This window comes from Chenopodium quinoa, unplaced genomic scaffold (assembly GCF_001683475.1).
Source record: "Chenopodium quinoa cultivar QQ74 unplaced genomic scaffold, ASM168347v1, whole genome shotgun sequence".
Lineage (NCBI taxonomy): Eukaryota > Viridiplantae > Streptophyta > Magnoliopsida > Caryophyllales > Amaranthaceae > Chenopodium > Chenopodium quinoa.
Window position 1 is genome coordinate 3,176,730 of NW_018744092.1, and position 101,000 is coordinate 3,277,729.

General features: G+C 37.0%; 7 protein-coding genes and 1 pseudogene across 10 annotated transcripts; 5 read left to right on the plus strand and 3 right to left on the minus strand.

Moving 5' to 3' along the window:
• The first annotated feature begins 22,198 nt into the window (after positions 1-22,198).
• LOC110691867 (54S ribosomal protein L22, mitochondrial-like) lies at positions 22,199-27,362 on the plus strand. 2 transcript variants are annotated; one of them, XM_021868837.1, is made up of 6 exons: positions 22,199-22,317; positions 22,573-22,692; positions 23,718-23,900; positions 24,204-24,314; positions 26,553-26,619; positions 26,709-27,362. In XM_021868837.1, the coding sequence occupies exons 2-6, from the start codon at positions 22,582-22,584 to the stop codon at positions 26,984-26,986; spliced, it is 750 nt and encodes a 249-aa protein (XP_021724529.1). In that variant the 5' UTR covers positions 22,199-22,317; positions 22,573-22,581; the 3' UTR covers positions 26,987-27,362. The 2 variants fall into 2 exon arrangements, with proteins under 2 accessions (XP_021724529.1, XP_021724528.1); XM_021868836.1 differs by having other exon boundaries at positions 22,201-22,317; positions 22,542-22,692.
• Positions 27,363-29,379: 2,017 nt separating this feature from the next.
• Positions 29,380-33,445, plus strand: LOC110691868 (rho GDP-dissociation inhibitor 1-like). The gene is made up of 5 exons (XM_021868838.1): positions 29,380-30,085; positions 30,208-30,274; positions 31,647-31,865; positions 31,956-32,080; positions 33,033-33,445. The coding sequence occupies exons 1-5, from the start codon at positions 29,879-29,881 to the stop codon at positions 33,108-33,110; spliced, it is 696 nt and encodes a 231-aa protein (XP_021724530.1). The 5' UTR covers positions 29,380-29,878; the 3' UTR covers positions 33,111-33,445.
• A 5,015-nt stretch (positions 33,446-38,460) lies between these two features.
• Positions 38,461-40,354, plus strand: LOC110691869 (fasciclin-like arabinogalactan protein 7). Its single transcript, XM_021868839.1, has 2 exons — positions 38,461-38,657; positions 39,234-40,354. Exon 2 carries the CDS (start codon positions 39,292-39,294, stop codon positions 40,066-40,068), a length of 777 nt encoding a protein of 258 aa, XP_021724531.1. The 5' UTR covers positions 38,461-38,657; positions 39,234-39,291; the 3' UTR covers positions 40,069-40,354.
• A 1,190-nt stretch (positions 40,355-41,544) lies between these two features.
• LOC110692030 (disease resistance protein RGA2-like) lies at positions 41,545-45,001 on the minus strand. The gene has a single exon (XM_021869023.1). It carries the CDS (start codon positions 44,999-45,001, stop codon positions 41,591-41,593), a length of 3,411 nt encoding a protein of 1,136 aa, XP_021724715.1. The 3' UTR covers positions 41,545-41,590.
• Positions 45,002-48,746: 3,745 nt separating this feature from the next.
• On the plus strand, positions 48,747-57,883 carry LOC110691871 (annotated as a pseudogene).
• Positions 57,884-58,737: 854 nt separating this feature from the next.
• Positions 58,738-64,884, minus strand: LOC110691872 (BTB/POZ domain-containing protein At2g04740). Of its 2 annotated transcripts, XM_021868840.1 has the most exons (5): positions 63,906-64,874; positions 61,692-62,451; positions 61,295-61,331; positions 61,081-61,214; positions 58,738-59,341 (listed from the first exon to the last, which is right to left on the minus strand). In XM_021868840.1, exons 1-5 carry the CDS (start codon positions 64,366-64,368, stop codon positions 59,008-59,010), a joined length of 1,728 nt encoding a protein of 575 aa, XP_021724532.1. In that variant the 5' UTR covers positions 64,369-64,874; the 3' UTR covers positions 58,738-59,007. The 2 variants fall into 2 exon arrangements, with proteins under 2 accessions (XP_021724532.1, XP_021724533.1); XM_021868841.1 differs by lacking the exons at positions 58,738-59,341; positions 61,081-61,214; positions 61,295-61,331 and adding an exon at positions 61,338-61,593 and having other exon boundaries at positions 63,906-64,884.
• Positions 64,885-67,797: 2,913 nt separating this feature from the next.
• Positions 67,798-85,008, plus strand: LOC110691873 (protein ENHANCED DOWNY MILDEW 2-like). 2 transcript variants are annotated; one of them, XM_021868844.1, is made up of 20 exons: positions 67,798-68,078; positions 69,048-69,529; positions 69,642-69,738; positions 71,982-72,035; positions 72,116-72,252; positions 75,429-75,522; positions 75,612-75,710; positions 76,203-76,450; positions 76,527-76,616; positions 76,709-77,227; positions 77,298-77,442; positions 77,553-77,654; positions 78,961-79,053; positions 82,359-82,400; positions 82,658-82,768; positions 83,846-83,917; positions 84,002-84,120; positions 84,200-84,275; positions 84,371-84,587; positions 84,687-85,008. In XM_021868844.1, the coding sequence occupies exons 2-20, from the start codon at positions 69,120-69,122 to the stop codon at positions 84,779-84,781; spliced, it is 2,820 nt and encodes a 939-aa protein (XP_021724536.1). In that variant the 5' UTR covers positions 67,798-68,078; positions 69,048-69,119; the 3' UTR covers positions 84,782-85,008. The 2 variants fall into 2 exon arrangements, with proteins under 2 accessions (XP_021724536.1, XP_021724534.1); XM_021868842.1 differs by having other exon boundaries at positions 67,799-68,078; positions 84,371-85,008.
• Positions 85,009-85,132: 124 nt separating this feature from the next.
• LOC110691874 (TBC1 domain family member 2A-like) lies at positions 85,133-89,635 on the minus strand. The gene is made up of 7 exons (XM_021868845.1): positions 88,253-89,635; positions 86,933-87,049; positions 86,414-86,592; positions 86,229-86,322; positions 86,056-86,133; positions 85,805-85,906; positions 85,133-85,486 (listed from the first exon to the last, which is right to left on the minus strand). Exons 1-7 carry the CDS (start codon positions 88,727-88,729, stop codon positions 85,358-85,360), a joined length of 1,176 nt encoding a protein of 391 aa, XP_021724537.1. The 5' UTR covers positions 88,730-89,635; the 3' UTR covers positions 85,133-85,357.
• Between the last annotated feature and the right edge of the window lie 11,365 nt (positions 89,636-101,000).

A 101,000-nucleotide genomic window follows, 5' to 3' on the forward strand; every position in this document is an offset into this window, starting at 1 on the left:
TTTTCTCCTTATAAAGCTTTGAACTCTCATAGGCTTCGAGGCGGAGCTCATCTAGCTCATTCAACTGCAATAGCCTCTTCTCTCCCGCGGGCCTTAGCGTCAAAGTTCAGGCTTTTGATGGCCCAAAATGCTCGATGTTCTAGCTCGACGGGTAAGTGACAAGCTTTTCCGTATACAAGTCTGTACGGGGTTGTACCTATTGGAGTTTTGTAAGCTGTTCGGTAAGCCCAAAGTGCATCATCAATTTTGTCAGCCCAATCCTTTCTCGTTCTTGCAACTGTTTTCTCTAGGATGGACTTTATCTCTCGATTTGATACCTCTACTTGGCCACTGGTTTGGGGGTGATAGCCAATTCCAAGTTTGTGCTGCACTCCATATTTCTTCAACATTGCTTCGAATCGGCTCTCCATGAAGTGTGTTCCCTGTCACTAATCAACACACGTGGGATACCAAATCTATTGAAAATGTTTTTCTTGAAGAATTTACTTACCACACGGGCATCATTGCTTGGTGTAGCAATGGCCTCAACCCATTTTGACACGTAGTCAACGGCTACCAAAATGTATCGATTCCCCTTAGAGGAAGAGAAAGGGCCCATGAAATCTATCCCCCACACATCAAACAACTCGACCTCGAGTATGTTGTTGAGTGGCATTTCGTTCCTCTTGGAAATATTTCCCGTTCGTTGACAACGGTCACAGGCCTTGACATAGGAGTACACATCCTTAAACATAGTGGGCCAGTAAAATCCGCATTGTAGGATCTTTGCAGTTGTTTTCGAGGGGCCTGCATGTCCACCACAAGGTAAGTCATGGCAATGAGAAATTATATTGCTTACCTCACTTTCGGGAATGCACCGTCTGATCACTGCATCGGCACATAGTTTGTACAAGAAAGGGTCTTCCCAAAAGTGTCGGTGTGCCTCATAAAGGAATTTCTTCCTTTGTTGATAGGAGTAACCGTGAGGCATTGTACCTGTAGAAAGATAGTTAGCTAAATCAGCATACCAAGGAGATTCAACCTTGTAAAAGAGCTAACAAACGCTCAACGGGAAAAGAGTCATCAAATGGGAGGTTATCCTCATCCTCCTCATCAAGGAGGAGGCGAGAGAGATGGTCTGCGACGACATTCTCTGTCCCCTTCGTATCTCTGATCTCTATATCATAATCCTGCAATTGGAGGATCCATCTAATCAACCGCGGCTTGGCATTGCTCTTGCTCATCAGATATTTCAATGCCGCATGATCTGTATGGATAATCACTTTCGACCCAACTAAATAAGAATGAAACTTATCTATTGCATATATGACAGCTAGCATCTCTTTTTCAGTAGTTGCATAATTCATTTGAGCAGGGCTAAGAGTTTTACTAGAGTAATATATAGCATGCAATTTCTTATCCTTTCGTTGCCCCAGGACGGCCCCTATCGCATAATCACTAGCATCGCACATGATTTCAAAGGGTAGGGCCCAATCCGGGGGTTGTATAACAGGAGCAGAGGTTAAGGCTTCCTTCAACCTGTTAAAAGCTTCAAGACAAGCATCATTAAAATCAAATTGGGCGTCCTTAGCTAACAGTTCAGTTAAGGGTCTAGCAATTTTTGAAAAATCCTTGATAAACCTGCGATAAAAACCTGCATGGCCAAGGAAACTTCGTACTCCTTTCACAGAATTTGGAGGGGAAGTTTCTGTATTACCTCTACTTTGGCTTTGTCCACCTCAATCCCTTTGTTTGAAAACTACATGGCCTAAAACGATTCCCTGTTGTACCATAAAATGGCACTTCTCCCAGTTCAATATCAGATTGACATCCTGGCATCTATGGAGCACCTTTGTTAGATTTTCAAGACAAATATCGAAAGATGAACCATAAACAGAAAAATCATCCATAAAAAACTTCCATAGAATTTTCTATGAGACCTGAGAAAATAGCCATCATACACCGTTGGAACGTGGCTGGGCATTACACAGTCCAAATGGCATTCTGCGATATGCGAAGGTGCCATATGGACATGTGAATGTAGTCTTTTCCTGATCACAAGGCGGATGGGATTTGAAAAAAACCGGAATATCCATCCAAGTAACAGAAAAAGGAATGGTTAGCCAATCGTTCGAGCATTTGATCAATGAAAGGCAAGGGAAATGATCTTTACGGGTGGCTTTATTTAATTTTCTGTAATCAATGCACATCCGCCACCCTGTAACAGTTCTTGTGGCAACAGGCTCGCCTTTGTCATTCTTGACAACTGTCATACCTCCTTTCTTTGGTACTACTTGTACAGGACTAACCCACTTACTATCTGAGATAGGGTAGATTATTCCTGCAGCAAGCAATTTGAGAACCTCTTTCTTGACTACCTCCATCATAGTTGGGTTTAGTCTTCTTTGAGGTTCTCTAGAGGAGGCATGATCGTCCTCAAGAATGATCTTATGCATACAAAAAGAGGGATTAATACCCTTGATATCATCAATGGTATACCCAATAACATTTCTATATTTTCTTAAAACAGCGAGAAGTTTCTCTAATTCAATGTTATTAAGCTCAGCATTAACAATAACAGGGTATGTATTTTTGGGACCAAGATATGCATATTTAAGATTAGATGGAAGGGGTTTCAACTCTACCTCGGGAGGCGTTGAACTCTCCCCAACACTCGATGTACTAAGGACTTCCTTGACTGGAGCGATGATTGGATTAGCTTTTGCGTCTTCTAGTAGCCTCGTGTACTCCCTTACTTCCCAATCTTCATCATGGATACTTCCTATCAACACCGTTTCAAGAGCATCTTCCTTTTTGATCAGGGGAAGTTGTTCTTGTTGTAGATCATCGAGGACATCCACTTGACAAATAGTCTCACCCATAGACGGATTTCCCATAGCATTCAGTAATGAATACTCCATTTTCTCATCCCCTACTTCAAATGTTATTTTCCCATTCTTCATGTCAATAATTGCACCTGCAGTAGCTAAGAATGGTCTACCAAGAATAATAGGGACATGGGCATCTTCTTCCATTTCCATAACAACAAAATCACATGGAATAAAGAATTTACCAACTCGCAATGGAACATCTTCAAGTATACCGAGGGGAAATTTAACTGACCTGTCTGCAAGTTGCAGAGATATCCTTGTAGGCTTTAGCTCACCCATTTGAAGCTTTTCGCAGATGGAGAGCGGCATAAGGCTTACACTTGCACCAAGATCGCATAGCGCTCTATTGATCTCTATATCTCCCAGCTTCACTGGGATTGAATAGCTGCCTGGATCACCTAGTTTCTTAGGAAGAGTGTTTTGCAGAATGGCACTACATTCTGCAGTTAGAGAAACAGTAGCATTCTCTGCAAGCTTTTTCTTGTTAGATAGCATGTCTTTCAAAAACTTTGCATAAGAAGGCATTTCAGAAATTGCATCCAAGAACGGTATATTAATGTGAAGTTTCTTAAGGATGTCTAGAAATTTACCGTACTTTTTCTCTAACTTAGCCTGGGCTAACCTCTGTGGAAAAGGGACGCTTGGAATGTATTCCCGTGGCTTTTCTTGAACATCATTCCTTGGAATTGGGCTGTCTGGATCTCGCGCCCGGTCGGGCAGTGATTGCCCGGTCTGACCGGGCGAAGAAGAGCTGCTTATGTTCTTTTGTTTGTCTGGAATTTCTTCGTGCGCCCGATCGGGCGGACTTTGCCCGGTCTGACCGGGCGAAGAAGAAATTCGCACATTCCCCTGTTTTTCGTCGACTGCTTCTCGCGCCCGATCGGGCGGACCTTGCCCGGTCTGACCGGGCGAAGAAGAATTTTGCAAAATCCCCTGTTTTTCGTCGACTGCTTCTCGCGCCCGATCGGGCGGACCTTGCCCGGTCTGACCGGGCGAAGAAGAACTTTGCCGATTTCCCTGTTTTTCACTCATTCCCTCAATATCTATCGTTGATGGTTCCCTTACGGGAAGGCCTTCCAACTGTTTTCCACTCCTTAAAATTACAGCATTCATGTGCCCCTTTTGTGGTTGCTCTGTTTGGCCAGGAAACGTACCCGGTGTTTTTGAAGATTGGCCGACTTGATGAGCAAGTTGGCTTATTTGATTTTCCATGAGCTTATTCTGGGCTTGTAACTGTTGGATGGAATTATTTGTGGTGTTGATGAAGTTCTCCATCATTAGTTCGAGATTGGATTTTTGAGGGGGTGGTTGCATGGGTTGCATGGGTTGTTGTACTAGGGGTGGTCTTGGTTGGAAACCAGGTGGATTATAATTGTTGTTTCGAGGTGGGGGCGGAGGTGGATTTTGCTGAGCTTGGGTGTTTTTGTATGAGAAGTTTGGGTGATTCTTCCAACCTTCATTATAAGTATTAGAATGGGGATCGTATGGTCTTTTAGGGTTGGAATTGTAGAAGGCATTGGCTTCCTCAATTGATACCTCATTCGAATTTCGTGGGCAATTAGGTGCGATGTGACCTTGAGTATTACACATTTGACAAGTTTCTAGCACATTATTGGAAGATCCAGTTTGTAGTCTATCGAACTTGCTTGAAAGTGCCTGCACAGAACTAGTTAAAAGAGTTAGAGCATCAACATCTAATTTACCTCCTTTCTTGACATTATTTCGGCCGCCTGGGTGATAGTTGTCATTGGCTGACATCTTCTCAACCAGCTCCTTTGCTTCGGTTGGATTTTTAGTTAGAAGGGAGCCTCCAGATGCGGCGTCGATATAGATCCGGAACTCATGGGTTAGACCATTATAGAATGTTTGGATTAACATCCATTCAGGTATGCCATGATGGGGGCACTGTCTCTGTAACCTCTTGAATCTCCTCCATGCGTCATATAAGGATTCTTCATCTGATTGCCTGAAAGTGGATAGCTCGTTCCTTAATCTTGCAGTCTTTTCTTGTCCCAAGAACTTGACCAGAAAAGCTTTTACTAGTTTATCCCATGTATCAAAGGAACCAGAACCCTCATCTCTTAACCATTCCTTCGCCCTATCCCGTAATGAGAATGGAAAAAGGCGAAGTCTAAGAGCATCATCTGTAACACCATTCAGCTTCATAGTGTCACACTTTTCCAAGAAACCATCTATATGATTCACTGGGCAATCAAGAGGTGTGCCAGCAAATGAATCATTGGATATGAATTGAATAAATTGCGGTTTCAATTCAAAATTCTGAGCGGTGATAGGTGGTCTAATAATGCTAGAAAGGAGTCCGGTTGTTGTGTCAGGGATACCGTACTCCAAAAGAGACTTTGTTGCTTGGTCTTCCATATTTCTGTTACCTGCTCTTCTTCTACCTCTTCGTCTTCTTGCAGTCGCTTCAATTTCTGAATCGAGAGGCACTAAGTCGTCTGACCCTGAGTGACGTGTTTGCATACAACAAAGAACTAGGCAAAGAACATCAAAAACACAGGAGGCAATAGCCGAAGCAACAAACAACGCTTAGTAAAAACGAATCACGGAAAATCAATATGAAACCGTTAGTCCCCGGCAACGGCGCCAAAATTTGATAGGCTTATCGCGTACCTAACAAAAATAACCTAACTATTCCTTCTAACTATGTAGTAGGGCAAGTAAGGATCGAATCCCAAGAGACTATGGTTCATTCAATTAATCAGACTCAATTAATCACTAAGCACGTCACCAATCAATAATGGATGATAATAATCAACTAATATATTAAATAACACAATTAACTAGAGGAAATATTAATCAATAAACTAAAGCATCCAAGATCAAGCATTACCACGATTATGATTGATAAACTAATAAATCTACCCCCAATATATAAATCAATTGACAAGAAGAAAAGCAATCCCTAATAATAATACCAAAGGTCTCTTCCAAGTTATCAATGGCTTCCCAAATTAACTATCAAGCCTACTTCCGTGGAATCAAGCGAATAAGGGACATTAAACACCATGCCTAGATTCCTAATTATTCAATCATCTACTTCCGTGATGATCTTCAAACCCTTAATTGAAATAACCTAATCCCGTTAATACCCAACTTCCGTTGCAATAAGAACAAAGGGATGATAACAATACTAATTATCCCTAATCTAGTATTGGCATAAACACAATCAATTAAGCATGTCAATTGGGATTATTATTGGGGAATTTAAAGATCTACTTTATACATCAATCATAATCGGGCTTAGCAAGATCCCGGATTAAGGAAACTACTCACAAATCATAATTAAATCAAAAACAAGATCTAATAGAGAACACATAATTAAAGAACTATAAAATAAATAAAAGAGATGGAAAGTAAGAAATACCAAATACTTCAATTGATGATCTTGAATTCTTGAGGAACAATTAATAAAACTAGGATTAAAGATTGAAATTGCTTAAGAAAATAAAACTAGGGTTCTTGAGAGTTTTCTAGGGCTTAAGGAGAAAACTAATGAAAAACTCACTGTCTAAAAGTTAATTACAAAAGGGTATTTATACCCCAAAAGATAATATTTCGGAAAAATAAGAAAATACGCGTTCTTGAGCTTTGCCCGGTCTGACCGGGCGGACCTCGCCCGATCGGGCGGAGGAAGGCTGCGTAAAATACGACAGTTTTCCTTCTTTGCCCGGTCTGACCGGGCGAACCTCGCCCGGTCGGGCGCGCGTAACACGTTTCCAAAATTGCATCTCATAACTTGATTTCTTCATCGCCCGGTCTGACCGGGCGAAGCCTGCCCGATCGGGCGCGCGTTGCACCGTTCAGAATTGGGCTTCTTCCTGTGAACTCCTCATTGCCCGGTCTGCCCGGGCAAGCCATGCCCGGTCGGGCATTCCACATAAATTGCAGTTCTTGGCTATCAACTCTTCCGAATCTACTAAAAACACGTCCAATTGCCTAGAAACGCTTCATATTCCTGAAAAGCTTACTAAAACAATCGAATACACTAAAGAAGAGATTGTTAGCAAGAAATAGCTCCGTAGAGCTCAAAACCATGTAAAATCATGCAATCAAACCGGGGAAAACCATTGTATAAAACACGTATATCAAGGTCATACGGACCATGACAGTGGTGACAACTATGAAGTCGACACTTACATGGCCCCAGACGGGTCATTTCGTTCCAGGCGCACCCGTTCCAAAGAAAAGAAGGAGTGGGGCCAAGACAAAACTGGACAAAGCAACGCAGGTGGCAAGCACCCTGGGCAACCCCAGGCGGCGGAGGGCACAGCCCCCGTCACCAGAGACGAACTCATGAATCTCATGATTAGTTTCAAAGGGTGAATTAAAGATATTATCAAGAAGTCAACTGGCTCAAACAAGGGTTAGTCGGCGAAGAAGCCTTCTCCCTCCGGGAAGAAGCAAATCAAAGACTGGGTGCCTACTCCTCACCCCAAACCCAAGGGAACGGATGGGCCCCTGATCGACCTCTCAAAACTTCGTTTCCCTGAATCAGGGCAAAGGAAGGTCATCCGGCATACACAACCGGATGGGTCTAAGAAGACTTTCTCTGACACCCGGATGTTCATCCAGGAGAAGAGAAGTCAGCAAACGTCTGGGTCGGCCTTAACGTCGACTTACCCAGACAGTTTCCGAAATACCTCTATGAAGCATTTGGAGACGCACCAAGGAAGTCAGTCACGCGGCATGTCCGCACGTACTGGCCCTCATGTTATCCAGCAGGCTCCGTATGTGCCCCAACAACCATACGCGCCGTATGGATCTCCATTCTTGCAGTCGGCTCCTTTTGGGGGTCAGGCGGCATATCAAGTCCAGCCTATGGACTGACAGCTCCGGCTGCTAAACCTTGGGGAACAGCCTTTGGCTTTCTCCCGGGAAATAACCGAGGCGGCACAGCCGGCCAAGGTTAAAAATGTGTTGGTCGGTACCTACGACGGTACCACCAACCCGGAAGACCACCTAATGGCATACACCAACCTCATGTACTTACAAGGGTTGGATGATGCCGCCTGGTGCAGATGCTTCCCGGCTACATTGAAGGGCATAGCCCAACGATGGTTTGGCAACCTGCCAGCTGGGTGCATCAATAACTTCAAGATGCTTGCATACCTTTTTGCGTCCAACTTCTCCATGAACAACCCTGCCAAAAAGACAAGTCTCGACCTAGGAGCTATTCAGTAGGGTGACAAGGAGGGACTTTGGTCCTATGTCAGGCGGTTCAATCTAATGAGAATTCATATTTAAGGGTTGTCTGACGAAGTTCTGTACACAGACTTCTTCAAGGGTCTGAAGGACGGGTCAACTTTCAAGTTTGACCAAGTCTGCAAGAGGGTTGCTACCCTCCAAGAGGCGCTGATGGAGGCCGAAGCCTATATACAGGCGACGGAACTCTGTGCCGTCAAGCACTTGTCGGAACCCAAGAGGTCCGATAAGAGAGACAGCTGGCCAACCCAGCCGGCCAAAAAGGAAGAAAAGAAAAGAAAAGAAGTCTGGCAGCAGATCGCACTGGTCATCCGTCCCAAAAGAAACAGAGAAAGTTGGAACCGTACGTCCCCAAGTATGAGTTTAACAAGGACTGCTCCTCCATCCTCATGGAGATCAAAGACCGGTTAACCCTAGAAAAACCGGCTGCAATGAAAAGCTCTGTCAAGAACAGGGACAAGAGCAAGTACTATCAGTTGCATGAGGATGTTGGCCATGACACCAATGGTTGCTATAGCCTCAGGCAGCTATTGGACCGTCTAGCTGATGAGAGGGCTCTGAAGTCTTAACTGGTGAAGTCCAAGAGTAACCCCAAAATCTACAATGGACAACCGTCAAAGAAGCCAGCTGATAGCTCTGAAACTGATGAAGAACACATCTTCACCATAGCAGGCGGCTTCGCAGGTGGGGGTCCTACCATCCGGGGCACCAAGGATAACATCCGGAAGTTGTCTAACCTAGAGGATGAGGGTCAAGCATCGAAAGAAATCTTCCCTGAGGTCTTCATATCTGAGAAGGATCGGGGTACGATCAGGCGACCCCACGATGACCCCATTGTCATCAAATGCAAGGTTGCCAACCAACGAGTTGGCCGGATCTTAATTGATACCGGGAGCTCGTCTGACCTGATCAGCTACCAGTGCTTGACAAAGCTCAAGTACAAGCCTAGTAGTATGCGCAAGGCTCCCCACCCCCCTAGTCGGCTTTGGAGGAGGAGTGGTGCATCTGGTGGGAAGGATTGACCTACCCATCCGGCTAGGAGCGAAAGGGGAAAGGCGGCACATGGTCGTCAAATTTTTGGTGGTCGAAGAATTGACCGCCTACAATCTCATATTGGGCCATCCTACCCTCAACAAGTCCAAGTCAGTCATCATCCCATCCCCCATGATGATAAAGTTTGAGAGGGATGACGGGTCAGTCGGTGCCCTGCGCGGGGACCAGAAGACGGCTAGGGAGTGCTACCTCTCAGACTTCAAGCCGACTGCTATTACAGCCGACCATAATGAGGAGCCCGTCGACCTTGACGACGAGGAAATCGCGCCTGCTCCCAAAGCAGCCGACAAAAAGAGAAAGGCGGACCAATTGGCCCCCGCCAGAAAAGAAAAATAGCAATCACTGACCGGGGGAAGGCCGGATGACTCCCGACCCCAGCCGGCTGGTGAGAGCATTAATGTCGTCCTGGACGACAGCCGCCCTGACAGAACCGTCAAAGTTGGGACGGTTGCTTTTGAAAAGTTAGGGGCAGACTTGCTCCAACTTCTGAGAGAGTTCAAAGGTATTTTCGCCTTTGAAGTGGAGGAAATGTCAGGCATCAACCCGGATCTAACCGTCCACAAGCTCGTCGTTGACCCTAAAAAGAAGCTGGTTAGGCAAAAGAAGAGGGATCATGGCGAGCAGAGGTCTCAGGCGGCAGCCGCCGAGGTCAAAAAGCTCCTGGATGCCGGGTTCATTCGGCAATGCTACTACCCGGACTGGGTAGCAAATGTTGTCCTTGTCAAGAAACCAAATGGTACCTGGCGGATGTATGTAAATTACACAAATCTGAACAAGGCATGTCCGAAGGATAGCTATCCACTTCCTAAGATCGACAACCTAGTCGACTCTACAACATGTCATGCTTTGATGAGCTTCATGGACGCCTACTCAGGCTTCCATCAGATCCCCCTATGGAAGAAGGATCGGGAGAAGACGGCCTTCTTCACTGATCAGGGGTTGTACTGCTACACGGTGATGCCGTTTGGGTTGAAGAATGCGCCTGCTACCTTCCAACGAATGATTAACACGGATTTCATCAATCAAATCGGAAGGAACGGAGAGGCGTATATTAATGACATGATAGTCAAATCCAAGCTACAGGTGGATTACCTAGCCGACCTCCGAGAAACCTTCACCACCCTCAAGCGGCACAAGGTCATGTTTAATCTCAAGAAGTGTGTCTTTGGTGTTGAGTCTGGGAAGTTTCTCGGATTTTTGATTGATCAAAGAGGCATAGAGGCCAATCCGGAAAAAGTACAGGCGATGATTGACATGAAGTCACCCCGCACTGTTAAGGAAGCCCAGAAGCTAACCGGTTGCCTGGCGGCCTTAGGAAGATTCCTCAGCCGGTCAGGTGTCAAATGCCTTTACTTCTTCCAAGCAATCAGGAAGAGGTATATATTTGAATGGGAGAAGAAGCTGAGACAGCATTTCAGAGGTTAAAGCAACACTTGCACTCTTTGCCAAGGCTAGTGAGTCCCCTGCCTAAGGAGGTTCTCTACATGTACCTAGCCGTCTCAGATCACTCCCTTAGTGTTGTTCTCCTTGCTGAGAGAGACGGCAAGCAGCTCCCGATGTATTTCATCAGTCATATACTCAGAAATGATGAGCTCCGGTACCCAATGATCGAAAAATTTGGGCTGGCTCTTTACAAAGCAGTCAAGCGGTTGAAGCCCTACTTCTTAGCTCATCCAGTGGTTGTCTATACTGATCAGCCACTCAAGCGCCTAATGACTACTATAGAGTCATCCGGCAGAATGATTAAATGGGTTGTTGAAATGCAAAGCCTGGAGATAACTTTCGAACCTAGGCGGGCAGTGAAAGGTCAGGCGTTTGCCGACTTCATTGTTGAAATGACTAGGCCGGCACAACCGGAGAATACCGATTAGGTTTGAAAGTTGTTCGTAGACGGAAGTTCTACCTTGAACGGTTGTGGTGCAGGCGTAATTTGCAAGTCTCCGGAAGGAGACACATATGAGTATGCACTACGGTTCAAGTTTCAAGCTTCAAATAATGAAGTTGAGTATGAGGCCCTGTTAGCCGGTATACGCATGTGTAAGGCGGCAGGGGCAAGAAAGGTTGACGCCTGTTCTGATTCTCAACTGATCGTTAGCCAATTCAATGGTGACTACGAGGCCACCCATCCGGCAATGATCAAATATCTTCAGGCGGTCAAAGATGAGGCGGGGACACTTGACGAATTCCATCTAAGTCAGGTGCCCCGGTCAGAAAACAACCAAGCGGATGCCTTGTCCAAACTGGCCTCATCCGCCACTTGTGATACGCCTAGGTCAGTCTTCTGGGAGTTCATGGAAAAAAGAAGTATTGAACATGATCCCATTGGAGTTCTTGACCGAAGCTCTACCTGGATGGACCCCATCCGGGAATATTTGTTGGACGACACTCTGCCGGATGCTCCTTCTGAAGCAGCGGCACTGAAAAAGCGAGCTCTGAGCTTCGAAATGTATAAGGGGGAACTCTTCAAAAAGGGTTACCTCCAGTCGTTGCTGAAGTGTGTTACCCCAGAAAAGGGAAAAGAAGTGCTAGAGGACCTACATGCGGGCTTTCGTGCATCACATATAGGCGGCAGGACTCTAGCAAAGAGAGCCAGGCGGCAAGGCTACTTTTGGTCCACCCTTGAGGCAAACGCCATGGAATTGGTGAAGAAATGTGATAAGTGCTAGAGGTTCGGACGGCTCATTCACCTTCCGGCAATAGATCTAACGGCTATCTAAAGCCCGGTTCCATTTGTCAAATGGGGCATGGACATCTTAGGTCCCTATACGCCTGCCACAGGCGACAGAAGATATATTCTGGTGGCTGTAGACTACTTCACCAAATCAGTTGAGGCAGAGGCGGTAAAAGGCATCAAGACAAAGGATGTAATTTCCCTCATTTGGAGGAACATTATCACCCGATTTGGGGTTCCTATGTCTATGGTGTTTGACAACGGCCCTCAGTTTGAAACGTCTACCCTCAAGAGTTGGTTGGGAGATCAGGGGATCTCACATTGTTTCGCATCCGTTGGCCGGCCCCAAGCAAACGGCCAAGTTGAAGCCTTCAACAAGCACCTCTCAGACGGCATAAAAAAGAAGATTGAGATTGGGCGGATGAGTTACCTCACGTCCTTTGGGCCATCAGAACAAATGAAAAGGGGGCAACCGGTGAAACCCCGTTTCTCATGACATACGACACTAAAGTCGTCCTGCCAATTGAACTTTATGAGCCAACACTCCGAGTCATGCTCTATGGCGAAGAGGCTAATTGGGAGGCCATGCGTCTTGCATTGGATTCACTCTCGGAGCGCAGGGGCAATGCCGCCTTGCGTCATGAGATATACCGTTTGAGAATGACAAGGACTTACAACAAAAAAGAAAACAAGCGGCCCCTCAAAGTGGGGGACTTTGTGCTACGAAAAATGAAAGCAACCGGTAGGGCGAATGAACAAGGAAAGCTAACCCCAAATTGGGAAGGCCTCTATCGGATTTTTGAAGAAGTAAGAGGCGGCACCTACCGCCTGGAAACACCAGACGACAGGCAGCTAGCCAAAACCTGGAATGTAGATAACTTGAAAAAGTACTACTTCTAAGGAGTTTATAAACATCTTTGTAAATAGTATATGAATGAAAAGAATACTTTATTTCAGTTCTGTTTTTGTATAAAGTCCCATGTGCAATGCACAACCGGACACCTTCTATGTCCCCTGTGCAATGCACAACCGGGCACCTTCTAAGTCCGCTGTGCAATGCACAACCGGGCACCTTCTAAGTCCCCTGTGCAATGCACAATAGGGCACCTTCCAAGTCCTAGCAGTGCAATGCACGACCGGACACTCGTTTGCTCAAAATGAGTAAAAGGCTAAGTACCTAACTTAGCTATTTAAAAGGCTCCAGGCCAGTATATTTTAAACCGCCTGCTCTAACCATGAGCAGGCATCCGGCGACGCCCATCCAGGTGAATTCGTCGAAGAGAATATCTCCCTTCCGGGTGGTACATTGTTCTATGCGTCAAAGACTCAAACGGCTTTAACCGGTAAGAATAAATTCGTGATCATTTGAATGACCAATAGAAAACAAGATACGCCCGGTTATTGCTCCAAGGCGATACAGACAGTGAAATAAATCTTGTTAAGCAGCCGGCTTTTGCCCAAAAGCACCACAGTCGGCCCCCGCTTCCATGTTGAAGTTCAAACCTGATTGACTTCAAATTTATATCTTAAACATTGTAGCCGGCTATTGCCCCAAGGTAATACAGACGGAGAAAACAATCGCCAACTGCAGCCGACCGTTGCAAAAAAGCAATACAGCCGGCAATGATTTCCATAAATATGGATTAAACCGTCAAGATAAAGGGATACATGGTTATTTCCCAAAGGCAGTACATGTGGTAATCTATATTTTTTACGCATCCGGCTTTTGCGAAGAAACAGTCAGCCAGATATGATTTGAAACACGTACGTCCGGCATGAGGCCGCCTGCATGCCACCATAGGCATTGACAGGTACCAAGTGGTAACCTGTAGCCGAGTCAAGGACCGCCTAATCGTTCATCCGGATGCTTATGGACGGCTGCCTGCTTAGAGTTGGTAACTATAAGCAAACAACCATCCAGGGGCAAGTAGAGCCAGTGCATCCGGCATATCACAAGATTTTTTGCAAAGCAAAGAGTGCAAAAATTGAAAAGAATTGAAAATATGCAAAGGAAAATTTAAAATTTCAATATATATATATATATTGAAATTTTAAATTTTCAAAATGTTAGCTGGACCCTCGTCCGGAAAAATGATACAGAAAGCTACGACTCGCAGGCCGGTAAAAAGAAAGAATTTTAAAGATCCTACTGATGCGGTTGCTGTTGTTGTTGTTGTTGCTGCTCCGGCTGCTGGCCCTGACCGGCATTAGGGGCATCCCAGGTCTGCTGGGGTTGAGTTTCCCCACCCAGCACTTCTTCCTCTGCCTGCTCATCCCCAATGCCGACCCACTCCTCGAAAGGCGCCGGCTGCTTAAGCCCGAGGACTTGAGCATCAAATACTTCTGTTGCGTATTTGTAACTCAAGTCGAAGAAGGCATAGTCAGTGTCCGGGTGAATCATGGACCATGCCATCTTCATGCGTGCTTCGCAGTCACGCTCATTCTCGGTGACCAGCCGGGTCTGCTCAGCCGACAGCTGGTCCAGAGCTTCCTTCTTGGACTTAACCAGCTCGTTCTTGGTTTTGTCCAGCTCCTCCCTCAGCCGGGTGACCTCATCTTTCAACCCGACTCTCTCCTTCTCCGCATCCTTCAGAGCCTGGATGTCGGCTTTGAGCAAGTCAATCTGGAGCTTCCAGTCGGCAGCAGTCTGATTGGCGGTATCGGTAGTAGCCGTCAGCTCCCGGATGAGCTCCTCCTATTTCATCTCCCGGGCTTTAGTTTGGATTTCAAGCATTAGGGAGTTGTATTGACAGACATCAATTAATTCGGCTGCCCATTTCTGGGCATCCCTTACCTCCTCTTGCTTCTTCCGCAAGGGGGTTTTTAACCCATCCACCCTCAGCAACGCCTGCAAAGTCAGCCGGAAAAAAAGTCAGTTTCAGTCATAAGTGAACCGGCAACTAGCAATCTTGCACAAAAATACCCCATCCGGTAAATAAGCAAATTGCACAAAAGTACCCCATCCGATAACTTACCTCAGCCAACAGTGAGGTAATCCGGTCAAGGTTGACCTGGCTGATACCCGGCACAACCTCCCTCTCGGACCGGGTCAGGGTCCTTAGCATTCTCTTGGCGTAGTTTTGCATATCCGGCCAACGAGATGCGGTATCTGCATCATGAGAGATATCAGTTAAGTATCGGGCATAAACGGATCCTATATTCAGTCGGTTGCCAACAGAGTCCCATGACTGAGAAGCATGAGACTTGACTCGAACTGGCCCAAGCGGCTAGAGGGGGTCAAAAGTGAAGTCCATACCTTGGTTATCAGGCTGAGGGGTGCCACCACCCCCAGCCGCATTTGAGCCGGATGCAATAGCAGGCACCCGGCTAGAAGGAGCCGCAGGCTCCTTAGATCCGGCCTCAGCCAGCTCTGAGCTTAAGCATAGGCTTTGCAGACTTTTGCCTGCGTTCGTGGGCCTTTCAGGAGCCGGTGCCCCGCCGGCTGATGTTGGTGCAGGGCCGCTTGCGACCCTCCGCCTCTACGAAGCCGGCTGAGGGAGTTCCTCTCCCGGCCTCCTTACCATTTGACTTAAGGAGTGAGGAATGTTCTGGCTCCCCGTCTGTAAAAATATCAAAGCTTGAGTTAGAATCAAATTAGTTACAAGGCATACAGATGGCGTAAGATCAGCCAGTTCTTACCCCACTGGCTTAGGCAGCAAGTTGTGCCCGCTTCTATTCGAGTTGCTCTTTCCTAATCTCGGCGGCTGACCTAGCCGGAGTTTTTTCAGGAGGAGTCATCTCGAGCCCTTTCTCTGCAAAATAACAAAAGGAAAATGTTAACAGCTTTCAAACACCATACAGGCGGCATAAATCACCGGATAAGTAGTAAACCTTTGTCCTAGAAAGTGCTGAGACCGCAGGCGGAGAGGAACGCCTCGTCTTTGAACCAGTCAGGATGAGGGACCCAGAATTTGGGGACAATGATTTGTGTCCCATCATCCAATGGCTGAGTGGTTTTCTTAAATAGTCTCGGCTCCATAATGGCATCCCAAGCCTCAGCCGGCACCCTTGGTAGGGCCCACTTCTTTCCTAGTAGAGCCGGGTTCTTATTGTAACGGCGCATCCGGTGATTAGTAGCCGTTGATGGGGAAGAGACGAAATAAAACTTGCTCTTCCAGCTCGTCCACTTGGAGGGTTTCTCCAAGGTCATCATATATTCCGGATGCGTGGTGAGTGTGTACCACGCATTCCAGCCGCCTGGGGACGGCACAAGTATGCATATGCGCGAACGCCTCCCAGCTAGGCGTCACGTCCTGCATCTCGCAGGCGGCAATATATCCAATGATATTCACCCAAGAGTTGGGTGTGAGCTGCCAGACACCAAGGTCATAACCTCGTAGAATGGCTTTAATTGTTCTATGGAGGGGGAACCCAAGGCCGGCTTTGAATGCCGCCTCATAGCAGCAGAAATAGTTGTCGGCATGCTCCAGGTCATCTTCCCAGATGACGGTTGCCGTAGCAGGCGGGACGCCAACCTCCAAGCCGGCTCTAACCGGGCGCTTTTCCAAAAATGTCGGGAGTGTGGCATTTAGCGTCACAACATCTCGGGCGCTCATGTGCGCCTCCAATGGATTATTTACTGAAGGCCAGTTGTATGCCTCCTCATTGTCTTCAGGGGCATCCGGTGTCATGGTAGACTCCGTAGATCCGGTTTCCTGATCGGTTTCCTCACCGCTTGAGCTCCCGAATTCTTCAAGAATCTCACCACCAGGCGTACTCGGGACGCCCGGTTGGTCAAGGGAACATCTTCAGCAGGAGTTCCGGCTGAATCCTCTGATTGGTACTCAGGGTCAACAACCGTCTTTCTTGTCCGAGCCATTCTGTCCTGCACGTGAACAGAGACGGTTGGATTCGTAGAAGAGTAAGGGTGTTCCACACACCCCCAGACGGCATCCCCAATCCTAGATTCAACCGTATCCGGTGACCGGTTGACAACTGCCCTAGGCCGTGCCGTGTGTGTATTGAGAGAGTCCATTATTCTCTAACCTATACAACCGGTAAACTCGAAAGGTTACAAGAGGGCAAAGGTGATACATTGAATTTGTTAAGATGTTTGTAGAAGACTTGGCTGAGTTTCCAAAGTGTGGCTTGAGAATGCCACAGGCGGAGCAGTCCGTTTGCGTTTGAAAATCTGAAGCACGAAGATAAACAGTCAGGCATTTTGGAGGAAAATTACCCAAAGATACCCCAAACGGTATCAGAGGAACTTGCCCAAAGGTACCCCAGACGGTATCAGAGGAATTTGCTCAAAGATACCCCAGGCGGTATCAAGAAAGGTTGCCCAAAGATCCCCGAGACGGCATAAAGGCCGAATGAGGGTCTAATGAATTGGGTTGCAAAGCATTAATCAAAGACCCCCCCAGGCGGTATCGATGAAGATTGCTCAAAAGCCCCCCAGACGGCGATAAGACCGACTGAGGGTCAATTGAATGGTTTAAAAGAGCAACTCAAGGATACCACAAGCGGTTTCCATGAAGATGCTCAGACCCCCCTGACAGCATAAGAATCGGTTGAGGGTCTCACAAGAGCTGATCATGAGCTACTTATGAAGAAAATTGCTCGAGCATACCCCAGCCGGCATACGTCCGGCTGAGGGTATGATAGATCCCAGTTTTGGAAAAACAATTGTTGAAGATACCCCAGAAGATCCATAACCGTCTGTAGGTCTAGTTTTGAAGAGCAATTGTCTGAAGATGCCCCAGACGGTCCAAAACCGTCTGTGGGTCTAGATTTGGAGATCCTTTGTTTGAAGGTATCCCAGACGGTTACTAGCCGTCTGAGGGTCTATGAAATGCAAGTTTTGATGAGCAATTGTTTGAAGATGACTCAGGCGGAATATTTCCGATTGAGGGTCTATTGAATGCAAAATGTTAAGACTATTGTCTGAAGATGCCCCCAGACGGTATATAACCGTCTGTGGGTCCATTGAATCTAGCCCCTTGAAGACAGTTGTTTAGAGATGCCGCAGGCGGTATCTCACCGTCTGTGGGCCTATGGAATGCATTGTTAGAAAGTCCATGGTCTGAAGAAATTCCAGACGGTCCAAACCGTCTGTGGGTCTATCAAATGCAAGACATGAAAGAAAAGGCTTGAGGTGCCCCAAACGGTTTAAGACCGTCTGTAGTTCTCAAATCAAAAAAGAAATCAAGAGCCAGACGGTACCTAGGGGAGTTGATTGAAGAAGCACTCAACCGGTATCCGGATGCGTTCGAACAAGGAAGCTAGTTGCACAATTAAGCAGCCGGTATCAAAGCTCTCAAAGGAATTTTTTGCAAAATTTATAAAGTGAGGAGAGAGAGGGGACGCGTCTCTATTTATAGACAAACCCGGAAGGCGAATCGTCACCTTCTGCCTCAAACATTCGAATTCAAGCTTAAAGAAAAAAAAAAGGCGGGAAGCAGACCCAACCGTCGTCTCCCCGCCGTTTGACACGTGTCACAGGTGACACGTGGCTAAGCCACGTCACACCTGTGAGGGGAAAATGTTTAGGGTTAAAATACCCTGTGCTACGTGGCCCAGTAGAATGATGACACGTGGCAGCCCACCAGAGACCCAACGGGATCCAATCGGATGCTGACACGTGGCGTTGTACCTCCAATGTGGGAGTAGATCCTCATCTGCTATAAATAGAGGAAATTCCTCATTTATTACTCGTTCATAAATATATACACAAAACCCGAGCAATATTAATTGCGGAATCTCTCTGAATCAGTGAGAAAAAACCCATTTACTTTCCATCCGTTTACCCATCCGGAATCATACTAACTTGATCGTCGAAGGCGGAACTCCACCCAATCGGAGTTTCGTAGTTTTGCAGGTACAGACGTTAGACGCGCATACTCAATATTGTAACTCTCCCGAGGGACTCAAGAAACACCCGAAACACACACGATATAGATTAATGAATCATAGTTAATGGTCATGACCAATAAAAATCATACTATTATTTTTCATATAGTTCGTATAATTTTGTCTAATTTGATATGGTTTGAGTAATTCTGATTTAGTTTGGTTTTCCGGTTGTTAGACGTCTTTCTCTATGGGATCGAAAGATAGAGAAGAGTGACTAGGTTTCCCAAGTGTGGAGGAGGAATAAGAGGATTCAGGTTGAGAAGGTGCGCACGATCCCGACACCATCTCGGTTTCGGTGACATGGGAGGAAAAGGGGGTTGTGGATTGGTGGAGATTTTGTTGAGTTGCAGGAGCGAAATCTGCATCAAGCAATCTTCTCCGGAGTTGGAGGGCTGTCGATCGACGCCCATAGGAGAAGGGTGGGAGGTCTGTATCGATTCTGGTTTGGGGATGATCAGATAATTTCCTGAATTTCCTCAATCGTCTTTGGTGGGGTGAAAATGGTTGACGGAGAGGGTCGATTTACTAATGGTTGTCGGTTTTGGGGTAGTATCATTTGTGGGAAATGGGGGAGAGTGAAGGGAGGTGGAGGACGGGCAATCGAAATTCCCTGTAGCGGTGGCGCTAGGGATAATTCAGTCGAGGGGGAGCTACGGCTTGGCAGAGGGGTATGAGGAGATGGCGGAGGTGATGGTTGGCAGTTTTCCAAGGATGGAGGGTTATTCCGACGAGCTCACTGTGGTGGACGAGCTAGAATTCTCTTTGATCGGCAGGGAATTAGGGGGTTTGATTGATTGTTTTCCATGTTTTTGGTTCAAGGTTTGATTATCAGTGTTTGAAAGAATTAAGGAGGGGTTTATATCAGTGGTGGGATTAATTTCATCAAATGGGTTTAAATTGGGGAGATGAAGGGTTTGTGGGTGGATTTCCGTGGCGTTGGTTGGTTGTTCCACCTCCATTGCCAAGTGTCCAAAAGGTCCTGAAGAAGTAGCTGCAGTAAATGAAGATAACACGCAAGGCTTTTCAGCTACTTGTAGAATAGAATTCTCTTTATAGAGAATTTCGGCTGAAATGTATTTTGCTAGGGATAAGATTTATTCAGAAGCTCCATTATTGGCTAGAATAAGAAAGGGGTTTTCTTGGGAAGGAGGAGAAGTGGGAGTCATTTCGGTTAAGGTGTTTTTAGGAATTAATTTATTCCTATTGCTATTTGATTTTGGAAGTCGGTGGGTTGGAATCTTATTAATTGTTTTTAAATGAGAAGTTTTTTATTGGTAACTATCATCCAAAGGCCATATAAGTCTAAAGGTTGAAAAATTGGATCATCAGAAGAGGTTGACGCATGGGCCACATGTGACACATGGGATGGGCTAGAATGTTGGACTTGGTTTACAACTGGTAATCCACTACCCAAGTGGGGTTGGATATTTTTTTACGAATGGGAGAGTTGTTGGGCTCGTTGGGCACGTAGGATATAGGCTGCTTCCCTTTATCAAAAAGTTTACAATTTTCTTTTTGATGGCCTATGATACCACATTTGAAACAAAGAGCGTGAATATTTTCATATTCGATTTGTTGCCAACCAATGCTAACCCAAACTGAAGTGACCAATGGATTTGTGAGATCGATATCGATGCAAACTCTTGCATATCTAGCTCGGGTAAGGTGGTCAGTGGCATAATCAACCCTTATTGGTTTGCCCGCAAGTTTAGCAATTTGAAAAAGGGCAAGTTTATCATAATATTCCATTGGTAATTCCGAAAAGCGGATCCAAACAGTCATTCTATTAAAGGGGTTAATAGAAGGGCGGAAGTTGGGGTTCTGTTTTGTTAACAAAAGATAATGATCTAATATGAACCAAGGACCTCCAAGAAGAGCACGTTCATAGTCACCGGAGACAGAAAATCTAAATAGGTAAACATCTTTGCCCAAATCAATGACTTCGAGGGTGCCTTTAGGTTTCCACATCGCCCTAACTCTTTGGGTAATGAATGAGGGTCGGACAGATATCCCTAGACATTTCCCTATTATGGTTAGTTTCCAAGGGTGACGAAGCTTTTCTAAAGTTTCTTTGGCAAAAAAGACAGTGTTTGCTGAGTCAGGGACAGTGATAGCTTCTTCTTCCCATTGTAAGGAAGAAATAACTATTTCCCGAGCTTCATTGAACCATTGAGACGAACTTTTCACAGCTTCACGAAAAGACATGGAGGGTTTTTGGATTAAGGGTTGAATGGAAGAGTTATCTCCATTAGGGATTACTTTAGACTCTATAAGTGGGTGGTTCAAGTTGGGATCTTCATTATGATCCAAGGAGACATCATCTTCCATGTTAATATCCCCAAGGGGAGTTTAGCCATGGTAGAAGGGGTGTGGAGAAGAGGGAGAGGACGGAACGGTGTAGCAAACTTGAGCTAGCTTCAATACCTGCAAAAGAAAAGAAAATAAAAACAAAAACAATTTGAGGAGACAGAGTTTGATCTCAGAACCAGGAGACTCTCAGAGCCCCTAGAGTTGTATGTGGATAATGAGAGTATGAGACCACACGTGAATTGGCAAGTGACAAACACATCGAGCCATCCATATATAAATAAATGAACCAACTAAGTGTTAGCGACTTAGGGCTTGTTAAGTTCGCCTTACTTTTGCTTATCTGATCAGAAATTATCTGGTTCGATTTGATCTAATCTGATTGTCTAATTTGACCAAACTTTAACTTTATATGTACGATAATCAATAAAGAAAAAAATGTATATTTGTTAGATTCGTAATAATATGTTTTTATTAATATGTAACTTTTATAAAAATTTTAATTAAAAAATTAAAGATATTTAGTGATAAAAAAACAACACATAAAACGATAAGTATGTCATAACTTATTTTTTCGTATCTGAACTTATTTTTTCTGGTCTAAACTTATTTTTTCTGATCTGATCTGAAATAAGTAAAAATAAGGTGTACTAAATATGACCTAATATGGAGCTTACCTCGAATCCTGAAGGTGTGAAGTCCGAATCCTACCCAGTGAGGATGATGAAGGGTACTCCCTCCGTATGTTAATAAGTGTTACTGTTTGACTTTTTTCACTATTCATATAATGGTTTTAACTTGATTAATTTACTAATATTTAAAAAACAAATGTTATTGTATAATACATTGTTGGATTTGTTATAATGTATACTTTCACAGTATTAACTTTTCTATAATTTTACTAACATGTAATTAAGTAAATTAAGGTCAAAGTCGTGTCTCGACATGCGTGTTTGATCAAAGTATAACACTTATTAAAATACAGAGGGAGTAAGGATTTTTTTACCCTCCCCTGGCCTCTACTCCTAAGTGTCTGCTCTATAAATAGTGGACCAAAAAACTGTGAGCTTAGAGGTTTGATCAAGGTGCGCAAAGATTGAAATCTTAGGGGTCAATTAGGCGCTAGATGAATAGGCAGGCCAATGGAATTGGGCTTGGTTTTTTTTAAAAATGGGCCGATTCCAAAAGTATTGGGCCGATCTAATCAATCACAGAAAATATCGAAGTTTGAGCAGAAGAACAGAAGAGTGTGCAAGTTTTCTCTTCTCCATTGAAACAGCCGCTAAGTAATACAGCTTGAATCTAGCTTTCTCTCCTCCATTGAAGCAGCTTCCTGAGGTAACATTTTTCTTTTCATTTTTTCATTTTAATCATCAAATATCAATTTCACAATCAGGTGTTAATCGCCATTTTAATTTGATTTAGGGTTCTTCTAAGGTGGATTGATTATTGAACTATACATTGCTTATAATCTAATAATTACTGAAATGCTGAAAAATTTTCTGTTCGTACTTTAATCGAGAAGAGTTTAATTTGATAAATGACCCAAATTTGGTTGCTAGTTTGTTGAAGAACCCTAAAATTAATTTTTAGGACGGTACTATGAAAAGGGTGTTCTTGCCCTGGCTCAGAGATGGGCCTACTACTCCCATTGCTTATCGAACTGAAGCTGTGAAGAAAGTTTGGGATTACATCAAGCTTCACAATCTTCAGGTATCTTGATTAATTCTTTGATTAAGCTTAATTTTAGGGTTTAGGGTTTTAGGGTCCTATGCATTTGCTACATTTTGTTTTCTTGGATGTTTGAAAGTTGATCCATTGATTAGGTCGATTTTTAAATTGCATTTGGATTTAGAATGTGAAAATGTGGAGGTGTTTTCAAGTTGGTTGTGGGTTTTGATTTATATACCATTCTAAATTGACTGTGAAGGTTATGGTATTTATGCATACAAAATAAGGAATTACTCTGCATTAGTTATTGCATTGGTAATTTGGTATTGAAAGCTAACAAGTAATATTACATATGTACCTTATATTAGAGTGTTATAGAATGAGTGCCATATAAAAAAAAAAAAAAAAAAAAAAAAAAAAAAAAAAAAAAAAGAAGATGTGTTCTATTCATCTAAATTTTTACATATTTGAACTTACATCAAATTACCTATACTTATTAGACCTTGTTAAAAACTTATTTTAGTTGAAATTTGAACTTGGTAACCCGTATCAAAATTTATTTTTCCTGAACTTATCTTATTCGAACTTAACTGAATATATTAGACCTGAAATAATGAAATTAGATGAACATAACATACCCTTAAGAGTAGTTGAATGGACGGATAATGCAAGTTGCAACTTGCAGGAGCATTTTTGTTTGTGTTTGCTTCTAGTCTGAACTTGCTATGAAGCAGAACCCTCCTGTGTTAAAGATGCATGTAATTGCTATTTTTGTTGAATTATGTGTATGGATTTTTACGAGAATTGATTTTGTAGGTTGATGGGGAGGGAGTTGTATCTCATAACTGTAGACTTTCAGCCTGACCATGAAAGCAATGTTGTAGGCATTAAATGGAAATTCAAAATACTTAATGAGTGGTTTGACAATTTGCATTTGAGTAGCACTCAATAATTTCAAAGGTGGTCTTGCCAATTGTTTTAGGCTTTTATCCATCATTGATGCTCTGTTGGATGTCAAGGGATTCTTACAGAATTCATAATTCATTCTAGTTTTTTTCTTTTAAAAGTTTCAGGGAATTTCTACTTCAAGGACGTTGCTTGCAAATTCACCCTCTGATGCAACACCGATCTCTTCCCCTCTGATCCCAATATCAGCGGCTGGATCTGGGAAGACTGATGACCAGACTGAAAACCAGGCTGTAAAACCAAAGCCTGAAAAGGTTCAGGCAATCTTGAAAGGAATAAAGCAGGTATTGTTTTAATGTAAATCCTTTATAATACTCAAAGTTCTTTTCCCTGGATGTTTATAACCCTCAATGCTTATCTGCTTCACATATCAGCTTATACATTATGCAACTGCCTTAGTTGAAATCAAATTCTGGATGTATTAACATTCCGTGCTTCCCTGTTGTGTGTTGTTTTGCTGTTTTGGTGAATTTTTACCATATTAGTCCATTTGCTAGGTTGACTGAGGTTGCATTTTTTAATGACAAGAAGACATTATAACTAGTATTCCAGCCTGTCTAACAACTCTGTTCAATTGTTGCTTCTAGAGTCCTAAAAAGGTAAATTTGGTTGCTGCTTTGATCCGTGGAATGCGTGTTGAAGATGCTTTGTTACAACTGCAAGTGACTGTGAAGCGGGCTTCAAAAACTGTCTATCAGGTTTGAGTTCTTTTCCTGGACTTAAATTGGTATTTCGTTTTGGAAAAGTTAATGTGCGATAACTTAATTTCAGAATAGAGATTAAAATTTACTTTGTGAAATCAAAATGAAGCTGAGCTTGAAATTTGCAACAGTGTTTGAAAGAGCTTGAGAGTTGAGGCTTCACTTAGCTTTTGGAGTACTCATGAAGTCATGATGGCATTAGGAATTCAGTTTTCTTCTCAGCATTGATGTTTCTATTTACTCCCTCTGCCCCTTAATAATAGACCACATTTGTATGAGATTGAGTAAACCACAAATATTTTTCACTATTTGAAATCTTACCTTTTCACCACACCATATAGTCTTTCTTATCTGAGAAAATAAAACTAAAAAATAGTCTTTTTTTTTTTTTTATTCATAGTAAGGACATCGTGAAGGATTAATATGGTGATTTTAAAATTTAATTTAACATTAAAAAGGTGAAATTTTTAACTGATTTGCCCATCTGATTTTAGATGGACTTCTCCCCACATTCTACAAGAGGATTTTTATTTTATTTTTTATAGCAAAGTAGTAAACAAAAAAGCTTAATTCATCCCCCTTCTTGTGGCTGTTGCCAGAAGGTGGGTTTACAGACACTCGACGTAGTAATTTTTATTCTAGTACATTAGTCAAAACGATCAGCTTCCTGTCGAACTTGATGTGCAATATTCCTGATTTGAGCGGAGTCCTCTTCCGGGTTGTGGATGGCCTCAGTTGTGCCCTGGCAATCAGTCTTTAGAATAACATCTTTTTATATCTGGGGGAACTGTCCTGAGTGCAAGTTGGATTGCATAGCATTCTGCCTGAAGCGGAGAAATGGCATGTACTCTTGTTGATCCATTGACTCTGTCTTCATAGAGGGGGTCTGCTACCCATGCCACTGCTGCCTTCTATTCTCCTCTCCTTTTGACCGTCTTTTTCCATGTGGCATCAACCAAGATGGAGATCATCTGCCAGTGGTGTATTTGACCCCTTTGCCATACCATTAGTCTTGATTTATTCTGTTTTGTTCTCCCAAGTTGGCAGCGAGTGGTGGTATTTCTGGCTGCTCTTACCCCTCTGCACTTTAATTCTCAACTGAGCTCCATGATTGTATCAGGCACATGGTCCCTTTTTTTAAACGGATCTCATTTCTATGTATCCATATTGCCCATGTCGTGGCCATGAATTCCAATGCTCTGTTTTTCAAGCTTGTTTCTGCTGAATACGTGTAGAAGGGTCTTCGAATCCAGCCTCAAGTAGGGATCTGTAGTAGACTAACCTAAGAAAGGGTAGTATAGGTATTCTAGTAATATTAGTTACTAGGTTAATAGTCCTTACTCCTTAGTATAATTAGAGAGGGAAGGGAGAGTAATAGGTAGGCAGAAATTTGTATTGAAGGGAAACCTTGGAGAGTCATGGCCTATAGCCATTTTTGGAGAGTTGTGAGCTAAACTCACTTGGAGCTTGATAGGCTAAACCTATCTTTTGTGTAATTCGTGTTCTGACCTATCTTTTGTGCAATTCGTGTTCTGTTAATTAAAGTATCAATCTTTCTTCTCTATCTCATAGTTCTATAGTGTCCCTCCATTGTTACTGTATAAATTCTTGGCAGTCATCAAAATCTTCAACCTTTCTCTTTGTTGTGGGTTGCTGCTAGCAGTTACAGGATCTTCTGAAATTTGAGAGGTGTTTATGCCTAATGCTGAAGCTACCCAGAAGCGAGCTGATTGGGCAATCTCAGAATACCATGAAGGGTTTTTATCAGCATCCTTCCATAGGCTTTTCCACAAAATGTCTTGAGGACAATCTTGCGGGGTGCAATGGATGCCAGTATACAGATTTCACTGAGGGCTTACCGTTTTTGTGCCTATCAATTCAAACTCATCCTGTATTCCTGTGTATCAGCTTTAGAAATGTCCATTGCTAGGATTTCTTCTGTTACTTCCTGACTTAAGGAGTTCTAAATGATGTTTGCTTTCCAGGTTCTATCTTGTTTATAAGGTCTGAAACCCTTGAGGTCTAGGGCCAGTGTCATGGGGGGGCTGATTCATTCTCACCTCCTTGTTTCCTACCCATTTATTACCTTTTATGAGTATCAACTTGCCATTTTCTACTATTAGGTGCATTCCTCCTCTTATTGCCTGTGAACTGTCATTTGCTGATGATCTGACATGATGATGTCTGTCTTATTTCTTGATTATACTTAAACATAGTGTTAATGGGCATATGCAGGTGGTTCACTCGGCTCGTGCAAATGCTGTCCATAATCATGGATTAGATCCAGACAGACTTTTAGTTGGTATGTTACACAACAGCATATCTTATGAGTTTAGGTACTGCTACGGCTTAATTTGTGACAACTATCTTTATTCTCTGTGGTTTTTGCAGCTGAAGCTTTTGTTGGTAAAGGAATTTTTAAAAAAAGACTAAGCTATCATGCCAAAATGAGACATGGGATAATAATGAAACCAGAGTGTAGACTGACAGTGGCGGTAAGAGAATTGACTCCAGACGAAGAGGCTGAAATAGCAAAACTCAGAGTCAGCAATTTCAAGAAGCTTACAAAACGGGAACATCGGCTGGTCCCTCATAAGCTCATTGAGAGTACTCCAGTTTGGGGGAGAAAGAACAAAACCAATTGTCAGGAGTCAACTGTGAAGGCTTGAAAGAGTTTCATTTTGTATTTCCATTTGTCGTCACACTGGATCATTGCCAATTTTTTTCTTATCTGAGTTTCGGGGCGCATACGATATGATGCCGTTTGCCATTTCTATGTTATCTGTATATACATTTTGCCCAATAGATTGGTGTAAACACTAGATGTCCTCTAAAACACCAATGTTGCATGTACCAAAACTACTTTAGTTAGAATATGAGATATTTCAGGTCATCATCTATGTGAACAAAGTTAGCTTATTGCATAGAGTATCTTACATTTCAGAAATAAGATCCTATCGAAGACGAAGCAATATCAACGTTGTGAAACATTGAGAGCCTCGAAAAGATTAGGCAATATTTACTGTATTAGCATAGTTGATTGTAGTCATTGTATCAATTCGAACCGTCAAGTAATCGGTTTAAAGTCAAAATCTTCTTGTTTTGCTAGTTGCAGATGTTTCGATTTGATAGGTTCACGTTTTTTTGCTAAAGTTTAGTTAGAATTAACACAATTTATGATTCAGAAAAAATCAACCACACAAGAATCTAAACAATAGAATTAAATTAAGGGCAATCTTTTTCTTTATTTTTTTTAAATAAAAAAAATTAATGAATGTGCTTTAAGAGAATGTTAGCCTTGAATTTAATTAAAAAAGAATATTTCATCTATCTCTAATTAAGCCTTGTTCACTTCACCTTATTTTTGATGAACTGAAATTAATTTTACTGAATTGAAATTATTTTTGCTGAACTGAAATTAATTTTACTGAAGTGAAATTATTTTTACAAAACTGAAATTATTTTTACTGATTCTCTATTATATTTCTTCTTTATGGTTACTGAATTTTACTGAACTGAAATTATTTTTACTGAACTTAAATTATTTTTGTTAAACTGAACTTATTTTTACTAAACTGAAATTATTTTTACTGAATATTATTTTTTTTAAGGTGAAGTGAACAAGGTCTAAAATTTAAGGCACAATCTCGATTAATTGCAACATGTCCTAGTTTAGAAATTTTCAATTCCATTAACAAATAAATGTATTAGTCATGCAAAACAATGATATTAGCTACTACTTTAGGATTTAGGGTGAACAAATTGGTTATCCAATGTAATTATGATTTTTTAACAAACATAATTTTATTTTTTTTTATTTTATTTTTTTTTTTGTTAAAGAGAAAGGCCCTACCAAGCCAGAACGTCTCACATGTCTAATACGGCCCTTTGGGAGTAGGAGGAAGGGTAAGAGAATCCCCATCCACAAATAACCTTTGATCTCAGATATAAACTTTTTTACTATTCCAAGCTTTATTTGGTAACTATTCTGAATTGATAATTGGACATTTAAATCTAAATTGTTTTAATTTTATCTGACAACTATGAATATATTAACTTTTTATTAAATGAACTTCTTTAATATGAGCATAGTGACGCCAAAAGCAATGTCAAGGATATATCACAATTCACAACTAGACAAGTACTCACTACGAATTTCCTTGGATTTCATATGAAGATCAACCAATATAAACAATGGTTGAATAGACAATGGGATTTACCTTTTGTTTTTCCTACCTTTGTTTGGTTTTTAATGAAACGTGATATAGTAATAATAATCGTTGTTCAAAAAAAATTAAATTTGGATTGGATTCATAAACATGAAATTAGAAAAAGTGTAATCCGGATACGATCCAAATTTGGTTATATGAATTGCCCAAATTCGGTTATATGAATTGCCCAAATTCGATTTAATGTATTTAATCCGATCATATCGAGTTTATATCTAAATTTTTCAGGTATTTAAGTTGAAAGTTTTAGCACAATTCTTTATTTCGGTTATGTTATTAAAAATTACTTCTTTTGTCGATCTACAATTGTCTCATCTCTATCAATTGAGTTTTTAAAGGCTAGTTCATTGAAAGCCATGTGAGTTCTTATCGTTATTATTTTTGTGTCTTCACGTGGTTGCACACGATTGAGTTGCTAATTTAGGGTGTCAATTAGGTCGTTTGAATCGGGTAATTTTCGAGTACCGCTCGTTCAGGTTGATTTCGAGTTTAGATCGATCCAGGTTGGGTCATTTTCGATTCTATTGTCAATATGCTTATTAGAAGCATTGATTATTTTGTCAATTTAGATCAGTTTTACCAAGTTTAGTTGTTATGCAAGTACTCCGTAAAACATACCATAACAAAAATGAGGCAAAATAAGATGACATCTACCAATATAATTATACTCTATGTGACAACATTAAAGAGAAAAAAAGAACCTACACGACATAACTAACTTAAACGCGTTACAAAATTTCCGGATCCGACACTGCTTGACAAAACTCCAACAAACCCATCCAGCAGACTTGGGGGATAACAATTAACAAAAGAGACAAAAAGACGAATTCTTTAAGCCTCAATCTTAGGCACAGAGAATGCGTTGTTAGAGAAAGTACAAAACTACTCCAGTTAGTAATGATCCTCACGTTCATCTCATTTCTTAGTGCACCTCACGATCTCTCTCTCTCTCTCTCCTCGCTCCTTCCGGTCCTTCCGGATCACCACAAGAAACCTTTTCTTCTCCACTCTTCTTCCCCCCTTTCATCTCTCTCTCTCTCTCTCTCTCTCTCTCTCTCTCTCTCTCTCTCTTCTTTCTCTCTCCTCTTTCTCTCTCTAATCAGCTAACCAACAACCCACAACAACAAACATCATCAACATTCAATCAATCAATCAATCTCTCTCTTTTGACTTTCCATTTCTCCTCTCTTTCATCATTTTTTTTGGTTCCTCTGTTAAAGGGAATTCTGTTCTTGTTATTTTATTTTCTGGGTTTTTCTTTTCTTCATCAAATTTGTCCTGCATTGTTTCGAATTTGTGTTGTAATTGGGTTATAATTTAAAAATAATAATAATGGGGTTTGATGAGAATAAGGAAATTGGAGAGAAAAGTGGAGCAGAGAAAGAGATTTTAAACCCAGAAAATGATGAAAGAGACAAACTTGGGAGGCAAATGAGTGAGAATTCTCTCTATACAACTGATCTTGAGGAAGAAGATTATGAGAATAAACTTGAATTGGGCCCACAATTCACCATTAAAGAGCAATTAGAAAAAGATAAGGTCTGTTCATTTTTTTTTATTTTATTTTATAATTTTTTTGAATATTTGTTAATTTTTGTTTTTGAATTTTTTTAAAAGATTGAAACTTTGTTAATGGGTATGTTGTAAAATTGGGAATGCAGGATGATGAGAGTTTGAGGAAGTGGAAGGAACAACTCCTTGGAAGTGTTGATTTGAATGAAATTGGAGGTATATTCTATTTTCATGATTTTATTTTTAATTATTTTTATTTGATTGGATATACATTATAGTTTTTTTTTAAAGAGATTTATTCATGATAGTTCAATTATATTGCATTGATGTCATTTGTAAATTATATGATGTTTGTCCTATAATTTTGTGAAAACTTGTCCCATTTTATATAAGCTAGGTAAATGCAATCAGTTTGCCTCCTGATCTTTGTATAGTAAGGGCACCAAATTATAGCGAAAATTTGTCAATGATTTTTGGTGTTTGAAGCTCAACAATGATTGAATCATTCAGAGGAGGTGGGGGTGGTAAATTTGGTAATTTTAATTCTTGAGATCCTGAGTGTGATTAGGCTAATTTAAGAGTTCATTTGAAGCTTTGGGTGGCTTTTTGTGAACCAAGTTAAGGAAGGGCATCTATAGGCGCTTGGTTGGGGATCATACATGCCTCGAAAATTTGACTTTCTCAAATTAGAGCCAGCTTGAGGAAAGGATTAATATGAGTTTTGAGGGCATCATTGATGATTTACTACATTTGCCTGGTGCACAGTTAAAATTAGAGTTTCGAGAGGATCTGGTGCTTCAGTGATGGCATCTTGTTACTCAAGTTCTATGAATGTTTCGGTTATCTTTTAATCATAAATCGACATGTTATATAATTGTTTCTATAATTTTCCATTAATTTTTGCATAATAGTGCTTAAGTTTATGTATTTGTTTAAAGAGTTTAGTATGTGTTAACACGAGCACACTGGTATTGGAAGCTAAATCGAAAAGTTACAGTAACAAATGGAAAAAGGCTCGCCTGATTCTAGCGTAGTCTTTACTGCTTATAGTTAATTTGGGTGAAAATTTGGCACCTCTTGAAATTTCCTTTATTGAGGACATTGAGCCGCCGTGTTTGGAAAAGAAAAAAGTGGTGTATAGATGGACAATTCTACTGCGCTTGCTTTGATTTGCTAATTCATTCCTTGTTAATGACTCTTTGTGTTGAAGGGTCCTTGGCTTGAATAATGAGGTCACTTAAGTTACTGCTCCAATGGATTAGTTGACATGTGGCATGTAACTTATCCCCGCGTAATGATTAATTTTGTGTATATGGGGAAGGTAGTCCAACATGATGATTAATGCTTTAACTAATAATTTCAAAGCAACTGCATCTCCAGGCCACACTATAGCATCTTCATCATTACTTGTTAAGTAAATGAGGAAACTTTAAGCATTATATTATTTGGCTAGTAAAAAGGGAATTATTCATTATTACTTCGTATGTTTTTTACTGTAACACAATCTGTAATCATTTAGTATGTTACTGCATGAAACTTTTTCGATTTCCTGCCACTCATGTAAAAATTCGGTTTTTGTGTATTGCAGAAGCCCTAGAACCAGAAGTGAAGATCCTAAGCCTTTCTATTCTTTCACCAGACAGACCTGACATCTTTTTGCCAATTCCAGAGGACGGAAAACCAAAATCACCTTGGTTTACTTTGAAGGAAGGTAGCCGTTACAAATTGAGATTTACATTCCAGGTTAACAATAACATTGTACTTGGGCTAAAGTACACTAACACTGTATGGAAAACTGGCATAAAAGGTAAGCTTTGTTACAGTATTTCTTCAGCTCATTTGAATATTGAAGATCAAAGATAGTGGAAACCTTTGGCTTAACTGATCCTATTTACAGTGGACAAAACTAAGGAAATGCTTGGAACCTTTAGTCCGCAACTGGAGTCATACACACATGAGATGCCAGAGGAAACTACCCCTTCTGGTTACTTTGCGCGAGGATCATACACTGCTAGAACAAAGGTCAGTCACATTCAACTATACTCGTATATTCCTTGCTTATGTGCTCAACTTTTAGAATTTATCTAGTATCAGTGTATCACTATCAGTAATATTTCCCCAAAATTTTACAATGGAATTTATTGTTGACACATTGCTGATTATTCAAAAACCCAGAGTACCTTTTTTTTTATTTTTTTTTTTATTTTTTTTTTTTTTTAACTCTTATTATCGACAGGAAAGATTAAATCATTTAACGAGCTGTTGCATACTTCAAATTTAATTGCTTTCTTTCTTTTTTTTTTCTCAAAATATATTTCTTTACTGCTGAAATTACCCTTCTGCCTTCACCACTCCATTCTGTAATCTTGTAACTCTCTTGTAGAAAAATTTCTCAGGTCAAGTTTCAACTAGATGATTTTTTGTATCCTTCTTCCGTCCATTATGATGCCTTCCGGTCACAGTTCTAAGAATTTTGAATTGTAGAAATTGTTAGGGTCTTTACCTTGGTTATCTTGCATATTCACATTGATGGTCACCAACATTCATGTGAAAGATGTGAAGTGATCTATCTTCACTACTCCTTTATAATTTTGCTGTCTCAGTCCAGGGTACCATGCTCCCCATTTTGCCTGTTCTTAATAAATTGTTTTTCTAGATCATAGAAGGTTCATAAGAATCATAGCTTCTATTTTTAATCATCAAATAATTTACTACTGCCTCATTATAAACATACAAAAAATTTACACGGTTTCTAAATCTTGGAGTCCCATATGATCTGTGTTGGGGAAAACATCTAGCCTATTTAAGCAACTAGAATTCTTCTTGTAGTGATAACTGTGATCTCTTTAATGTTGCTTGCTTGGCTATACCATGTAAAAAATTATGTTTCCACAGCTTGCAAAAGTCGCGGAGCAACTTGAAAGGCATGAAAATGTGTCATGAACTAAATCATATCTTCCTGTTTATTTTGCAGTTTCTTGATGATGATAACAAATGCTACTTGGAGATCAATTACACATTTGACATTCGTAAAGATTGGTTAACTACATAAGAGTTGTGCATGATCGAGTATTTTTTCACCAAATTATATCCAACTCCTCACTCCGGATTTATCCTCTCAAGATGAATATAGGCTCTCAAATTTGAAATGGCTGCGACATTTCTTTTCTTTTCTTTTTATTTTTTCAAACTTATCAATGGAAAAGAACAAAAAAGAAAAAAAAAAAAAAAAAAAAAAAAAAAAAAAAAAAAAAAAAAACTCAGATGTTCTTGTGTAATAGGAGTAGCTGACTTTGTTCAGTTTGCTGTTTTTCGCACTACCTTTGATTTTTCGAGACTCAAATCATTTTCAGGCTAATAGAAAATGTAGAAGTTTCATTCTTTTTCTTTCTATCTGTACTTCTGTAGCAGTTCAGCGGAGCTCGAGTTTATTACAAGCCACCAACATGAATATCTAGTATTCTACAAAGTGCCGAAGCCCAACTGTCTTTTCACCCTTCATTTGCTTTTGCATGGAGAATGAGGCACCAAGGGTCAAAGTCGTGTTGTGCCATTGCTAAAACTCTTTGGCTATCACGCGGTTAGGCGGGCACTTGAATCGGTCGCCGGGTGCAATCAACTTGGTTGTGCTTGGTTGCATGACCATTGAACAGTTCAAGTGTAATTTTGTGGCTTACAAGAACACCCTACAATTACAAACATCAATGATTGTGATTTTTGGAATTTTTGACATTGGTTTTGTTTAGTGTTTAAAATTTGAACAAAGTTTTGTGTTGAATCCAGAAGAAATCTTCCCTTCAAAAAAAAAAAATCCAAAAGAAATCTTACTTCTTATCTAATGACAAGTGGGCTTACTTTTTGGGATCCAAACCTTGTAAAGCCCAGCCAGATTACATTAATACAATCCAAAAATTAGAACTAACCCACCCAGCTCTAGAGAAAATTAGAAGTGACTATTGAATTATTACGTGCATATTAAAAAAATTTATTCGATCAGTTCTGAATATTCGCAACAGTTTTATTGGTATAGTATCAATAAAAGTATGACTATAAATATATGAAATCATGTATCAAAAAATTATGAAATATAATATTTAAAAATATACATTGAGAATTTGAGACTAATTCAACAACATATTACATGATATCATTTGATTTTAATTTTATTACTACTTTTTTTTGGAGGGGTGGGGGAGGGGGAGGGGGAGAGATCTTTTAATTTAAAACATTAAATAATAGTCCTAATTATATTTACTTTAGTATTCATATTCGACAAATTCATCTCAATTGACATAAAAAGTCAAGTTACAAGATGTACATGATCCTAGATGAAATAACACAGTTCTAATATGATGTGCTCAAATGGACGTTTTCCCAAAGTAAGCTTAAGTAGCAAAATATATACGTAAATGGTTGCGTGGCAAAAGTATTTACCAAACTAAGCTTTCAGGGTAAAACGCTGTCTCGGACAGCGTTTTATGCCCTAGTTTTTTTTATAAAAAATTCAACTTAAAAACGCTGTCTCAGACAGCGTTTTACATGTTGACTTTTGTTTTTTACATTTCGTAATTTTTGATATTAAAAAAAAAAAAAAATTACACTAAAACGCTGCCTGAGGCAGCGGTTTTAGTGTATAATTTTTTTATTTTTTTTTTAATTTCTAGTTTAAAAATAAAAAAAGAAAAAAAAATATTAAAGCTGTTGTGTTCTTGAGCTGCCCCATTTTCCTAGCTTAATTAACCTTTTTTTTTCTTTGTTCTACACGTAATGTTCATGCACTATAGATTAGTGTCTCCTTCTAGGATTTTTTATATTTGGTTTTTACCAATTATTTGACCTTCTTCCTGTTTTCACTCCTTTAATCAAAGTTTCTACTGTTCTTTCTCCTTCACTTTCACTATACTCCTACCTTTAACCTTTTCTCTCCTCTGTTGTGGCTTTACTTGAGCAACACACCTTCGTTTTGGATGGTATGTAGAATTTGCTCATGAATTGATTTTGTTAAACACAAAACAATGACAGCAATCAAAGCATATGTATTTTCAGTATATTGCAATCATGTGAATATGGACTTAAATACAAAGAGGAGAAGAAGATAGGAAGCAACAATCGTATCCCAACCCCAACCGCAATACTCGAATACGACATGATAATTATCACATATTGATAATTATCCACCCAAATAATACAATCATTATCACATATTGATAATTATCCACCCCAAAGAATACAATCATTATCATAATAACGCAATGGTGTATAATATTTTTTTTTTTCTTTTTTTGTTTTTAAACTAGAAATTAAAAATTAAAAAAAATTAAAAAAAATAAAAAATTATATACTAAAACCGCTGCCTCAGGCAGCGTTTTAGTGTAATTTTTTTTTTTTTAAATATCAAAAATTACGAAATTTAAAAAACAAAAGTCAACATGTAAAACGCTGTCTGAGACAGCGTTTTTAAGTTGAATTTTTTATAAAAAAAAACCAGGGCATAAAACGCTGTATGAGACAGTGTTTTACCCTGGAAGCTTAGTTTGGTAAATAATTTTGCCACGCAACCATTTACGTATATATTTTGCTACTTAAGCTTACTTTGGGAAAACGTCCCAAAGATGATGAACATATATCAAGATATAATATGTAGTTCTTTTAATTTATTTACTTCGTATCAATTTTAGTTCAATAGTATTAAAATATATTTACATAATATCAAATATTTTTATAATTTTTACTGATGTATATTTTTATATAAATTATTAATGGTCAAACTTGTGTGTTGACATGTGTGTCCGGTAAAACTCTGTCAATTATTTTGACACAAAGAGAGTATATGACTAAAAAATTGATGGCCTATAACATTATTGCGTGCAAACTAATGATTTCATCAACAATATTAACGTGAAAACTTACTTTGATGATTCATTTCACTACACTTATTTTGAAAACTAACAAAAATTAGAAAGTTAGGGTGCTTTTCCGTCAATTTTTAACTAAACATGATAAATATAGGTACACTTATTTTTCATTAAATTATATACAACCTATATTAATTAGATGACTAATCTTAAACCCTATGATCAATAATCTTACCTACCAAGAAGGCAAGAACTATAAAAAAAAAAATTTAAAAAAAAAAAAAAACACCAAAATTTAAAAAATTGATAATGACATCGCACGGGCCCTTAATAACCATATTAAGGGTGTAACTATATATATAATTACCATAAACAACTTAAATAATCAAATTTTTTATCATTCAAAACACATTGATATATTGAGTATTGACATCAGCAAATAGCAATATGTTTAGCTTCTACTGCTAGAAATCAAACAAGCAATACAGCCGACACCCTCTTATACCGAAACCGAATCATTTGGTTGGTCCTACATTCACATTCCTAATTCTAACCAGTATTATTTTCTCATTTTAATGTTGTTTAATAATAATTAAATGTGACAATTTGATGTTGACTAATCTCCTACATCATATATTTAATATCAAATACTCAGCTATCCAATATAAACTAATTCTATTAACACAAGTGTTAAGGTTTTTGTATTTTTGATTATCTCGTGTTCTGGTTGATTCACATTCTCGCCGACGGTTTCTTATTTGCCTGACTTCAAATTATTTTGTAACTAAGAAATTATTATTTAGCAATTAATATTAGCGACTTTAAATTATTTTAGAACTAAGGCTTTGTTATTACGAGAAAGCTCCTGTACGTTCTGGATTGAATGTGAACTTTGGTACGAGTAGAATGACTTGTTAATAATCATGAAAATTACTGACAATGATGATATTCACAATCATAGCTCCGCACAACTAAGGGATTTTGGGTTTGGCCCACTTTAATCACCAACGAGTTGCATCATTCATCATGCCACATGCCCAAACATTTTATTTACTTTACAGCAATTCTTTTTCTTTAATTTCCTGTATAATACAAAGAATAATGGTAGCAACTTTGGCAAGTTTAGGTTTCTTGTAATAATCTGATGTTTGGTTTGTTATAAACATGAACTTAGTTTTGTTGTAAAATTGTTTTGTTTATGGACGATGTTCAAGATCGATGTCATCGTATTATGTATTTTATGGGCTGATAAAGTTTGTATCTTTATAAAAGAATGATTAGATCTCTTGAAATAGAATTACTCCTACTCCCTCCATCCCATAATACATAAGATGTTGGATTTTTTTTCAATATTCATACATTAGGTTTGACCATAATTTTTTACTAACATAATAAAAATATATTTTATCATTAAATATGTTGTTAGATAGGTTTTAATATAAAGTTTCATAATATAATTTTTAAAATAATTTTCATTAATATTTAATTATATAAAGATAAAGTCAAACTAGTGCATTTGCAAATGTGCAATGTTTGACTGTGTCATGTATTATGGGACAGAGGGAGTAATTCATAAGAGTACTAATAATACCATATTACCCTTAAAAACTTATCATCTTCAAATTACTTCCTAATGTACAAAGATAACCAAAAAGTTACATAAATCACCTCATGAATGGTAAAAGTTACCCTAATACTTCCTCCATTTTTTATTAAATGCATCACTTTTGATATTATGGACTCTTAGGTAATTTTTGGGGTAGAGAAAGATAGAGATAAAATAAAGAAGGTCCATGTGATATGAGAGATAGAGAGAATTTATTGACTCAAAGGGAAAGTGATGCATCTAAATTGAAACTTTCATATGTAGAAAGTGATGCTTCTAATAAAAAAGGGAGGAAGTATAAAGTGTTACAAAAAACGGAGGAAGTATAAAGTGTTACACAATAATATTAATATTAAAGAAAATGCTTTAAAACCCTAATATAAAATACGTTAAAAGAAAGTGCTTTAAAAGTTAAATACAGTAGTAATTTTGCAAGGCATGGTGTAGGTGGTATATATTTGTACCGAAAATTGTATTCCATGGTATAACATTTTGTCATTTTCTCCATCCCATATAATATCACTTTATACCGTACACAACATTAATCTTATATTGATCAACTTTAATAAGAAATCGTATTTAATCACCTAAATTAAAATAAGTTGGTTCCCGCATGGTTTTTACTCGAACACAATACACATTTTTAAAAGGGAACGAAAATTTCTACATTGTAATATTAATCAAATATGCCTCCGGAAATAACCAAGCAATTGTGCAAGAAAATGGCAATGATGGGGTAGAGTGCAAGGTTGGAGACCCCCCAGTAGTACACAACAATTATAAGTTTTGAGAGGGCTGATTTGGAAATCCCACCTTACTTATTTTTCTAGATCTCTTCTTCCATCAAAACACTCATCATATACAAAGTATACATACCATTATACTACTACTTGTATATTGAAAATTAATTAGATAAATAAATAATAATAATAATAATAATAAAAAAAAACAAAAAAAAAAACCATACATTAATTTTAGCACCAACCAAATCTTATTTTAACATAAAAATCCCAGCTCATGAGCAACTTTTGTAAGCTTTTACCTGCCAATTACACTTCCCTTTTAAATACTCTCACATTTTAGATCTTCTTTACCAATTGTCACTCTCTCACCTCTTCTCTGTACTCTCCTTTTTCAGGTCAGTCTTCTACATTTTTTTAATTTTCATTTTATTCATGATTTCTGTGTTAATCTTGCTTCTGATCTATTCACATTTCATGAGAATAATTTATTAGTTTGTGGGTGTTTCTGATTTACTGTTATATTAGCTGATCTAGATCTATTTGCATTATAGTGCTGATGTACATGCAATATTGTACTGATAACTGTGTTGTTTTACTTGAAAAATTGATGAATTTGACCAATGTAGGAGGTTTTAATTTATGTTAAGCAAAGAATTTGAGCTTAATTAAAGTGGGTTTTGCTGATTTATGTTCAGTTTACTAAGATTTTGACTGATTTGATACATTTTTAGTTGCTTAGCTCTGTTTTAATCATTGCATGTAGCTTCAATGTGACTAGTTTTTCGGTTCTTTCTGAATCTGACAATTTTGTGAGTAGTTGCTGATTTACTTTTCTAAGTTGACCAACCAAGATCTGTAATTATTGTTAATTTAGTTGCACATTTTGTTTCTGGGGTTTGTTGAAATGTCAATTTCTGTAAGATTTACTCAAATAAAGTGTAAATCTTTGATGGGTTTTGGTCAATTTGCAGGAATTTGGTGAATTTTTGGCAAATCTGTGACTTTTGAGTATTTCTTAAAATAGCAAAAATGGAGAAAACCATGGTACTCTTATTTGCTACTACTTTGTTGATGTTGAGTTCTCCTTTGGCCAATGCTGAAAAGAAGGGCAAACCTGTTGCAAGTCCGACTCCAACCCCATCTCCGGCCCCGGCACCAGCTCCAGACTATGCAAACCTGACTGAATTACTGAGTGTTGCTGGCCCTTTCCATACATTCTTAAACTACCTAGAATCCACCAAAGTGCTTGAAACCTTGCAAAACCAAGCCAACAACACTGATGAAGGCCTTACCCTCTTTGTACCCAAGGACAGTGCCTTCTCAGCCCTTAAGAAACCTTCTCTGTCCAACCTCACTCATGACCAGCTTAAGCAGTTGTGCCTCTTCCATGCCCTGCCACACTACTACTCTCTCGCCGAGTTCAAGAACCTCAGTACCATAGGGCCTGTCAACACCTTCGCTGGTGGTGATTACACCTTGAACTTCACCGATGTCTCGGGCACAATCCATCTGACTTCAGGATGGAGTGTCACCAAGGTTAGCAGCAGTGTATATTCTACTGAACCTGTTGCCATTTACCAGGTTGACAAGGTGCTCCTTCCTGAGGCCATCTTCGGAACCGACATTCCTCCTATGCCAGCCCCAGCACCGGCTCCAGAAATTGCTCCTGCTGCTGCTGATTCTCCTGCAGATGTGACCAAAGACGGAGACTCACCAGCTGCCTCAAAACCCTTAGATTCTTCAGCCTCCTGTCGAGTCATGGCTAGCTTGGTTCTTGCATTAGCAGGACTTGCCCTGTTCTTGTAAGAAGGGATTTTGTTGGTCATTTAACTTATATGAAGTGGGTATTTTCCCAATAGTAGTACCTTTGATTGTTTCATCATTCTTTTATTCCACCCTTTTTCGACGAGATTATATTGAAAAACATTGTATGTGAATGTGAGATTGGTTTCCAAAACCTTTTGTCAATGTCCAATTTTAGTTCTTCTTCAGATTTGTTGGTTCTGTTTTTTTTTCCTTCTTGACATAAAAAAATGTCTATCATGTTATACACTTTGATTCCTGATTAAATGTACAAATGTGCAATAGTATATATGTTGCCCATGTGTTCTTTTATAGAACTTGGCATTTTTTATGTTTTCTTAATCTTGACTGCATTTAATTATATTTTGGATCTTGATGATGAAGGAAAGACCAAAGCTGTAATATGAATTATTGGTGGGCCACATTAGGTGTTCTTTTGTTTTCATCAAGTTGCTCACTTTGATGGGAAAAGAATTTTATGCTAATACAGACGGACAAATATACTTGGGAGTCCTATAGAAGTGATCTGAAAAACTATAAATGAGCAAAGGTATAAAGGTCTGCTTGTCATGGTAATTGTGTGACTATGTTCACCTCATAATTGATAAGCTTCTTTTTATTATTATATCTTCAAGGACACAAATCAGGGTTCGGGTTTCCATAGCGAGCACAGCTGCACAAGCAAGACTGCATAGAGTGGCGACTGAGACTGGTGATGTTAGTTTATAAATAGGACATTATGGGCTTAATTCATAAGCTTTGAGGAATATTGTTACATTTTGTTCAAAGTTTTTAGAAGTTAAATGTGGGAATATAAACCAACCCTGCCCCTTAAAGTAGGTAAAATTATGAAAAAAAAAATGCTGGTTACTAAAACTTCACTTCTCAAAAGTCTGCAATTTAGAAACTCTCACTGTAATTACTTTTTGAGTTTGATCACTTACAACGGCCTACAATCAATTAAGATCTTGCTGGTTAACTAAACTATATAGTGGATGATGCCACCACCAAAGCTCAAATTAAGGTGTGTTGCAACTAGATTTTCATTCACCGTAAGCTGTAAATCATCTTCGGAACAACATGGTCAGTACGAAGTATGATTCTAGATAGAAAACGATTGAGTGAAATGCTCCTGCTATTCGATTTCAACTAGGGTTAGAAGAGGATGATTTATTGACAATACACCAAAGTCGATATAAACTGACCAAACAAAAAATATTTGAGCACAAATTATTGCGAGAAAACAATAAGAACTGCGAAATGCTGATTAAAATGCAGTGATCAGTACTAAAAATGCAAAAATTTCCCATATTAAGCACAAAAGGTAGATTACATAGGCTTCTATCAGCAAATGTCCTAACAGAAAAAACAGCAATTTCATGTTCAGCTACATCATAATAGGAATATCCTTGCTAAGGTGTTATCAAGACAGAAAGAGCTTCTTCTGCAACACATTCAAACTTTAAAAGTTTGACTGACAACTAGACCTGCTAATAGCAGCAGAAGTACTGAAGTGATTCGATCACTATCTAATTGAAACATGTGGGATGTGTTGAATGTTGGACCAATCCTCCCCATTCGGATTTTGACATCTTTCATACAGGTGAGGACAGCCTCGAACATCTAGCTGCCTCAGAGAAGTAAGTTTCTGTAACCAAGCAGGTAGGGAGTGCAACTCTTCACACTCCCAAATTCTAAGGATACGGAGGTTAGTTAAGTACTGCATTCCTGTTGGTAGATTCACCAGCTTTGGGAGTTCCCTCAATTCCAAGGAACGGAGGCATTGATGAAGGGATCTCCATGGTATTCCATCTTCCTCTTCTGATTCAGGGCTGGTGAAGAGATTGGGTATATATTCTAAAACCAGTGTTTCCAAGGCGGTGAGATGCTTCAACCCTCCAGAAAGACTTCTTAGTTCAGGACAAAGGCATATTATCAGGATTTGCAGAGAAGACGAGCAGCTATGAAAAACCTCCTCAACTTGTGACAAACTCTCCAGCTCCTTGTCCCAGTATATACAAATACGATTAAGACACTGGAAAACTTCTGTTGGGAGCGATTTGTACCATTCTATGTTATCTGTATTCAGGGATTGTAGTTTAGGAAGACTCAAAATTTTAGCATCTGACAGTGATGATGATTGACAAGAGGATGAAGTGACCTCCCATTTCTCATCCCAACTCTTTCTTATCACACTTATTTGCAGTGTTCTATTAAAAATGTACAGTTCCAGATCTTCAATCATTGGACACAACAGAACTGAGGTCATTCCCGGGCATTCTCGTACATGCAATAATTTCAACTGCGGAAAACAGGGAAATGATGATAGAGATGTTTGCTTTCGGATGCCACCAACGCGCAGATAATCTCCTACCACCTCTTCTTTATGCCATGCTTTCAAGTTTGGCAGCTTGCATAACCGAAGCTCTTCAAGACAATGAAAGAAAAGGAGATTTTGTTCACTTAACCCTGGCTCAAAAGAATCCATGTACTCCAAATTTGGCAGGTAGAAAATAGAGAGGAATTTCAGATGATACAGGCTTGCAAGAATAGGAAGGTATTTCAAGTTATGACAATATGATAGTTCTAACCTAACAAGATTTGGGAGGAAGGTTGCCAAGCTATAATCCCTTGCCCAACCTGGCATTCTTACACAGTGATACCCAAATAACACCAATCGCTTGAGATTCGAATGTGGCTGCAGGTCTTCTAGCATGGCTTCTTCATAAACAATGCTTGCATCACTCTCTACACGTTCAATACAAAACCGAATATAATTGAGACGATCCTTGCTCCTTAGATACGATACTTCCATATCGTCTTGCCTAACATATTTCAGATTCTTGGAAAGTTGGATATGCATTTCAAGTTGTCCTTTGAGGTTTTTAAGAGCTTTTAGGCCTTCTAGTTGATCAGAGCATTGCTTTAGACTTGAACTTGCTGTCACAGGAAACTTAGTCAGTGTGTGAAGACAAGTCAGCTTACCCAAGTCTGAAGGTATGGAAGTAATCCTATAACATTCCGCTACATCCAATACCCTGAGCTTAACCAACTTGCTCAAATCTTTTGGCAACGCTTTTAATCTGATGCAGGATCTTAATACTAATGTCTGCAAATTATGGAGGTTTGTAATTGATTCAGGAAGCACTTCCAGAATTACATTGTCCGAGAGGTCTAGACATCTCAAATGTAGTAATTTATCAATTGAATTCGGTAGACTTTGAATGCCCGAATCCTTCAAGACCAATGATCTTAGGCAAGTCATATTTTCCAGTAATTGATCTGTAGATAACTGGTCCACCCTGCCAACCTGAAGATAGGTACGAATTTGACTCTTGCTGAAAAAATTAACTGTACATTTGCTTCTCATAACGGATAGATGGTGAGCTTTTCCATCCATGTTGCAGGTGAAAGGATTCGCTACACTTATCTCCTCTCCTGCAGATTCTTCAGCAATATCATGCATGAGAGCATTTATCTTACACGAGACAACCTCACCATATTCATCAATTTGTATATCTTGAAAAAAACATCTCTGTAACAACATTGAAAAATATTCTTCACCAGCGTCTTCTATGCTTTGACATTCATCTAATGGGACAACAAAGCCTTGTGCCATCCAAAGGCTAACCAACCACTCCTTTTCTATCTCAAAATCTTTAGGAAACAATGCACAATAACTGAAGCAACTCTTCAACGAAGATCCAAGGTGACAATAACTAAACTTCAATAGCGGCATGATGTCTTTGCTGTTTCTGATGTCTGCTAGTCCAAACTCCTGAATTGAAATCCACTTACTCTTGCCTTGACCATATAGAAGACTTCCTACCACCCTTATAGCAAGAGGTACGCCAGCACATCCTTCAATGATTTTTCGCCCAATCTTGACTAAGTCATCTGGGGGAATTTCTTGTTCAAATGCCATTTTTTCAAACAAACCCCAGGAGTTCTCTTCTGATAAGCCTTGCAACTCATATACAGGACCATTTCCTATAATTTTTGTTGTCTCTCTGGAACGTGTTGTTACCACAATCCAACATCCTCTTCTACCTTCCATAAAGAATTCTGCCAACTTAAGCCATTGATCAAGATTCTCAGTCCATACATCATCTAAAATTAGCAAGAATTTCCTTCCTGCCACTTGCTCCATAAGTTGGTCTTGCGTCTGATCTGCTGGGCCATCATGCTTCTGCTGTGAACAAGATCTTAAAATCTTTTTAAAAATTTCCTTCATGTCGAACTGTTTCTGATCTTGGTCAGAGACACAAGTCCACAACCTCAGAGAAAATGCACTTACAACCCTTTCATGGTTATACACCAGTCGGGCAAGAGCAGTTTTGCCCAATCCTCCAGGTCCCACAATACTAAGGAATTTAACACCCTGGTGAGCATCATCTGAATCAAGCAACATACCTAAAATTTTGAAGACATCATCCTCTCTCCCAATAATATAATCTGCACCGACATTCGAACGAGTTTTCTCTCTTCTCCTCCTGATGGGTAAGAACTCAAGACTAAAGCCAAACTTATTATCATTACGAGCAACAGTGTCTAACTTCTCTCTGATCTTCTGAACTCCTTGAGACATTTTGTAAGCAACACCAAACAGGCTGAAACGAGAGAAAAAGAGACACACCTCTTCAGAAACTTTGCCATCTTCTATGAGCTGCTTCTGCTCAGAAAGAGTAACAAACTCATCAAGCAAATCATGAGCATCATAAATCACATCCTTGAGCTCCTGAATCAATAGCTGTGCTTCATGGGGGACCTCTAGCAGGGCACCTGCATTGTGGATCATAGCCTTGACAGCAGAGACCGTGTCACAGAGGTGATCGAGTTCTGACTTGTAACCTAAGATGGAGCAGACATCTTTGAGTTGAGAACATTGCAGTGCTTCAAGGAGAGTTTGGACAACAGACAATGTTCCAAAATTCATTTTTCTTTCAGAGTTCAGCAGGTGTGGTGGACTGATGGGAGGTAAAAGATTATGATAATGCCAAAGGGTTAGACTAGTTAATACTTAATAAGTGAGTGATCAGCAAACTCTACTCCCAAAAAAAGAAGAAAAAAATCAGAGTAATAAAGTTGCTTCACATGTTATAGATCCAGAATACTATTAAGATATTTGTAATCAAACAGCAAATCCTGAAGTTTCAGCATTAGTCAAGCTTATTAAAATAGAGTACACTTATATAAATTTTCCTGGTTGATGAACATGGTTTGTATATTTTAAGCATCACCCAGAGCATAACTAAGTACTTTTAAAGGAAACAAGGGGGCTTATCACCTAATCGGAAAATTAAATAAGATTGTGCAAACAACATGACACCACAATATACAATGCCTAATCAGTGGCTGGCACAAGCAACTATTCCATCAATAATTGATCCAACAAGATTTGTCTACAACAAAAACATGATTCGGTTAAATCAGTTTCAGTAAATCAGTTTCATGTATAGAAAGAGATTGTTTTGTCAGAAATCACATTTTATATATGTATTTCAGAAACTGTCTTTCAACTTTTTTTTGATAAAAATGCACCATTGAGATCTTTGATCACGTATATTGTACATTTTCGTACCCCAAACAAAAAATAAAAAAATATACTCAGTAGTATAACAACTTTGAGCATTGCAAGAATAAAATTATCAATTTGACTGCCTAAAGGAGGTGATTTGCATGAAATTATTACATAAGGTGGTTTATTTCTCCATAATAGGACTCATCTATTCAAAAATAGATCGTAAGCTACAACAGTCACGATTTTCACAATGCAGTAGTTGCAAGCCATATTCTTTTGTCATTCATTTAAGATATCCAAACAGTCAAACACCAGGTAATGGATATTTGGAAAGACTAAGAAATACTTGAGATGAAGTTACCCTACACATTTTTCTTAGGATCTATCAATTTTGTGATTAGGTAGCATAACTAAGTTCCTACTACAAAGCATAGAGAAAGGACACTAAAGTGAAAAATATCCTCTTTCCGTTAATCTTTGTCAAAAGTCGTACTAGTCTACTATTCTGGGATGACAGGAATCATAAGGAGCTCAAGTTATAGTTCGATACTGTCATCATACATGATATCACAAATATTATAGTCGGTCTTTAAATCAAATCAACACCTTAGATCATAATGAACACTAGATCAGCTCAAGTGCCAATCAAATGAAGTGAGCTAGGTGCCTCGTGTCTGATAAATCCACATCAGACATGTAAACAGATTATCCAGGACAAAACTTCACTGATTTTAAGAGGAAAGATTAACATGATGAAAAAAATGAACATGCATTACCATGATTAATTGCTGAAAACTTGCCATTACAAGGATTGCTGGGAAGACGAGCGTCTCTCATATTACTTACTCAAGACAAACCTTGGCGAATTGGGTTGATAGAGACGTATGCAAATCTTGGACCATGGGAATAGTTTACTGATTTGGTCTGAAGACAATCTGTATATGCTGAATACTCAAGAATCAAGATGGTGAAGAAGCAGAAGGTCAATTCAAGGTAATATTTTATAGCAACACATTGGAGCATGTGAAAAGCAAGGAAAGAGTGTTTCTTCAAGAGTACTACAAATTTTATTAAAATTATGGAGAACATTGTAAAAAACTTGCAAAACTCAAGTTTCATTTCCAGAAACTTCTGAAATCCTGAACTGCTATGAATCTATGATGATCGTCTAATAGAATGTAACCTTGTGCCTTCCAAAGCCTTGTCAACATATCTTCTCAAATCATCCTCTCTTCCAAATATATCCATGCATACACATAGGATGTATACGATAAAAGATTAGTCACCTCAAATCACATAATAGTCGATCAAATAAAATCAATTTAACTGTTCATTTAGCAGCAAGTAAGAAACATCACAAGTCATAAAGGTACCTAACACTCTAATACTCGACCGTGTCCATTCTACACCCGAGTGTAATTTTACGTGAGTCTCCAACACTCATATTAAAGACAGTATTAAATGAGAAAATACAAGTATCAAATGTTGATTGTTTTATTTTTTTCCTTAAATAATAATAATGTATCAGGATGAGTACAATGTGAACCAGTTTTCCCAGTTGAAAATTGTTCACATCCTTGCTAAAATGTTCTTAATTTAACCAAAACAAGAAATGCAGAATCCAAATCCAAGCAGATAAAACCATGAAACTATATTACTTTGTGTCAAGTATTCCCTTTTGAATATTCATGAAATTACACTCTTTCACTTGGGGGAGCAATGAATTTAATTCCTGTTAAAAAGAAAGAGAGTAAAAGGGTGAATAGTAATGAGAGAGAAAAGGGTACCAAAACCAGAATACGGCGGCAGTGGAGAGAGATTGCCGGCAATCAAGAGTGGCTGGGGCGAATATCTAGTTTAGTGGGCTGCAAACCCCATGTTTAAGCACCAACGAACCAATGACATAGTTGGGTTTAAGGTGGGTCTAGAGTATGGTTTCATACAAAAATTCCAAGTTCATCTAGCCTATAAACTTGAAATGTTTATCCAGGGGTAGAGCCGTAGATTAGAGGTGATCATTGGGTGGGGCTTGAGGCTTAAAATCAGTTGGTTATATCAAGCCGTGTCAGGCTAAGATTTGGGTCGAAAATCCTTGCCCAAACCAGAAGAGCTGAGCCTAAAACACCTCAAAATGTTTAAAGTGCTTGTCTATGGACCGCTTAAAATAATCGGGGCAGGTGAAAAGTTATGCCCATGGCCAGCCCAAAATTGGGGCGGACCCAATTTGATCATCTCTATTGTGGGGGTAATGGGGTATATTTGTATATGTAGTATACCGTATATGTCGTAAACCGATATATGTGTCAATTTGACTTAAAAGTAATGGGTATAACAGTAATTGAGGGGATAAGTAAATAACTGAAGCGTTTGACGCAATAACCTTCACGAATAACGGCGGATCATCTCTTTTTGACAAAAATGCGCACGGTTCGAATAAAAAGCCTCTGTATTCGTGGATTATGAAGGGAATGTCGTGATTGTTTCAGTACAAGATTAAATCTACGCGGGAATACAAGTACTTATAGAATTTTAAACAAAACATCCTCTAAGTTTTGATATAAGATCGGTGGTCTTATAAGTTTAGATAAAATAAAATAAGTTTAAATAATTAAAAAATAGATGAATTGAACACACTCTTGAGGCATAAAATATTAGGTCGAACTTTTAAAATTTAACAAACCTATATCCAACGATACAACGGGAAGTCTTCAAATCAAGGTTACTTCTTAAATTGATATTCTACTAAACGGATGACAAAATTACGTACGTATTAACTAGTGTATTAATGATTGATTTAACTTAATATTTTCACATAATCAATTAATCACATTTACTTCCTTATATGCAGACCTAACATTTAGGATTATAATCAATACCTTTATATGCAAGTATCATTTTTCTTAAATCAAACCTAGTACGGAGTATTATATTGCTAATCATATTTAATTAATACAATTAATACTACATGAAAACAAATTAATTTGGACAACATTATAGAGAAAAACATAAGAAATGAAAGAAGAAAATGGTTTCGAAACAATATAGAACATCTAAACACGTCCAACCGAATTTGTACGGCCCACCACACCGCACCTCCGCACCACACCCCCACCGTCCACACATGTTGGAAAGACGTTCCAAAAAAAAAACAACATTTTTTTGTTTTAATTTGTCAAACATTTATTCAAATTTTCTTCCCAAAATAACTTGGAAGCATCAAACTATAATTTTTTATAATAAACTAATTATATAAACTAATAAAATTCCTTGTCATGCGAAATCAACAGAGTCCTTAATCTCCAAGGAACAAAAATGGTGAGCTTTTATAGTCCTTATTTTTACGTTTTTATCTCTTCTTTTCTTTCTCTCTCCTCCATTTCTAGCATTGCATTCTGAATGACAAGGTCTGTTTTTTTATTTTCTCTCTCTAAATTTCTTCAATTTCCTTCATTTGGGTTGTTTTTGTTTTTTTCGTAAGATGAATCATCAATTTGTTTATATGGGTATTGAATTTTTGAAATGGGTAATTTGCCTTTTTCATTGATTTTTTTTTTTTTTTTAAATGGGTGATTATTTATTTATTTATTTTTTTATTATTATTCTATGAATTTAATTTTCTAAGGTGTTTGCATTTTATTGTGGTTACATTTATTGTGTTTTTGATGGTGGTGGGCTATTTGCAGTTTTGATGATGATTGAATGTTGTTTATAATGAGATATAATGTAATTTTTCAGTTTATAAAATTCACTTCACAAATGGGTTTTTATTTTAACACATTGTACCCCGTAATATTCTTTGATTTTGATTTCTTGCATTTGATTTATGCATTTATTGGAATTGTGATGATGATGAAGAATGGTGGGTTAATTGCAGTTTTGATGATAGAATTGATGACTGAACAATAAAAGAGTAAAAAGTTGGCACATTTCAAAGATGTCTGGGTTTGAGGGTGTACTTGTTTCTGATCCTCGGTTGCAAAGTCAATTTACCCAAGTGGAACTTCGCAGCCTCAAGTCTAAGGTTTTGAATTCTTTGACTTTTGATTATTGTTTATTTGATATTGTTGATGTTGTAGTATAAGATGTTGTTATGTGATTAATTAATGTAGATGATATGTTTGATTGGTTGATGACATTAATATTGTGGGCTTGTTTTCAGTTTTCTGCGTTAAAGTTGCAATCTGGTCATGTTACGGTGTCAGATTTGCCGCCGGTTTTTGCAAAACTTAAGGGTATCAATGGGATGTATACGGAGAATGAAGTGAGAGCTGCATTGGAGGATTCATATCCTGACTTGACACACGAGATTGATTTCGAATCTTTCCTAAGGGTAAGTTCCCTTGTATGTAGTCATGCTGTATTGCAGAATTTCCCATAGCCGATATTTTGGCATTTTTTTTCTATCGTAGTTACTGTGACTACAAAGCGTTAAATGGAATGACATTGTGTTGTTTTTGTGTGTTTTCTTAGTTGGTTAATAAATTGCAATGCCATCATATGTAAGGAATTAAATCATTTGAAGTTTTTGTGGCATTGAGCAGGAATATCTTGGTTTTCAAGGCCGAGCTAGTGGGAAAGGCACTGGTTATAAACGAGCTACTTCCATACTCAGACAATCAACCACCACCCATTTCCATGTCATTAGTGAATCAGAGAAGGAATCATATGTTACACATATTAACAATCATCTGGCAGAGGATCCCTTCTTGAAGAAATATCTTCCTATAGACCCGAAAACAAACCAGCTATTCGAACTTGTCAAAGATGGAGTTCTTCTTTGGTATACACTCGTGGCTCCTGGACATTCTTTGCATCAGTTTATAGCTGATTTTTGGTTTGTAATATTTGCTTATTACTTGTTTGAAAGCTTTAAAACGTTACGTCTTTCTGCAGTAAGTTGATTAATCTTGCTGTGCCTGGGACGATAGATGAAAGAGCAATAAACACCAAAAAAAACGCAAAATCCTTGGGAGAGAAATGAGAACCACACACTTTGTCTTAATTCTGCAAAGGCTATAGGCTGCACTGTTGTTAACATTGGCACGCAGGACTTGGTGGAGGGACGAGTAAGTTCTTAACAATTTGTTTTTGCATTTCTTGGTACATTTGAATAAACTTTACCGATGCTGATACACTTAATTGTCATCATGTAGCGCCATCTGGTTATGGGATTGATTTCTCAAATTATTAAGGTATTCAGTCTACATCTTTCCACCAATTGTCTTTAGCCTCACTTATTGGAAATTTGGAATATGTCTCACAAACTAGGATTAGTTACTATAGTAATGGTCAATTAATGCAATACTCATAAATTTTATGGGAATCAGATTCAATTGCTAGCTGACCTCAATTTGAAGAAGACGCCTCAACTTGTGGAGTTGGTGGAGGATAATCAGGTCTGAAGCTTCTTTGACATCCTTAAATATTGGTTACATATTTGCATCTGGCCCGGTTTATGATTGCGTAAACTGTTTTGCAGGATGTGGAGGAGCTCATGAATTTGCCACCAGATAAGGTCTTGTTGAAATGGATGAACTTCCAGCTGAAGAAATCAGGATATAAAAAGGAGGTGACAAATTTCTCCACTGATTTAAAGGTGAGCTCTTTAATGACCCTGAAAGTGATTTTCTTTATGACAGAACTTTAAAAATCTGTTTATTTTTGCTTCATAGTAAATTAGTAAGTAGTTTATGTAGTTTACCTGAGGATGGTGCAATCTAGCTTTCTAGACTTTATGGTGGTTAAGAAGTTAGTAGGATGATCTGTAAAATCAGGGGGAAGGTCAGGGAAGAGTAGGTTATTTTTGAAAACATGAAATATTTACAAACTAGGTGCATGAAAGAAACTATCTTACAAGCTTTTCATTAACTTTCAACTACCCGGTGTGATAAATCTAGTTCCTTATGGGAGTTAGATCTTTGAACTAAAAAGTATAGGCTGCCCATTCTGTATTCCTCGAGGAGAAATTACCTTTTTCTTTTCATTAAGATTCTATATCCTTTCCTGTATTGAAGTCTGGTAACCCTTATTATAGACCAGTGACTGGTGGGATGAGCGGCATCTGGGGCTAACTGTTGAAATACTTTTTCCAATGTACTACTTTTCTTCTGTTGTTAATTTGTTAGTAATGCTGCAACTATGTTAATGCACTGTCATATATACTCTAGGAGAAACAGCTTAAACAAACTTCTCATTGCTTAGTATGTGATGGTCTGATGGACATGCACTTCATCATGTTCCTTAAGGACATAGTGTACAGTTCGGAATTTCGGATTATCATCTATAGTATTGGAAAATATTCTGGAGCATAATGTGGAAGCGTGGAACTTATTAGTAATATGACTCAGCTTAGAAACGTAGCTAAAATATTTCATCAAAAGTACTGGGCTGCTTGTCTGGTTGTGTCCTGCTGCTAAAGGTGATAGAATGTTCAGTAATTGTTTTGAGATAGGAAGGAAGCTACTTAGCTGCACTTGCAGGTAGAAGGTCATGTACAATACATTTTAATTCCTTTGTGCCCTGCCTGAGATAGAAGCCTTGTTACAGGCATTGGGTAATGAGTCAATAACATGGTGTGAACTGAGATTGGAAGGGCTTTTCTTCTGTGTATTAATGACTGGCAGAGATTCTTATGCATCATGAAACATCAACGAGTTGTTGCATCTGGGGAAAGCCAGTTTTGAAATCTTGTGCAATCAATCTGTTATTTTTCTTTATTGCAATATTCCCTGACCTAAGCTCAAATTTTGATATTTGCATTTTTCCTTGGAATGTCAAATTTAATTATGTCAGTTGGAAGGAACTGAAGCAATGCTACATGAAATTATAAAGATGCATCATATATACAGTTGATGGGTATATATGAAGCTGCATCTTATACTTATCTCAGACTAGATTAGCAGCAATCTTATAATAATTGTTTAACACACTAAATGGTCAAACAAATTTTTACTTGTCCAGGATGGTGAAGCTTATGCTCATTTACTAAATGTTCTTGCACCTGAACACAAAACCAACTCTACTTTGGAAACTAAAGATCCTACTCAAAGAGCAAAACTGATTGTAGAACAAGCAGGGAAATTGGATTGTAATAGATATATCAGTCCAAAGGATATTGTAGAGGGATCAACCAATTTAAATCTTACATTTGTTGCTCAGATATTCCAACACAGGTAATCGTTTTGCCCATTATCTTTCTTTGAATAGTTTAGTTTAGCACATGTAATTATTTGTGTCCACTTTCTCCTCTTAGCTTATTTCAGTTTAGCCCCAACCAACTTTTGTACTTATGTCTGATAATAATAATATTTTGCACCAAGCTTTAAGTAGTTGAAATCAGGTCTTGTTTTCATAGGTACTATTTATAAATTTCATCTCATTTGTTGGTAAGCAGTTTTTCATATTTCCAAACTGTTTGGAAATACTATGTACATCAGAGGCGGACCTAGGAAGGCACAAGGTGCTACCCCTGAAAAAAATTAAAATTAAAAAAAAAAGATGATAAAATAGACCTGTTATTATAAATAGGCGGTCTCTTTGATTCAGCCATAGCAAATTGATTGTACTCCATACCAACTCCCGGTGCTTTCAGTTTCAAACTAAAAGAGACATGTTGTGTATACAACAGGTTTCTTAGGGTCTCGTGTTTTTTTTCCTGCTTTAACTAGAAGAGACCTGTTGTGTATACAACAGGTCATTTAAGGTCTCTTTTTTTTCTTTTATTTATTTATTTATTTATTTATTTATTTATTTATTTTCCCTTTTGCTTCTACTTTATGTGTGCATAATCATATTAATCATGTATTCAACTTTTTTTTTTTTTTTTTTTTTTTTTTTAAAGTCTCTCATTTAATTATTTATGAAAAATCTTATAATTTTAAATTGTAAAATAAATATATACTCATACTTTAATGATACATATCATAAAGATTTTTTTTTTGGAATGAGTAACTTATTATTCTTAAAAACTCCTTTATCTGATGAAATTCTTCCCATTTTATTGCACGTACTTTTATTTCAATACATGTATGTAAGTAATTTAATTACTATTTAGTTTTATATATATGATTAAAGCAATAAAGAAAACTATAATATATACTAGTACAAATAACCATTTACAAAGTACTAGTTTTTAAACTTGTGAATGATAGATACAGATTACATAGAAAGGTAATTTTTTGAACATATAGAGTACTTTAAAATTTGATCATTGTATTATATTGTTAACTAGAATATAAATTATTTCATATTTGTAAAATAAAAATTTATATACCAAAATAAATGTTTAAAATATTAAGGCTATATATAATAACTCATTCTAACCCTTTTTTCTCTTATTATTTAATGGCTCAACGCTACCCCTAGTTAGAAGTCCTGGATCCGCCACTGATGTTCATCACTACATATAAGCTACTTTGTTGTCTCTTAATGTAACCTGGTTTCCCTAAATTTTTTATTCTTGGAGACTGAACACTGAAGTCGATGTTTTCTTTGTGAAAATGTTTTTGTTTACTCAAAAACCATAGTGAAGTATATCATGGCTTTGACATGGTTTTCATAGTTGATGTGCCAAATGGAAGTTGAACTGGTATATCATCAGGTTTAGTTTAATGGCATATTCTTTTTTTATTATCATTTGACAAGTGTTATTACTTTCGTTTTGGTGATTCAAAGGAGGAGAGGAGAGAGTTGGTGTTAAATTTTCGTTTGCATTTGGAAAAAGAAAGCCTTATCATATATACCTAAGAGCATTTTGACACTCATCATCATTGCACGTCTTACATTTAGAACATGGAAAATTGGATGCAAGGATCTTTTCAATTTCTTCTCTCTCTCTCTCTCTCTCTGATCTGCTTTCATTACTCTGTGCCATGACTCAGTTTTGCAAATGCAATTGTTGAATGCTTGTTAAGAGGTTGTGACTTGGCTTTGCAGAAATGGTCTGACTGCTGAGGTTGATACAGAGAAGATCTCCCTCACTAATGTTTTAGATGATGACTTGGAAACTTCGAGGGAAGAGAGATGCTTTCGACTCTGGATTAATAGTCTTGGAGTTTCATCATATGTCAATAATTTGTTTGAGGATGTTAGACAAGGGTAAGCTTCTTGTCTTGTGCTGTCATATATAAAATCCAGATGAAATTCGGCTAGGCTGATATTTTATCCTCCTCTGCAGATGGGTGCTTTTGGAAGTGTTGGATAAAGTTTTCCCAGGATCAGTTAACTGGAGACATGCTAATAAACCTCCTATCAAGATGCCTTTCAAGAAAGTTGAAAATTGCAATCAAGTTATTGATATTGGAAAAAGATTGAACTTCTCCCTAGTTAACGTTGCTGGAAATGATATTGTACAAGGAAATAAAAAGCTCATTATAGGTTAGCTTGCATTTACCATTTTCTCCATATCCTTTTGATTAGAATATTAGTTTTTGGAGATGGTTGCAGCCATACTGTCAACTTTAACGCTTCAGCATGTATCTTGTTGATCATATGGAATACTGTCTTGATGGCTTTGGTATAGGCTTTTGGATTCAATATTTTTTTTTTCTTATTTTCTTATTTTTGTTTTGAGTTTTTGGAGATGGAGACTTGGAGTACTTTCTAACTTTTTGTTTACTTTCTAAAACTGATAGTACGTTATGTTGTCTCTAGTAGAGGCCTTACCCACCAGTTCTTGTGGCTTTCCAGTGAATGAAAAGATATCGCTGATTAGAAGCTCTGCACTGATACTTAAAATTGTGGTATTAAAGTGGAACCTCTTTTTCTCATCTAAGTGAAGTGAAGAGAGTGAATTTACAGTTGCTTTAAAAGTTTGTTCTGAGCTAATTCAACTTGTAGAAAACCAAAGGCCTACTCTCCCTTTTTGTGGGGGGAGGGGGGCAATGCTCTGTTTTTGCTCATTTTACTGGTGCATTGTATATTATGATGCTATTTCGTATCCTGCTATCTTTTAACCTTGATCTATTGATTTAATTGTAGTCTGTTTCTCTCTGTTTTGGACAGTAAATTTGTTTCGAAGCAATTATTATACCATTCCTTAAAAGATTCTCTCTTGTATGCTGCATCATGAGAAAAGCATGAACTTTTTCTAGAAAGATATAGATGTTTATAATTGGAGTACTTTCTGGTTCTCTCTATATATCTTTCTGACTATGACTTGTAGATTTATACCCTTAATATTCTGTAGAAATATATAGATGTCTATAATTGGAGTACTTTGATTTGAGATTAAGGAACCATTTTATAATTGCAAAGATGGTGTGCGTGTATGACAGAACTCATGTCAAACTGTTCATAACCCATAATTTCTCTTTTTCCTGTTGATTGACTAACAAAAAAATACTGTTTCCTTGGCTCTTTAATGAAGCCAAGTGGTTGTGTGAGATTTTATTGCATATTTCTAAGCTTGATAACCACAAATTGACACACTACATCATAATGCATTAGTTTGGATCTTCGAAACCTAGCAAACTAACCTATTTCAAATGTTGTATATCTCAGCTTTTCTCTGGCAGTTGATGAGGTTTACAATGCTCCAACTACTGAAAAATTTGAGATCTTTTTCACAAGGGAGAGAGATTACAGATGCACACATTCTTGAATGGGCAAACAAAAAGGTTAAGAGTTCAGGGAAATCTTCTCAGATAGATAGCTTCAAAGTACGTATGCTATCATGGATTTTGGTTACAAGTTTATACTTCATATATTATTTTCTTGGGAACCAAACTAATTAGTTGAATAACATACAACTAAGATGAATTGATCTTTTACACTCGAATCTGATTTTTTATTCAGGATAAAAGTCTATCTAGTGGGATATTTTTCCTGGAACTTCTTAGTGCAGTGGAGCCAAGAGTGGTTGATTGGACAGTTGTAACCAAAGGCGAAAATGGTACTTTGTCTCTGGGTGCACTGATGTTCAATGCTAATCTTTAAAATATGATTCCATGCATAGTTTTTTTGTCTTTGAAAGAGTTACGAAATATAATGCTCTTGAAAAAATTGTCTTTGACTGCAGATGAGGATAAGAAGCTGAATGCTTCTTACATAATCAGTGTTGCCAGAAAGCTTGGATGTTCTATATTTTTGTTGCCGGAGGATATCGTTGAGGTGAGAGCTGGAGTCCATTAACTTGGCACTAACTTTTGTTCCTTCTCATCAATTCAACCTTATGATTGTAGTTTTGTTTAATGGTGACGAGCAGGCCATCCAAATCAAGTTCAATTTGGGTCACAATCATATTTATTGTCAATTATTTTAGATAGGGAATTCAATCAATCTCCACCATTTTACTTTTCAGATCATGTCAATATTGATTTAGGCTAAATTTCGGGATCATAGTGATTTTCGACAAACTGTGTTTGGGTGGAGTACTCTGGTCAATATAGCCAGTCCATTTCAGTTTCTTTGTTTTTAGTTGATTCTATCAGAAACTCGGAAATGTTCTTTTTTGTTTTACTCAAAAATATTCATCCTGTTTAGATTTTTTTTTTTCTTTTCGTGCGAATGCTGGAATTGTATGCTTCAATCCTCATTTCCCTCATTTTGGTCTGTCATTAGGTAGCCAGAAGTAACATAAATTCGTAGCTTCAGATTCAGATTTTATCTTACTATACAATACATTCCTTTGACAGGTAAACCAGAAGATGATACTCACCTTAACAGCAAGCATCATGTACTGGAGCCTTCAGAAAAAACCAGGGCAGCTGGCTGTTCTTGAAGAAACTGAAGATGCTTCCCCTACAGCTGCTGAAGATTTAAATGACCCTGAAGATGCTTCCCCTACCGCTGCTGAAGATTCAATTGACCCTGAGGATGCTTCCCCTACCGCTGTTGATGATTCGGCTGACCTTGCTGAGGCTTCCCCATCTGCTGTTGAAGATTCAACCGACCCTGCTGAGGCTTCCCCAACTGCTGTTGAAGATTCAACCTATCCTGCTCAGGCTTCCCCATCTGCTGTTGAAGGTTCAACCGAGGCATCCCAATCAGTAGTGGACCAGCCAAAGGAGAGATGATGTTAGTCCAGCAAATATTTTTTGTGTCTACCTCGATTTTGTTCTTTTCTAGGCTTAATTGAACGCAAAATATAAAACTAAACAAATTATAGAAAAGGAAAAGTATCAGAAAAAAAAAAAAGAAAAGAAAAAGAAAATCAAATTTTGTTTTGGATATAGGAAAAATACAAACTTGTTTTTCACAATGCTTGTAAACAATAGAAAAGTAGTATTTGCTCATGTAAACTTGAAAGCTTTTCGGATTAGATAAAAATATACATTGTGGCTATAATTATTGTATTAATTATATGCATAAAGTTTATACTAGGAAAACATTTCATGTGATATTTTTTTATCTTTCACTTAGATTTTTGTAGTCAAACTTTAAAAACTTTAAAAGTCGGAGAAGTATGATGATGATGTACTCTCATTCATTGTTTTTTTTTTGTTCTACCCGCTTTCCATTCTACGCATTCTTGTGAGCTCTACTCACTTTATTTTATACTATTATACCCCTTTTACCATCTTACCCTTCAAATGTCATAATAATTGTACATTTTTCCACTTTCTTACTTTATCCACCTTTTTCTTACATAAACTCACCTTTTTACATTCCCCCCCTTACTTTCACATTCTTCAATAATTTCTTAAATTGCGTATCTATAATAAGTGAGTAGAAGTTAAAAGAACAAAGGTAGTATATTACTCCATAATATTATCAAAAAAAAAACTTTATAAATGTATTTATGGAGACTTAAAATTATTACTCCCTTACACCAAAAAAAAATTTTACTCTTTTCATTTCTTTTTATTTGTCCCATTTAACTTCTTGCACACTTATTGATGCACATATTTGGGTTTTATTATCTTCAACAAGGTACTCCATACTACAAAAAGTTGACAATACCAAACAAATACACTATTTCTGATATATGTATCAATGAATTCTCAAGGTAAAAAATCTTATGGTTCAAACAAAAAGGAATTGAGGTAATAATTAATATACAGCTATGAAAATTTCAAACTTCGTTATCCATATTCTGTATGTTAAAAAAAACAGATTTTCAGAACAAATTGGAGATCCCTTAGATAAGAGAACGGAAGAATGAGGGAGATCATGAGATCATGAGTGTATACAGGTCTGGTCATCAAAAGCAATGGCATAAATTTAAGATTTTCCATTTCATGTATCGTGGTAAAAAGAATGACGAGAGTATACAAGCACAAGTCGCTAAGTCTAACTTTGGCCATAGTATAACTACTTACTGACACTGCAACTTTCGGCCTTATGAGTGCACCTTAAAATCACTCAGATGGGATTTCTCTAACTATGATAACAATTTATGTATTCACAATTGGCCAATTGTTTGTTAAGAAATGTTATAACAAACTTCTCTATTATACCATCATCGTTGAGCAATCTGTAGTCTAGTCGATGGAATCAGACATATCTTGTTCTTGTTCGGCAGTTTGCATCAGCATATCAAGTCGCTTGTCAAAAAGCAAGGCACTCTCATCTCTCTCATCCAGCTCGGCAGCTTCAATCTCAAGCCACTTCTCTCGCAAATCATCAAGAATATTACCCTGGTCACTGTGTCCTCCTGCTCCTGGGGCACTAGGAGCAGTGGTTCGGAGGGAAGAGTCTCCTGATGGTGGAGGAAGAGTCAAAAGCATGGCTTGGAATTCTCGTGTATCAGCAAATGTCTCAAAGTTACATGCCATTGCATCCAGACAGTATTCCCTAATCTTCAGGACACCATACCTGTATAGGCAGGCAGCCAGCCAAGTTAGCAAGATTGATACTGAGCTGCTAGTTTAATAAAATAGGTCCAGGATTTTCTTTCTTGGTAACTTTTTATTAGGCAGAACTTAGTAAAGAAGCTCCAACCTAATCACCCTTTAAATTACAACAGAAACCAGAAAAAAGAGTAATACAAAGTGAAAAGTGAAATCCTAGCTCTAAAACCCACCAAACTCAGACAAAGATATAACCCGAACCCAGATCCAGGCCTAGGCATGTCCTTCCCAAATAAAGGGAAGATGAGGAAGGACCAAAAGAAATAAGGAAAAGACATTGCAGTGACCAATAGATGACGCAAGGACATCCTAGCTGTGATTTGTTACAAAAAGAAACATGGATATTCAAGATCATGAAAGTAACTTTCATGCAACCCACATTCAAGCTTCATCTGTGATAAACATACAAGGTGAACCTAGAATTAAATAACACAACATATACAAATATGTGGCAGGTTGTTACAAGGAATAACTGAAATTTCATATTATGTCCACAGCCAATTATGAGAATTTTTCTTCATTTATAATACTACACAAGTTCTCAAAGGGAACATAAAAAGGTATCCATGTCTGATACATCTAACAAGTATTTACTACTGAAGACCCAGAAAGACATAAATAAGATTCTTTCTCATCCCAAAAATACAGTAGTACCCACCCCCCCACCCCCCATACTATGATTACATGGTTGTCGTACTTAGTAAGAATCAGAACAACAAAAAATTGAATCACTTAAATCAGTACATGTAGCAGTACACACCAAGACATCTCAACTAAATAACATGGATACATAATGCACGCTGATGTGTGTACGACAAGAAAACACACTATACCAATTTTAATATAATTTTAACTCAAATCAAATAGTGTACTTTCAAGTAATAAAGAGTAAGTTTTGTGGGAGGGGCCTGAGACCAGATCCAATAAATAATTATGATAAGAATTATATTAATACAACAAAGACATCCTTATTTTCTGGTACGGTTAAAAATGAAGATAGTTTAACCAAAAGTAAAAGATTTGAAACTGCCTGCGATGAGCCTAAGGCCCTACTCTGTTCGAATTCTTTTGAAGTATATTTCAGACAAGATAAGTTCGAATAAGTTAGCTAAAAGTAAAATACTTCAGACATAATAAGTTGATTAGAATAGACCCTAATTAACCCAAAATGACCTTACTACCAACTACCAACAGTAGTCTATAGTATTATATGTGTTTTTTTCAATCTGCAAATCACAATAACTAGACACTATGATAGGCAGCCTTGGCCATGTGATAAAGCATAATAAATTGGTTTTTTCTTTGGAAATGCCATGTGTTTTTATGGGGAATAAATATAAGAATAATCAACACGCCTTCAAACCTGTCAAAAAAGATCAATTTTTTATTTATCAACATATCAAACACATACTTGTGTGTGCTTAGTGTATCCATGTCCAGGATACATTAGGCACACATGACATCAACTGTCTAGCATGAATGTTCAACCTAGTATCAGAACTGGATGCCATAACTATATCTCTAGCAACCCATGAGTATCCCCTATGCAAATCACATCAATAATTCATGTTGCGATACTTTATTCTAAAAATAAAAAATAAAAAACATGCAGGCAGACAAAGGAACAAGGCATGAAACTTGATATGATGCATCTGGTGTACTTAGTGAAGATGAGAATACGAGATACTTTAACAATGGACATACATATCTGCTAAAAGCAGCCAATGGCATAATTCCGAAGGTGAGGCCATTTCTAGGTGTGGGAGTAGTGCATCAGCTACAGCACGCTTTAGGGGAAATAACAGATATCTTGAAGCAGCATCAAATAATTCCTCAGCCTGATAGGATGAAATGTCAAGAATTACAGAAAAGGAAAATAATTCTACACACACAACAGTTTCAAATTTAAGCATCTTACCTGTCGAGGTTCCACATTTTTTAAACCATCAGTGTACCTTGAACCAAGGAGATGAGTACAAAGTCAGCATATGCCAAAGAGGATAAGAAATGTGCATAACAGGACTCGCCAAACCAGGCCATGCTTGTGTAGAATAACGTCAAATGCAACAATACTAATTTAGGGAAGGATCCAGGAACTCTAAAGTAGCAGCATACGAATCCCACTAAAATAATTACTAGCAGTACATGAATAGTATACCATAATCAACCATGTGATATGTAGTATGTACTAAGAAATAAGTAACAGTCTTCAGTAACCTGCAATAAGTTAGGTAGCTAATAAGCTATTCATCACAATTAGTACTAAACAAAGTATACATGCAGCAAAATGCAGAAATGGGAGAAAAAGCACATACATATATTCTATCATTTTCTCAAATGCCTCATGGCTTAGATCATGCTCTTCAAGACAGGGAAGGGCATGACTAAGCAAGTCATCATTGACCTCCAGGAAATCAGCCATCCTGGATATTCTTGTTTTGAAATACTCTGATCTGGAAGCCAGAATGACCTGATGGCAACGGAAAACCCGTCCATCAACTCGAACGGTTATATCAGCAAGATCATCTTCATGTTCATGGATTTGTAATCTACCAACAGAAGTTACTAAGCTATCAGCAACATTACCAAAATCCTGTTCCATAGAGGAATTGGTCAAGGAGAGTAGAAGAATATGATGTAAAGCAGCAGGAAGACGGTCTTCCTCGGGAAGGGACAAACCCTGCAATATAAAACGTCTCTGAGAACTGTCTACTTCTCGCAAAGCCTTGAAGTCTGTGAATCTTTGGTGATTTAGTTCTTTCTCAACCACTCTCCGTAATGCTTCACAATGACACACACTGCAAATTCTGACTAAGTCTTCCATGTCATCTACTGCGACCTCCAGCCGGTCAGAATAAAAGAAGTGGAGAAGGCTGTAGAGAGCAGGGTAAGATAGTTTTTCCTTTGAGAATCGTACTTCTCTTCGATCCTTCCAAACAGTCTCAAATTTTTTTTTAAAGTATGGTGACCGGGCACTTAAAATTACTCTGTGAGCTTCTATGGGCCTACCATGCACATAAAATACAATATCGGGAGGAAAGTGATTGTAATTGGGTCCATCCAGCATCGAGGAGCCTGCAGAGCAAAAGACAAACAGAATTTCAAAAACCAGGAAAACCAACAAATACCCTAATTCTCGAAGTAAAGATTAGACGGCATACAAAAGTCATGAAAAAATAATGACAGAAAACCTCCAGAAGCATTCAAATAGCAAGGATGCAATGGGGGAGGAAAGTGGTATTTCAATTCATGACCATCAAGGAGAACAAAAAAATTTGAATACTGCTCATTCTTTTTTCTCTTTCTTTTTTAAAATTTTTATATTATTTATCTCTTTGTTCAGAAACATATTTCTTCCACAACAATAAAGAAAAAAAAAAAAGAAATTTAGTCTTGGTTTTATGTGTGTACAAGTGCATCTTCCACAACAATATAATTATTGAAATCATTAGTTCCAATGTCTGGTTAATTCCAAAGAAGGCATTCACCTTTAAAAGTGGCAATAAGCCATTTTAAGTTTATCACCAAAGAAATTTTGACATATATTTTTTTGCACTTACAAAAGTTATACCTTATTATCTTATATGTACAGCTCCTGAATTGTAACAACTTCACTGTGCTGATATCATTAAGTGATATAGAGTACAATTTTTGAAACTAGGAACCAGGTTTGACTCCTCGAAGTATAATTTAATTACCAACAGAAAAAATTTATACAAACAGAACAATTCCTGGCCTTAATTACTCATATTACAACACAAATATCACCTTTCCCATCCTCAAGTCTTTTGATCACCTCTCCAACATAATTATGGAACCGTGTGATTACTAGCTTATAAGATACATCAATGAATTTGTCAATTCAATTCAAAGGAAATCAGCTATTTCCTAGTACAGATGTACCACATAAGAAAATAACTAATATTACTTCTAAGAATAAAAGACTGGAACTAGTTAATTCAGCGAAATTCCATGAATGAAGCATCATGAACTGAAGTTCACAATCATATTCTGAGTTTGGCTATGCTGAGCCTTCATAGTTCATGGTCAAATAATTCCATTACAAAAAGTTTTCACATACTGTATTTGCAATACGTTCATATGTATACACTAGTGAACCGATCAGCCCATTATTTTGCTCCATCAACTAGGTACCATCACCTTTTAATTATTGATCAGAAGGGCAAACATATGAAAATGATAAGCATTGTATCACCACGAAACTAGCTTTTCACTGCCAAAGTACCAACAATTTAGCACCCAATCATGTACAATCGTATACGTAAGCAAATAACCATCCGTTTTGGGTCAATTAAAGTTATTGTCCTCATTTGACACAATAACATACCATGCTTTTTCATAAACCAACCAGCAACTAAATTTTTATCATATAACATTTTATTGAAATCATGTACTACAATTCTCAAAAAAAGGCATAACATTGATAAATACATCAAAAAGATATCTAAAAGCATCAAGCAAAAACCTTTAAAAAATCACAATTCAAAAGCAGATAAACAAAAACTGACCAGAAAACTGAAGCTGACTATCAGACAGTTCCAAAATATCCCGGTTTGCGGTACACCCAAGAAAAGTCTCCCTCAAAGCGGCCTGAAGCGGTCCAAGGGGAGGCGGGCGAGCCTCGAACGCCTTAAGAAGCTTCCTAACCTTCAAGTTAAGGGCAGCATAGTGACAACGATCACCATCAAAAGTATGCTCATCACAAATGGCGCCATTTTCAAGAAGCATACGAGCAGCTTCAAGATGACCAGCTAAGCAAGCATAGTAAAGTGCCACTGAATCCCACTGATCCCTGGCATTGACATTTACACCAGATTCGAGGAGATATCGAAGGCGGTCGACGTCTCCGGCTCGAGCCGCCTCAAATACGTCTCCATATGGGACTTTCTTAATGGGGAGGGATGAATTGAAATCTTCTGGACTTAGGTCTATGTTTGAGAGATCATTGGTTTGAGGGGTTGGTTTTGACATTGAAATGTGGTTTTTGCATTAATCAAGAATTGTAATTGATTGTGATTTCGTGAGTGATGAAATTGTGGGGTTTTTGAGGGATTTTGGGGAAGAAGATGATGAGGTTTTTGCAGAGTGATGAAATGGTGGGGTTTTTCTGGGTTTGGATGATGGTTGAAGGAAGCTGGCAAAATGCAGGGGTTTATTGAATTATAGTTGGGTTGTGTTATTGATGAAAAAAAACAACAAAAGTGAATCACTAAAAGCCACCCGTAAATTAATCAAAATCGTCCACATTTTGGTGCGAACGGACTATTACACCCTTATCACATCTCTCTCCCACTTCACCCCCACCCCTACACTTTCTCTCTCCTACTTTATACCACCATCACAAAAACCACCACGACCACTACTGTTAGCCAACACCACCAATCGGAGCAACCACCACCATCAATTACGGAGGCCGCATGTGGAGCCCCGTCTAGGAGGTCCATTTTCTCTTGTCTCTTGATTGCCCCCTTTCCTTGGTGTTATTAAAATTAATATTTATGCTATGTCCGGAATGGTTCAAGGGCTTATTGATATTGTTTTAAGAGATCGTTTAGAAAATAATGTTAGTCGCTTTTTATATATTGGTATGAGTACTCCGCTTATTACAAAAGCTACGACTCTTCATAATGATTTTATTCTAGCACAGGCCCATAATATTTAAAAGGTGTTTAATGGAAGATGTCAAAAGGCTGCTTCGAAATTTCACATTTGTTGATTCACGCCGCATTTATACAGAGGGTAATAGAGCAACAGACTATGGTGTTTATGTGGGCCATTTTTATACAAGCTCACCGTTCATAATTGTAGAACAACAAACTATGGTGCTTATGTGGGCATTGTATGAAATAATTTTCAATATTAGACTTAAACGATGCTTTGGTGATATAAACAAGTTTTTGTTAATATAATATAGGATATTAACTTGGTTTTGCTCGGAATTCAATTGACAATTGTAGCCATACTGAACATTTGACATGCACTTTTACTTTATGGGTACTAGGTGTTTTAATACATCGTATAATATAAAAATATTTTATAATTTTATTTAATTTGTTGACAGACTTTATTTTCAATTTTCTTATTTAAATTAGTTTTTCAAAGAATTTTTTTAAAAAAAAAAATTGAATTACAATAAATTTTTTTTTTTTACTAATATATTACGTACCCTTTTCGTATCTGTACTCATTTTATAGGACGTTTTAGGAAACTAAGCTTCCCGAAGAAAATAATTACAAATTTGGTTGCGTGGCAAAAGTATTTACAAAAATAAGCTTATGGGGTAAACCGCTGCCTCGGGCAGCGTTTTACCCTCTATTTTTAAAAAAAAAAAAAAAATATGCTACAAAAACGCTGCCCCAGGCAGCGTTTTTATAGTTTGACTTTTTTTTTTTTCCTCGTTTATTTTTTTTAAAATTAATTAAAAAAAAAGGCAACAGCATAAAACGCTGCCCCAGGCAGCGTCTTATGCTTAAACATAAGACGCTGCCTGGGGCAGCGTTTTATCTGTATATGTTTACAGGTAAAACGCTGCCCCAGGCAGCGTTTTACCTGGTTGGCAGCACCAAACCAGTTTCTTGCCCCAACCCTCAACATCCTTCCAACACCACCCCCAACCTCCTTCCACCACCTCCAACCCCTTTCCACTACCGCCCTCCACCACCACCGCCTTCCACCACCACCACCACCTTCCACCACCTTCAACCCCTTTCCACCACCGCCCTCCACCACCTCCAACCATCACCTCCACCACCTTCCACCTTCCACCACCACCGCCTTCCACCGGCTTCCACCGCCTTCCACCACCTTCCTCCACCGCCGTCCACCACCTTCCACCCCGACCTCCCACCACCACAACCACCTTCCAACAACCGTCCACCACCACCTCCAACAACCTTCCACCACCACCACCTCCAACAACCTTCCACCTCACACCACTACCTTCCACCACCACCGTTGACAAGTCAATATATACATAAATCAAAACATATTGGGAAACAAAGAACATAACACACAAATGTTGACCGAAAAACATTTATTATATTAGAAATGTAAATGTTATATACCTAATCTATACAAAAATTTTACTACATGAAATAACTAAGCTAACACTATCCCGATTCATCTATCCGGGGCAATTGATCTAGGTCAGGTGAATGGGTCTAGAGGCGGCGGGGGAACGGATATGGTCGCAGTCGTTGTCTAACAACTGCAGGTGTAGGAGCTGGAGGTGGCTGCCGCTCTTGTTGCCGAACAACACACCAGCGACCAAGAAGAACAAGTAAGCTCGGGCGTGTCTCTGAACGGCGGCGTCATCAGCACCGTGATGAAGCTCGCCAAAGGTCTCTCGTAGCCAACCTATCCTCAACCCAGTTCCCCGGATATCTTCGGGAGCAGGCTGAACCCCAAGAACTCGAACTACAAGTCCTACAGGATCGACTAACGGGCGTCCTGTCACTGGAGTCCCGTGTATAGGAAGCCGCGTAAGTATCGCGACGTCACGCAGGGTCACAGTCGCCTCCCCTACAGGAAGGTGGAAGGAGTGGGTCTCTTGTCTCCACCTCTCCGCGAGCGCAGTCACAAGCGCTCGGTCGATGGCCCTGAAATTCAAATACTTAACATCTTCAATATTTCAACACCAACAATTCTACATTATCCAAATTAATATTTAACAATCACAATTCATCAACTCAACCCTAAACCCCTAAATTCAACAAAAACCCCCAAAATTCAACATAAACCCTAGAAATTCATCAATTCAAGAAATTCAACAATAACCAATAATTCAACAACACTAACCAACAATTCAACAACACTAACCAACAATTCATGAATTCAACAACACTAACCAACAATTCAACAACAATATCCAACAATTCAATAATTCAACAACACTAACCAACAATTCAAGAATTCAACAAACATAACGAACAATTTGTAAATACTCAACTAATATTTAACCATACCTTGAATTGGATGTAATACGAAATTGGGTTGAAGAGGATTGAAGAGGAAATTTGGGAAGGGAAGGAAGAGGATTGCGAAGGAGGCGAAGGAATGAAGAGCAAACGTGATTGAAAACGAAGCTCGAGTTTCTGGTTTTACAACCAGACAGAAACGCTGCCTGGGGCAGCGTTTCATTAACAAGATAAGACGCTGCCTGGGGCAGCGTTTTATGCTGTTGCCTTTTTTTTAATTAATTTTAAAAAATAATAAACGAGGAAAAAAAAAAAGTCAAACTATAAAAACGCTGCCTGGGGCAGCGTTTTTGTAGCAGATTTTTTTTTTTTAAAAAAATAGAGGGTAAAACGCTGCCCGAGGCAGCGGTTTACCTCAGAAGCTTATTTTTGTAAATACTTTTGCCACGCAACCAAATTTGTAATTATTTTTTTCGGGAAGCTTAGTTTCCTAAAACGTCCCATTTTATACGCGCTGTAAAATGAGCAAATGCCAAAACCTCAGGGACAAAAACGGGTTTATAATTAAAAAAATAAAAGTAGTACGTACTATACGTCTATACTCTATACTGCATACTACAACGCCACTGAAAAATGACGCCAAAAGCCTGCTAAAACTTCCCACTCCTTCCACGTTCAATTTCATTTTTCCAGAATTCATCACTGCTTCTTCACTCTCTCTTCTAGGGTTTCTGCTGCAAATTTTCTGCAATTTTTCAACTTCAGGTTGAATCTCTTCCCTATTTTACTTCTTACGATTATTATAATTTTCTAAATTTCTATTATTGGTTTTGATCTTCCATAGTTATTTTTCTTCTTTTTAGTGCTTCGTAACTTCCTGCATTTTCATCTGCTTCCTATTTTTTTGTTGATTATGTGCAATGTGTTTCAAGGAATTCCATCTATGTGTTCTTTCGCCATTTTTGATTGTTGCATATTGTATGATTTTGCTTTGTTTTTGTTGCTGCAATGCTCTGTTATATTTTTGCATTTTTGTAAGTGTTATGATCAATTTCGCCTTATTACCGTTATGAAATTTGAATAGTTTACATGCTCAAGGATTTTTCGTTCCTGTTTCCTCTTATAATTTACAATCTAGGGCTTATCTTTGATCTAATTTTATTTATCTGATATAATTGTCAGAGTAGTAAGTTTAGGGTTCGATAATCTGAACTATTGGTTCTAATTACTAAGATTATGAAAGATTTTAACCAGCGGTTATGTTGTTAGAAAAGAAAATTATGAGCCTAATTGATAATTGAATCAAATATCCCTAAAAGTATGAGCCTTATTTGGTAATTGAATCAAATTTGGTTGCTATGTATTGCAGGACCCTTAAGGGTTTGTTTGGTTCAATGTTAGTAAAGGAAAAGAAGAGAAAGGAAAAGAAAGGAAAGGAAGATGTTTTTATTTTCCAATATTTGTTTAATGAGAGGAAATAAAGGGAAGAGAATTTTTTTTTTATAAAGGATAACTTTTATTTTTCTCTTTCTAGTCGAATTCCTCCAATTTTGGGAGGAAAGGAAAGTTCAATTTTTATAATGAAACTTTCCTCCCACTTCCCTTCCTTTCTCTTGAATTCTCATGTTATTAATTCAACCAAACATTCATTTCTTTTCCATCCAATTCCCTTCAACCAAAAAGGGCTAAATGTTAGGACTTGTTGATTTAACTATGAAATCAAATTTGGCGCAGGGACGGGCCTGTTTGAAGTAGACGGTGGAGCTTATATATATTTTGACTTGTCGGTCATTTTTGGATTACTTGATGGCATCTTCAGATGAAGAGGGTGAGATATTCCCAGAGAGCGTGACTGATTATCAATTCATAAATCAGGAAAATAAACTTGTTTCATTTGCATTTTTGCCCCTTCTTTGGCCCAAGGAAAAGCCTGTTGATACTGTGAATCTCCAGCTGTTCTTTACTGGTGTTTCTGATGATGGCCTCAGAAAGGTTTTTAAACAAGTTGTAGCGTGGAGATATGAGCTTTCCTATGTACAGCCTGAGATTTCAGTTTTTTGCAAGGGTGACTTTTGGGTAAAACTTCTGAAGCCAAAAAAGCTGTTTGAGCCTACAATTAGGTCACTACTAATCACGATCCATTGCCTTCATTATGTTAAACATAATGTAGAGGCTACTGAAAACTCTATATGGTGCCACTTGTCAAAAGTGTTCAGGTTTGTGGAATTTCTTTGGTTTTACAATTTTCTTTTTGCAACATGTATTCATTATATCCATTGTGTTCATTATCATGTACCAAGAAATAATATTTATTGTCATGTATTGCAGCACGTATGAGGTTGCCCCTTCAGAAGATGACTGTATGAATCATATTTCACTAATTAGATTTGCCGCTGAACGTGATAAGACCTTATTGAACAATGAGGTATACTTCATCTGAATCTTACATTAGTATATGTTGAGTTGCTTGCATGTTCAATATCAAGCGACTTTGGATTTGTGCATATAACTTGTGCCATTAGATTGGGCGATTGTCTTTTAAAAGTTTCTGTAATTAGATATATTATGTAGTGTGGTCACCAGTAATTGAAGTATTCCAATTAGTCAACGTAAATCAGTATTTATTAGAGTACCTTGATTTTTGAGGACTTTTAGTTGATGAAAGGAGCCAATTATATGTAGGTCAACATGGCGGTGAGCGAAATGTGAGCTGTGTTGGTTATATGTGCTCTAGATGAGTAAATGTAATGGCTGTTAACAGTTGATTTTACCTATAAACATAGTGCTTTAGATTTTTTTTTTTTTGAGGTGGCTTATTTAATTAACCATTGTCATAATGATCAAAAGCCTTATTGCACATATTAGGATTGTTGAAGAAGGGAGTGTGATAAAAGAATTTTGTATAAGCTCTCGTCCAAGGACAAGTAATTTGGGAAACCAGGTTAAATAGAGTTGCTTTATTTGAATTTCGAAGTTCTTTAAATCAAGAAAAATTACTTGTGATGTTTCTTGCTTGTGGACTAGTTTGAGCTTGGCAATTCAGGGTTTTTAGTCATTATGAAGTTGGTTTTGGCATATTGAGGCTGGGAATTTCATTGAGAGGGGATAACAACTTTGTAATCTAGAGCTTATCTCCTCAATAAGATGTCTTTTAATCTGCAAATCTAATTGGTTCCAGGCAGGTTGATTTCTAAACGAGACCCAATTATGGCATCTAATTTGATAAATTTGAGTAGCTTTTGTTGTGTAATACTTATGGATAGAAAGTAAGACTTGATAATCTTTGAAAATGACTATTGTTTTAGTGGGGATTTTCTAAACCAAGGGAAAATTATGCAATTCTAGGAGCCTTGTCACTTCTAGACCATATATGGGAAGAATTGCCAAATCTGTGGAGATGGGTTAATCATGTTTGTCTCCAATATTTCTTCAAGTAAATAGGGAGGTTAGGATTTTAGGAGTAGTTATTATTCTAAACAAAATTTGTTTAAATGAATTGTTGAGCCAATGAACAAACCCACATTTGAGTGGAAGTGTTATCCTACATTGAAAGAGTGTGAAAGTGTTAGAGACGTGTATGGTGTATCCCATTTTTAAGAAAGAAGAAAACTGTGTCCATTTTATAAGGCTAAGGAATTACTCCTCTCGTTGTCATAAGGCTTTGAGGTGGATATCTATTAGACTTATAAAGTGGACACATAGTGGTGGTTGTGGACCACACCCGTTTAACATAGTATCAGAGCTCAGGTAGGGTTGGGTTGGTATCTAGCCATTATGGACAACTCATATGTAAGGGGGAGTTTTGAGCCCATGAATATATGGGTGGAAGTGTTTCCACATTGAAAGTGTGTAAAAGTGTTGGGATGTGTATTCCACATTGAAACAAGATAATTGTGTCTACTCTATAAGGCTAAGGGGCTACTCTCTTCATTGCCACATAGTTTCCACCTTGGACTTATAAAGTGGACTGTAGCGGGTGCGGCCCAGACTTGTTTAACATGAATAGAGCTGCAAAATTTGTGAAAGTAAATAAAGTGAAAAAAGTAAGTGGAAGTATTAGAGTGGAGTGAAAAAGGATTAATGTGATGGAGAGAAGAGTAAAAAAACTTATTGGAATTGTGAGGATATATTTGGAATTATTTAAAAAGGAAAGTGTGAAGATAATTCTGCTGGTTAGCATTCTATCAGTGGAAGCTTGTCCTTGTATTGGATTATATCTTCTAAGTATCAAACTAAAAAATCCTAGCTTGTGTTTCTCACTTTCTATTTTATCACTCTATTAAAATGAGATGGTGTTTTTAAGTTTCTTAGGCTTTGAAATTGATTTACGCCCTTAAGAAACTTTCTAGTAATTCAAAATAGGTGAATTCTGGAAGAGGAAAAAGCTTGTCTAAAGAGTTAAACACTTGATATCATAAAATTTGTGCTTGCATTTGCTGTAAATTCTACAAGAAGAATAAAGCTTGCCAAAAGAATTAAACATTTGATGTCTTGAAATTTGTGCTTGGATTTGCTGAAAATTGCTCTACTGGAGTCTTTATGGATTCTTGAGAGATGCTTTCATTTCTGATTGAATACTGTACAGTTGCTAAGATGACTTAATTTCCTTTTCTTTCTTTCTTTTTAGATGAAATTATCTTTAATTTATATGATGAATTCCTTGTACAGTACATGCTTGGGATTCTTTTGGAAAAGCCTAAGAAGGGGAAAGTGCTTCAAATGGTCAGTGCAAGATATTGAATTTCAACCTCTATTATATGTGTATATCAAGCACATGATGACATCTATCTTTGTCCAACTAGGAAGGTTTGCCTGTGAAGAGGACTGATTTTATTGTTGATGAAGAGGATGACCCTTTTGAGGTTGATGACTCAATTGACTACGATGACTTCTTTGATACATGTTGCTCCCTTTGTGACAATGGTGGGGATATTCTTAGGTATTTATATCTTTTCTGCTGACTATAACTTCGTATATTTTGACTATTGCTTTGCCTTGTCTACTTTCACTCCAATTTTTGGAGTGTACTTTGTTAATTTTATGCTGTTTTTGACAAATTATCATTTTGATCCTCAACTAATAATGATGTTTACCACTTTAGGCTAGGCCACTAGGATGGTCAGACTTAGGTACGGGTGTCAGACTCGGAATATTTATAAATTTAAGGATCCGCCGACACGTTTTGAAAGAGTCCAAGTTTTGAATTTATATCAAAAGAATATACTTCCTTTGTTCCACAAATAATGCAACAATTACCATTTTAGGAAGTTTCACAAATATTGCAATAATTCCTTATTTGCACATGTTCTCTCTCTTTCTCTCTCATCATTACATGGGTCCTTTCCTTTATTCCTCTCTATCTCTCACCTCTTCTTAAAAGGACTTAAGGCTAAATATACACATTAATATATTTATTGGGATGCCTCTAATATCTTGGGTCATCTTGGAGTGTTGCTTTGGAAATATTGCAATATCCTGGGTCTTTCAGATAAGCTTCAAAATCCCTACCTCATGTTGCAATATTTATTCCTCTCTATCTCTCACCTCTTTTTCTATCTCCATTCTTTTTGGTTTTATTCACTTTCCGTTTTAGTCCTTTCTGTGTTGTTCGACTCACTTTGTTTCATTCTTATTTAGGCCTACCTCTGTTACCGTTTCACTTTTTTTTTTACTCAAGCCTACTCCTTTACCGTTTCACTTTTTTTACTCCATCTTAATTACTCCTTTCTACACCCTCTCTCTTATTTTGTTCACCTTTTTGCCTTTTCTTATATCCACTCATTTTTTTTTACATTCTCTCTCTTAATTTGTCTTACTTTATCTTTCACACACTCACTTTTTTTCTATATTTTCTTAAATTGTGTGTGTGTGTGGGGCTACGTGTGTATATGTTTGTAGATATATGCTTCCTCCATTCAGGTAAATTGCATCACTTGCCTTTTGAGGAAGCTTTACAAATATTGCAATCCATTTTGGGAAAACAAATATCTCTGTGCACACTGCAAATACTCGATATACTCTTACTTTTTAAGACTTGTTTATTTAGTTTGTGCTTACAATCACGTAGTCAAATTTGTAATTTTTTCCTCTCACCTTTTTTTTTTTTTTTTTTTTTTTTTTTATATATATATATATATTTTTTTTATACTCCAACGTTTTAACTACTACCGTAAAACTTTCTTGAATTTTATTCTTGGTTCTTTCAAAACTCTCTTAATTTTTCTTGGAGGTTCTTTCGTTTGATTACTTTACCTATCTTTTTTCATACTCTTTTAATGACTATTTTGTTAGGTCCCTTTATTTATATCGTACGGTTCCTTATGACAATTCATGTTAGTTGCATTGTTTGAAAAAGCGCGCTTAAGGCGCTGAGGGCAAGTTGATCAGGGGTGAGCACTTAATTTGGTGTAGGTGAGGCGTTTTGGGTTAGGCACACAAAAAGCATCCGAGGTGCACTTGAAGCAAACTTGAGCCAAAAATTTTTAACTGCCCATATACTGCGCCTCAATTCAAAGAGGCGAGGCGCACCTAGGCGCAGCAGAACCCCTCTCGCTTCAGTGCGCCTTTAGCTTTTTTATTCATTGGTTAGCCGACCCTAAATCATTTTGGGACTACGGCTTTGATGTTGTTGTTGTTGCTGTCTCTTTTTCCTTTTTCCCACTACACAAAAAATAAAAAATAAAAAATAATAAAATAAAAAATAAAAAATTGTGCCCTCCCCTATGGTGCAATATAAAAAGAACGAAGGAAGTGTAGGTCGTTGATGTGAAATACACTTGTATAAGTTCGTCAAAACTCATATTTTAGCGGATAAAATGAAGTCTTTTTAAAAAAAGGTTGTACGAGAACCTACTAGTAGAGATTAAGTGATGGTAAGAAGGTGAGGAGGGGGGGTTTAGGTAGATGGAAGATTTAATATTCAAAAGTCAAAAGCATCCTCTTGGTGGAGTAAAACTCACTTGTTTTTGGAATGATGATGTGCTTTTTTCCACTTTCCGAAAAACAATTGTTTCATACTCCTCTATTTTCTACTATCTCCGTTTTTTATTAGTTGACACCGTTGGCACATATTTTTCTTTGGGAAGTTTATTATTAGTGGATACGTTTTTATTTTGGGCATGTTTTGTGTGATAAAATGTCAAATATACCATTGCTTTTATTCTCTCTCCTCTCTTCACCTTACCAAATGCTAACACTCCCTCTCCTTCCTCTGAATCATAAGGCTAATACTACTCTATTTTCTCTCTCCTCCCTAACAAATTCACAACCACCGTCATCCCAGTCATGTTGCCGCCTCTCTTCTTCTATGTCCAACTCACACAAGTATTTAGTTCCTCCGATTTCTCTAACAACGTTGTTTTGGTCGGCGAGGGAGTTGAGGAGTTGGGGTCGAGGAATAATTGAAACTTTTTACACTAAAATGGCGAAAAACCAATAATGACAGCAAGGATCCTACTGTCACTCTCCTCCGTGCGTCGCACTACCGTATCGCCACCTCCATCGCTATAACCCAATCATCAAATCCTCTTTCAACTCCACGCATCGGAATCCTCATCGATCACCACCACCATCACCACAAGTTTAAGGAAGATGAAGTTCGAATACTTTAATTTGTGGCTTGGGTTCACTTTTCCTTTGCAGAAAAAAGGTTCAATGACTGTGGGGTCTTGTGGTTGCAAATTGAAGGGAGGGGTAAAATAGAGAGGATGTGGTGGTGGGCTTGGTGGCTGGTGTCCTTCAGTTGGTGATTGGGTAGTTGAAATGAAGGGGATAGGCAGGTGGAGTTGTGGGGTGGGTAAAATAAACGGGGTATTTTTGTATTACCTCTCCTTAGTTTGTGTGCCAAAATTAAACGTGTCAACTAATATAAAACGGAAGAAGTACGTAATTTGTGGTGTTATCAATCACAACTTTGTCAGTTAAATAGGGTCATGCTTTCCTCTTCTTCCTGAAAAATCTGCCTCATCTAAGATGAGAAAAATAAATTACTAGGGTAGTCAGTAATTATTCATATTTATCCTTCAAGTCATATGTTTGCTTTTAATTCCTGAAGAACAGACAGTTGTATTCATTTTATTTTTTTATTTTTATTATTTATTTTTTTAATTTTAACAGCTGTGAAGGGAGATGTATGAGATCCTTCCATGCAACCGAGGATTCTGGAGAGGGATTATGTGAAAGCCTTGGCCTGTCAATGGCACAAGTTAATGTAGGCAACTTTCTGCTACTCAAGGTCTTATATGGACTAACTACTAGCAATATCATTTTGCATATTTTATAATTGGTTTCTTTTTGCAGGCTATTCCTGTATTTAAATGCAAAAACTGTCGATATCAGCAACATCAATGTTTTATTTGCGGAAAGTTAGGCTCATCTGATTTATTTTGTAATCCAGAGGTATGCCTTTATGGAATTTTAATTAGACTTCACTTTTCCCTTCTTCGGTATAATACAGCAATGTCGTTGTAAAGTCAAATAAACAGCCTTGTAATTGTTTACAGCATGGATTTTGTTTTTGAAGACTATATCAAGAATTTATTGAGTGACTAGTCAAACATATATATATGATTAAATACTAATTGTATGCAACTCAAATTTATATAGTTTTCTCTTCCCTTTTCATGTAAATTTGATAAACTACCCTATTTATCTAATTTTTTTGGCACTCTGCTCTGAAGTTATCTGGTACTTTGGTGAAGGCAGGGTGGATAGTAGTGTTATTGCTGGCTTGCAGCCCTCAAGTTAGCCTGTTAGGGTGCATTAGTGTTATAATGAATAATGACCTTGTCGTATAAATAAAATGGGCATCTGAAGTACTGAATTTCTCTTTATTTGTGTGGCACGACTTTGAGCTTTACAGCCTAGTTCATCTAACACAACTTCTTTCAGGTCGTCCCCTGTATTGCTGCTAATTGTGGCCGGTTTTATCATCCTAGTTGTGTTGCTAAAGAACTACAAAAGAGAAATGATACCCAGGATGATGATCTTGAGAAAAAAATAGCTGCAGGAGAGTCGTTTGCTTGTCCTGTACATAAATGTTTTGTTTGTAAGCACGTAGAGGATAGAGAAGTTGATGACCTACAATTTGCAGTTTGTAGACGTTGTCCTAAATCATATCATAGGAAATGCTTACCGAGGTATTCATTTTGTGAATGGTTATTTTATGTATAAATTTTGATTTATAATTGCTAAACTTTATTTTGCTTTTTTCAGAGAAATTTCTTTTGAAGATGATGATGAGAATGGAATCCTACAAAGAGCTTGGGATGGTCTTTTGCTAAAACGTATTTTAATATATTGCATGTAGGTTATTTATTGTTTTTTCTAGTGCAAAATTTGAGATTTGAACTGTGGTTTCCGTGTATGTGTTTTGATTTGCTCCAAACTTTGGACAGGGACCATGACATTGATCCAACACTTGGCACCCCATTGAGGAACCATATATTATTTCCTGGTAAAGAGAGAAAACGTGTATCAGAGAATTGTTTGCCTAAAGTGAATGTCCTGCCTAAGAAAAGGAAACTGATTCCGTACCATTCTCCAATTGAAACTGTTGAACGGAAGATTGTAAAACAAGCTGATAAGGCTCATTGTTCTAGTTTTAAAGGGAGTGATGCAACTAGGCAAGTCGGAAAAGGTAGTATCAAACCTAGTTCTGATGCACAGAAGAATTCAACCTTCAGTAATCTGACTTCTGCTTCAAGACGTCAAGTTAAATTTTTGCCAACATTAACTACAAGCAAAACAGTGCGTGATACAAGTAAATTTATGTTTGAGAAGAGTCTGAAGTCAAATGTGATGAAGCTTGGCAATGCTAACAAATTTGGGAGGAAACTTAATACCGTTCATTCAGCTAAGCCCCTGCTAGAGAAACAATGCTTCTCAAATCCTGTTGACATTCAAATAGAGAAAAGGTGAAGGGTTGGTTCTTAACGCTGCTATGTAATTTTGGTACTTCAAAAACTTACGACATTTTTACTGTAGAATAAATGCTCTGATGGAAAATGTCAATGCTTCTTTTAATGAGGATGAATTCAAAAAGCAGCAGGTTGTTCCTTCCAATTACAAGGCCTCTCAAATTCCTTTAGATAAGACTCTGTCGAAGGTGAAAGTAGAGGTCACGGTTAATGTAAATTTTCTGAACCTGTTGAAACTTGAAAGTGTTTGCTGCTCCCGTTTTTAACTGTCAAGATGTCTGCTGGCATTTTGAATTTTCTTTTCCCCTTTTAAATGTTGCAGGCCATTCGAACAGCCTTAAAGAAGCTTGAAGATGGTGGCACTATTGAAGATGCAAAGACCCACTGTAGCGCAGGATTGCTTTGCCAACTCCCAATATGGAAGGTTTGGACTGTTAATGAACTTTCCTTTCAGTACACATCTTTGTGCATATTGTTACTGGGATACTAGTATTTGTTAATGGATTATTGGCCAAAATGACATTTGATGTGTAGATGTTACGGTGAATCTCTGATATAACTTTTTGTTTATTTTGGGAATCAAAGGTATTCAATGTAAATGAAAAATCTCTTTAATAACAACAACCAACAATAATATAAACTTGGAGTGAAGTTTTGACTTTGAGGATGGGTTTATATTATTGTTGCTTTGTACCCTAACCATATAGAAACTTTGGGCAAAAACTGATGGGTAAAGTGGGGATGTGAATATCAAATATTTTTTCACATGCAGGTAATTATGGGCTACGCTTTTTATGACAGCTTGCTGCCCGTGTCTTACCCATTTATCGTGATTTATATATTTCTGAAATAGCCTTGTAAAGAAGATGATAAAATGAATGTTTAAAAACTTTTCCTATTGCATGAAATTTTGTAGCATCCCCTTCTTTTGCTTGAAACAACTTAATTTGATTTAGATTTCACTTTTTTGTACGTTTCAGATTTTAGTATACTAGAATAAGTGTGGTAATGACTTCAACTAACTTGCAAGTTGCAACTATGCATCTGTAAGATTCCATCTGCAATGGGGAGTAGTTTTCGGAAGGGCATGGAAGCTCATAGACGGGTCGATTAGGATAGTTTGTTGATATGGATAGTGTGTAAGTATGTTAGAAATTGTGATGGATATTGTGAAAATCACCCTTGCATCTTAATCTCTTGCCATATTGCTCTAGGTTTACACCAACTTGCTTCTGATTATTAGCTTGGCATTCTGCTCGCTGACTTATTAATCTGCATGCACCTTCATTTCCTTTGGCAAGTGTAGGATGATGGTTTAAGGGACTAAGGCTTTGTTCTCTTCACCTAAAATTGTGTTTTGAACAGAAATTTCTGAAGTCTGATCTGGCTGTTATCTGAATTGTTTTGGTTTGGTCTGATTTAACTGAACGTTGACCTTTGTTGTATGTTAATGTATAAGAAAAAACATTATCAATTGGAATATTGTTAGATTCGTCTCAATGTGTATTTTTCAAATATCTAATTTATATAATTTTTGCAAGTGTGTAATTAAAGGTATATGACAATATGCAAATGGAAATACGAATATTTGGTTTGATCTGAATTTTGTAAGACTGGTCTGATTTTAACAGAAATAAGTAAAGGTGAAGGGAACAATGTCTAAATGGGATTGATTTCAAGTAAACTATTTCATGCTAATTGAAGCACATATATTGGCTATATGGTTGCAGAAAAGGCTTAATGTGTATCTTGCACCTTTTATACATGGCATGTCCTATTCATCCTATGGACGACACTTCACGAAACCGGATAAGCTTCAAGAGGCAAGTTCTTCTATTACCAGTGTAGAAAACTCTTTTATGATGATTCTTCTGCTTTAATTTTCACAAACGATTGAATATAGGTGAACTAATTGCTAATTTACTGCAAATGTCATGATTGAAGGAATAATACTGATTTTGTGTATTATTTTGTGAGAAATTTATAAGGGAATGTTATAAATTTTGTGTATGAATTTTATGAGAATTTTTTATTATAACTGTTACATTAATTACTTAATGAACTTGTACAAGATGTGTTATAAATATGCTTTCCTGCGGTAGTGCATTATTCTGGAAGCACATTGACCAAATTAGAATATATGACTACTATGACTTTGATGATTATGGGAAACTGTGGAAAGTCTGGAAACAGTTTATAGGGCCTTGATTGTGTTTTTACCTTTAAAATGAAAAGATTATAGTATTGCTTCGATTGTTTTCTTGTAGAACTTGTGTTTTTGTTACTACTGGTAGAATTTTTTAAAAAGCTTGCTACTGATGAGAACCAAGAAGGTCCAAGAGTTCCTATAAGTGGAAGGGTTTATCAGCACAATTTATAATCAAGTTCCTTCTAATGAGCCAATTGAGATCTTAAATACATTGGGCTTTGGATTGTAATCTCTCGGGAAGTTAGCTTTCATTTCATGTGTTCCATGGATCAAGGCTTAGAGAGGCATGTGGGCTTGCAATTGTGAGCTTTCATCTATCGTTATTGTTTTCTTTTGATTTATTAGCTAACATGGTTTTATCATATATCTTAAATTATGGGTTGTACATTTTGGCCTTTCTCTTAGTTAGCCTTTTTAATCTGTAGTTGGCATGTGGGCTTGCGCTTGTGAGCTTTAACTCCTTAGGTTTCTTAGTCTTTTGAGCTCATAGGGATTGCATGTTTTTTAATTTTTATTTTATTTTTGTTTATAAATACTTGCTGCCACGCCCAGTTGAAGGGTGGATGTCTATAAATATTTTCAGTTGCTGAAGCTCAGCTTGACAATTAAAGTCGTTGCCTTGTTGTATCACTTAGATCCACATCAGCTACAATGTTACGTTGAAATGTTAAACTTATTAATGAACAATTTTGAGGTAGAAACTTATGGTTTGTATGTTTTTGATTTTCTAAAATCATGGAAATAATTTGTGTGCGTGTGTGTGTCTGTTTGTGAGGACGGTGGTGTCTGATGGTAGCTGCTAAAAAGAGGTTGCCTCTGGGTCTCAAGTGTTCTTGCATGTGGTCACATGGTCTTAGTGTGTTTTGAGTCTTTGACTCCGGATCTGAGGCGTGCTCATGTACATTTGGCGACAAGGGCGTAAACTAGTGCTGAAAGGGATTTTGCGAACACATGGTAATGCAAGCAAGTGTTGAGTTAATTTTCATTGGTGACAAGAGCGGAGATGAGGGTCGTGAAGGCGAGCATGTCAAGGAAGGCACAAGTAGGTCCGACAACAAAAATTTATTTATTTTAGGACTCTTTGGAAATGTGGGGGTGTTTGCTTTAAACAACTGACGAGTCTGGCGATACATAATTTATAAAGGTCTACAATGCAACACCAATAATTAAGCAACACTACTTTGAGTAGGAAGCTTATTCCACTGTTACCTATAGAACTTTTTGGATTTACATTGCTTTCCTGTTGAACAATGGATTGATATAATTATAATAATGTAATTTAAGGCCTAGGAAAATTATATAATAGTCTAGGAAAGCATTTGAAATATCTAAAGGAGGTGGGATTTTAACAATTTGGCAACATTTAACAATTTTATTACACATTGTTTTAAGAGGTGGATGTGTGGGAACACTATAAGAGATAGAATAAAAAATGAGGTTATTCGCAAGAAAGTAGGTGTGGCAGACATTGCAAATAAACTGAGGGAAAATCGCCTGCGTTGGTTTGGGCATGTAAGACAGAGACCCAAAGGTGCACCGGTGCGAAGAGTGGAAGAGTGTGGAGGGGTTAAACGAGGGAGAGGGAGACCGAAAATGACTTGGTTGGAAGGAGTTAGGAAGGATATGAAGTGTATGGATTTGCTTGAGGATGAAGCATTGGATCGTAAGGGATGGAGGAGGAAGATTTATCTCGATGACTACACGGAAAAATCAAATTTGGTTCATGTTAGCCGACCCCACTTATGGGATTAAGGCTTTGATTGATTGATTGTTCTCTACTTTCGGCAATGGACAACATAGAAGTATAGTGAGTGGCATGAGGTTAAATAGAGTTTGTGTTTGAGCAGCTTCACCTTTGTGCTGTTCGAATATATCTCATGAATTTCTTTATTCTCTCTCTTTTCTTTTATTTTTTTATTGTTTTATTTTAAATTTCTTTTTACACTAAAATTGCTTCTGAAACCATTTGCTTAACCTCAGCAGGTTTTTTGTGAGAAAATAGCTCATATAGTTTCCTCTCTTGCCATTCTAAAAAAATTCTTTGATTTTTTTATATCAGTTGTTTGTATCTTGGTTCACCTTTTGTGTATAATTTATTCTGGCTGCAGTGGTTTATATGCTGTCATTGGACTTAACAAACATTAACTTCATACACTGCACTAACTTTAGCTGTTGATGTGACATCGTGGCTGTGATGTACACCCGTGTACAAATATATTACAACTGCTTTAATTGGCTAGCCATGATGATATTTGAATTAATTTTCTTTCCAGATCACACCATACTGTTGTAAAGTGCCTTTTGTGAAGGCTGTTTTAATGTTAGACTTTGGTGGCTTCAGTCTTCAGATGTATATAATGCAACGTGGCTGTTATAGCATTGTTGTGACAGATGGTTTCCTTAAGATCCTTGAACCCTTATATAACTTAAGACCTATGTTTTCTCTGCAAAGTACATGTTGAGGGCTTACTGTTTTCCTGTCCTTGTTTGAGTGATTCCTTGTTTATACTACCCATATAGCTGCATATTCATGAGCATGTAGGTAGGTGGAAGCAATTAGTCTTTTATGATGATGATGGCAATCTGTGTGTTGGGGAGTGGTTAACGTATTTGGAATAAAACATGAGGTTTGGAGTATTAAGTTTATGCACTATCTGTTGTGCTCAATTGAAATTGGGGAGAAATCCATGCAGGGCTCCCCTTGATCTTTTACTGCTGGAACCTACAAAAGTCATCATTGATGCCTGATTTCTGATTAGCACATATTTTGCTCCCTTGCAGTTTCCATGTGGTCGTTAATGGTATTGTAAATCACATAAAAGCATCCCCACCCCTCTCCTCCTCCTCCTCCTCCCTCTACCAAAAATTAAAAAAATCCCTCACACATAATCAATTTTTTTTTTTTTATTACTTTTCCAGATTGTTGAAAGGCTACATTGGTATGTCCAAGACGGTGATATGGTGAGAATACTTTCCTCAATCTAACCTTCTTTATTTCATACTCAAGTTCCAAGCATTGAAAAAATCTACAAAAAAAATGTAGCAGCACCTCTCGTGTATGTATGCGGTGTCAATATTGCAAAGAGGGTTAAAAGTCAAAGCAAAGCTAGTTGAGGCAACATTATAGCAGTCTAGCTATTCATATGGTTGCCCCTAAAATGATTATTGGTATCATCACAGAGTTGCTGATGTAATTTGAATTGCCTATGGTGTTGTAGATAGTGGACTTCTGCTGTGGTGCTAATGAATTCAGCTGTTTGATGAAAAAGAAGCTGGATGATGTTGGGAAGAAGTGCTATTTCAAAAATTTCGATCTCTTTCCATCAAAGGTGGGGAATCATTACCATTACTTATAAATTAATAATTGGCATCTTGATACTGTTGGCATTTTGGTACTTTGACCATTGTCATTAGTTCCAGTCCTGACTAGCTAGACATAGTTACCAAGACACTGCTTTTCTGGTACATAATATGAAATCATAGAAAGTCCACAAACCACCACTCTCTCACATAATTTGCACATTTGGTAATAGTACAGCTGCTCATAATACTAGATTAAACATGTCAGCCGTCCTATGACTCCTATCACCCCCCATTTACTATTTATAGCATGCCTGGGAGGAATAATAAAATCAGCATTTTGTATCCAGTGTAGAAGCCTCTATATGTTTAATTGTTTAGTAGATGCTAGCATGCTGCTAGCCTGCTTGTATAAATGGCTTAAATTGTTGCTTGGAATGTGCCTAGCTCCAAAAGCCTTAAGTAATTGTAATTTATCATAGAATTAATGAAATTGAAAGAGAAATGTGACTAAGAAGTGAAATAAAGGAAAATTGAAAGTGGATTGTAATGTTGATGCTATTGATCCCCACCACGGCATTACAATATCAGACCTTTGAGTGGTTGGATAGTATGGCTACTGATAAGATAATGAGAGCTGTTTCGATTCCCCTCTCCCTAGGATTTGGATTCACTCATTTAAAAGACCAGAATTCTATGGTGTTGATTAAATTCCAGTGGTAAAGCCATTATTAGGAAGGTTGGACTATGCTGTGTTATATGGGTTGTTGAAATTTTTTAACCGTGGCTTATCTCTTAAGGTTTAATTAATCATGGGCTTCGTTTGTAAGCTGGAAAATCTGGTAAGAATGAGAATATCATTGGCTGGGTCTTGTATATATTGTGTTAGGTGATAATTAAGAATGAGATCAGCTGTTTCTTTGTTTTCTTTGTTCTACTAGGTTACCTGGTTTAGGAAACAGAATGCACATCAGATTTACTCACTCTGTTCTTGATCCAGAGGTCATAGGGGCAACTGTTTACTTTTCTGTCACTACTATGCATGATTAAAATTGTAATATGGGATACTGTTGAGTGTTGACTTATTGTTATTCAACGTACTGCAGAATGATTTCAATTTTGAGCGAAGGGATTGGTTTAGTGTTCAATCTGGAGAACTGGCAGAAGGCTCTCGACTGGTGAAACGCCTGGCTCAGACTTGATATCATTTACTTCTTCATTGTTCATTGAACTTGTGCCTTTATTCTTTTTCTGTTGGCTAGATAATGGGGCTGAATCCTCCTTTCGGAGTTAAGGCATCACTGGCTAACCAGTTCATCGATAAAGCTCTTCAATTTAACCCAAAGCTTCTCATTTTTATTGCCCCACCAGAAACTCGGAGGTATGGGCATGCATTTTCTTGTTACTGAATCTCTTCTTTACCCCATTTTTTCCCCTATCAAAGTAAATTGTCATTGTAGGCTTGATTCTGGGAAAGGCCCGACGCACACAAGGTATGATTTGATATGGGAGGATTCATATCTACTCTCTGGCGAGGTATGTGAAATGACGTAGTCTAATTTCTATCCTTATTTCATTATTAGATCTGACTTTTGAGGTATGGGGTATGCAATTGATTTGTTTGCTGTCAGGCATTCTACCTTCCTGGATCTTGTGATGCTCGTGAAAAGCAACTATCACAATGGAACAATGTTACTCCTCCCCTTTATCTCTGGAGCCATCCTGACTGGACTAGAAAGCACAGGGAAATTGCCTACAGGTGCGGCCACTCTCAGATTTCTGGTCAAATACCATGTTCTCGCCCACCTACTTGGAACTATATACTCGAAGAGCAGCAAGATTGTTACGGTGATTTCTCCCATCTGATGAATATGTATGGTGATCTTCCCCGCATTTTAGATGATGTTCCGGAACATAATCATAACCCAATGATAACAAATGTGGCAGGACTGCCGGAAGCCAATGTGTGCATTACTCCTGTTGACGATCTGAAGGACATGGATATCTCTCCCACCAATTCTCCAAGTTACTTTATCTCTTGACTCGTTGATTTGTAAATTCCTTAGATCCTTGTAAAAAAGTTGGCGAAATATGTCATATCTGTCGAACTACTATATAAGCTGTGAAGTCTTGTCAACTCTGCTAACTATACACTTTTACCCGGTGCATATAGCCCTATCTTGCTATCAGTATTCATTATGTATGGCCACTGCAGTTTTGTAAAGCTTAAGTTGTCTTTAAGTATATCAAGCATATTGGTTACTCGCTACGTGAATGCACACGATTTCCTTTTATTTAATGATCATTCGACAAACTAGAGTTCTGGATTTGAAGTGGTTGAACAAAAATTATTTCAATCTTGTTTCCCAATTTGTCTTTGCTGCTCTTAGTGAGATATGAACAAGCCAATAAAGGGCATATATTAGAAGCAGCCCTCTTTAGGGATGTAATTAGTTTTTTTGTTACATTCTGTTAATTTACAAAATATGTAACTACAATTCTGCAGAAAATGTACTCTGTATATTACAAGCGCCAAAATGCCTCCGGTCATAGTTGCACTTGCAGTTATGCCTGGGGCATGTACAATTACACTTAAGGTCTACAGGCCAATTGGATAGTTAACTTGCATCGTTAAGGGAATTCAGCCGTCTAAATCTCTGATCAAGTTCTTTCATGACAGCAGGTTCCTGCTTTTTCCTTTGCTTTGATATTGTGTTGGTCATAGAGCCAATTTTATCAAAAGCCACCTGCACAAAGTAGCCAGTAATCAGGATCAAGATTTTGAAGGAAGATGATTGCAGATTAATTGACAACTCACTCCAGGATGAACAAGTTACTAATTTGCTTGGACTCTTGTACTCGAGTCAAGAAAGTGTCACTCATATTTTATGTAAGATTTCCCTGTTATCTTTTGGTCCCAAATGAGAGTGACCATGCATATGTCGGAGTGTTGAATATTCAACACAGGTTGAGGTAAAATGAAGAATCTAAGTAGCATAGTATTCTAAGCTAAAAACTGATATGGCCAGCTCCAAAAAGAAAATTCAGTATGAACTTCAGCTTACCGTCAATAAATCATCAGGGTCAAACATGTGGTGAGTAGTTTTATGCAATATGCTTATTACATCACCAACATGATGGCTCAGAAGCAACTCATCCTCTTTCATCTGCAAGTAAATAGTATACTGTATAAGAATCTGTTCATCATATCGTCACAAACTCACTCTAACCATGTCTAATTTATAAAGATTTGACCTCCAAACAAAAAATTGGAAGACTAAGATATTAATAGCACAGAGGATGAGAAAAGACTCACCTTAAATATAGCCAAAGCTACGTGGAACAAAACTTTAGCTCCCTCGTAAAATAGAACATCCCACACCCGCATAGTTGTCTGTGGAATGGACTCCAGAACGGTAGCAGTTATGAGAAGGAACAAACTTTAAATATTGACAAACAGATAGACAAGATAAAATTCTTTGATCAAACCTCTGAAGGTAAGCTTTTTGAAAAGAGGCACAAGAACCATTCAGTGGCAACAAGGGAGACATCAAATTCTAAGGCTTCCAAATGAGTAGCTATCCTGCAATTTTTTGTTTCAAATTTTTTTATGAATACAATCAAAACAGTTGATATCATAGGACAATCAATTTCTAATGGAAATACAATAGTACCTCGGATACTTTTGAGTGAGTAAATCCTGAAATACTCTTTGCTCAACATGGCACCCAGATAAGTTATTTGAGTAACAGTCACTGACTAACACATTTTCCAATAGGACAGCTAGCATCCAAAAGGCATCTTCCTCTGTTTTCATAACGAGTAATAATAATGCTGCAACATAGTTCAAACCCTGAAACACCAAATGTGCTTGGTTAATATGTGGAGCAGGAGTACAGTTCTACATGTACAAGACACCTTTCTGTCATATAAAGGGGTGGAGGGAGTAGAAATGAATGTTGTATGTTTATGACAATTAATACAATAATACAAACAATATTAAAACCAGCCTAAATGCTTCAATTGAAGAATCATGACGATTGATACAATCATACAAACAATATTAAAATCAGCCTAAATGCTTCAATTGAAGAATCATTGAATGATACAAAAATGAGGGAAACATGAAGTGTACCAGCACTAATAATGTCAATTCCCATATTTTGCTACATTAAACGAGATAATAGAATCACCTGACAGTAACCAACATAAGAATCACGAAAAGAGTACCCAACAAGAACATGTCGGAGTGCTGCATGGCCCTCAGGTGTATCCAACCAAGGGTGGCCAGGAAAAGTCCGAGGCAAGTCCTGCAAATATTGGAGACTTCATGAATTCTGCAAAAGTATTTACACATATTCCTACTTATATTCAAATCAATATGCATTTATGCCAGTCACAACAATGAGCCACATTTCCCATTTTCATGTCATGGACGATGGACATATATATGGCCAAGGAGATACTAAATATAAAAAGCTTAATTGCTTTACTTGTTCATTCGCCGTTATGCAATGAATTTGTAATGTGTGCATACAGGAATGCTGTCAACCCAGTTACTAGCCACACTATTTGGCTCTGCACTTTAAGTTCATATTGTCCCTTATTCGAGGGAGTGAACAACATATATGTTTGAAATCACAATTGTAAAATGATGTTACTAATTTTCTCTAAAACTACTAGTACATGATTTGCACGCATTTGGAGGATTAAAAGGGTTCACAAGGATAACCGTTCCCTTGTCTTTCACTTCTATATCAGTTGAATTGCTCTGACAGAACCGCGAGACTGCAACTATAGTAAAACGATGTCAACAAAAATCCACTGAGCTCCAAATTTGAGACCTGTAGGCAAATTACTAAAGTGATAGAGTGATGCCATAAACATGACTATCAAATTCTATCTATGGCTTCACCACGCTAGAACTCATATAAAACCTCATGACCACCAACTATGACAGGAATGCCTCACCACATTGTGAACTAATAACATGCATTTGGAATGCCAAACCTGCTATTACATTGGAATGCCATCACCCCATCCATGGCTCATCGCACATAAATAGGGTGAAGATACATCATCACACTAATCTTACCAAATGTATGTTATGTATCATGGCATCAATTACTATGAAGTACACACATAACAGAAAGGAGATGGATTAGTCCATGTCTTCTTTGACAAAGTGGAAAACACAGAAACCTCGATAAGGCAAATCCTATAGTTAACCTATTATACCATACAAAGAAAATCACATGTTCTCATCCAGCAACTAGTCCATTAATTTGACGTCAATCGTAAATTAAAAAAAGAATCAGCTATGAACAATGCATAATGCTTAAAAAAGTTAAACACACAGATTAACATCCAAATCAAAATCAAAGTCAACAGAAAACAACCCATTTTTATTACAATGTACACCAAATAAATCCACCCCGCAAATAAATACTAGCAAGAAACAATCCAACTGCAAGACTGATCAACACAGCCCAAAAAGAACCAATTCAACTCACATGATCAATCTGTTTGGTAGCGGCCGTGGCCTTGCCCTCGGTCGCCTTAATAAGATCATCATAATAACTCTCAGGCACGGTCGATTTCTTCTTAGCAGCACCAGATAATGCAAACCAGATCTTAGGCCTCAAAACTGGTGGAATCCCTTTCCTAATCAACCTTTTCAATGTGATTGCATTAGCTAAAGCTGATAATTTAAGGGATGCTTTTAGGGTTGATGAGACTTGAGTATGAAGGTACCAATTAGCACCTTTGCTAGCTTCCAATGCCCACCAAACCCTTCCTTGTTCCCTCACTTTTTCTCTCACCTCATTCAACACATTCACATCATCAACATTCCCTTCAACTGAAAACCCATAAATATCTTGAAATTTTACTGTCAAATTTGCCCTCCTTGTATGAAGACTAGGCCTATAATTGATTATTTGTGCCTGGTACTCAAATGACATATTTCTTTTGCTTTCTGTTGCATACATTTTTTTTTTTCTTTCTGAGATTTTTTGAATTGATCAAAGATGTTCAAATTCAAGGACCCAAATGTTTAGATTTGATCAAAAGGGTTCAAAATTTGAGCTAAATTGCTTGAATTTCCAATACCCAGATAAAAAAAACCCCTAAATTGGGTCCACTAAAACTTGATAAAAAAAATCAAAATTGAAGAAGAATGGTCCTAGAAGATCTAATCACACACAAAAATGGGCAAAAATTGAATCTAATAACAGATATATTGACCCCAAAAACTAAATTTACTGTACAATTCTTTCCTTTTTATCCACAATTTCAAATGATTGAATGAAATGAAAGCCTTCTAACAACAACAAAACAAATAAAGACAAACAAAATCAGCAATAAATATCAACAACAAAAAAAAAAGGAATTTATTCAAAATAATCCCAACAAAATGGGGAATTAAGGGTAATAAAAAAAGATGATAGTAGAACTAAACAAGGAAAAAAGGTGGGATTTTTATTGATTTTTTTTCCTTGTGTGTCTAGAAAATTGAGAGGAAAAAGAGCAAAATGGGGGTAATAATAAGAAGAAGAGGATAATCTGCGAAGTATGCGGGGAATTGAGAGGAGAGAGAAAGAGAGGTGAGGAGTACACGACGGAGATTCAGCTTCTATCTTTCTTGACAACCACCCTTGTTAGAGGAGCCTTGAGCTCACTACTTTTTTTTTTTGATAAATTATGATAATTTTTTTATTTAATTTTTATTAGGACAAGAATTTCAAACGTTGAGATTTGAGAAAGCTTGAATTTTTGGGTGGGGGGAGCTATTTGATGACATCATTAGCACTTTTGAAATGAGGGCTAATTATAATTATTAATAGGATACGAAATCTATGATTTTAATGAGATTCGGCCAAAACATAAATATGTTTTAAGTTTTACTAGTAGGGCAAATGATTTTTTTAAGCCAATGTCACAATTTATGTGTTATTTTATTGTTTTTTATATGACTTTTGGGCAACTAAGGATGGTGGCTATTGCATATATTAGGTTAGTTTCTAACATAAGGTGAAATAGTGTCGGATTCTGACTTAATTTGGATCGATTAAGACTACTTTTTTAAAATAAATAAATCAATAAAAGCTCTTAAGCCGGTATCAATATAAGCCAATTTGAACCAAGTTGGCGAATAGCAAGTTCAACTTATAACTCCACCCAATTAGCCAATTAGGTGGATCAAATTGATTGCTTCCAAGTCAGAGTTGCTTCAAGCTCTGTTAGCTAGTACACAGCCCTGTTAACTTCACCTTAAAAAAAATATTAAGTAAAAATAATTTCAATTCGGTAAAATAAGTTCAGTTCAGTAAAAATAAGTTAAGTTAAGTTCAGCAAAAATAATTTTAATTCAATAAAAATTAGTACCTTTAAAGAAGAAATATAATAGAAAATCAGTAAAAATAATTTTAATTCAGTAAAAATCGGTACCTTTAAAGAAGAAATATAATAGAAAATCAGTAAAAATAATTTCAGTTCAATAAAAATAAATTAAATTCACCAAAAATAAGGTAAAGTGAATAGGGCCAATGGGGTAGGCTAAATCAATCCACCTCAATGGCCACCTCTACATACAAGTATATATACGACTGATATAAGCAGTAAATTAAATGTTTTCATCATTTAACATTAGATATTTCGAGAAATTCTCATCAGCTAATATAATAACTTGAATCTCTTAATATCCATTGATATTAAATTGTGCTTAGACGATATCACTCTAATAGCTAGGCAAGTACTTCTTACTTGAAATCTAAGTTGTGTTTGTATCAACACAATTTTTTGTTGATATTTAAACGATGCCTTTTTCCTTCTTTTTTTTTTTTTTTTTTTGGAGGAAATTTAATATACTTTATACCAATGAGTATTATTAATGTCATTGAAGACTTAAATTATTAGAGAATGTGGTTTCTCAAAAATTTCACCATCAAGGTGATTAGGATGCTGAGATGAGTTAGTTCAATAATTTAAGGAATTTTGGCCAAAATTCATATTTTTTTTTTTTTTTTTTTTTAACTTAAGATAGCTAGGAGCCTTAGCCTAAAACTCATACATACTTCAAAAACATACCCCTATCCGTAGCCATCTTCACAGCAATATGTAACATATAAGGCTGAGAAAGGGTTTTTTTAAAGTTGTTTAGAGTATATATATTGCACATGTCTAAATAACGAGATCAAACCTCATGTAATAATTTTTATGAAAAAAGACATACTTCGTACATCTTATTACATATCTCTTAATTACTTGCGTTGGTGTACAAGATAACGAACTTGTAGTGTACCTACCAAAAAAAAAAAAACACAACTAGTGAATTATTCTTAATAATAATGCTTTTTTTTTTTTTGTTTTTTTTTTTTGGTACCAATTTATTTAAAGAAGTACTTATTCTTATACCAAAACAATCAATAAATTACGAAAAAAGAAATACTACTTTTACACATAATACTCAGTATTTGATAGGGAAAAGTTGGTGCACATAAACAATGCAAAATCAGTCATTTTGAAACAATAGCATTCAAACAAAGCACAAAAACTTCAATAAACAACTTCATCCATGCTTCACACTTCCATTCTTCAATCAAAAGTAATCATGTCATAAACCATAGAAAAGTATTAAATATTTTCCTACTTTAACGAATGAATTTGTTATTTATTCTTCGATCCAAGAAAAATTATAATTGTAATATATATCTATGAAAACATATGATTTTTTTTTTAATAAACAAATGACTTTAATTAAGCAAAACCCACGAGCTGGTAGCAAAGTTAGACCACTTCAATAAAAAAAAAAAAAAAAAAAAGATCAAATTAAAGTAAGACTACTTCTTTCCTCTTACGTCGTCTGTATCTTGGTACAACCAAGACAAAGCTTGGGAATACTGCAATCTACTTGTAATTATTTAAGTATTTTCTTGGACTTGGTCCGAGATTTCACAAATATATCATAAAAATCTTAGAATAATTAAGCAAAATGTAAAAGGAGTAGGCCAAAAAGAATTGCATACGATGTCTATACATTATAATTATTCGATCCTTTTCCTTTTTATGGTCCAATTAGAATCATAATAATGTCTACCTTCTTCATGAATACGAAGTATTTAACAGAAAGATAATTCTATGAGATTGAATTTGATTTACTAAACTAAAATTATTTTTACTGAAGTGAAATTAATTTTATTGAACTGAACTTATTTTTGCTGAATTGAAATTATTTTTACTGATTCTCTATTATATTTCTTCTTTAAAGTTAGTGATTTTTAGTGAATTGAAATTATTGTTACTGAACTGAACTTATTTTTGCTGATCTGAAATTATGTTTACTGAACTGAAATTATTATTGCATGCTGAATTGAAATTATTTTTATTGAATACTATTTTTTTTAAGGTGAAGTGAACAAGGCCTTATTGAATAGTTTCATGTACTATATTAATAACTTTCTTGGGCCCTATTCTCTTCGTTTTAAAATTAATATCTAGTAAAAAAAAATCAGTTTAATAGAATAATTTCAATTCAGTAAATATAATTTAAGTTCAATAAAAATAATTTAAAATCGAGTAACTTTAAAGAAAAAATATAATAGAGACAAATTGAAAAGAAATTCCAGTTTATATTTGCAAAAATAATTTTAATTAAGAAAATAAGTTCAATTCAATAAATTAAAAATCATGTCTTAGTTTTACCTAATAAAATACATTTATCATTTTACAAGAGACCATTATGATTGTTCATATGTTCTTAACCCTGACCCCGCGGATAGGAATGTAGTTTAAAACTTTATCAACATAGTGGTCATATATTTTGAATAACACATTCAATTTTGTTGATAGAGTAAACATAAAATTAAAATTAACTTTATCAACACATAGTGGTCATATATTTTTCATCTAAAGCCAAGATGCTCATCATAGCTTTGAGCCTTTGCAGCATGCAAATGGAAACCATCGACTTATCCAAGTTTTCCATGTAGAAGTAGAACTAGCTTAGCAAGGAATTCGGATAAATACTTGGTAGTTAATACTCTGTATCACTACTACGATATAAGTCAATTTAAGTAACACTTGTAAATTAAATATAAACCCTTAGCTTGAAAAATCACAATATATTAATAATAACATATCACGTTTAACAATTGTTGGCAGATTCCTACTTTATTCCGATTGTGTATAGCTTTGAAGCTGTCAATTCATAATGATAGATTTCATTACTTAACTTACTATCATCCTAAGTTTCCATCATTCCATGAAGTAATATTAGTAATCAGTGCTATCAAAGCCTCTTCATCGGCACACTACCACAACTATCATATATCGAGTTATCGAATGAATTTAAAACATCACCCTAAAGAAAGGGAAGAAAAAGACTTGAAAATTACACAATCGAAGAAAGAATGATGAGAAGGTTCGATATGATAAGGTGAAATTGCTCACATGTGAAATTTGGTGTTTTCATGCGTTATTTTTGGCAATAACTTGGTGGAGTTTAGTGGAGGTGTTGGACATTATTGAAGGAAATATATCACTTTTAATTTTTCAACAAAACTTTGAAGAGCAATATAGATGGAAAATATGTTTTTGGGTATTACTTGAAAGAACAAAATAATACTCCCTCCGTCCCATAATATAGCTCCTGTTTTTCTATTTTAAAGATCTAAAATGTTGTTCCTGTTTCTATTTTTGGATAGTATGTAAAGACTATTATACCCTCACTTTTTTTAACTTTGTTTATTGTACCTCCTAAATTACTCTTGAATTTTGCACATGCCTTGTACTTTTTTCCACTTTCCTCTTCATCCACTTTTTCCTCCTATTTCTTAAATACCGTAAAAAAACACAAACAATAACTATATTATGGGACGAAAGGAGTACTAAAATTGTGCCACTAGGTGTTATTGAGATTAGTTAAACAAATATCGATCCTTCTTGTTAAATTCCTCCCACGCGTCTAAGCTCGTGAGCATTTGCCTTTATAAATGAATTGAAGTAGCAAATGAGATTAGATTACAAGGACAAAAACTTATCTCCTAAATTGCTAAACTTGCCCGTCAAAGTGTCAATATGGACGAATATATTGACATTTAGCAGTATTCATAAAAACTAAACCAAAAAACGTGACTAAACAGTATAAATTGAACTAGAAAAATTAACAAATTAAAAAGTTTTTGTTTATGAACCGATAAATAACGTCGTTTAATAACTCGGTTACGATTGTGATTTCAAGCTGGATAATCATTTAGGGTATGACCTCAAGAGGTACTATAGTTTATTAGTTTGTATATATGTTCATTAACATATTTAATATCAATTAATTGTTGGTACAGTAGTGAGTGGGGCTGTACTTGGTATTGATAGGGAAGACCACGTGTTCGATTTCCTGCAACAACAATTCGGAAGGAATTAAAACCTAACCACCCAGAACTGAGCACCGAATCCGGATTAACCCGGTGAACCGGGTGGAACACCATAAAAAAAAACAGATTTAATTAGTCTTAAATTTATTGGACTGGCCCAAGAGACTAAAGAAGTAGTTTGTACTTTATAGCCAATCAGCCCAACACAATTAAACAAAGTCAAAATTAGAAACTACTCAATAATGGTTTCATTTTCGTACTCTTTGCAATCTGTATCAAGTTATCAACCATTTAACCCATTTTCGTACACTCAAACCAACAAAGTGTTAGTTTAAAATCCTTCCCTCAATGTTAGAGGACCAACTTAACCAAAAACTTAAACTGATGGTTGAAGCCCATTATCGATTTATATATTCTATCACGCCCCCTCACATGAGAGCCCATGTGCTTGAAATGTGGATGCAGCATGAGCCTCCTCATACCCACACTTGAAAGTGGGGGTAGATGAGATTTGAACGTATGACCTTTGTGTTCTGACTCCGATACCATGTTAGTGGACCAACTCAATCAGAAGCTTAAGTCGGTGGTTGAAGCTCAGTAATATGTTTTATACTCTATCACTCAACTAAGTTTAACCTGTAAATATTAGACCAAAAAATTATAACGATATGATTATGATTCATAAAAACAACAAATAATTTCAGTACGGTTAACCACCCATAAACACCTCTAATGATAATGTACTTTTTCATATTTATATTTGTTGACCTGAATATTCAATCAAGATAATAAGAATAATATAAAATCATCAATGTTTTGCATTTCTACATTTGTACCAAACATGAAGAAATAAAATCCGATTCTCAATATGCAATAACAATGAAAATGTTCTTCATCAGGTGGGTAAGGTGTCTTTTCTTTATATTAGTACTTACCCTACCTGCCATACACGGTAGCTAAATTCAATTTGCGATAAATAATACTCATAATATTATTTTTTTAAGGTGAAGAATACGAGTGCAATTAATCAGCATTAAATCAGATCTCTATCATAGCGAAAAAAAAAAAAACCTTGATAACTATGGTTCGATTCCTTCGTTGCCCAACTCCACTCAGATGATTATTTTTCCAAAAAAGGAAAAAATATTAATGGAGATTGGAGAGAGAGAGATTAAACAAATTCCAGTAGAAAGGAACCTTATAACCATAGGTGTAAAGCCAACAACGAGTATTTTAGTTAGCTAAAATATTGGGTATTATACGAGTAACGAACAATTTAAACAAACACTATCTAAGATTGAATCTCGTCAACAACTCATCAGTATAGATACTCTTTGTGTTTACTAAACAATATACTATGGAAAAAAAGAAGAAAAGAAGAAAAGAATTGTACAATTCATACCAAAGACATTATTGGAAAGGAAGAAATGATTGAAATAATACTAGGTACAAATGTTACAAAATAATTGAAGGAGGAAAACCAGCAATGTCTTTATTTCACTAAACATTGTGTAAAAAAAGCGTCGGTATCCGACCAATGTTACAAGTTACAACTAATATTATTGTCCTATTTTCTCATCCAAAAACAAAATCAAAATAAAATTGTACCTACTTCTTAAAAACACCGGTTTTTTTTTTTTCATTCATATATGATTTCTAAACCAAAAAAAAAAAAAAAAAAAAAAAAAAAAAAAAAAAAACAGAATTAGAAAGAATAGTACAGATCAAATCAAAATCAACCATTAAAAAAAAAAAAAAAAAAATACATTTAATTTTTTTTGCAAAATGAACTACATGATAAGGAAAAAAGATTGAAAAAATTAGAAACAAAGGAGAACATGAAGAGCAATGCCTGGCTTTCCCATGTACGCCGCCGCGGCGAAACTCGAAAAAACGATCAAGTTCCCGTAGGATGAAAAGCAACAATAATCTCCACCAATTTATGAGCCACCATGCCCTCCTTTAATATGCACGCACGTATTGCGTGCATCACAACGGATCAGGATCCTCTCCAATTCGATCTTTTCCTTCATCTTCATACTAATATCGTATCAATACCATATATTTTTTTTTGTGCTATGCCTATACACTCTTTACCTAAAATATAACTAAAGATATTACTTGAATGAGTTATTATTACATAGAGTATAAATAATAATAAAAATAATTAAGACAAAGAAGATGTAATTAATATTTAGAAGATGAAAAGGTGTTCCCAAGAAGATGAAGACGAAAGTTTTCCCGTTAATGTTGGTATTATTGTTGTTTCCTAAGCATGAATGTAAGGAAATTTTGAAGAAGATGGACTTTTTGTTTCACACGTACTACTTGCTTGCATGTTGCTTTCTCTCTCCTGTATAATATTTTTTTATTTTAAGCAAAAGAGTCAATGATTTTAAAGGGGTGATTAAATGACCCCACATGAAATGAATCAACTATATGGTTTTTTTATACACTTGTAATTAATTTTCTTAATTATAATTTAATGGGTTTCACGTACTATGAAGAAAACTAGCATTGATTTGAGGGAGCAACGTAGGAGGCCTTCCAAAGGGAGGTTAGTTATGTATGAGTAAATGCATAACGAGGGGCATGGGGGTCATTTCACGTAAATGCATTTCTGAATTTAGAGTAGTACCACTAGGTGATCAACTGTATCACTAGATGATTAAATGATATCATTGAACATTTTAGTGGTACTATTTATGTATGCAGTGGTATTATATATTCATTCAGTGGTACTCACTACGTGTAGAAATAGTATCACTACATAGTCAATGGTATTATCTAAGCTTTCAACGGTACATTTAAAAAATGGCCCCACTTACCCATCTCTCTCCTCCTTTCTCTCATCCCCATGTGCTTTTTAATAATTTAGTGTTTGTTATGCATTTGCAAATGCATAACTAACCTCCCTCACTACTTCTTCAGCAACGTAGTTCCAAAAAAGTTTTTTTTGATTCTTATTTGTTCCTTTCAACGTTTGTGGACCCATCTATGTACCACGTTTGTGGACCCATCTATGTACCGGATCCATACAAATATTACTACCAGCTACACTAAATCTCATGACTTTTTTTTTTTAATTTCTACTTTCTTTTAATAAGTAATAATCTTGTGATAAATACAAACCTACATAAGAAGCTAAGCTAACAGATACATTAATCATGTTTTTGTCAAAAATTTAGAGGTATTGGGCCGACCTATCAGCCTAGGCTAAAATTAGCTCAAAAAGCCTGTTTTGACCCAATAAACTTGTCATTATTTTGCGGGTTTGGGGATGGAAATTTTTACTTGGGCCCATCTCGACCCAATATTTGATCACCTCAATCTACAAAAAAAATCCAAAATACAGTACCATTTTAGAAAAAGTATTTATGCTAATTTTAGGATTTCATATACCACTACTCTTTATTGAATTAAGTAATACTCCTAACATTTTGCATTGCTTCTAAACTTATGCATGACAAGGTTTTTGCATCGATTAGTGTTATTATTATATTGATTGATTATGCTTTATATATCCTAACCAATTTTATAAGAGGTGTCAATTTAGGTCATTATTTGTGGTTTGGATTGGAACTAGTGTCGGCCTGCCTTGGATCGGGTCTAGCACATATTTGAGTCATGTAAAATGATTTTACCCATGTAGATCGAATTCTGAATAAGGTCACTTTCAAATTAGATCGGGTCAAATTATAACACCTATAAACTGCCTCCATCGTATTTAACACTCCTTAGGGTATATCTATATAAAATTGATACTTCAAACATACTTCTCTGTTATATTCAAGATTTGGCTCTTGCTTAAACAACATTTGTAAGTATAGCCTTGGTGCACGTAGTAGAGCAAAAATTGTGTGTTGGGGTGATGTGCTCAATGACATATCATCGTAGATGATAAGTCAATGATGGCTAGTAATGAGATTGGGTAAGGGGGTGGGTCATGGATGCACGAGTGGAGCCAACCCAATGGTGGTGATGGCTACGTATATGTAGTTGTAGTGATGAGACGAGTACCATGCATAAGACTAGAAGTGGGTCATGGTTGATGAGATTGGTGTGTGGTTGGTGTGGTGGTAGGGAAGGGTACGGTGGAGAAAGACTTTGAAGTAGGAAATTAAAAAAATCTTTGTTTTTATGACAAAAGCAAAAAAGAAAAATCAATTCAATGAAATTTAGTAAATGTTATACAAGCAAGTACCTTATAAGTGCATTCCCTGTGTCAATGGTTAGAACCTTAGAAGCTGGATGCGAGTGCATAATGCTGATCATGCTCTTTTACATAAATTCATTTAAATTTAATCCAATATTCGTCATATGCGTATGTAAAGGGCATACCATATAAACATATGATTTATTTTTTTTAAAATTTATACGGTAAGATACGGGGGTGCCCCTCTTATCACAGGAGGGGTGGGATGAGGATCGAAGCCCGATCATTCCTAGGGGAGATGGAGGGACGAACTTCTTGATCCTCTATAAACAAATGAATATGGTCATTATAATTATTTACACAATGGAATTAATTGCATACATTTTTTTAAAAAGATAAGATGAGAGGCCCTAATGAACCAACACCTCTTACAGGTTAAGCCAGCCCAAACAACGCTTGAAAGTAAAAGGGGGGAGGGGGGGTAATGAAATCCCCCTACTCCCAAGCACTTTTGTAGTTAGTGGGGCTCCAACTCCACCAAAGTTTGCTTGGTTGAGAGCAATTTAATTGCATACATGAACCATCATGATCTATTACAATACAAAGTAAACTGTGGAGTATTCGTAGTGTTTCATACTCTTATTTCAATTAATATTTGTTTCATATAAAGACTTTTTGTCAAAAACTACCTAATAAAATCAAGATTTTGTGAGAAACTATCTAGTAAAAAAAAAGTTGTAATAAACTACCTAATAAAGGTAAAATGTTGTAAAAAACTACCTAAGAAAAGGTATAATGTTGTAAAATGCTACCCATACCGGATTTTCACCGTTGACCGACCTCAAAACACTCTCGAAACCACTGCTTATATTCCCAAAACTATGTATCACAACTTGCTTGAAATCGCCTCCACCACACCTAAACCACCTTTCAACCCCAAAACCACCACCTCTAACCCTAAAAACCACCATCCCGAAGCATTAATCTAACCTCACCAACTCGGAATATCCTCCAAGGCTCCAACCACCCGGAAAATAACCTTACCGCCTTGAAAACCAACCTTCACGGTGATTTCAGGGGTGTTTTAAGGTGGATCAACGTTGTAAAATTAAGTCAACGGTGAAAATTCAGTCAAAGGTAATATCTTATTACAACATTTTACCTTTTATTAGGTAGTTTCTTACAACATTTTTTTTATCAGATAGTTTCTCACAAAATTTTGGTTTTATTAGGTAGTTTCTCACAAAAAGTCCTTTATATAATTCCATCACAAATCTATTATTAGCTTTTATGCTACAGAGTGTATAGTACTAGATGTTTCTTGCTAAATTTATTTTACTGTGACTAGTACATATGCTCTTTATTCATAAATAAATCAAGTGTACTGTTGAAAAAAAAAAAAAAAAAAGAGTCAAAGATGATTTGAACTATATGTTCTTCAACATTTTTTTTATCTTGAAGAATATTTTCTTTTTACTTTTTTTTTACGAAATATGTTTAAACATACATTTTTTTTAGGAAAATATTAGGAGAATATTATTCATGATTATCCTATATTATAGTTTCCTTGTTTATAGGCTTTGATTGACACAAGATAATATCTTAAATATCTGTGATCTTATCTCTTGTATTTTGGGAAGCTTTTGTACTCTATATATGATTTGAATGAATGACAAGAAGCTCAAGCTTTAAGCCCTAATTAATTCATCATGGTATCAGTCGCATAGGAAATTTAATCAAAAAAAAAAACCCGAGATACATAAAGCATCATCATAGCCGGTGATGATACACCACCACCACCACCACCACGCATTGACATCACATATCCATATTACCTAGGTCCTCATGACAGACTTGGAGATTTCATAACTCCGACCCGACTTCGTGGAAAAAATTACTATGAATGGGCTGATGACATTCAAACCGCGTTGGAGGCACGTCGTAAATTTGTCTTTCTTGACGGAACAATTACCACACCTTCCTCTCCGTGTACTCAGACGGATTGGAATACCATCCATGTTATGTTGATTTCTTGGCTCATGAACACAATTGGCCCCGAAGTCAAGAGTACTCTGTCCAAGTATAAAGATGCGAAGAGGTTGTGGGATACTCTCAAGATGCGGTTTGCCACCGTCAATGGACCTCGTATTCAACAGTTGAAGTCCTCAATTGCGAAGTGTGAGCAGTCGAAGGCTATGTCGGTGGCCTCCTACTTTGGTAAATTGATTGCACTATGGGAGGAATTGAACAATCATAAACCGATTATTACTTGTACTTGTTGCGAGAAGTGTACAGCCAGGTTGGAGCATGAAAAGCGTCGTGAGAATACTCGACTCCATGAGTTCTTGATGGGGTTGTACACTAACTACTATGCGCAGACCCGCACCAAATATATTATCCCAAGACTCGATGCTGACTCTTGATCGAGCATATTAGTTGGTTGCGCAAGATGAAAGAGTATGGCTTACCAAATAAGTCCCCGATGAGCATAGGGAAGCCGAAGTTAGCAGGCTCAGATGACAAACCTGATAAGTCAGGTCTGCAGTGCACCTATTGCAAGAAGACTGGTCACTTAGTTTCTAGCTGCTTCGAATTAAAGGGGTACCTGGACTGGTGGCCGAATCCCTCTAAACGTGGCAAGCCCCAACAATCAGGCACAAAAGGCCAAACCTAAGCTCGGGCAAATGTGTTGGGTTTTGCGGTGTCCGACACCACGCGGAAACAAAACCTGAAAAC

Excerpts from the sequence above, each read along its gene's own strand:
- LOC110691867 (XM_021868837.1), top strand. The coding sequence starts at position 22,582 with ATGAAAAGGGTGTTCTTGCCCTGGCTCAGAGATGGGCCTACTACTCCC. Across the intron at positions 23,901-24,203 it reads TCTTGAAAGGAATAAAGCAG|AGTCCTAAAAAGGTAAATTT; the intron begins GTATTGTTTTAA and ends TGTTGCTTCTAG. Across the intron at positions 24,315-26,552 it reads CTTCAAAAACTGTCTATCAG|GTGGTTCACTCGGCTCGTGC; the intron begins GTTTGAGTTCTT and ends GGGCATATGCAG.
- LOC110691873 (XM_021868842.1), top strand. The coding sequence starts at position 69,120 with ATGGCATCTTCAGATGAAGAGGGTGAGATATTCCCAGAGAGCGTGACT. Across the intron at positions 75,711-76,202 it reads ATTTATTTTGTAATCCAGAG|GTCGTCCCCTGTATTGCTGC; the intron begins GTATGCCTTTAT and ends AACTTCTTTCAG. Across the intron at positions 82,401-82,657 it reads ATGTCCAAGACGGTGATATG|ATAGTGGACTTCTGCTGTGG; the intron begins GTGAGAATACTT and ends ATGGTGTTGTAG.
- LOC110691868 (XM_021868838.1), top strand. The coding sequence starts at position 29,879 with ATGGGGTTTGATGAGAATAAGGAAATTGGAGAGAAAAGTGGAGCAGAG. Across the intron at positions 30,275-31,646 it reads TGATTTGAATGAAATTGGAG|AAGCCCTAGAACCAGAAGTG; the intron begins GTATATTCTATT and ends TGTGTATTGCAG. Across the intron at positions 31,866-31,955 it reads ATGGAAAACTGGCATAAAAG|TGGACAAAACTAAGGAAATG; the intron begins GTAAGCTTTGTT and ends TCCTATTTACAG.
- LOC110692030 (XM_021869023.1), bottom strand. The coding sequence starts at position 45,001 with ATGAATTTTGGAACATTGTCTGTTGTCCAAACTCTCCTTGAAGCACTG.
- LOC110691874 (XM_021868845.1), bottom strand. The coding sequence starts at position 88,729 with ATGTATGCAACAGAAAGCAAAAGAAATATGTCATTTGAGTACCAGGCA. Across the intron at positions 87,050-88,252 it reads CTACCAAACAGATTGATCAT|GACTTGCCTCGGACTTTTCC; the intron begins GTGAGTTGAATT and ends CAATATTTGCAG. Across the intron at positions 86,593-86,932 it reads CTTATGTTGGTTACTGTCAG|GGTTTGAACTATGTTGCAGC; the intron begins GTGATTCTATTA and ends TTGGTGTTTCAG.
- LOC110691869 (XM_021868839.1), top strand. The coding sequence starts at position 39,292 with ATGGAGAAAACCATGGTACTCTTATTTGCTACTACTTTGTTGATGTTG.
- LOC110691872 (XM_021868840.1), bottom strand. The coding sequence starts at position 64,368 with ATGTCAAAACCAACCCCTCAAACCAATGATCTCTCAAACATAGACCTA. Across the intron at positions 62,452-63,905 it reads TAGTCAGCTTCAGTTTTCTG|GCTCCTCGATGCTGGATGGA; the intron begins GTCAGTTTTTGT and ends TTTGCTCTGCAG. Across the intron at positions 61,332-61,691 it reads GAGAAAATGATAGAATATAT|GTACACTGATGGTTTAAAAA; the intron begins GTATGTGCTTTT and ends CCTTGGTTCAAG.